This window comes from Hetaerina americana, unplaced genomic scaffold (genome assembly GCF_022747635.1).
Source record: "Hetaerina americana unplaced genomic scaffold, ioHetAmer1.1.p SCAF_60, whole genome shotgun sequence".
NCBI classification, from domain to species: domain Eukaryota; kingdom Metazoa; phylum Arthropoda; class Insecta; order Odonata; family Calopterygidae; genus Hetaerina; species Hetaerina americana.
The window spans coordinates 1-144179 of record NW_027287206.1 but is presented as its reverse complement, the minus strand read 5'-3'; the positions used below and the strand labels follow the sequence as shown (position 1 = coordinate 144179).

Here is a 144179-nt window from a genome sequence, read left to right as displayed (position 1 = left end):
AAAATTATTGCATTTGAATTCAGTGAATTTTGACGGAGAAAATTCATCATGTCCCGCTGGAAATACTATAGGTGTACCATTTCCGCCTTGGTTGCAGTAAAATCCGTGGAGTTCGCTTAGCGTGGTCACCGACCGCACAAAAAGGCAAGGCGGGCCACACAGGTTGGAAAGAGACTGCCGTTTTGAAATACCGCCCGCAAAGGAAAACCTGTCGGAAACGAACACGCGCCGGGACGACGGGGGAACGGCGATTATGACATCAAGCATTCATAATCAAGGGGATGACCGCATCAACTACCCGCATCAAGAGAAGCAAAAGATAACAGGGATGTGAAATGAAAGAGACACCGAAAGAGTGGGCTCAAGAGGAGACAGCACCGCATAAATGTCAACCTCGTCTTAATCGGCGGCGTAAGAATGCATTCTTACCTGCCGGAGGAGTCGAACTGACTTCACAAAAATCCTTCCTGCGAAAAGCGATGATTATACTGGAGTGATATGTGAAACTGACCTCGATGCAAGCCGGAGCGCATACGGATGGGATACAACTTTATTATCACTGGATATTGTTAACTACCACATAATGCCGAACGTGCAAACCAAAAGCAATAAAACTACATTAGACCAAGGCTAATATATGCAAGATGTGGAAAGGTGGACGAAATGTGGAAATAAGAAGCTCATGAACAAATCTCAAAAAATAACCGCCGATAAAAATTCATACGCACGCAACCACGGAAACAAAATCAAAACCAATTAATTTCATGATTACGCACCTAAAAGATCGACAAACAAAGGATTCTGTCGGAAAATGCACTAAATTCGTTAAAAAAAAGAAACGATTACCCGCAAATACACGAGGTTGAGCCCTTCTGAGATATTTACGTTTCACTCAAATTCCAGAGGGAGAAATAATATTGCTACCCAGAAATATGAGTCATAAATTTATTCCGGAGGGCGGACCTTGGATTTCAATAACGCCGCGAAAGGAAATTTGAGCGCAGGCCTTCCATAACTTAGGCGCCCCGCACGGCAACTGGTGAGGAATAAATACTGATAGCCGGAGATACTTGCGAGGATCCCACGGAAAGCGACGACCGTAGATTACACTTCTTCTGTCCACGGAAATAAATGCAGCGGCCACTTGGCAAATCAATACGCTCTCATAGCGATCCAAGTGGAAGATACAATCCGGACCTTTTCCAAAGGGAAGATCCGAAATGAAATATGGCCTCCGGAGGGGGGGGGGTAACGCACAAGCTGATAGTCCAATCCATACGGAGATTGGATTCGGAGGGACAGAAACACCTCAATGCAATGTAACGACCACAAAACGGGAATAAGGTGGGACAAATCATGCAGATGTCGCAGCAACACGGAAGCCCTTTGGTGGTGGAGGAGGAACCCGACCCTGGATGTACCTGCCGTGAAGGACGCCGATAAAACGTCAAGGGGCCGGACGCCATATCGAAAAATCCTCCATTCCCCTCTAAACACCACCGTTGATGTTCCAAAGGGTCGCATAATCGACTGATCTTGAGAAATATTACTGGAGGTCCCTCCAATGACTCTCACGGAATTGAATAGATATCGACGGAACTGGAAACAAAAAGGAATCGACAAAAAGGAATCGCAACCCCACCTTTAACAAATGAGGCCGTAAAAGTAATACGAGAGGCAAACAAGCCGACATTCACAACCTAACATTGGGAATATTCCAGCAAACGAAATAGAGGCTGTTAGATCTATGCTGCCATGGTACATGGCAACATATCGCTGGCACCCGACACGTCTGTGAGTCAACCACCCTGTGAGTACCGTAAGAAACAAACGTGAAATCTATCTCGATATACCAATTGTGAAACCTGAGTACTAGTTAGCACGTGATTTAACGCGTGCCTGAATAATGACATTACTAGGACAGAAGGGAGGCGGAGACTCATTCGCTAAATTTAAAGAATATTCGATAAAAGTTTCCCACGCTCAAATCCATGATGGCTAATACCCGAAAAAATTGAGTCTAGCGAGGAAAAGAAAAATATGCAGCGCGAAAACAGGCAAGGAATGAGTCGTGAAAGAGATGTATCAATACGGTGACTACTACGCTACCTCTCTCCTTCCGTCAAAGGGGACATGTCTCACTAAAACCCCACTTACCCTTAATTACTCACCCAAAAATTATGGCGGATCGGCCTGATCAGTCGATGACCAACACATATTACTAACACGGAATAATTAATATCTCCTGTTTGTAATGAAACATCGTATATTCACTGGCATGAATGCGTACTTATTTTCCCATGTGATTCCTTCCTCAGATATGCATACATTTCCATTCTGCCAACGGATAGAAAATCAACGGACCACGGAACGAATTTATCGTCCGCAAACGCGCGGTATCGCACGCAATAGTGCCCAATCAAACCGAAGCCAAAACACGAGAGAAGAAGCAATACTTTCCGTTTGAATTGAACTAGAATATTTAAGGGGCAACGTACTACGAATTTTTAGATGTTACCATAGGTAATGTTAATTTCAGGTTACTGGTCTCTCGCTCTCTCTTTTCATGTCTATGAGCCACTGAGCTAAGGATCCAAACGAGATAGTGGCGTTGAATAAAAACTACGCGCAACGATGAACCTCTTCACGAATGAAAATATTATTTGCATTGGTAAAAGCAAATCTTTAAAATGTAAAAAAAATTCTAAGTAAAACGCACCATATGAGGAAAATTTGATTTCACGAAAACCCCACATTTCGGGAATAAACTGAACAATTCCGATCAAATGGGTAAAAAAAATCGATCTTTTGGAAAATTTGACAGCTTCGTTGGTTCTGTTTGAAATAATATTACGGCTGGATATAAAAGGGTTCATTAAGCCCGACAGAGAATTAGTTGGTTCTCTTGTATTTCAAATATATCATTCCGACGCACTCCAAAAACATAGTGATAAAACCGCTCGCGATCACGCATGTCAAGAAAATGTTAGTCAGTGAACAATACAACTTTAAACATATTATTATTATTAAATGGAATGCTACCCATCCTCTTCCGGTATTCTGCCAACACAAACATGCTCACCAGCCTTGTGTACTAAAAACCCTTATCTCATCTATTGAAACAAAGCACCATTCTTCACATTCCAGCTCAAAAAAAACTAATACATATTCCTTAAATCAATAACCACTAACTTCTCCTCGCGCCCCAATCGATCGTTACTTACGGGAGACTTTTACATGACTTTCGAGATCAATGTTCAACAAAACCATTTGTCAGCGTAAGGTGCAAAGTATACATTCACGATTTCTACATCACCCACGCAGGTTTTACAAACGTGTACTTCAGTTAGGGCAAGTTACCTTGTTTTCACACGGGTCTCACGAGTTTAGTGGACACCCTATGGCGAGTGTTTAAGTTAAGTACATTTTCAGCGAAGAGAAAAAGAGACTATTGGTAACAACAGCAATCCTGAAAATAACACTAACAATGAAAAAATTATACGTCAAAGGGTAGAAATTCGTAGTCATAGGGTTGCACCTGTACATCTAAAAATTTTCAGTTCAAAAAACATAGCTCATCCATTAAGCAAATAAACTATCTTTTATTTATAATGAATAAATATCCTTTTATTTCACAAATAAAGCATTTAAACACTCCAATTCTTTGTTGCATACAAATTTTCTCCGTTCGTTTTCATCAAGGAGAAATTCCACCAGTGACACCAGAAACATTAAGTTTTACGGCTTTCTCAAATGAAAATTTCAGTTATCTGTAAGACATTGGGGAATCTTGTGAAGATGTGTCATAAAAGCATCTGGAATCACGGATGACTCTGCACGGATTCCGTTTCACGCAACCAATCAAGTAAGTAAGTACCTTTCGTTTTGTGATCGCATCGCATGGACCTCGTAGTGCGACTTTAGACGACCTGTAAGATACACAATAAATTGTGAGCGCGAGGAACCGAAGTTGCGGGTAAAACAACTTCAGAAAAATAAACACACGAGGAAATTTTTTCTTTGTAAAAATTCACAATTACAATGAAATTTGAACGAACACAAAAATTACGCACAAAACGCAACTCTTGTCTGTAGGGAATGGCACGTGCATTAAGTCGAAAACGAACGGATTATTCCATTGCCATAATTAGTTTTGCCCTTCTTCGCCGATTAATGATAATTGCTTTTAATCATAACTATTTAAAGGTTCAATCATGACACCTACTGACATAGCAAAAAGTACGTGGAACTAACGATTCAAAAACGCAGCCGCACATTAACGTACATATGTATGAAAATTTGGATATTGCTCCCAAAACCTCAAAAATGCAAGGCTATTTGGCGGTCCTCCCGGCTCCATGGAATAATTACCATTATTGTAATATAACGTTTCACGACTTCCACAAATTAATTACTATTACCCAGTTTTGTCGCAATCTAGGAACGAACATGACTCAAGTGATGATCCAAGCCCCATCCCAATGGAAATTAGCATGTGGCACTAGTAAATCATGAAAACTAGATTCAGGAGCGGTGAATACGTAGGCATACTGTACGAATATGACAGCAGTTCCAATTCTTTCGGTGTAAGGCGACGGTGACCGTTAAAATGGAAATACAGAAAAAACGACAAGATCCTAGAACAACCGCTTCACACCTGCACTGAATATCGGAGGGTTGATAAAATACCTGAAACCAGGAAAAATACGTACATGGAAGTTTCAACCAGATCTGGTGCAAAATTCTAGTACTAGCATTTACTACAAAGATACCACTGACCTACACGAGTCACCCAGGCCGAAAAATACCGAGTGGCAATAGGAGGGCGGAGTTTTCTCTGACAACCACATTAGGAATCCATACTTGGTCAACAATCCATCATACTCTGCATTGCTATTACGGGGAGAATTAAACAAACAAAATTTAATTCAACCCGCAAACGCAAAATTTGGTTATGGATCCCTCTTCAACGAACTTTTCCTGAACGGTGAACCAAAAAGTGATCAGTTAAGTCTTGAGACACCAAGCCTAGATAGAGAACTGTGAATGAAAATGTAAAAGGGAAGAACTATGGGATAATAACCATATGAAAAGCACGTTAGCATATTTATTCTGGAGTGAAAGTTAAGCCATGTGAAGACGCGAGGAGTGGTTAGCCGATGGAAAACTTTTGAGCGGAGAGCTACGCCATTGAACGGCTGACGGTCATCGATGGCCAAGGGACGAGGATGCAATTCGCTGTGACGGAAAATATGTGCCTGCCTTTCCTACCACGAGCGTCGTAGAGCATACGCGCGGAGTCGAGAAGAGTGGAACCCCTCCGGTGGAGCGCCTCTTCCGAAGAATAAAGCCGCCCACGGGCGCATCGACGGGCAATTGAATCGGACGAAGGCCCGCCAACCTCTCCGTGCGGCGCGTGGATTCGGGAGCAGGAAAAACCGACGGTCCGAGGGGGGTTGAGGAGAGGGGGGCGAAGAGGGCCGCCGCCTTCGAGCCACCATAGGGACGCTTCATGGAAATCATAAATGGCTCCGACGCCCGACCAAACGAAGGAGAGGAATTTAGCTCTTAAGAGTGAGAAGAGTTGAATCGACTTAATTTCATAAAGGCGGAGGCAATAAAACGTAACAGGTTTCTTGGTCGGATGGGGGCGGCGGCGGATGGCTGGATGCTCAACTGGGCACGTCTCACCTTCGGCTCCCGGGGAAGCACGAGACCGGCGAGGGAGGAGGCATCTTCCCCGCTCGCCTCACCGTCTTGGGAGACGAACGGAAAACGAAGGGCCACACTTCACTCGAAATTCTCTGGCGGACGGTGCCCAAAACTGCCTTAGCTAGCTGTTCCAACAGAATCCTTCCGTTCCAAACAGATAAGATAGTCGACACCCAAAAGTCACGTTATTAATAAAAAATTAGCCCGAGATTAACTCAGGTCAACTACCTAATCTGAAATCAACTCACAACATTTAACCTGGTGGCCTCAATGCGTTCACGATTGAAGCTGGTTGGCAATAAGTCTTTTTTTTCTGATAGCTCACATACGTCGAAATTATGATTGAAACATGTGACTTGAGCAAAATTCATGGGAATTGGGTGATCGCGTGGATTTCAGTCACTTAAATTCCTAAGTCTAGACATTACTAGCGACCCCGCAAGCAAACAACAGGCTAAAGCGAAACGAGGAATACAGTACTTCTACAAGAAGCGCTTGAGTTAATTTTGCGCAAATATAAACTCAAATGAATGCCATGAAATTCCATAGTCCAAATTAAGTGTTCGTTAACGAAGGTTATGGAGGTCTCAAGATGCAGGAAGGCGAAGTAAACACTGAAACTGGAGAGCATAAGCTAGAACAAGTAGAAAAATTCCACCTACTTAGGAAGTGCTTCAGATCAATATGTACAAAGCAGAAAGGACATTGGCAAAATAACTGCGTAGGGTAAAGATTTTAAGAAGAAGAAGTTGATGACAAGGACCTTAGTATAGACTTCAAGAAAAGATTGAGAAACCCCTGATGTGGATCGTTGTTTAGCGCAGCTCTGAAACTTGGCTGTTGAGGCAAGGGGATAAGCACAACCGACAGGTTCACGAGATGTTTGTGCGGCGTGGGATGGTAAGAGCGAAATGGATAGAAATAAAAACAAACGAGAAAGTAACGGGCATGGTACAATGGAATGATAAAGACTGATTAGGGTGGGGAATGTTGGGTAAGCGTGGTAGAGGGAGGAAAAGATTAGACATGCTGGACGGAATGAAGGGAAGTAGAAGTTATGTGGAGTTGAAAAACGGTTTATGGTAATGTGGAGGGCTACGGTATTTAGTGTCATGTTTGCCTGTGCCAATGAGTACTTAATAATCGCATCCATCAGACAATTATCGTGGCCGGTGGAGTACTCTAAATATCAATGATAATTGCACGGAAGTTTTCATTGGCAACAAACCGTGAAGCATTACGTTATGTCTTAGTTCATTGTAACTAGTTATTTATGACTTTATACGCTGATGCCTGAGAGAGGGCGGTGATTGAATGGGCCAAGAACGATTTAGACCCAAGGGTAGAAAAATGTAGTCAGGAAATCCACTCAAGATTGGTGAAATCAAATTAATCCGCTTCGATTAAAACCTAATCCCATTGAAACGGGAGAAACGAGCAATCATTCACATCAGCGGTAAATAGTGAAAGGTTGACTGATTTTGGCATTGATCTCGACCAGGGCAATGTCAACTAATTTAGAACAGCTACTGATTTAAGCCATCCGCAAAAGGGAAAACCCGACAGGAGTCTAGATTAACTAACACATCTGTCTATTAGTAAACGTTACACTAGTGTTAGTACAGAAAACTTTTGCGGAGGCGAGACTGAAATGCCGTTAGAATTACGCCAATGGCTCACCGACAGTCGTCGAAACGTAGAACACGCTTTCGCCAATCCCTATCCCCGCGCTGCGGGTGCGGCATTCATGGAGGAGCACACTCAAGCTAATAATTATTGATCGATTAAAAGTGAAAATGAATTCAAGAACTCGCTTTATAAGCACACTTTTATTGCTATTCGAATGATTTCTAAAGAGACATCAGCACGCGATACCTCAGAAACTACTTTATGGAATGGAATAACACGGTTAGTCACAAAAACGTTTAATTGCACTTCACTCCGGCAGATTGGCGCATTTGCATAATTTAAGCGCGGGGTGTATCACGGAATTACCTGCAGAGAATGCACACGGTGAGTGCCATAGGTGGCAAAAATACTCCGACTTCCCGTATCAAACCGTATGTAGCTGCGCCTTGAGGAATATTAGGGTAAGACAGCCCATGACATTTATCCCCTAAACAAAAAATTAAAGGCAGGCATCAAAGAAACATATTTCCACCTTAAGCGCGAAATTGTGCAAACATAGCAGGAGGATGAGTAACGGATGAGGAATGTGTAGAGTATTGCCGACATACGGCGAGTTCACCTCGCACAGTCGCCATCGCTGTTGCTACTTCTATGCTCGCCCAGAACTTGACCATAGGCAGGCAAAAATCTTTGAGTGGACTAAACAATAAATGTTTTCACTGTGAGCTCGTGAAAATATGGAAACTATAAATGGCCTCATTCGTGGCTAAAATACGTTGAAAACAATTTTAATATTAACATTAAACAATTGCCAAAATGCACTGTTCCCTCTCTGTAGTTGAAAGTAATATACTTCGAATATAAAATAATTCCGAAAAAAAAGTTGTAATTTTCCACAGTGATTTATTACGGACAAGGCATTTCAATGCAAATTCACGATCACCAAGTACACAATACAATCATTACATAACTGATGATGATAATAGCGTTGCACGCAATAATTTGCTGTGGAAGATTTCAACTGTCCTCATTCCTCCATCATCACTTGAGCCAAAGTTGGCTGCCACAGTGCTGACCGCCGATATGACCTCCTATGAGTAGCTATGCGAGAGCAGTCAACCGCTGTTGAATATTGTGGAGAAAAAATAATAGGTCGCAACAGCAGATCAACTCCAGGCACGCGTAGAATCAACAGGGATCTCTGAGATATCTATACACAGATATTCGGAGATGACGCTCCACAGTAATTCCTACATTTCCATGCCCCCACACTTCTACGGATAACTTAGCCGGCCTTCGGCTAAGGGTCCTGGACAACGGATAACGGGCGCGGGGAGCATTCATATCATCTTGCTAAATGTTTTCATGGTGAGCAACGGACATTTGGCGGGAGGTGGTGTTGCTGACCTCGGCGACCAGAGGCGCCGGCCACGGGGTACCACCCGCGAGCGACGGCCACGGACGACGCGGCCGCGCTCCCTCGGCCGGTACTCGTCGAATCCGCCCCACCGACAAGACCTCTGCCACCGACACTGACTGCTTTCACAACAATTCTGACTCCCAGGAATCTCCCGATCCTTTCAGAGATGTACTGCAGAAATCTCCACCAATTAAACTTTGTTTAAAAAGAGAAGAGAGGGGTGGTGTACTCACCCGTACATCCAAAGCACCGCAATTTACTAGAAACTAAGACTACCCTCGGTTATTTTTAAGCGTCGATTTTCGCTGCCTAAAAAATACGACTTTCAACGAAATTCTAGAAGCATGGCTTCACTATTTTATATTCTGGTAGCGATCTTTGTGTTTACGCTATGAAAAAGATTAACATCTGTCGCAAAATCTCGTCCTGCCATCGAAATGGATATAAAAATGAAGAGTGGATATTAATGGCGGATTTCAGGATACATAGCAACAGTTAACGGAAAACGATTTCGGGTACTATGCGCAAATTACTTCGCACGAGACTTAGTCAGTTTTAATTATACAGTTTAGCAATAAGCATTATAACCTACTTTCCGTATTTAACCATAGATTTTCCTAAATCTAAAACGCAGTTTAAGGGACGATTTTAACACGAAATAAAGCACTAAATATAATATGCAAATACACCTGTGTACTCCTGCAAATATCTCTCTATGTCAAATGCTATACATTCAACAAAACAGAAAAATATTTCTAAGTTAGGAAGCCATTTTAATAAGACAATATTACAATAAAAAGATGGGGTTGTTGTTGATACTGTCACTCATCGTCGAATATACTCATACCTCTTACTCACGTAACGTAATACCAAAGACACAGGCATTCATACAAGAATGTCCTAGGTAAAACAGTTTAAGTGCATTACAAATATAAGCTTTTACTTATTCCGCTTCCCAAAATATCCTAAAATCACCTATCTGCAGTGCGTATCTCTCAGAATTACGAGAGACAGAAATTACACGTAGTAAACCCCAACCGTTGCGAGTAATGATAAGATTAATATAATACGGTACGAAAAACCTCCACTCCACGAATACCAGTCGCCTACACGGGAGTATTCATGTTTGGAGAAAACAAAAGGCGATTACGAAGGTTACGCGGGCCGGATTGAGGGACGAAGTTCAGCATCGACGAGTACCGAGCACGAGGTGTGAGAGAGGACGAGGGGGAATACGCCGATGGACCCGGAAAGATTTCACCCGAGAGTGAAAAATAAATCATTGATATGGCATTGAGGGAGGGAAAGTAGCAACAAAAATCCGTCAATGATCGCATCTGAAATTAAATACTTAGCTTTGGGCATGCAATAATGTGCCCAGGGCGAATGCAAATAGATTCTGGCAATTACTAAATCCTCGGAAAATACACGCCAGCTTCCCGGGAAATTACAATGTGGAGCGTAAGCACCGCTCGGCGAATATTTCAAATGAAGTGTCCTCAACAGCGAGTCTTAAGGTAAGACCATGCCAAAGATAAACGGGCGTCTTCATATTCGGGTGCATTTACTGTCACGGGGAGACGTCCGCGACTCGACCCCGAATAGTCACTCCAAATGAAAATGTTCAGCGGATCCGGCAAGCGTGATGCCGTGATCCAGTGATCGTGTGATGCCACTTAGCTCGTTACAAGTTATTTTATGTACAGTTTGGAGTTCGTGAATACGTGCATTTCACGCATTCACATGACCCCCGTTCCCCAACGACGACCCTCCCAAGACTAGCGTTCTGGATCACATGCAAATAACCCCACATTACGGATTAGCTCGCCTCAACCGGCCGCCCCTCCATGGAACTTATCGGGAGCGTGGAAAGGTGATCAAAATTATTAACGCACTTAACTCTTGGTGGATGTTTCAAAAGGAAGTTAAAGGGTATCCCTAACATTTGAGGACAATAAATAATTATCCTTCACATCTCGCCCATTTTATGCTTTAATTTAATAAGACCAGAGAACGATTAAACAAAATACCAACTAAAAAATAAGAGCCTTAACTATTTTTCAACCTCCAGTGGTCGACATCTTAATCTCCGCATGACAATAAGATGCCCCTTCGCTCGTAAGTATTGATGCCTGATTGAAGAGTAGGCGTAACGACTTTATTCCACTACTGAAAGTGAGCTTTATACTTTCTCCCCATTTCATTTGATAGGCATGAATGCATACAAGATTACAAGGTTGTTATTTGGAAAAAGTTTGATGGTAATTCCGCTGTAACATGAATTATAGTCCTCAAATATCAGAAATTCGGTGAAAAATTGTAATTACTTACTCACGAGCATTCGCGATTTTAGTTTTTCACAGAGAAGTGCCGCTTAACGAATCGGCTAATTATCATTGTGGTTAGATTGCATCTTTTTAAAATTTTCGTTATTCCTAAACGGATACTAGTTCATTCCTTTACATATTTAATGCCAGTTGAGGTCTTAACAGTCCAGAAATAAATTGTCCTCGTAATATAAAATGCTAGATTCTTACGTCGAACCTCGTAAATTATTGCTCAATTGATGTCTCCGAGGTTTTAAATTCTTGCAATTGCAATCTCGGAAACTGGTTTATAATGATAGCATGCGAGTACTTTTCCACTGAACTTTTTAAATTACGGCAAACACCCATGTATGAGGGGATAATATTTTTAGCAAAGAAACCGGACCAATTACAGCTACGGTCATTTTTTCTAGGGTATCACCTATATGCATATCGCTCAAATGAGCGGGTGTGTGTATATATATATATATATATATATATATATATATATATACATACATATACATATATATAGATATATACACACACATACATACATATAAACACATACGTAAACACATGCATTTTCGATTAAGGACAATTGAACTATTCAAAAGAGGGGAACGTGGCAATAAAAATTGACATGACACATGAAAAAATCATCTTTTTCACTAACGCCTGTCTTATGCCAACTGCACAAGTTTCCACGCGTAACTCCTTCGATTCTCCTCCTTGATTAAATAAAAATTAAATAGTGGCATAAATAATTTAGCTTTCATTCATAAATTACTCCACCCCTGGAAGAATCATTCGGCAGATTACAAACGTTGCGTGAACATTAAAGATCCCTCAGGTGATGCTATCCAACGACGAGATTTGATCCTATTGCGGTAAAAAATCACACTTGCCCGAGATCCCTTAGCGCTCGCTACCGCAACCCACGTGCTGAAGCAAAACTTTTCAAGCATACTAATTTCCGACTATTCGGAAGACGAAAATTATTTGTCGCGTTCCGGGTTCACTCCAGTTTCGCCCGAGAACCGATTCTCGTCTCCCAAGGTTGTTAGGTGGAATAAACTGAGCTTAAATTGACCCTTACTTACATAAAAATGCAATTTGATCAACTCACAAACGAAAGTCGTGAATGGATACAGAATTTAGATATTCAACAATAATTCTACATAGTTAAATGTTCGTCATATGCCAACAAATGACAATATCTTAACAGGGAAAATACTAGGAATAATAATAAATGAATAGGAATTATTTCGCAATTTGGATCAGTGGAATCGGAATAGACAAAATGTATCGGGGAAACGCTGAACGACTTAAAGAGAAATAAGACAAAAATGACGACCAGTTTAACGAAACGTTTAAGATAGTGGATGGGCTATTTTTTTTAGGTACATAACTGCATAATTCGTTCGGCGACAAATACATTAAGGCTTCAGATACAGGCCCACATATCGGATTTCTAGCGCTATCACATTTTGCTACCCACATGTCAAGACACGTGCCTGGGTTCGGTTCGGCTGGGCGGATCAACTGCTGCGTCGCGACATCGTCACTGAAAAAAACTGCCGGAAGAGGAACACTGAAAATCAGGCGGCGGCAGAAAAAATTATATATGATAAAGAATAACATTACCACAAGAGCTTACATAGCGATACCCTTCAACAACGCCATCCCGATACCCTTCAACATCCCAGCTAATTTCTATTGGCAATGACCATATAACGATAATTGCACTCACACCGAACCAATCGAATCTCCCTTACGATGCGATACGAGTGACGAAATAGACCAGAAGAGAATTAGAACGCGGCGCGATCATGCCGAGGGATCGCACTCGACTTCGCAGGATTCCATGCATCTCATTAATACGAATGTAAATGGAACGGTACGCAATCCGGTCCCGGAGCCAAAGGATTACTTTCAACTTAGACAAAGGAAATCTTGGAATCAAGTGAAAAAGACGGAAAATTTATTCCGTAATCTGATGAATGAGCCCTTTGGAAGGCTCCGGATTGGAAGAGGGGAAATGTAGCAAGTGATCATTACAAAGAGGGGGCGTAGGATTTAAACGGCTAATGGAAAGGCAGCTTATGATAAAACAAAAACAGTAACCCCTCGGGTAAGTACTGCTATACTACGGGATCCCCCATCGCCTCAAACGGAAAAGGGTCGTGTTCCTTGTAGAATCAAATTCTCCGTTCCTTCGGCCCCATCACCAGACGGGATAAATCACGCGTGTTATTTATGTGGCCGCATTGTTTTTCTGCAAGCGAAAATAGATCGCAAGGATCATTAACGAGGCCCAAATGGCCGTCGGAGACCAGCGGCTGAGCATGGGCGAACGGCCGTTAAATCGCCAACCCAGTGACTACTCAAAAATCGTGCCCAAGCTGCACAAATTACGAACGGCGAGAGGCGAAAAGGCTGAGGCCACAAAACGGCAACATTTGTTTATTCTTCGACTTCTTCACGACTTTTAGGATGCTGTTTTCCACGAACAGTGTAGGATGTGTCCGAGAACAATGTACTCATCGCTAAAAAATAAATGGAATCCTCTTTTCCTGTACCTGATCGTAATCATGTACGAGAGATGAGACAAAAAGGTAGAACTCCACTATCTTTTGAGATAGTACGATCAATATTAAATGTGTTGCCAATCACAACCATTTCGGAAGGAGTGTTTTGAAGGAATTCCATGAAGACAACACTGCTCATTCATCCAAGGTGGCCTAACCCGCATTTGGTTTTGATAGCTGAACTACAGAACAAGCAGGGTTAAAATCACCCATCAGGGTGGTTCTGTGGAGGAATAGCACTTTCCCCCATGCCGTTTGGTTTCCTATGAATTTTTGAATAGAAAATAACACCACTTGAATATTTAGACAGGTTTAGACTCGAGCATTCTCGCGGGCTTCTACTCCGGAACCCTCAACTAAGCCAAAGATCAGTAGCCAAATTCCCTTCAGACTAATAACCAACACAGCCCATGGAAAAGCAACCGCCTGGCCCTTGGCTGAATTAACAAGCAAACCAAATGTCTAAACCGTTGACACTGGTTAAATCGTAACTAATGAACACAAAATCGCGAAACACCACGACTGCCTTCTTCCGGAATCACGGCAGCATTCAATGCGATCCATTTATAAAAGGACCTAAAACATACGCTTTGGGCGCTAACTCAAGGAATGAATAAATGATTACTAGAATGAATGCCATATGCAATGGATTGCCGGATGAATGCATAATAATGTGAGCGAATACTTGAATACCTTGCGAGTACTCGAGCGCCAGAACATGACTCCATGAGTGATAATTTGAATACCGCGAGGAATACACGAAAATCTGGGCGAGTACTTCAGCTACGAGATTTCTCGGTTACCTAAGTACCGTGAAGACTCCCTCTACTACTCGGAAAGTAGAAGACCTCGGATTCAGACAAACGTTCTTGCCATGCTCTCGAATGCAATATTCGAGAAGAATCCGATTAAAAATAAACCTCCTCCATAAGTATTCGCTTAAATACCTGAGAACTCGGATGAATATTCGAGGATTCCAAATATTCAATCAAATGAAAACATGAATGCGTATGTCAAAGTGAATAATTGTTAGATATTACTGTGATAATCGCACGAATACACTTAACTGGCGCACCGTCCTCATTTTTTGAGCAAGAATACAATCACCGCTCAAGATTATGTCTATGTTAGTAATCGGGTGGATAGTCAATCAAAATTGGCTTCATATTTACGATAATTCGTTAGTAAGTAGATAAAATACGGCGAAGTTTCAAAAGAGGGATACGTTAAATCGTCAAACTCAAAAATATGTAGAAATGTAGAAAACCCTCATGGAGGCAAGGCTTGCTGTGTCGCCCAAAATTACAAAATTATTTCATTGAAATAAAAAAATTAATACAGACGCATACGAAATACCAACATAAATTGAGCTACCATAAATCGTACCATGTGTTCTCTAAATCGGAAATCGTAAGGGAAAAACACCATTTACGAGGGTGGACGCGTGCCGCATACGCAACGGCGTGATTGGAGAGTACGTGGGGTTGCTCGTTCATATCCAGATAATGCCTTTGGACCACCCCATATAAATTCCAGGCGATGCGGTTTTCTGGATACCGGGGCTACGTGGGAAACTGTCAGTGGCACAGGAAAATTAATAACGACACAAATGACAAGACTGTATAAGAGCACTACATTCATCGAGAACCTTAAGCCCTCCTCCAGATAATCAACGCTTGGACGAGGATGGATGTGCAATTTTCTTATTATTCAAAGAATGGATAAGGTAATCCAAATTCCGGAGTGTTTAGGATATCACAAAAGACATACCTCTGGCATGATATTTGGTTTTTTTTAAATTAAAAGTGTCAAAATTCCGAGCTAGCGACAGCAATCACTACATATATAACGCATTCGCTTGTCTCGGGGAAAAAACAAGAAAGAGACAAGAATAAAAAAATGTGACATTATTAAATTGAAATAGCAATATCATATTTTCCTCCATCCGAAAAAAAATTCAAATGAATCAAAATCCACATACATTTCCTTGCCACCGGAAAAACCGAAACTTCGCGTTTATGAGCATAATTACGATAGCGCTAATTTAAATTTCAACGGATCTTTCTGGCAAATCCCGCATAACGATTTCACGCATCCAAATTTTGGCATAACCATGATAATTTTATTAAATATTCCAATTTATTTTTAATACTTCATTAATTTACAATTTATGTTCTGAAACATATACATTCAAATATATATTGACAGCTATTCCACTAATGTGCGCCTGTACAAATGGTTCAACATCGCATAACACTTGAAAATTTCAATTTATATTTCTTATAAATGAATATTTAGTTCCCGCATATTTTCCCGAGTTCTCAGGTGTTAACGCGAATTTTTCGAATGAATAATGACTAGTACACCTTTTTACACGTTACAGGCATTTATAGAATGATGTATTTCAATGGATACTGCATGAACTTAATAATCATTTCAGTCCTTCACGCATCCGACTGCCTGGGTTACTTAGGTTTGCTAATTAACATGCGATAGTTCTTTGGACTCACGCATTCCATTTTCGCACATTCATCTAAGCACTCAGGTAGTCACCCATGCATTCGTTCATGTATTCACCCAGGAATGAATCCATCCAGGCATTACTGCTTTAATCCAAGTAACAATGTATCCATTCATATAACCATATTCCGGAGGGTACTCGGATAACCAATAGCATTGAATACATTTGGTGCACCCCTAATTGCAGGTCGAAAAAGGCCAAAGACATGTGTAATCTATTTCAGCCCTCGCGGCCGTCACCATCGCGAGCGGACCTTTCCGCGAGCAGTCGCGCCGATAGGCGAAGGCTCGCCGCCCGCCACACCGCCGGGAACTCCAACGGGCGCTGCTCGTGAGTGGCAGCCGCTAAGCATTCGTACGCGCACAGGATTCCATACCCGCCCAAAGAGACTCAGATGAGGGCTTTGAAGGAATAACTAACTGAAAGAGGTTGAAAATTTGCCGCACATTTTCCCAAATCATTTTTTAACTTTCCGTGATTTATGAAAATCACATCGGGAAAGTTTCCGTCTTTACATTATCGAGTTGGGCGTTTACGCTTCAATTAATGCTATTCAAACACTAGCAAACATGGTATTTTTGTAGTCACTCGCATGTAAAAACGGCAAAGGGCACCAGAGGAACTAACGGGTACAATTGTCGCACTTGTCATATAACTTGGTGACATCCCTGAAAATTTTGCATACCTGGATAGTGGTCAAAATTCCGAGCTGGCGAGGGCAATCACTCGGGGAAGAGACAGGAAAAAGCAAGAATAAAAAACTGCAACATAATAATATTGAAATAATAATTCCCTGTAATCGGAAGCATTCAAACTAATCAAAATCCTCATACAATTCCCGGCCACTGAAAAATCGCACACAATTCTTTCCTGGTCGTGGATTCTCAAGGCAAAGCCACAAGCCTTCTTGAAAAGGGTATCAATTACTAAAGCACATCCTGTAGACGATAGGTATTGGAAATTACTTGTCATTATCGCACTCTGTATGAAACTTCAAAGGACTTACAGTCCGGGTGTGCTTTTACCAAATGGGCTTTTCGAATAGTGGCAAATAATCCCCTAGCCTTCGGGAAACCATACCGAATTTGCAAAGCTCAGGCATTATATTATGATATAATGAAGGTAGCCTACACTTGTAACCATAAACAGAGTAATCAAACCGAAGGCCGGATTGGCAGGTGAGGCAGAGTTCACCCAGTACTAAGCCCGACGGCGTGTGAAATTCACACATCAGGGTAGGGGGACCAGTTCCTTTCCCTGTGCCCGTTATGGTTTCCCAGGAATATCTAGTACCCGAAAAATCACAGTTTGGGTGGGGCTGCAATTGCCCAGAGAGGCTTGCCCGGGAATTAAACCTGGGCCCTCCGGTCAGTAGTCCAATGCTCTACCCCTGGACTACCGCGACCCGCCCTGCATTTATAATCAATGTTAATCGAAGCAGCAAACGATTGAAATACGCAAACACAATGGCATTCACTATATCAAGCTACATGTTATAATCCTTTCGGTGCATACAGCCCAATTTACACATCCGGGAAAATGGATTAACATTATCGCCAATTATTGCGATTTTTATCTCTTATTTTAAGCAGGTCTCAACTGACGCATAGTGGTTATTTACCTGAAAAGGTATAGCAATGGGCTACAGCTCAATGACAGAACTTAAGAGCTACACCATTAATAGTTCAATCGCAACTTCACATGCTTGGAGAGTTAATGCTGATTACCGGGTGAAAGGGAAAACGCTAACAAGGGCCATAGGGATGATTAAGGATGCAGGGGCCGTGGAATATAATGACCAAATCGGCTGAAAAATATGTCGCACGGAGCGATAAGCAATGCAATGACAACTTAAATAAAATTCTTGGACTCACGTCTGAAACCTCGTCCCTCTTCCGGAGTGGACCGCTCCGTGCCCTCGGACGCGGGGCTCGCCGCTTCCCGATCCTCCTCCATGCTCTCCTCCTTCACGGCAGGTTGTGGGGACGCTCCACCAGGGGATGCGGATCCTGCCCCGGGAGTCCTCCTAGGCTGCAGGCCCACTTGCTGCCCTTCGGAGAAAGACCTCTCTTCGGACGGCGTAAAGATGGAAGAGAGGTGTGCGGCCGGCGGGCCGGGCGGTTGCCGAGGTTGAGGCTGGCGCCTGGGGGACGTGTCGTGGCGTCCAGAGGTCCCGTCGATATCAGGACACTTGGAGGGCGGTGCAAACGCCGAGGGAAAGCTTTTGGCGTCGGAGGACGCGGGGCCAAGGGGCCGGAAGGCTCCCGAGCCGAACGGCGTGTGAGGGTCGAGCGCAGGATGCAGGAAACGGGGTTGCAAGTGATGTAGCAAGTGGGCCGGAAGGCCTGGGTAGCCGTCCACGTGTCTGATACCAAAGCCAGCGGTCGCGAATGGTACGTGAAGATCCTTAGTTTCCTTTGGGAAAAGGAAAAGACATCGCTGATTAAAACTTCATCTTTCCTCAATATCATCACTTCCATCGCTCCTAGACATTAAGGTACGACAGCACTAATTTTACAGCTAAAGCAACAGTAAATTCGATTCTCATCATAATATTTTATATCTTGATGATTACACTTACCTGTGGGTTAAAGGGCCTCTGCATTCTCAGGGCCTCGGGCAGGCCACCAGCCTGGGAGAACACCACCAGTGCGGGAGGCGGTATGGGATTTGGCACAAAAGCCGAATTTTCCATCTAAAATAACATGTAGATAATTTTTAAATTACATCACACAATGATTAAAATTAATAAATTGATAATTTAGTCTTAGAAACGGCACCTCTAACACGTTTTCATTAACCGAACAACGTTAACTCCCAAATAGGTAAACAAACCGGCTTCACGCAAAAACAAACATATTCATGTATACATCGAGTAATCAAACACCCAAATCACAAAATAAAGATCCCAAAACATATTCCCAAGGCATAAACATAAGAAATCCCACGGGCAAAATCACCAAAACAGCTGTAAAAGAAAGTCAAGTTTAGCGGCAAATTCGTAAAAGCCGATATTGAAAACAGCGGCGCTGCTATCTCCAAGGCAGGTGTAAGATCCTTAAAAACATAGTAGAAATGGTCAAATAAAACATTACTGCCTTCATAGGCGATGATATGGATGCAAAAATGCACATTCATGCACACAAATTGATCGCAATATCATAATGATGAGAAATCACAACGGGATCGACAAATAGCAATACACAGCTAAGTGGAAAGCGCACGTGTTCAAATTGCCTGTCTGTCACCGTTTTAAGCCCACTGACAAGCTTCCGTTACACACAAGATGAATCAAAATAAATAAGACAGAAATTCTTAAACATCAGAAACAACGAAAACCGAAGGAACCGTACGGGAACAAATGAATCAAAACGTAAACAACTGTGGCTACTCACAGTGAAGGAGACGCGTTTGTGTTTACCTTGCGTTACTTCAGAATGAATGTACCATATGAGAAATAATAATCTCAAAGTGCCAGAAATAATACAAGGTAAGAGATAGAATGTTGTTGGTGGCAGAGGTAGAGCGATAGCGTCACCTGAATACACCAAGACCCGACTGATGCTCGTAAACACTTACCTACTCACTCATGTTGTCGCGCGGTGCATTGTGGGGAAGACAAAAGACGATCGTTATTCGTTTCGAATCTTTTCGCACTAGTAACGAAATGCGCAAGGAAAGTTCAAAATGATATAATATAAAATAGCATTATACCTTAAAAATTTAGTCTAAATCATTAGCTATTGATTCTGAACAGTAATTTATAGAGTTAAAATCCATTTCCTTATATTACTGTTATTTTAAATATATCTCTGCTGGGTTTTCATTTTAATACACAGCGAAATTACGTTGAATTACCAGATAATCCTAAGGTGCAACTTAAAAGAAAAGTAATTTAGCATTTCAAGTAAGTCATGACATATAAAAAATCACAATGATAATTAACGTTAATATCACGATAATTAATCAGATGCTATTGTTTAAAAACGAATCTTCGATTTAACTGAAGAATAACTACAAACAAACAACATCAAATTACAACCAGATTCATTAGCAAAATCAATTGGTTTGCAAATGCTTTTAAAAACTTTGATGGTGGCATTTATAATTATTATTTATACAGAGGACTTCCATATTCTCAAATAAAACATCCTTGATACTAAGAATGGTTTGAAGACACTTAAAGCCAACTTACAAAAGATATTACTAATACATTGTTTCGCCTAATATTTTCGCCTCTTTTTTATAAAAAGAGAATTTAATGGCCATGCCAATTTGAAATTTTGAACAAGTAAGTATGAAAATATCCTAAAATACAATTTTTGATCGCTTAGTTCTTACGTTGGAACCTATTTTTAAAGTAAACTAATTATGATATTGTTAGTTTTACTTAATTCTACGTAGGTAAGGAAATTTTTGATTTCTCAGTGAAATTAAAATAGTATATGAGAAATATCTTATATGTACAAGCTTGATGAACTTTCATTAAAATGTAAATACATACGTAGGCATAATATAGATGAAATTTATTTGTGAAATATTAATTTTGAATCCTTGTGAAATCTGTGAAAAAATTGTGACACTGATTATAGCTTTCATATATTTTTAGAGTCTCTAACGTTTTCTAAAATAGGAAAATTAGTATTTATTAGTATAAATGGGTAGAATTTTCTCACCTGCAACGTTTTAAAATTCCACAAAAACGGATTTCGCCATTCAATTGTTCAAGAGAACTTTCTTGTTGATGTAGCAGTTGCTATGACAACGAAATCCAATTTTAGTGTTTATAATGATTTGTATAAGGAATTAAGATAATATTTATGACTTCGAAAGTTTCTAATTTTAATAAATGCTCTTGGTTTATTCCTGACGTATCCAGACTAATCATATAGTTTGGTGTTATCCATTTTGTGGCGCGGGAATTTATGAATCTGCCATTAATGTTGACAAGTTTGTCAGTTTGTTAGGATTAAATATCCATTTTTTATTAAACCAGAGTTATCTCTCTCAGAAATTTAGTAAGATATGGTATTACGCAATTTATTCCCATCTTAGGACTGTGAGTTTAGCCACAAAGTCAATCGCAAAGTACCTTTTTTGCCAATTCTCAGCCAAAAATTAGTAAGGGTCGTATGTATTAATTAGTACTTACTAGTAAATAGCAATACTTGCTTTGTAAGTAAAGTATTATTAACGACAGCGGAAACTGGAACGTTAATAGTTTGTATTCAGCTTGACATGGTAAGAGTAAAAACAGATAAAGGTACATTTTATAACTCGTCCCTTTTCTTGTATGCCTGGTAATATTTAAGATATTAGGGAGATAAAGAATATTCTGTGGAGAAGTCATAAGGAAAAATGGAAAATATCATATTATTTATTTGAATTTGCTTATCACATATACAAAAGCTGTGTACAGTATTTTTAATGATTGGTGAATTTTTTTGGCTGTAAAACACTAGTTACATAAAAAATAATTGTATATGAACAATTATATAAGAATTTTAATATTTGCTCTATATGACGGCATGCATAGTATATCAACGTCAGTTTGTCGTTTAATTGTTTGCCAGAATTGGAGATAGACATATTTGTAAAGTCATGCCATAAGGTCACGGCCCCTTTTAGATCCTCGGGTTGTAATTTTGATCAGTTCATAATTACCGAGTAGGACGTTATGTTCATAAGGTCCGGAATTAATCGTTGGCCACTGAATTAACTCCATTGCAAAATTAAAAAAATATTTTATAAATACATAAAAATATTATTCTATACTCAGGTTTTGTTTCAAATGAATTACACTACATTCTAGTTTTTCCGATGCAAAAGAATAGGTATCAAGAGATTCCGTGATTTTTTTCTTTCCATCGCTATTATATTCATACAGGTGTCAGTCCCCATTTTCCAAGTTACATGAATTAATGACCGCTATTTTTAAAATGGTGTATGTATATATAGTCCCTTCTGTCCGCAGAGAAAGGTGGTCTTGCAACCGACATTTCGAAAGACGTGTGCATATATCCTTCGTTTATATTTATATATATATATATATATATATATATATATATATATATATATATATATATATATATAATATAGAAACATAAAAATATCACTCATACGTTATTTCTTGATCATTTCGACGGAATCCTGCTCCGCCTTCATCGGAAGATATAGAAGTAATCATTACGTGTGAGGGATCTTTTTATGTGTTTCTATATATTATATATATATATATATATATATATATATATATATATATATATATATATATATATATATATATATATATGTATGTATACTTACTTGAAGAAGGCCTCGGAGAAGGCCGAAAGCTCGAACAATTTACCGTGTGAGCGTCCTTTTAAATGCTGCTTTTCTATTTGTGTTCTATTGTGCCGTCCCATTATTGTGCTGCTCGTGTGAGTGTTTCCGTATAATCGATATATATATATATATATATATATATATATATATATATATATATATATATATATATACACATATATATATATACACACACACATATATATATATATATATAATATTTAATATTATATACAAGGAACTGGCCCCCCTACCCTGATGTGGGAATTTCACACGCCGTCGGACCTGAGTGGACTCTTCCATCACCTACCAAACCGACCTTCGGGTTGATTACTTTGTTTTATACATATTATTGCTTTCTTACATTTAACGCACCAAGCATCGAATGAGTTGAGCACAATTATAGATGTAAATAGTTGACTGGCAGAACCGGAGCATTGTGAACCAGCGCAAACCGAAGCAGGTGAAAAGGAATAACTGATGGAGCAATTAGTTTAATTAAGCCTAAAACCTGTGAAGTTTTTGTGGAAGGAGAGTTATTTCACTGAATGCGTTTGAAATCATGATTACGTAGAAATGAGACATAAAACGAAAGGAATAGCCTATCAATTATTAAATATTAGAAGCATAGATAATGAACAACAATCTCAACTGGGAGATACTTAAATACATTGATGCATTGAATTGCCTGCCACAAAAAAAACATTTATTAATAGGATAGATAGAATCAATATACCCAAGTATGTAAATTTTAAGCATATATTCAACATGAAATTATTAGTTGGCAGATTTTTCGAAAGTTTTCCCCGAAATGTATCACATAAGCTCTAAGAGCCGAATGCTACGGTTATTAATTTTAATGATGAATTATTCTAAAAAATAACTTTCCATCAGGTCTTTCTACTTTTATTTATTTTTGCTCAATTGAATGCGTTATTTTAAGTGATATTAATATTCTTCCTTCTCAAGAGAAGTGGGCTTTCCTATGTTTTGAAGGCTCAGGTCAGTTCAATTGACATATCATTGTTGATACTAATTAAAATGTTAATGCCAAGAGCTTGCTTTGGCGAAAAGAATTTAAACCTCTCTCGCTTCGGAAACATATTTTTGGAGGAATAGGCTCATGTTTGTGTAATTGAAGAGAAAAAATTCTAATGCTAAAAATGGCCCACGCAACGGCGAGCAGTGATCACTTATGAAATCAGGCTGATATCAGATACCGTATGTTAATTGGTAGCATCTCTACAACTATGTTTTACAGCAAGTTTTCGGGAAAATAAAGTTATCACTTAATTTTTTTCTATACTGGTTTAGCCAACTGGTCAGTTTGGGGACGAAAACTGACAGCAAAGAATTTATTTTAGCACATCATTGACCAAATTCCAATAACTTCTTCTAGAATAAATGCATGGAAAGAATTAAGGGATTAACAGATAATATAAAAAAAGGTCGTAAATATTTTCACAACCAAAGTCGCACGACTCCGGCGTGTTTTTATTCCATTTGACACGTTCGGGAGCGAAATGCTGCCTCAAATGAATCCCGGGAAATAAAAATTACCCGGTTCACGTGCTATATAAGTCTTTGAGGTTTCGCCCACAGCGAGCGCTCTCGGCTTCGTCCCCTCTCCCCCGCCCACCTCCCCCGCCAACTGCTCCGCCTTAGTCCCCCCCCTCCCACCTCGCAAAGATTTAAGGGATTGCCGCTTTCCTCCGCGACGGGTGAGATTTGCGATTCAACGAGGCACCCCTGCCCGAAGAGAGTAATCGGCTCCTCCTCTCACGCCTCCACCCCAACCCCTCCATCCCGCAATCTCCCTCGAACCTCCTCCCACTCTCTTCCCCTCCCCCCCACCAACCCGCCCACCAAGATTCGATTTTCCCACGGCCGTGTGGAGGCACGCCCCCATCTTTCCCTTCCTCCCTCCCTCCAGCCGCCCTCCTTATGCAAAAACTCAACCCGTGAAATGAGTCATGTGAACAAAATCCGGTGCGGATGAAAACCTGCAGCCGTTTGTTAGTCGCCGGGGAGGAAAAAAAGAGTGCTTGATTCCGGAGCATGACGTGGCTTAAGGCATGCTTCCGACCTTCATCGGCGAAGCGGAGGGAGGTTTTAGGTATGCAATCCCAAGTTTTATGGAATCGGAGTGAGGAGGAACACCAAATCCTTCCTTTTAGTCCCCTCCCCCTCTCTTTATCTCTCTGTGCCCCCATCAAAATCCCTACCGTGCGAATACTAAGCAGGGGAGGCCAACAAATTTCGCATTTATAATCCGGGGTTTTAATTTGCGTTCAGTACCATGCGCCTTGGTTACTGAATACATTCCAGGTCAATATCGGCAGGAGATCCATGGCTTTAAATCTCTGATTTGCTGAGCACATATCATTTACAGCTAGGAAGTAGCCTGGCGAAAAAAATAAGAGAATTAGATTTGTACTGATGCTAACCACATTCATATTTTTTATGCACACTCGGATAGTTAAATATCATACACATCAGTATTCTCTAACATTTCGGATGAAATGAAAACTGGGGCTGCAGATCTAGAGCAGGAACAGAATGCCACTGGGTACCCAAGAACTCTGTTCCTCTAGGAGCTGCAGGCTCCTAGGAACACAAGTATGCCTTAAAACATATCCAATATTGTAGAAAATTGAAGTATTCAATGGAGTCTTATCAAAAACTATTTGTCGATGGTCAAGTAGCATCTACATCTGATGATAACGCTTGTAAATGATAGAAAACTGTAAATTTAAAAAGGTAAAAATGTTCTCCTCTTTGCAATACTGGTAATTTGAATGAAACTTAGGAAGGAAAATCTCATCCTTTACTATTATATAAAATTCCTGCAAAGCATTAAAATCCCTGTATGAATTAAAAAGATATTATATTTCCTTAAACTTAATGACTGCCAGAAAATATGAAAGTAGCACAAACCTTTGGCCACAATGAGGAGATTAATTAGCTCTTACTGATGTTCCACTTGGAATAGGGTTATCTATTTCACCAGACATAAAGAATTATTGCAATTACTTTAATCAGTTGTATTATCTAGGGCCATGCTTGGTCCTTAGTCGTGTGAAAAGGACCCAACAGAATCTTTCTCGAAAAGATTGTTGTTTTTCAGTGCCCTTTAGTGGATTGTATTCATATGCCCAGTGTTGGATGGAGTGGTGGGAGTCAGTCCTTTCCCATAAGCCTGCTATGATTCTGGGCTCTAGAAAAATCACACAGCATGGGTTGAGCTGGGGGTTGCCAGAAACATCATCTATATGTGCACCTGTGACTCTGTAGCCCCTGAGAGAATTCATCTGGACGATGAATTCTCTCAGGGGCCAGAGGGCTTTCTCAGGAGATCTACCCCACCTGCCTATCCAAAATGATAGCATTAAAAAAAAATAAATTGTTGACAACTATTTTGGTTTCAGGATAACTGGTAAAGTTTGTAAGTAAATTCAAGAAATTGATAATGCGATTGGAATCAGTAGTCTATTAATAAAGGTAGGCTTTAGATGCCCCGTGTATTGTTCATAGTTGTGTACTATTAGTATTTCCTCCTATGCCCAACTCTACTTTCCATATACCACCTCCTCCTGTTCTTTATAAATTCTATTTAACCCCCTCATAGCCAAAAGTCCTTCAACACTCCACTTCCCTTCACTTCCTCAATTAACCTGCATCACAGCCTTCAACATCCCCGAGTGCCTTAATGTCTCCTCCGCCCACTTTTTCTGCATTTGTATTTCACCCAGCTTTATTTTCCTCACCATTTGCTCAAAAGTGTCTGATCCATGCTCATTCTTTTTCCTCATAGTCAAAAATCGGAAGCACCCACCAAACTCATCAAATTAAAGTTGAAAATTAGCCATCAACTGAAAAAAGATGTAAATTTGCCAGCATGGAGATTTTTTCACAAAAGTAAACCCCCTCCACAAATGTGCCCATGTTCTGACTTACAAGACATCAAGGGATATTTATTTTTATCAGTGGGCTGCAATTTCAAGCTTTTAGCTTTATGAACAACTATATTCACTGTGCATTCAAATGAACATTATGATTTCATCGGCTGGTGACCATATAGGGAAGATGAGAAGGAAGAGCAAAAAATTACATGCATTGAGCATTGTATTTAAATTCTTAAAATTTAATTTGGATTCCTGGAGGAATAAGTGTTAATTAATACTCAAACTATCCATGCTCGTGGGAATATGAAGAAACATAGAAATGATGTGCTAATCTATTAGAAGACTACTGACCACTTTCAATGAGATTGGTGGTTATTCATAAACTCGGAGGTGTTCTTTTATATATCTGTTTTTGCACTGTTTATACTGCAGAATTTTTAATTGAACCTAAAATGCTCCCTCAACTCTATGATTATTCACCTCTTGATCTTTTAATGAATTTGATCTGCTTTGCCTTTAGTGTTGAATCAAACATGTTAGACGGTGAAGTTCCTTTTACTTATCAAGGCATTCTTTTCAAGGGGAAAAGAGTAACATAAATAAATTGAAATCCTTTTAAAATGGAAATTATATGCCTTTTGGTAAGCACCTTTGCAGTTGGGGCCAGTGACAGGCACTTCTGTTATCCATCATAAGGAATAACCTTTGCTATTACCTGAAAGTGCCACATGATATGACCAGAAGCTACAATCTACTCCCAATGATTAGGAACCTTCTAATATTTCTCACTCTCTTTAAAGTACCATTTAACTTATTCTTTCAACATAGGCCATATCTACCTGTATAATGGATGTCTCTCTTCACACCCCCTCTTACTTAAAGAGAAAAAACAACAATATTTAATTTCCAAAGACTTCCTTGACCCTTTGGAATATTTCAAAAATCCAATCTACACTATAATGTACTCCTCATGTGTGATCATTTAATTCTGATAAGTTACCTGGATCAAATTCATTAGAAAATTGTTTTTTTTTAATCTATAAATTTTAATTTTTTTTTAACAGAAACATATCACTTTTTGCCAGAATTATTGTTGCTGGAACCATATTTAGGAAAAGGATTTAATTGGTATTTGTCACTGGTATAGTAGAGGCTTAGAGAATTTCAGAATTTATTTATTTCAAAAGAGTGCAGATTATACATTTTTGGCTCCTGAAATGTATAATATCATCCAATATTTGACAGGTTTATTTTTATATGGAAAGGGGTTATAAAAGTACTTATCTATCTACTAATATTTCATACTTGTCCAATAAAATAAAAATGATTACCTATTCATGGAAAGTAGCTAGTACATTAAATTTTAATGAGGTCCATAATCCTATTAGATATTATTTAATCCAAGTTCTTCAATTTTAGACGACTTCAACCAAATTCTACCAGCTTTCAATATAAGACTGCCTTGATTACTGCTTATAGAGGTTCAGAATGCCAATCAAGTCATGAAATTCATGTTAAATAGTACAAAAGTTCTATTGATTCCATTGCTTTGTGGATAATTCATGTTTGTGAATATGTCATAAGCCGAATTAATCTCTTTAGGTAATTAGTACAATTTTATCAGTTTTATGATAGAATTTTGGAGTGACATTGAATTTTTTAGACCAGACAAAGAGCACAGCAAATATAAAAATTAGTTCAGGTTTGCACCATCCGTTGATGTATCAAATGAACATATTTTTTCCTTCAAATTCCTCTCTCATCTGGTCTTTTCAAATTCCCACACCTTACTTGATGTGGCTGCCTCCCCCCCTAAGTGAGGATATTTTGTGACAAATGCCTGTAAAAGAAATTCTCATGTTATCAACAACAGATAGCTCAACACCAAGGCCAACCTGATTCATTTGAGGATGTAAGTACATTAAATCAAAATGATGTCATTATATATGAAAATCTTAATAGAGTGTTCATAGGAAGGTAGAAAGATTCACTTGCTTATTGTGATCAGTTATTGGTAATTGATGCAAAACTAAAAACTTGAGACTAGTAGGCTTACATGAGTACTATAGAGTAGGAGACCTTAGATTCAGATATTAATATAGAAGTGAGAAGGAAATATGGTTGGACTGCAGGGAAACAAATACAAATTAACACAAAGTTTTGTTCATCATGACAGTTAAAATTACCAGGTTGTTTTGCATGAAATCATTTATATAATAGCATGCATTTTAAGGCTTAGAGGAATGCTCATTGGCTGCCACAGAAAATGATGAGCTTGAATAGGCATGGAGTCATTTTTGTCTTTTAGACTAGGCCATAGCGCTTACATCTACACAATGCCCTGTAAGCTGTTACAAGGGCATGTGTATAACATTCATCCCCCCTGATTGATGTTGAAGGGTAGCAGGTCTCGCCTATATACCTTGGCCCCACCCAAGGCCCTTGGGCCTTTAGAGATTAGGGAGGTTACTGCGAACCCTTGCTCCATGCCTATGCCACTGTTTTTCTGTTATGAATTTTGTTCTCCTTAGATAATTGTTTCACTAAATACTTAAATTATAGTTAAATGCTTCCATTGAACAGGATGATAGCTTTAAGTAGAAAACTCATGTACACTAAAGAGTTTGGCATTAAAATTGGTACCCTATAATGATTAGCTTCTGTATGAAGTGACTCTAAGGCCTATAATAAAATTCTATCTTTACTATGATAGACATTTTAACCATCATTTATACCTATGCCCATACCTACCTTTATGGGTACCTTTATTAATACCTACCTTTTTGAGTTATTAAATAAATGAAAAACTCCAATAGCCCTAAACAGTTCACCTTTCTAAACAAAGTACAAATGAGATTAGTTGGCTGACGCCACAAGTCAGGAAGGGATAAAAGGTAAAAAGGAAAGGGATAAGAAAGGTATAAGGGATAAGAAAGGAATGATAATTGAATTTTGTCTGGGACTTTATTTAAAAATAAAAGATGCTGGATAGACCCCTATCACTTAGCAATGTGTTTCTATCGGAGATCAAACAATGCAAAATATGATTTTAAATAATGAATTTCAATCAATTAGTTATCCTTCCTACATTAAATTAATGTTTGATTTCTCTACAATTACTCTCCCCAAATTATATTTGAAGGGGTTTTTTATTTTATCCTACTATACTTTCAAGGTTGATTGATTAGGTTGACTTTTGGTAACCATTAAGTTGTTGTCAGTTCAAAAGGGGTTTAACTCAACTGATTAGAAATGAGAACTGTCATCCACATGTTAAATGAGGGATACTGGGTCCATTGATAGAACTCTTCAAATTTACTGCATTGTCATGATCATTTGCCCTGTTCATTATCCAAGCTTTTTAATTCAGTTTGAAAAACTCTAAAACTGTCCACCAAGTTACCATGACCACAAAATGATAGCAAATCTAAATGAACATGGTCCAGAGAGGAATTTAGTTTAGCCAAGGACTGATGTACTTACTTACCTTGGCAGAAAATTACTTGAGTCACTTGAAAGATATGGGAGCTAACTGCCAGATTTTCAATATTCTTATCCATCTCTGGCTGTGATTCATTACATTGGGTCAACACTTTCCTGCAGACTATCCTAATTTCCTACTCATGAAGCACCTTCAGGCTTTGAGCTTCAATTGCTGACCCTGGAGGTAGTGAGAAATTATTCTTCTATCTCCCCAACGTAGATGCCCAGGAAGCTCAATTCTTCAGGTGCAAAATGGGTGAAAATATTCTCCACCATGTCTGTGTACATTGGACCATTTCTTGTAATGTTTTCCAGTAATTAAATGTGCCTTCATGTTCAAAATGTCTAGTTGTGAGTTGTTTTCAATGAAGAAAATCCAATCAATACCCCCAGTGGCTTCTGAAATCAGAGACAAATAAGACAATAACATTTCCTGCCTCTTTCTTGTCCATCACCTGATTATCATAACCGGAGGTCTAATTTCTGTGGGAATTCAAATGTTGGGACTAAAAATTCTCTTAGGTACTGAGATGTTGATAAAAATAGTGAATTTTAACACATTTGTGAAATTAATCAACCTCAATAGCGTAAGTCTTGTGCTCCATGTGGGTATAATTTCTATGTTGTGTGAGAGTGATGGGTACATATATGACAGGCTTACTCCACATTCGTTGTCCAATGTGGATTAAACTGACACATTTATCCTTAAAATCTGAACAAAAAGATCTTTATCAGCTGTTTAAGTAAAGTACATAACCAACATTCACCTTAAATATATGTGTGACTTTGTGAAAGCACACAAGAACTCCTTCTCTGCCTAACAAGGAAACATCAAAATATTATGAGTTAAGCATTGACAGCAGCCTCAGTATTATTCAACACCAACTTCTATGTATTCTGAATGATGTTGATTAGGCCAACAAAAATGTCTTCTGAAAGGACATGACTCATAACTAAATACAATATTATGAAAATATTTAAAAAATGTAAATTCATCAGCAAATATACCTGCCCTAAAAATCCAAATTATCGACTCTGACCATGGCTGAAATTAGAGAGAAGCAGTCTAAAAATTATACACAGACTGCAAATGTGTGGCATATCTTTTAGCATGATGGTCTTCCATCAAGTTGTTGGACACCATTCACCATGAAGGTTTCCAACCACCTCTCAGTACCTTCTTAATAGCCTTGTTATAGTATATGTATGCAAGATCAGGGAGACCTCCTATGGAACTCCACTGAAAACAACTATAATTTCCCTAATGGAAAAGAAAATACTTTTTTCTTCCAAATACATTTTCATTTAGCACAACTTAGGTTTCGACTGACAAAGTCATCATCAGGTGAGTTTGTAAGTCAAAACCTAGGTTGTGCTTGGCAAAAATGTACGTGGAAGAACTAAGCATTTTCTTTTCCAGTATAAATTGCTTCCACAAAGTGACGTGTCCAACCATTCTATTCATAATTTCCCTAGCTGTACCAATATATTCTGTCCAAGGTTGTCCAGTACATTTTGCCATGGATGTTAATTTCACTACACATCCAAGGCCACTCTGCCTCTGAGGCTACACATGAGGGATATCTTAGCAAATGGAGCATAAGGCCTCTCCACCATGCAAAGGAATGCTCTTTGTAAATACATGCAATGAGTAATGCCATATTCAAAGATGAACTTTATTAACTTCTTAAAATGAGACACTCTGCTTCAATTGCACTTGCAATTGCAAGATATGCATTTTATAAATGCAAAGAACACCTATACTAACTATAATTTTATTTTATTGATTGGGTCAAAAACCAAGGCAGGGGTGGAATGTGCCATGGTGTAGAGATACTACCCCCTCCCCTGCTCTTTGACTCCCACCCAAAGCAACTATGTTCACAGCACATGTCAATGGTATAAACTGACATTTAACAGTCTAGCGAAGGAGAACACCCATGGCTTTGCTAACTGAAATGAATCTTTCACTACTCTTCAGTCTGTTGACAGAATGAATGCACCAAGTTCATCCTGCCTTAAAAGAACCCCAGCTTCTGAATGAGGCATGAGTCTTAATATAAGACACCTTTTTAAAGAGATATTCTGCTGAGGCAATTCATTCATCTTCCTTGGTATACCCTTGCATGTGGGTATAAGAAGAATGAGCTGCGGACACTGCAGTAATAGCAGCAGTAGAGTTTGGATAGATAAGGTCAACAGAGCAGAATTTGTTTCCTTATTTAACAACTTTATTGGGGCAAGATTGGGGCTTCACAGTTCTTTCTTTCACCTAAATTATCCCGCTCCCACCCAGAATTTAGTAGTCATGGCAGCTGTTGTATCCTGAGTGTCACAAATATAAGCACCTATGGAGAACTATTAAAATTCTCATGTGTGCATATCTAGCCCTGGATGACCCATCCATAATTAACAAAGCTTTAGATTTTCATGAATGTATTGAAATTTTCAACAAATTAGGACCATGCTCATTTTAATGAATGAGGAAACATTTTGTGGATTTAGTGAATTTCAGATAATATAGTTGGTAAGGAGAAAAGTTGGAAAAATTTTTTTATTTGCATTCATGCAGAAAAAGTAAGTACTTACATTGAATAAAGATGTTTCTTTTCATGTACATGTTTTTACAGTAGTCCTCATGAAACATTAATGTGGAAAATACAAAATAAAAACAAGAAAACTAGGGAAATTTTATTTTATTGAAAATGTACAAGTAAGAAAATAATTGTATTTGGCTTACCTGGAGGAAAATTATTTAACATTAAGGAATATCACCTTAGCACTCCTTTTCTCACAGTGTATCATAACTAATTTATTAACATTTTCTCTCCTTTCTCTCCAATACAGGTTTCCAGGGGCTATCCTTTGGCATTCCTCAGCTCCAGTCCTCTTCCAATTGATTTACCAGCATCACAATACTCAACCTAATGGTAGGGTTTGGTGGGTGAAGGTGATTGGTAATGGGACATTAACTCCCCATTTCTCAGACGCTGCTGAACCGCTCCATACTCACAGCCCCTCTTTCCTGCTCGAGCCACTTTATACATTCTTCCCATGATCACCACTTTTATTATACAAACTTTATGTAAACGGATGATGTAATTAATCGATTATATGAACTAATAAGCAAAATTTATGCCTTCTCTAAGCCTGAGGTTGGTGTACAGTTCATATGTAGACTTAAAAAAGTATCTAATACTGTCCTATATGGTTAGGTATTATATAATGATCAAGTTGGCCTTTCAAAACAAATATTAAGTGAAGGCTGAAACATAATCATAAGGGCTCTTATGTATGCTTTTCTTTACAAAAAATTTATCTTGCAGCTGGGCATGAAGAACTGGGAAAGAATTATTATTATTTTATATTCTACATCTAACAACCATTGTCTTTAATTATTTACTTATTATCCCAGGCACTGTATGTGATTTGGAAAATGTGGCAAAACGATTTTTGAAAGCTTATTTTTGTGGGACCAGATGGGTCACTTTTATTTCTCAATTTCTTTTCTGATTGTCTTATGCCTCCATCTAATCTCTCAGTCCTCCATATTCATTCCCTTCCTCCTAGCTGTAACTACTGCCTATCCCTAGAGCAGACTGATCCTCCGGTGGTATTTGAATACCTCCGTATACCCCTCCCTCTGGGTGCTATTAATTCTGCTGTAAGAGTACTGGTTTTATATCGAAACTTCCCCCCTTCAATGGCAAATTGCTAATGTTATTGTCATATATACCGTTGGCCCAAAAGCTGACTAATCTAACTACTGATTCATCTCTTTGCTTCCAATTAAATCTTCTGCTTGTGAAAAATTTTTTTTAAATTTCCCCCAGAAAGTAACTCCATTGGTCAAGTAGGTATGAATTTTAGCATAGTATACAAGTTTCAAAGTCTTTAGTGAGGAAGATGGGGAAAGTTCCCTGAACATGTATGTTCCAGTGGCCATTTTATTGAATATTTCTTAAATATGAGAACACCTGTCAAGATTTTCACTCAGAGATAATCCTAAAAATTTTATGGAGCTGGACTACTTGATTGATGAGAATTTATTCTAAGAAGAGGACTGAGATGGATAGATTGACTTTATTATGAAATTCTAGTTATTTGATCTACACCAGTCTGACATGTTTGTTGGTGCATAACAAGCAGATGGGTTAGCATCTATTACATTTTCTCCCATGCTTAATGCAGATGTATCACCAGCGTGAAGCATTAGACGAAATGTGTGAAGAATCCTAAGTGTGAAGAAGTAAGTGTGAAGTGGGAATCCTAAGTGCGAAGTAAGAAATATAAGTGTGAAGATCAATTGTGAACATAATAAATAAAAGGGGAGCCTTGTATTGAGCCTTCAGGCATCCCACAGTTTGTTTCAACTACACTAGACTGAAAAGTGCTGTCACTAGACCTATTTATGCCTGTGATTTATCATTTGTTTATGGTTTGAAGGGCATAACCTTATCAAACATTTAACCAATACCATTTATTCCAATGATCATTAATTTGGAATTGAAAATGTTATGATTTAAGGTGTCTGTGGCATAGCTGGAAATTATATCAGCACGGCCAGTGCTAGGAAACTAATAAATCACACTAAGAATGTTTGGAAAAACAGGGGATTTATTCTGTGTGCTATACATAACTGACCAAGGTCAATGTGGATAGATATATATTATGGGCGTGTTGTGCACAAGAGGGATGAACGCATGGCTGGAGTTGTGACGTGACTAGCCTTCCCCGTGGCTCATGGTTCCTGCCACGTGGGTTGTACCTAGGGTGGCATCTCCTGGCACACCCCTGAATCTCACAAACAAATAACGAGTGAAAACTACTACATCATTGAGAGGAGAAGGCATGAGCCGCCACAGTGTCAAATGCTTAAGAGAGTGAAAAGAATCCCAATTGTCTCTTGCTGATTAGAAAGTTCAGAAATTACATAATTTATAAGTTAAATGGCTGCAGTTATCAATGACATTCCATTATAAAGCCATGCTGAGAAAATGAAAAAGATTAAATGGCTTTAATAGTTCACAAGTCCATTATAAAATGGATTAAAAAAAAACCATAGAGAAAACAGAAAGGATTGCCATGAGTGTATAATTTTGTAGTGGCACGGTATGATCCCTTTTTATGAACAAGTATTATCAAAGTAGTTTTAAGCGCAGGGGGAAGTGAATTTTAAAGAGTGGCAAGTTTAAAACATCAGAGAGTCCTTCAATCCTAGACTCTTTAATCAGGTGCAACTATAACTTAGAGTGAAATAAGGCAAAAGTATGCATGCAATTTTAATCTTGATAGGTAATCTTATTTGTGTTTTATAATTTGGTTTGTGTGCACTATATTTACAAATGTTTTACATTCAAAATACATTTAGTGAGGCAGATACTGATTAGAGTGCTTGGGTTCAAATCCAAGGGGTGCGTCTGGAAACCCTCAGCTTTACCACAGCAGTATGACTTTTTGGGTATTCATGGTCTCCTCAGGATGAGATGCCTGACAATCAGTAGCCTGCTGCATTGGAAGGAGTAATTATCAGGGGAGGCAGCCAGCAGCTGGGGTAATATACAGGACTATACAGGTGGGTTCAGTCAATCTCAAATAATGGGGGGAGATAATACTTTCCGTTAGGGGATACATGCATGAAAGATAACTTGGAATGGAAAGAATAAAGGGATGGGAAAACCTAATGTACAAGAGAGGATCTCTCTTCTACTCAAAGGGTAAGCTAATTTATTGGAATGTGTACCCCTCAAAATTACCCTCCCCTTCCTACCCACATTCCCCCTCTTGAATGATGCCATCAGGAAGGTTAATATGATTGGACTACACCTACCTGATCTTTCTGGGAAACCATAAGTAAAGGAAAACAGGGAAAGGAGCTGGCCCCTCACCCCAGAGTATGAATTACACATAGCACAGGGTTTAAAACCTCATACCTTGTGGCCAAGAAATTCAAAGGTAAAAAAATAGGGCTTCAAAAATACTACAAGGAGGTACAACAGACTTCTTAAAGGGATGATGAAACGTAATCTACACAGAAATGACTCTAGTGGATTACTATCAAGTAATTTAGATAATTTTATTTTCAAGTTTCTATCATCAGGGATTACATCCCGCCGGGTTTTTAGAGAGAACTTATTAGTAGTAGTCATTCACTATGAGGAAGATAGAATCTGAAGTTGCATATAGGTGCCATACCTGTATGTTGCACTATGAGGAAAGACACTCTGATTGCGGGAATATTTTACTCAATCTATTAGGAGTAACTATGACATAAGATTTAATGTACTTTCTGCATTTTAAGCTAAATAAGTTAAGCTTTCAAGTTAAGTAAGTGTCTATATTGAAGAGATAACTGCTCTGCTCATTGAAGGTACAGTTATAAACAAGTAAGCAGCATATCACAACACTTGTATTCAAGCTGCAATTTATTTATCACAAACAAGTGAATCATAGCAAAAGCAGATTAGAGAGGAAAGAAGCCTTCAGAACCCTTCATTATTCCGAAAAATAAAAGTAATGATAAAGTGAAAAACCTGAATGCTTAGAGAAAATATGAAGAAGAAAAAGCCATATATATTATACACTATTGAAAAGATTGGACTCTATTTGAGACATATTGTATCTGTTAATATTGCAATAGATGGAAATATGCAGGAAAAGATCCTATGAGAAAGACAAGAAGGAAATTCAATAGGCCAAATTAAGTGTGATGCAACAATGAATTTCATTCAACATCTTAGAGAATTGACAATGTATAAAGGAAGGATGAATGTTAGCAGCTGACTAATCTATGTAGTGCAATTCTAATGAGTAACACAGGTTTCTGACTTTGGAAAAGTATATATGCTACTACATAGCTGTGAGAATGTTAGGGTGCATGAATGGTTCCAAGGAACACTCCAGTATGATATACTATCAAAATTTTACAGCTACATTCTATTAGATCCTTGAATGCATGAGTTTCCAGAGTCATTACCTTAAATATAAATGAGTCACATTCAAAATTACTGTTGAAGTGGACTACTGCAAAAATCTATTTTATCCTGTGTGCACCATATAAATGTGCAGCTGATTGCATGGCCTTTCTAAAGAACACAAATGGTATTGGCAAAGAGGAAGAAATAATTCATTTCTATCCAGCTGACCAAGAAATTACCATCCAATTAAACACAAGCATATTTTATGTCAATGGAAGTTGAAGACCTAGACAAAGAGAGATGCACTATATAAATACATATATGTTTGCATAAGAGTTACCCTTCAAACCTTTAACGTGGTGGGCTTGTTTCCTATCTGCATATATTAGGCAGGTTAAGCTAATCATCTAGTATATAGTTACCACCTAAGAAGTACACAATCCACTGCGAGCTGGAAAATAATAAACTAATTTTGGAATAGTGCTGGAAAAAATATAATGTATTTCACTACTTCGGCAGGAAAATTAATCACATAAAAAATAAGTTGGGAACTGGACTTACACTTTGAAGAGCTCTCATTTTTGAACCTCAAAATGTTTGAGCAATTTATTCCACTCACTTGAAGGTGGCAGTTCTGAGGAATTATAGGATAAATAGGAGGACCAGATAATCAACTTCCTTGCCTACTCATCTTCTTTGAAGGTCAGTGGTAATGCTGCCTTAAAATAAAGAAACTTTAGAGTTAGAAAAAGAAAACTTCTTAGCATTTACTCCATTTTCATGGGCACATACGTATTTGGACCTATCTATGGTTGTACAGTATAGTCATTTGTTCCCTTTATGTTGAAACCCCTGAAATTGTTACCATAAAACTAGAGTAAATGAATCAGGGATATCTTAATCTTACATTGACGTGGGAATCCTGAAACAGATATGCTATGTTTTACGTTGGCTAGGAGTATGGGGATTACAAAAATGGCTGGGCCTCTCCTCCACTCTTTGCCACCTCCTCTCCATGGGCTTTTTCACCAAAAAAGTTATCTCAATATTGTGCAAGTTTATCAAGTACCTGAACCATAGTCTAGTGATTAGGTCAGCAGGCACCTCATCCACCCCAAGAAGAAGTGCATGCATTTTGTTGCCTAGCTATGCTCATGGTCCTCCACAGGAATGTAAATAACAATAGATTACCCTCCTCAGCACATCCATTATGGTTTTTATTTCAATCCTGATTAGACCTTTGGCCAGCACTGCTCTCCTCTCTCTTTATTAAATAATCTTTTTCTCTCTCTGAATCAATTCCTCAAAATACTCCCATTTATAACAGCTATAAATCCATTGCCATTCAATATGCAGGGTATTTATTTTTTCTGCCTTTGTTGAATTTCTTGAAACAATCTTCTCTAATTCTCTACCATGCCTAGAATTTTTTTAATTTGACTTTATATCTTTTTCACTTTTTCTATCCTACTCCCCACCCAAATATCAAAGGCCTCCAATCAACACTTAAGCTTTTGCATCAATGAATGATATTCCAAGCAAAGGTTTCCAAACTATGATCCATTTTAAATTTTTTAGCAGGATTTTCTTCATATCTCAACTTTGCTTTCTGTCATCAACTAACTCCTTCTTGTAAGAGCTCCTTTTACATTACAAAATTCTTCCTTTAATGTCCTCATTACTCTGCTCACCTTTTTCTAAACTACTTCAATCAAAGAGAAATTGTTCCAACCATTCTTGTTTATGTTGTGAGGGGAAATTAGCAAACCCATTCGTAAGCAGCCCATCTGTTGATAAAAAGCATCATAAAAAAATAAGTACTTTTGTGATGCATGTAAAGTCCAGAAAGTTAATTCTTAGTTGATGATGCTGGGAACTACTGCTGTTTGAAGTATTACAATCATAGCTTGTCTCTTTCAGGGTGACATAGCTTTGGTGATGGCGCATGGTGCATTAAAACCCAGACTGTGCATGACTTTTTAATGGTAAAATAGGCTTTTTTTCCTCTAACAATGGATGAGTCTGGAGTTAAAAAATTTTCTTTGAGGTTTCTAAATTCTTACTTTTTAGTAGGAAAACATCCATACTCATCCATCCATCATCCACATATTGTAGAATAGACATTAAAATATAGTACGTAAAATACATATTTGTATTTGCACTGAACTACAAATGATTTATATTATTATTATTAGGTAATCAATCTACCGGTTAAGGTAGGTTTGTTGATGGACACAGCTATTAAATAAATATTTTGTGACTCCTAACAAAACACGAAATCCAGCATCCTACTCTACATCAGGTCCCTCTTCATCTCTGAGTACTTTCTTCCTCCCTTCATCCTGTGCAACATCCCTATCCTGTTCCTTCTCTTTCCTCGTTTGCCTAACATTCTCCCCTCAATTACAGTCTTCAACATCCCACTGCCGGTCAATACCCCCTTCATCCCCTTTTCCTGCCTCCATAGGATTGCTCCCAACAAACCCCTCTCTTCGCCCACCATACCAAGTACTTGCTCATTTGTTTACTTCTTGGTTCATTTCACCTTCTCCATTCTTCTCCACACCCACATTTCAAAAGCCTCCATTCTACGTCCATCCTCCTGCTTCAATGACCACGTTTCCGGGACGTTCATAGCTACGCCCCATATTAAAGTTTTTACGAGTCTTTTCTTAACATCCTTACTCAAGGTCTCTGTCATCAACTCCCTCCTCCTTGTGAAAGCCTCTTTGCCTAGCGCAATTCTTCTCCTTACGTCCCTACTACTTTGACCGTGTTGGTCCAAGACACTACCAAGATACGTAAACTGTTCTACCTGCTCTAGTTTTTGCCCTCCTATTTTAATGTTTAGCTTAGCCTTTATCTTTCTAGAAAATCGCATAACCTTTGTTTTATTAATATTGATTCTCATCCCATACCTGTTGCACTGAAGTTCCAATTCACTCAGCAATGCTTGCAACCCCTTGGCTGACTGAAAAACTAAAACTTGGTCATCAGCAAACCTAACTGATTTTATGAATTCCCCGCCCACTTTCTTTCCTACCTTCAGTTCTTCTCATGCCTGTTTAATCATTTCCTCTGCATACAGGTTGAACAGCAATGGTGATAATGGGCAACCCTGCCTTACACCTCTTCCTAACACTGCCCACCCGGACTCCCCATTCCCAACTCACACCTGAGCAGTCTGAGACATGTACAGGTTGCGGATTAGCCTCCTTTCCCTCCATTCTATTCCTATTTTCTGCAAATTACTCATTGGTTTTTCCAATTCACTCTTTCAAACGCTTTTTTGAAATCTATGAAACAGGCAAATACGTCCTGATTGTATTCTATATTCCTCTCGATTGATAATCTCATTACTGCAATGGCATCATGCATACCTCTCCCCTTCCTAAACCCAAACTGATCATCCCCTAAGTAATTATTTGCCCACTCTCTATCCTTTTGTTTATGATCCTTAGAACAACTTTAGCTGCATGGGATATCAAACTTATTGTCCTGCAGTCCTCACATGATTTAGCCTTTACCTTTTTCGGAAAAGGAACTAAAACTGATCTCACAAAGTCATCCGGCCAGATTCCTTCCTCATAGAAACTACGAATCAGCCCATGTAGCCTCTGCCTCCCACATTTTCCTAAACATTTGAGTAGTTCCAGAGGAATGTTATCCACCCCCATGGCCTTATTTAGATTCATCTCCCTTAATGCCCTTTCTTTCTCATCGTCGAGTATGCCAGGACCTAAGCTATCTTCCTCTATGTCATGTTCCATTTCTATGTCTAACTTTGTTGGTCTAAGTTCTTTACTATAGATTAGAAATTCGTCATACAATAAAAAGACATTTTTGGTGATAGCAGAAGATGGTACGCAAAAGTAAATTTCAAAGAAAATAAACAGAATTAATTTAAAGAGTTTTGTTCCCTTGTTATCTAGTACATATAGCAAGCTAAACTTGCATAAAGGTTACCAACCCAAAATATTTGTTTAATAATATATCTGAGTCATTCTATTTATTTCCAATTAATTTAAAATATTTGTTTAGAATAAGTAAAAGTGTTTCCTTAGCCCAGCCCAAAAATACAATTGCATGACAATTCATATTTAAGCTTTAAATGTTATTTAACATTATACACTTTTTCCCATCCAGCATCACATGCTTTACCTTGGCAGACGCAGACAGTGCCTTATGAATTATAATGGTTGGCAAATGTTGATTTTCCTAAATATTGTGGAAAGCATGATGAAGTGTGATATAATGCCATAGAATGCAATATTTTTCCTGGAACAATAATTGCTTGTATTATATCTAAGGTAATAATTGAATAATCAGTGAAAGATTTCAATTGAAATTTCAGTTGTTCCTGTTGAAATGTATGTTGCATCCCGAAGTTCTACAGGTTATCACATAAGGGAGGAATGATTTCATACACATTTTTCCCATAGTTATCATCAACAAGCATTAATGATGAATTGACTCAACAATGATTTTATAACATTGGGTTATGTCTGAGGTGATGTATTCGAACCTTTGGTCTTGGCAATGGAACCTTTTGATACATTTCCATTGGCACAAAAGTACATACTTATGCCAGAAATTCATTTAAGAGTGATAAATTATTGGAAAAAATATAACACTTTGCATTTTCAGTCAATATAATTAAGGTGTGAAGTTGATTTATACTCTAGAAAACAAAAAGATTATGGTATTCCAATGGGCTTACATGATTGTATTTGCTAAGCAAACTGATAAATATGTAGATAGATAAGCAAACTGATAGATATGTAGGAGTATTAATGAATTCTATGGTCTCGGGCTCAACTTTGTGGAGGTTCATGTTCGTTTAAATGAATATACTTTGTAACTTCCACACAATTTTTATTCGTACTACCGGTTTCAACGCAACGGCGTCATCATCAGGTACAAACATTTTTCGGGCACAGGGTTGTATATATATGCACTCTTGGGAAAGGAATGTTGGGGGAGGGTGGGTGGGGTGAATGGCTAATGGGAGGGAGAGGGGTTAGGGGGGGGGTTAAGCCACGTGGCTGGCAGGTAACCCCGCCAACGGACCTTTACCTGCCAGCCACGCGGCTTAACCCCCCCCCTAACCCCTCTCCCTCCCATTAGCCATTCACCCCACCCACCCTCCCCCAACATTCCTTTCCCAAGAGTGCATATATATACAACCCTGTGCCCGAAAAATGTTTGTACCTGATGATGACGCCGTTGCGTTGAAACCGGTAGTACGAATAAAAATTGTGTGGAAGTTACAAAGTATATTCATTTAAACGGAGGAGTATTAATCTGATTTCATGACTTATATGCTACTGATAATATAAGATGAGGCACCATCATCAGAGCAGGGGCTCTAAGAAAACTAAGAAAATCTTTTCTGCTACTGTGAGTTTAAGGTTCAGCAACCAAGAAGCACTTTCTGATGTCCAAGATACTTGGATGTGTCTGGGCAAATGTGGCTGCAACTATGACCCTCTGCTTTACAAAGCACAATTAATCAGGAATCATCAGTGTTGATCAACTCCAGCATGGAGAGCATCATGTAAGGAAGGAGCAATGGAATCTCATATTAACCCAATAAACTGTCTTGGTCAATAATTATCTGGAGTCTATAGAATATGGGGAAATTACCGGCTGCATGGAATGAGATAATAGCGATAAGTGCTAAGAAGAAAAAAGTTCAGAGAACAACTTTTGTTTAGTGTTAGCCTCTCAATGGATACTATTAATGGCCTTGAATTCATACACATCTCATAATTCCAGGACTTAGCTTTCGGGAAGAAGGATTTAATGAATATTTTCAAGTCACACAACCTTTGGTGAAAACTTGGACATACAGGAATGACAACACCAATGTCCCCCTATATCTATTCGTTCTGTATTTCCCTGTATTATTCAAATGATTTATTTTGGTTTGTTGTGGAAGTAAAAATTCCATGCACTAACTGTTTAAGATGCCACAGGTTATTTATACCTGAATGGTAAATGTAGGTGATATATGCCAAATCCACCAGTATGATGCTTTCTCTACCAGTAGGGGTTTTCTGGCCAAAATAAAAATGTCCCTCTTTACCTTTATAAATTTATAAAATTCTATTCCAAGAATTCAACCAGTAATTAGCTAATATCAGTTTAAATGATGGGGTACCTATTCTAAAGAGATTTGTATGAATAGCTCTTATTCCAAAAGTGGATTTTTGAGTCGTTTTCAAATACCATAACTGCATTTAATCCTTGCACACCTTGCAGTGGTATCTGGAATAACATCGTATCAGAAATAACCTTCTCTTTTATTTATGAAAGGTGATTCCTATTTCTCAAAGTTGAGGTTCCTCATTTCAATATTTTTCATTACTAGAGTGGCAGAGGGAACTTTTGTTTTTATTTGTAATTATGACCCATTTTGACTGTGATATTTTTTGGCTTGTGTGAGTGAGAGTAAAGTGGTCAAATCAGACCCCTGATTGGCAAAGCATCATTTCCAAAAGTGTTCCTTGAAGGGGTGCAGTATTATTGACTACCAAATTAAGGATCAGAATTCTATGTCTGCAATTTTCACAAATATATTGATTTTGTTTGGTCTATTGTCAACAGTGAAATACAGGAGAATTCAAGGAGTATGTAAAACCCTGTCCCTAAAAAATGTGAGAAGTTGAGAACATAAATGCTGTAGTCAGTCTCTCTGAATTTTTTCAGGTTTATAGACCATTAAGCGATCCCTCCATCCTTAATTCCCAAAATTCACATATCCCTTATGCTAGTAGTAAGAAGTGACGAAAGAATATAACCCTATAAAAAATATTTAAGTTTTACCATGATATTACCAATATTCCAACTTATGCTGAAACTTTAACCCATGATCCTGAAATTTGATAATGAATAAATAGTGAGGAGTTAGGCCAGATATTAATGAAATTAATTGAATCTTGATAGTTTTTGGTCATTAAAATACTCTAGCAATTCCCTCTACACAATGAATAGTTGAGCAGATGAGGGAAACTGCTTTGATAGCCTATACCAGGAATGCATTTTTTATCCTTAAATCAATGAACCTTTAGGTCAGGAGAATTTTCCAGGACTGAAATTTCCTTGCTGTCTTAAATAATTGCCTTGGAGAAATCTGCAGTCAGAATATTTGCCACTAAATCCTGGTACACAAATATGGAGAAAATGAGATATTTGAAATTTAATTAACAAGGCAGCACTTAAAGAATTGCAAGTCTCTCCTTCAGAATTTGACAGAGGCATTTATCAACTCTATGGTAGAGAAAATGAGACAAACATGATACTCAACTTTGTCTCCCCCTTTTGAATCATAGGAAATACTTCCTCCCAGTATGGCAGAAACAAAAAATATTGAGTGCACTTATATACACTTGATATACACTGCTCAAGCATTGATCACTGGTAAATTTACCAGACTTTATAGATTCATCGATATCAGACATGACGTTGCAAGGAAAACGTAAAGAAAGACAAAATGTAACTAATTTATGGCAGAAGAGATAAGACCATAGAACTCAATAACACTTTCTAATAAGCACTATAATTATTAAACATTTCCCCAAAGAGGAAGACACATCGGTTCTCGAGGGTTCACTACGATTTCGTCCCTTGGAATGGAAAAAAATTGTAGTCAAACTCTTCCTGAAAAAGTACGCTAAATTTTTGTTAGCGATGCCATGGATTTGTATGAAGACATAGTGAAATTTCTCCAATTGTAGAGAAGAGAAGAAAATCAACGACTAACTTCCCAGCTATTACCAAGAATCAGAGAACATTCGGGAGGAGCGGACCGGATATAGTCTGCTCAATCGGTTTATTTTCCGTCCATTATTATTATTTTTCATCGTGCTATCAAATTCCCTGCCTCTCTCATTCTCTTTTGTTTGCCCTGGTCCGATAATCTAGAACTGTTTGGCATCGATTTTTGTATCAAAGCTCTCTCTCACTGGAGAAGAGCCAGTTGTTGTAAATATTCTCCACGTAATTCTCAAATTAAAAGAGACAGATTACAGTAGTTATATGAAGAATGACCAACCGGCAAGATATTTGGCACCATAGGGGACTTTTGGGATAATTAAAAAAGGGACGAGAATCGCAAAGAGAGAGCGAAAAACACATGGTCTGCATTTGTCTATTACGACATTACTGTTATTTGCACTCATATTACTGTTATGTGCGCCCTTATATAGACTGTAAAACTAACGCTCTGAAAGAGTTTCCAATAAACCCAAGAACTTCACAAGCAGTAGAAATGATAACTGCTCCTGTGTATGATAGCTGCTTGTCTGTCAGGGTACCCCTGACAGACAAATCGAATGACAGAAGCCAGATAAAAGGAATAGGGTAGCATTTGCTACTACTAATGCTCTAGTTAATCTATTATGAGGGAATGAGCTATAGCAGGTAGAGGAATTCGTATTTAGCCAGTACCCTGGAGGAAAATGGGCGTGCGGTAAAGAATTGAACTGTAGAAAGAGGCGAGATTTGATCACAGGTAATCTAATGAAAGGTGTGAAAAAATGATAATTAGTTTACAGTACTGTGATATGGAGTGTGGAGTTGTATGGATCCACAAACCTTCTCTTTGAGGCAAGAGGGTGAGGGTTAAGAAGATGTTTTTGAGATGTGGGTGTGGAGGAGAATGGAGAAAAGTTGCACATTGAGGGAGACATTAACTGAGAAATTTTACATATTGTGGGGAATGAGAGGAAGCTGCAACCGGGTCAAACTGAACCCGTAGAAATTGATAGATACATAGTATGGAAAATTACTTCCTCGAACGGCCCACTTTCAAAAGGGATTGTATAGGCATAATATTTCAATCACGATCTAGCCGTATTTTGATGAAGTACTCCGGCACGATGGGTTGCGGTAGTCCAGGGGTAGAGCGTTGTACTGCTGACCGTAGGGCGCGGGTTCGATTCCCGATCAAGCGGTGTGATTATTCGGTTACCAGATCTTCCTGGGAAACCGGCTCAGGGAAAGGCACTGGCTCCCATACCCTGATGAGTGAATTTCACACGACATTTGGCTAAGTACTGGGTGAACTCTGCGATAGCCTATCAAAACCGACCTTCGGATACTGTGTTTTTTACTCAGGTATGGGAAAACGCCCCATGGACGTTTTTTCGATTATCCATATCCACCTGCGCGCAATTCCTAAAAAACTGGCCATCTGGCTGCAAACCTCACAGCATTAACACATGTACCTTTTCATGCACCGATTTCGTGATGCCGCAGACAGTACGGCCGCCTCATGTTTTGACGCCGCAGAAATTGCACATATCAAATCTAGTGAGCCGCATTAGTAGCGCCGAGCGAAAACCTAAGCTCGCTGTCATTTATTTATCTCCCATCACTTCGAGCGAGTGTACAGTATATATTCAATATACGCGAGGTTCCATTAAAACACACGGCGGAAGGGTTCTCGCCGTCTTCTGTTTCCATCTGGCACTGCCGCAGACATAACGGGCTATGGCAACGACGCAAAAACGGAACGCAAAACCGGATTCATTAAAACTTAGTTTAATCGTCCAATTTAAATCTTATGCTGTCAAAAAGTCTAAGGCTTTGACAAAAATACAGCCTGGCATCGAACAAGCATTTAATTTACCACTCAAATATATTGTTGGCTAATGAGTCTTGAAGTATGAACGTATTGTGTACTATGGTCAAGCCACGCCTCTTGTTATCAGGATGTTTTTATCCATCCTCGTCGTATCCATTTTATCTCATAAGCTTCATTCTATGTCCAAGGAGCATCTTCAACAGAAAATAAATCTAGTGGCAGATAATTGGTAACTTTCACTATATAGGCTCTACGACGGCTACTTCATTGCTAAGTAAATTAATGAATTTTGAAAATATTATCGTTGGTGGTTAATTTATTGTAATTGCCCATGCTTAAATTTTGAGCACGCTCAATACTTAAGCAATGGCAGCCGTGAAAGGACTGGGTATCGGAATCTTGATCTCATTTTTCCTGAGAATGCCCCTCGAGCCGGTAAATACAATTTTTCTGGCCAAAATTATTAAAACACTTCATCACCGGGAGTGATTTACCGGAGAAGCTGCAAAAACATTTGCTCTAATACTTACTTACCAGCGGCGTGCCGTGATATAGTAGTTCTTCGGATAAACACACATCGGCATTTTTTGCGTCCCGCACGAAAATAGCGATCTATGTGTGGAATGGCATGACAGTCTACCGTAGAAACCTTGTAAGCTGTTTGTGAATAACGCAACTGAAAAGCAATATCACGCAATAAACTTTTTTAAAGCACCGATGAAAATTCGTCAGATTGGGAGATACCGGCTCAAGGGTTCATTTAATTTCTTTCTGATTTTACTTATACATTCATTAACTACAAAGTAATGTCCCTCCCTATTTGATTGCTTCTTCAGTTTCAATTAATCCAGAAACGATTGTTTTTTTGGCCAAACACATGTTGCTTCAGCTAATTTCTATATGATCTATCTTTTCTCAGCTATTAATTAATTATGCCACTGATGCAAAACAGCAATGAATATATGCCTTGATGCTTGTACTGTCAAAGAGTGCCAGTTGAGCAAACGAGCATATTTTTCATGCTTATTTATGGCATAGTACGTATAGCCTAATGAATCAGTGATAATCTCCTTCACAACCTCCTTTGTTCCACGCACTTTGACCGGTTTGAATGATATCGATCGGTTGCATTTCCAATAATAGTTTCCCTAGAATTGATCTACCTACAAACCAAAGAGTATTTCCTTAATGTAAACACGATGATGCCGAGAGTATTCATGATTTTTTCTTAGCGTATTTATCAAAACTTTCAATTTGAAATTTGCCAGAATCAAACAGTGTCCTTTTGTCTTCATTCTCTTCGACACCAAATGATTTAAAGATGTCTATTTCTATGTAGCACTATCCAGCCCTCGGATGGCTCGAAATCACTTATTACTAGCAATGAACTAATTCAGGGTAAACAATAAATTTAAATCATCGACAAGAATCCCTAGAATGAACGTATTGCTTGAATGAATAAGAGTCCCGCTGATTTATACAGAAACAGATACAAGGAAAAGGGATAGGAACACACATAAAGGACGAACACAGGAGAGGTGGGGAAGGCGGAATCAAGCAGATCACGAATGCAAAAATAATTCCTAGACCGGGATGTGAACTCCGGATCTTTCCACTTGCAGGGCGGATATACAAATGAGTATATATATATATATATATATATATATATATATATATATATATATATATATATATATATATGTACACATACAAAACACCGGTAACAATTTTGCTGCAGATGACATTAATGTGAGTTGTCCAGTTTTCGCTGAAATGCGGATTAGGTGCGAGGGTAGTCCAGAAAGTAACTTACGTTTGCGTGTGGTGAGCGAAGTAGTGGGGGAAGCCGAATGTTTACTGTATTGACACACACTCGCACAAACAAACACACCATAGGGCAGTACGCTTGGAGCTGCAGTGTTTGGAAGGCCGCACCGTTCGTCGTTTGTTCCCAGCAGCGAGTTAAAATGAACAATACAACTGGAAATCCCGCGAAATGTAAAATTCGTTTAGTGATGAGGTTTTTACTGGCAATAAACTTCAAAGCTGCTGACATTCATCGGGAAATTTGTGCTGTGCACCTACTAATTGATGAGTGATAGTGTTGTGCGACGGTGATATTGTTAATTTAAGAGTGAATGGACAAATGTCCATGATGTCCAAGAACTGGCCATCAGTTCACTGTCACAAAGTTAGGCCGACCACTTCAGTCCTCGTAATGAGCATTGGTGCGGCCATTTTTAAACTGAATGAGCCATTGCCTCACTTCGTCTTCACTCAATATTCTGTCTCCGTACACTTCACAAAGTTACCTTTGATTTTCCATTGGCTTGTGGTTTTTTTGCCAGTAAATCCTAATCACAGATCGCACTTCACAACTCGCGGAATTTTCTATTGCAGCGCGCATTTTAAGTTTGCAGTGAGATAAGTGGAAGAACCACAGCCTTCACACTACCACAGCAGGATGCGTACAAAGTTTAGGTTTAGACACTTAGATGGAGGCTCTTTCCCTATTAACCGCCTTGTCAGGCTGAAACGTAAGTTACTTTGTTGACAGCCCTCCACTGCACATTTAGTTCATTTGGGGTGAGAATTGATAGGATACCCTCATTCAGCGTCGTTACCTGGGAGATCATCTGCTCTAAGGCATACTTTAAATGCTCTTCACTCTAAGTAAAGTCAAAAATCACTTACAAGGGTGTCATTCATCGCATTTACACATGGGCACGATAACTTTGCAGTCGGAAAGAGTGCCGTTGACGAAAAAGGTGGTGTTCTTAAAAAAGCGGAATATTTCGGCATCATCGGTCTAAGTTAATCGTCCATGAAGACTCATAGTAGTAGTATTTAGGGGAGGCGACCGACAGCTGAGGTCATTTACGCCATAGGGGAGGGACAGGAAAGGATGAAGGCTGGAGAGAAACCCGGCGTCGGCATTAGCCTACTCTTTACCAAAGGCGCCAAGGGGTCCACAGCTTAACGTCCCATCAGACGGACGGCGTACTCACTCAAAATGCCCTCCACAAAGCACCTCTAGTAGGTGATCGTGATACCTCTGAAAAATATTCAACACCGGCGGGATTTGAACCCGGGCCCTCTGGGTGGGAAGCCAGTATGTTAGCCCCCGCACCATCTCGATCCCCAAGAAGATTCATTTTCTGTTTACTACATACTCCATGCTCACGGCACTTAATAATATGTACGTTTTGAAGATATTCAAACTTTTGCGCATATTAATTTTACACATATATGTACATACTTAAAATTTGTTTTTCATAGAAGGGTAAATTGAAGCAACTTACCCCACAATGGGGGTAATAGTAGTAGTAGTTTTAGGGGAGGTGGACGACAGCTGAGGTCATTTGCACCAATGGGAATGGAAGAAGGACGGAAAGAAACCCGGAGATGGCATTAGCCTACTCTTTACGAAAGGCTCCATTGCGTCCGCAGTTTAACGTCCCATCCGACGGACGGCGTACTCACTTAAAGTGTCCTCGTCAAATCATCTCAGATAGAGAACTGGGATAGGGATACCACTGAAAAAGATCTGCCACCTCTAAGATTCGAAACTGGATCATCTAGGTGCGAAGAGAGTACATTAGCCACCGTACCATCCCGATCCTCCCCGCAATGGAGTACATTGTTAAAACCGGGGTAGGTTGCATCGATGTTCAATAAGGTATTCAAATGAATTCATTTAAAATTTTGATTGTAGGAAATAAAGAGACAATGGTAATGAGAAGTTACAAATGCTGTAGCATTGCAATTAAAACCAACATGTATATCATATATTAAAAACGATAAATATTTAGATCTTAAAAAATGGCTTTACATTAATTATGATAGAAACCTTTTTGAAATAATGCCTAATTGTTACCAGCTACAGTGCCCTCCACCAAATCGGAAAAAGCAGTTTTCTTTGCACGATCACTGAATACCTCGTCTACACAGAATACCTCATACGTTTTTACTATTGTAAATTAGTGACAGCCAACATCGTTGGAAGCTAAATCAGGGCGCACCATTTTACTTGGTCGTTAAATAATCGGAAACCATGCTTTTCCCAAAATCAATGACTGTACCACATTGATAAATGAACTTGGTTCATCAACTTTGCTTTAGTATTACCAATTCTTTGCTTTAGCAAAGTAAAGAATTTTATGATTACTGCATAACGCATAATTCCAACATGAAGTCACGAACGATAACAAAGAACATTTACTTTCAGCTCACAAAAACAAAAACTTGATAACATCCATTTCCTCGAAGTTTCTTAAATTTTAACAGTTATAATGATTGTTAGACAGGCTGACAAGGGCCATATGCTCGGAACGTTCTCTTCCTGCAGTCACATAAGGAAAGTTTGATGTAACAACCTATCCCGTGCAATGATCTGTCCAGGTCTCCCATTATTACAAAAATTAAGCGTTATTACCTTTCACCAGTCGGATTACACATTCAAAATATATACCGTTATAGTTTTAGACATAAATGTAGTACACTTTATTGCCACCAGTTTTAGTGCTGCAGAGTAGCTGAATCTTTTAAAGCTAAATCTTCGAAAGCTTTTTCGCTGGCTTTCCAGCAAAAGATTATTAAGATAAGAAGAGAATGTTAAGGGTACTTCGATTTGCTTTAGAATACTATGCACCAGTTTGTGAATATGTCTTAAGGATATCATTATTTATGCTCTTTGCTCACCAAAACCATTTGAAATTAATCGAATAACTCTTATATAAATAACTCAATAAATAATAAATTTAAATTTGAATAATGCGCGTTGCATAAGTTTCTAAACTGTGAAATACGATTTATATCAGTATTAAGTTATCATTTCTCCTCTTATTGAAACAATTATCATGAAAATCACCTATATGAAACTATAAATATTCGATAACATTGATATATTTTTCCGAAGTTTATTAGTTAATTTGAGAATTCCCATTGGACAGTATATTTTTTGAGGCCCATGTCATCACGCATTAAATTGCTCGAATAAATTCATACTCGTGGCTATGCAGCTGCTCTTGTTAGATCAAACATTCATAAGCGCTTAATTCTGAATTTTCTGTGGCACGGTATGAGGTTGCGTTGAAAATCTCGTCCAAACCAGTCATTATCGTAGGCATCAGCATTTAGAGCGAAATATATCGTGCATGGATAGAGAGCGTGAGATATCTCAGTCCGCAGAGCTTGCTCAGGGCTCCCCAGGTAAACTCCCGAACAAGTAACGGCCCGACCCGACAGAGTCATCTGCTGAGAGATGAATTGAGTGCGTGATCAGATCCCCCGTTGTTCCCCCGAAACGAAATCTCCATTTCTCCTTTGGTGAAAGCATTGTTAAATATAATTCAGGCAAGCGCAGTTGACCAAGCATACCGTCAGCCCACTGCACTGAAACTTACCTTGAAAAAGTCGGTGCTTTCTCTAAACACTTCACACTCAATTTACATTAGAAAATGGCAAATTTAGTATTTTCTATCAATCTGGGAGTAGACGTTTGCAAAAAGAAAACAGACAACCACACTTTTGGAGATGTGCACAACGAGCAAAAATCAAATTCCAGTCAATAAATATCTCAGCAGCAAGGGGCTTGTATTTTTGGGCCCTCCAAGAGTAATTTGACAATTCACATTCCTGGTAGGCAGCATATTCTCTGCCAAACTTTTATTCATCAGCTTTTAAAAGTTTAAGTCCTGATCCAGAATACAATGAAGTACAACTCCGATGCATGGATAATTTCTTTTATGAAAACATAATACAATGGTATTTAAATAACTTAAATCACATATAACTTTCAACATCTATAAGAATACTGTGTACAATCCGCATTTAAATTACAGGCCTACGTTCAAAAATTTTGAGATGATCACGTTTTTAATATCACAGTTTTGGTTCAGGATGAAATCAATATCTGTTCATTGGGTAGTTGGAATTTGAATCATAATTTTGATAATAGCCACCCGAAGAATTCATTCCTGCAGTTGGATCTTGGTAGTATTGACTATTATTTGCAGACATTTCCAATTGGTCATTTCTTCTAGAAAAGCAAAATTGAGAGCTGTGTCCCAAGCTGGAGTCATTTGAATTGTATGCCATCGTTGAGGAATTAATAAATTTTGCCGGCTTCTCATTGAATGTATTGAAGGAAGTCGGTGCCATGCCTTGTGTGTCCATTGGACCCTGGAAGGAATAGAGAAAATATGTGGTTACTATAAGGAGGATGCATGGATTAACGTATTCCACTGTTTTAGGAAAGATATTGAAAGCGAATATTTTACGCCAAGGAACTAGATATTATTCTAATAGCTATGAAAATAGCTGTTAAATGCAATTTAAGTTGTCATTGAAAAGAAGTTGACAGGATCTGGAATGGAATAATGGAAGTTTAGCTTACCATGCTGATTGCCAGACCACTACAATCTGGACAAAAGACAAATTTTGGAGGGTTGAGAATCAGAAAAAATATACCTTTCAACCTTATAGCAAGCTTAATAGTGCTATGCTGTTTATAATTTAGTTTTAGTTTCTTTAATATTTTGGGGTTCAGAATAATTGATAGCTTAGTTATTTTCGAATTATCAAAAGGGTCCTGTCAAAAATTCCAATTGAGTGGAACTTCTTTCACGATGATAGCTAACGAAAGAGCAGATGATACCTGCTCGTTTAATATTTCGCAGAATTTGGAAGGGTAAGCTACGAGACCGCGGGCGGGAATAGTGTTTTTTCGCCAAAAATTAATGAATTTCATTTTTCTACCATATTCGCAACGACCTTTAATTTTATACTGATAAAGTAAACACCAGGAGCTATTAAGACGTTTAAAAATAAATCTCTTTTTTCGCATGAGTGAATCTTGCGAGTTTGATGGAGAAGCCATCCTTTGTGTCAAGTAGTAGTAGTTTTGAGGGGAGGCGACCGACAGCTGAGGTCATTTATCCTTTGTGTCAATACCTGACAAAGAAGACATGGTGGTTTTGAATATTACCAGGCCAGAAATAAACATTATCATAAAGCAAATCGCTTTTTGATTGCATTATACTGGTAACCTTAGACTGGGTGCTTACCGGTGTCTAATTTGGATTGATAGAAATAGGAGACATCAGGAAATGTTAGACCATTAGTTTAGCCATATAATTTGTCTAAATTCAAACTTTAGTGCTCGCCTCAATGCTAAGCTCTCCAAAGAAATAAAATGGTTTTTGTTCCAGAGAATACAGTGATAAAGCGTGAAAAAGCGTCTCAACGTTTGACATCCCACCTTTGTCAAACATATAAAACTATCAAACTTGAGTGCTGCCCACCTCGGAAACTGTATGGAACCGGTCATAGAGCGACGGTATTAGAATATTTCCCTTCTGGCCGCGAATCTTCCCTCCAATTTTCTAAAATTTAATATAGTTACACACTGCGTAATGACATTAATGCTGAAAGGAAACTCAGCCGCCTACGAGTATAACATGGTGAGAATTATTACAAAAAGAAAGAAGATCTTTGAAGATATGTAGCCAGAAAATAAGGCAATGGAAACGTGAAGACTACATGCCATTTCTCGCTACTTAGACGTCGTCTCGAAGGATGCGTGGGCAAATAGAGATGTTTTGCAAAACATGCACAAAATTTGAACGTTATAGAGAAAATAAACTAGCAGGAAAGAGCACTCAGCGTCACAAAATATTTACGACGAAGGTTGACCCTAGAGGAGCTTAAGATCGATTCAACAGGTGACAAATGTATTAGTTTGCTTTCTACGTGCGGAATCGAGGAGATAATCCAAGTTTGGAGCTATATTGGCATGCAAGGATAAAGTGGAAAAATTAGGAAGAAAGACTGCCTAGCAGAATAATTAAATCATTCCTACCCTAAAACCCAAGAAATTCAGGACCACAGAATAAATTGAGCAAATTTAATGGAATTTGATAAATTTAGAAGAGAGGCTGCCACATGCCCCTGTATTGTTTTTTGTGACTGTAGATGATTTAAATGTAATTTGAGGTATATTTTACGTAAATGTGAGTTGAATTAAGTTCACCCACCTGGTTGTTATAGTTGTGATGCATGTAATTCCTTCCTTGATATTTACTGCCGGTTCTAAAATCCGCATCGAACTGATATGCTGAGGGAAAGGGCTCTGCCGCGGCGGGGCACTCCCCGTGCGCAGCTCCTTGGTTATCTCTCTCCGGTAAATCTATGAGCAGAGGAGGGACAGGAAAGCTCTTGAGTACCAAGACGGGAAAATTTTTATTTCCAGGCGTTTTCACATAGATATTGCCACAACTGCGTTCTTGCCGGTGGAACGTCTTTCCTCGGAAATGAAGGAGAGTTCCTAATTTTTTTGTTAATCATTTGAAAGCAGATTAATAAAAGTGAAACTCTGTTAGCTTTATAACAAACTTTAGAGTAAAATTTTATGCCTTAACATTTTGATTGACATTTTATGCCTTATTCATATATGCGTCAGTTTCCAGCTGGCAGCCTGGCACTCTTTTACCAACTTACAAACAAGCTCCCAAGTCGTGAATGGTTACATTCCTTTGCATCAGTTTTATGAAAACTATAAACATTTTCGCCAAATGCCACTCTTCAAGAAATCCCTTACTGGGCTACACATTTCAGTGAACAAAGTTTTAAATAATGAATGATGAGGTAATTTTATCTGATGATATGTTATAAGAGAATCAACAGTTAATTTTACATGAGTCGTCATAAGATCTTAGACGTCTAATGTATTCTGCATTGCTTAATATAATTTAACCAAAATACTTTGTTTTTAGATTAGTTTAACCACTCTATCGTCAGGCGTCACAAAGTGTCTGGCTCACTTCCGCTTAAAAAATCTTGTACCTTGGGCATCATCACTCAGGTTTTGTAGCTGGACATAATCAGGCAGTAAAATCGTGGGGTAAGGGGTGAATGAATTTGCAAGCTGAGTATCTTCTGTGTCTGTACCTGTAACCAAATAGGAAAAAAGGCTAAATCAATTAAATTACAAAGTAGAAACTGTGGCATCCACTCCTTCGTATATTTTTTCAATATATCTCAGAAAGGAGACAGTTTCAGGATTCACTGTGTGGGATTCCATCTTAAACTTGATGACAGAAACAATTCCACAAAATGATTTTTATTCACTTACGACCATAGTTTTGACACTGAGCGTCATCATCAGGCGAAGACACATGTTATACGGTCCTTATATGTACACAGTTGATGACTGGAGGGTAGCGGGGAAGAAACCAAGGGGGAATTGTGAGGGGGAGTAGGAAGCAGGAGATGTTGGGGGAGAGGGAGTGGGGGGGTTTAGAGTCACTCCCACTCCCCTACCCGCTTCATACTCCTCGCCCTTAGTCTCTTCGCCGCTCCTCTCCTGCCGAAAGCCGTGTACAGTATATCGTATAAGAACCGTATAAAATATATTGCCACCTAATGACGACGCTCAGTGACGAAATCAAGGTCGTAGATCATTAAAAACGGTTCTATGGAATTGTTGTTTCTGTTATTAAGCCTTTCAGAAACACAAATGATTGATGAGGGTCTTTTAAAGCTTCACTGTACATGAGGCATCGTTAAGCAAATTTTGACTGAATGCCTTTTATCATGAATGGATGCCTTTTAAAGCTCCTTTATCGTCGCTACTTAGCTCCAGTTCAAACATCAGAGAATGCATTTTAAAGGAGTAAATTTTTCTTGACAATCAAGGGAGTCATGTGTTGCGGTAGGGTGGCGGAATTTTAGGTTTTTTTCAATTTGTCTCAAATACATCATACAGGACTCTCTGAGTTCGTGATTATCCCTTCTTACACTACGTTTTCAAAATATTTACTTAATTAGCAACTTTTAAAAACACTCCTTCCATAAAAATATACCAGTTAGAAATTTATTTGCTGGAATATTTTTCCAGCTTTCTCTTAAATATTTGAAATGTGCATCCTTGTGCACCTTGCTAAACTGCAGTATTCAGCTCGAATATTGACTTGATTGGCGAAAATATAGCTTAACTACTTGATAGTTAAGATATATTTAATTCAAGCAAACACGACTTATCCACTGGCATGATGAAAGTAGTAGAAAAACGACAATTCTAAGTCAGATTATTATACAATGACCACAGCCACCATTGACGCGACCGGCGTTTTAAACAATAATGTTTCCTCAGAGAATTTCCACTTTTCTTCCGCACCCAAACATCATTTCTAACTTAATAAACATACACCATTTTCACTTAATGCACTGTACATGGCTTACGTTTGCTCTTTCCCTGGAGAAGTTTGAAGTATTGGAACATCAATGAGTTAATCACTGCCCTGAATATAAAAACTACTGGAAGTTTTTCTCCCTTTGATTCCCAGACATTCAATTAAGGTACCAGTTCAACAATTCGGTAAACCATGGCAATTTATGGATTATTTTTATTAAAAACAGGGTAAATGGCCCTAAAGAAACCCCTCAAAATACTAATTCAGCTCTGAAGAGCACTGAAAGCAGCTGTAAATGAGGGTTGTTGACACTTTCAGTATTACTTTGATGAAGTGAAAGTTTTATCCTTTTTTTGTGACTACATTGATGTGCAAACAGAAATGAAATAGGGGTTTCATTGGATCGGGGGAATCAGCGCATATGTCATCATTTGAAGTGCGGCGAGGTTTGGGTGGGGTAAAACTCTTACCTGGAGGAAATCGGTTCAGCTTCCTCCTCAGTGAGTTTTACTACTCTATCGGTGGTTTTGGTATTCTTGGCTGTCATTGGTGTCGTTTCCATTCTTGTAGGCCAGTGTAAAAGGGCAAAACATGGCTTTTTTTTAAGATTAGCGATAAGTGAATATCCATCACAGAGAAAGCAAGTGTCATATTTAATATACAATTCAAAGGAAAGCAATGACACAAACATAATATGAGATGGAAATCGTACTTACTGATAATTATTGAATTCAGGCTTGCTCAATGAGTCGCGGTCAACATAAAATTCGATTTTAAAACTGAAGTAAATAGAGGTTCAACTTTTGACAATGAAATCTCATATGGGAATAAGATTGAGCACATATAAATGAATTTGGAGGTACCAATTCAAAGAAATACCAAAATACCACATAAAAAAGGGAAAAGCTGAGAAATCCGCTACCAGTTTTCCTTACATACTTTCACTGGGGACTATTCCACGGTTTTACACAACAGGGACAGGAAATCGAGGGTCAACATGATTTTACCAAATGTTCAAAAAGATTTTAGCCCCTTGAAGCTAAGTGGACAATAAATAGCTCATTAGTACGAGAAATACGAGATGAATATTGAAAACTTTTCCCAAGTGAACCTGAGCTAGCCGGTGAATTTCATGAACAATAACGTAAATTAATCACGAAATATAAATTAAATATATAATTAATATACAATGTTAGTATAAAAAGTATCGGGAACAATGTGGCTTATACGTCGCAGCGCGCTCGCATCGCGAAGGCTCGGTGATTGGGGGTTTGAGCTTCATCACGCGTCAAGTATCAATCGCCTGCGAGCATTCGTTCAGGTTGTATCGTGTTTTTAGTGGACCACTGTCGAGTGACTCGGTGTAAACGCAAAATGCTGCGAACGATTGAACAGGAGTACGCCATCAAATTTTGTGTTGGACTGGCGTAATCATTGCGAAGACGTTGGGTATGATTCGCCAAGTGTTCAAGGATGAAAACATGGCAGAAAATGCAGTTTTTAAGTGGCACATGCTCTTGAAAGATGGCCCAGCGCTGGACAACCGTCGACGCCAAGAACTGACGACGTGTGCGTGAAGTCTTGAATTCAGACCGTCAGTTTAGTGTACCCATGATCGCAGATCGTGATGGCATTGATAAGATGATAGGGTACACCATTATCCCTGAAAATATGGCGATGCAAAAGATCTGCCTCCCGAAGGTGTTAACGGACGAGCAAACGTGGCAAGAGATTAGTGAGGAAAAACGGCATCGTGAAGATTCCCCAACCCCCTTTAAGTCCCGACTTGGCACCAGCGGACTATTTCCTAATAAAAAAAGTAAATCTTCCCTCAAAGGACACCACCATGAAGCGACCCTAAGTGCCGCCAAAGAAGATTACACGCGTACCCGTCCTCAAGGGATGTACTTTGAAATAAATTTAGTTTTCCAAAACTTTCCCTGATACTTTTATACAAACCTTGTATTAGCAAGTTTTAGCATCCCACAGTTAAACCTTCAATTTTATCGCAATTGCGTGAAGGACACCGGATGATAGTGATAAAGATACTTTTGCGGCATTTCCCGCAGTTGCTCCGTAATTGGCAGAGATTGTAAGGAGAGTGTTTTCTCCGCAGCTAAAACTTAGGGTGTGGTGTAGTGTGCCCTCATTATTCCCGTGGATTTGAAGGTAGACTTTATACTTGTTGACTCTATTTCTTTTCATATGGTTCACTTACTTTCCCACTGTGTTTCTATGTTTGTCAAAATATTGTGGTTGGCGTTCCGAAGCATTTCCTTGGCTCTGTCTTCTAAATGCAGAACGTCGATCAAGTGAAGTATGTAGTCATCAAACATTAGATGGAGTAGATGGAAAGACCCTAGAAGAAATTTTAAATTAATTAATAAAAGCTGTTTTGCACATTTCCCGAACATTATAAAGGGTGGCGCAATTCTAATCAAATATTATTTTTACTAGAAATCGGTACTTAGAATATTTATGTACCATAAGCATAGGGCAATTAGGATATCATTACCAAGGTGGATTTTAATTCAGTCAAAGTATTTCCACTTCAGTTGCATGGTCTAAAAAATATGTGAAGATCTATTACTAAAATTGACATTTATGAACCAAACACATTGAAATTGCATGCTTTAGAATGTCAATTGTTTCCAATTGCTTTGTGCTTCCACTCACCAAAACTGGGGGCCGAATGCAGAGTCATATCCCTAATGACCTTCGTCCCAAAGGCAGTCCACATCAGAAGAAATTGCCGTGCGCATTGACGTAAGGAGGGAGTTGAACTACCCATAGCACTATTTGCAGGGTTAAGGATACACCGCTCAATTATTGACTCAAGCCATTCTGTATACGTCTCGATTGTTGCTTTACCCTCCAGTAACTGCACAAATTCGTGAAACACTGTGAGGAATGGGCCGGGTATTAATTAAAGCACATACATTCAAAAGCGATTCCACGATATAATATATAATATAAAAGTATTCATCAATTCATTGATTCAATCAGACAACCTTTCAGACTGTCTCAGAAAGTGGATAATCTCATTGCAAATAGATAAATCGAGTTTTATAAATATAAAATTTTCGTTGTATTTCATAGTTTTTTTACAAGCAACAGGGCGAGAGAAATACTTAGTACCTCGTACCCGATAATATAATGAATGGTCAGATTTCCTAGGCCTCAACTGATTATTATGGTAATATTAATACGTGATAAAAGTAACACTATAATGATATAATTCAATGATTTCTATTTTAATCGTTTTCCATATTGCTACAATAATATCAAAGGGATTACTATCCGTGATTAACCATGCTTAGTATAGTTAAGTGATGAAGTGATGATCGATATCTAAGAGTGCGGAGTTATCAACTTACCAGAAATACACCGTGAAAACTGTTACTTACCAATTTGTTTACTTGTACTACTAATAATGTAATAAGTAATAACTTTGTTGGGTAAAATAGAATACAGATTTCAATGGATAAAATACCGAGAACAATTTGGATCTAAACCATTAAAAAAATATTTTGCAAATGAATTCTGAAAAAATAAATTTGTGGGTACATGACATGTAATGGTCGTATCCACTAAGCATGATGCATATAGAGTTCATGTGAGGTACATAACGAATGGGTATGGTATATTGGAAAATTATGTAAGAATGATGAAAATGGAAAATTACATTATTGATGGAAATCCATCGTCGAGTTCTCACGAGAGCACCTTGCCACATGTCAGATATTTAATACTGATCATTTTATCTCATGCAAACCGAGATGTTTACACCAATGTTTATAAATATTTTTTATTGAAGATTGTTTTAATTGAGCCATTTTTAATTTCTTAATTTAAATCATTTAAAAAATAAGATGCATCTGCTTTATATGCAAGTTTAGTCCTTAAAGAAATTCGTGACGATGCTTTTGAAAATTCAAATAATTTATTTTCGTGCAGTTTTTCTCCAAACTGAATCCATACAGATGCATGAGCCTAATACCGGTCCGGAAGAGTTTCCAGGATTATATTCTGTTTGCTTTTGGTTGAGAGTCATTTCATGTGTTTTTATGAAGGATTTATACCTTTTCTGAAACGAGGGAGAGGAACAGATGTTCCTCGATGATTTTGACCGCTTGAGTGTGTGGGCAGATTGGGGAGGGGCGATGGCAAAACGAAGACATTGTATAGGTTGATGTATACTCCTCAATAGGAAAGATAAGAATTAAGACGAAAAAAAGTAAAAATAAATGTGGATAATACTTCTAAATCACCGTAGTCAAGTAACAGAGGACACGGAATATACAAAGTGAGGAGACAGTACGCTCTATCTAATGGTGGTTCCGGAGGTATAGGGCCTATCGTTGATTTTTCTCAAAAATGATTCAAATTGTTACATAATTACTACAGAGAGTTATCGCAAAATAATTTCGCCGCAATTTAAAATTTAAAGAAATTCTGAAACATAGACTCATAATTTCATCTCATATTCTTTAAAAATCCAAGATTATATTCATCATAAATAGTGCATTCAAATGTAGTCATAATAACTCAACTAACTTATTACCGTACAATGCAACCGTTTATTTATTACAGTTTTTACTAAATCAACAGGAAACTCATTCACTGGTACCTGGGTTGTAGTGTTTTCATGCCCACTTGTTTAAAATAACGATCCTTGAAATGGGAGTAGTGTTGTTCCGAAAGTGTTATCTTTTTCCATAGCTAATGCTTGAGGCGCTAGATATATCCAAAAACATATGAAAGTAACTATGTGCTCAGTCTTGCGTCATCCCTTCCGGGAGTAAAATATGTAGATGATTGGCCGTAAAAATCTGCTCTAGGGCCAAATTTTAAATGGTATGTCCTAATATGTTCTCAGTTTACTTTAAATTTAACAATTCATCAATTTATTTATGAAATGAAAGATTGTTTAAAAAAACCAAAAATACATACATGAAAACTCTTGAAACGAAGGAGCACATTCCACAGCATAGTTTGAATTCATACAGCGACACAATTCATATACATGCAGTGTACTTCGCCTTTTAGCAGTTTTTAAATTTAAACTAAAAACCATTATATCCAACTGTATATTGGAAGAATACGTACAATCAGTAATGAGTTCAGTTATTATGAAACCTCCAACCCTATCCATTGTGTACATGCTTTGCCGGCATATTGATTGCAAATCCACTCTCCGCAAATCTAGTATCATTTGATTGGTCAAATCTGGGTCGAGAATAACCATCTGAGCTGCTTGGTATAAGTGGTTCAATGAAGATTGCCTCTTGAGCATTTTAGAGAAAATATGAGCCACTGGAAAAGAGATTAGAGATTTAGAGAATGTAAAGTAAAGAGAATATTGGATATTTTACCAAGATATTATGAAAAATAGAAAGTTGATGGAAATGGAAAAAAATCAAAAATTCCTCAAATCAATGGAAATATCCTTACAGCTCAGTTTGACATCCTTCAGGGGAGATGGGAGATCTTCTAGAGCCATATGGAGCCAAACTTCCAGTTCGATAGCAAACTTACGGATCACCTTAAGCAAAGTATCTGGTACCGCCTGAAAAAAGGCAATGCATTGATTGATTCAATTAAAAGCATTAATTTTTCCGTAGGTATTACAGTTTATTATGAAAGCGGGAAATGTAATCACTCGATATCGGTTGCTCTTATACCGCTAAAATAATGGGTACGGTAGTAAGCAGGGTATTAAAAAAAATGGAAACTATTTCCTCAATTTAGCTGTTCGGCTGACTTTTTATACCTCTTCACTGCGTCGAATAATGACATGCAAGGTTAAGTGATTGAGTTGATTATGTTAACTGTAGAATGGCAACATTGATGGAAGATAATTATCCCTTAAAAATTAGAGTAATCGTCCCTTCATTTCTAATTATTATGCAAAAATGAAGCCCAACAGCTTCCAAAAAGAACTTTTATTGTTTCGGGCTTCACTTCGTGGAAATATTTCATATCCATACTAAAAATAAAGACTGTGACTAAATGACTAAAGATAAATCTGTGGAAAAGTACAAGTCTTTATTTTTAGTATGAATATCCAAAGAGAATATTCATGGAGCATATTCAGAGGTGAAAAGGAGCATGATGTGAGAATTTTAACAATTGATTCGGAAAACACAGAAAAATTGGAAGTTATGAATAGATGAAATCGATATATTTCCTCAAAATTGTGGCATTAGTGTTTACCTCTAGGATTCACAATGCAATGAGAATATATATTAATGCCTCGGAAAGTGTTCTCTGCAAAACTTTAGACAACCTCAATTTTTTTACAGAAATACGGGATACACCATTTTAGGAATTCGTTTTATAGGTATTTGTAACTTCTGGTGATAACGGTATCTAACTACAATAAAAGCTTAGTTTGCAAAAGAAACGGCAATATTATATCAAAGCCAATATTTTACACTATAGAGACATCTCACCTTGTTATTTAATATGTATAATATTAATATAATTTAAATACCCTAGGGACTGCAATATACATGTATATGTGCACCATCAGTGCCTTTGACGCATGTTGGCCGGTTTTGAATTTTAATACATTTGAGACGCGGAAAATGCTCCGAAATGTCCGAAACGAAAATTAATTCGAAACCCCAAAAATAAATCTTTATTCTCATATTTAAAAACACGCAGGTGAACATTCCTTATCTAACGTACAGGGTCGGTCCCAAAAATAAGTAGAAATTAGTTCATCGTCTTTTCAACTCAAAAGGCGTTTTCTACTAAGAATTTAGGCCTCAGGGACAGACAGTAAAGAGGAGGTTTTCCGTGGAAGTCCTCGAAAGGCTGTGGGAAACTGTGCAACGCGTTGGGAAGATCTTAGCCATCTGGAAGCTGCACCGCGACAAAGCGCCGTCCCACACCGCCTTCCTCGTGATCGAGTACTTGGTCAGGCACAAGATGGCAACGCTGTCCCAGCCGCATGCTACAGCCCCAATGTGGCCAGCGCCGGATTTTTTTCCCAAGTATAAAAAAGAGCTCGAAAGGCAACCATTTTGGAACGCTGACTAGCGTAAAACAGGCCGTGACGAGTTACCTAAGTGACGTTCCCGTGGACGCCTTCCAGGAAGCGTACCGTGATTGGCAGATACGCTGGTATCGGTGCGTCGATTAACAAGAATTTTTGAAGAATTCTAATAATTTTACTTTGATATTCGATAAAGTTTTCCCTCCGTATTTATTCCACTTAATTTTTGGACAGATCATGTAGGACGAGAAATATTTAGGTAATAAATAGTACGCTTTTGGCGTTAAATTAAAAACTGCTTCGAATGTGGAACAATCATTTAATAAATAAATTATTTCATAATTATGCATACTACTGATTGCAGCTGAAAAATATTAATAACAGTCATTTCTGGGAGAGCAATAGGGGAAGTTAAACACCAGAATTAGCAATGGATTACGCTTCGTTTTTGGGTAATACTCTGAGAGGAAGTTGCTTTACTTGAATTATGCAACATTTCTCTTCAGTCATTTACAGATGCGCAATCTTCATGCTCTTCCAAGCGTGTCCCGTTTTAAAAAACTTCTGTTTCCCGCATTTCTTGACCGCAAGACTGGCTGAAGACTACAGTGCCAGTGCAAAATTCTCGCAATCAGATTCGTCTTCCATTGAACCCCAAACTTTTGATTTCTGAATAAGTAAACTTATTATTTTTTCACACTAAATTTTACATACTACACCATGTCAGGTTTCGACGCATAGGCGAAATCATCAGGTGTAAAATTTCATAAAATGGTCGGGAAATATACTCGTGTATACTCTTTCTGGGAGGGGAGGTGTATTATGGAAGGAAAATATAGGCGGAAAAGGGCGGAAGGGACAAGTATTGGAAGTTTTCAATGCCTGAAAGGTGCGCATGTAATACTTACTTGAAGTAGGATCACAGCCGGAAATCTGAAAAGATTTGAACCCGGGTGCGGGAGCAAAGTCAGTTTTTACAAGGGCGTGGGAGCCCTCCACCTATGTGGAATATTTGGAGCAAGTAATTGTCCGAACAACTGAACTGATTTCCATGGTAAATCATACAGTGAATAAAGATGTATTTCAATCAGAACAAGATGTGCAAGAAAATGTAAAATGGGTGGACAACCTGATTTGCGAGATTTACAAATAGCGAGATGACTTATAAACTAGTAAAGAGGACACTCGGAGAAAGAAAAAAAAATCGCAAAACATCCGAGCCACCAATGGGAAAGTACTAATAAATGATGGCGACATTGGGAAAAGATGGAAGGAATACATTGAAGTAAGAATACATTGAAGTACACCCGATCAAGCTCCCAAATCACTAGAAGATGGCTTAATTCAAAATAAAAATCGTGATAGGTAAAAACGATCGGGGTCCGCAGATTTTAAGGAGCGAATTCGACAGAGCCGTTGCAGACCTGAGAAACGACAAGGCAACAGGGGTTAACAAAATAAACAGAGAAATAATCAAGGCACTCGGGGTCAATTCGAAGGATGATAACTTGGAAAGGGGAAATACACCAGAAGACTTCGAGAAAGGTATAATGATTGCAATGCCAAAGAAACCGAAAACAGATAAATGCGAAGAACACAGAGCATTGAGCTTCGTGACTCAAGCATCTAAAATCCTTACTCGGATAATTAGCTGAAGAATAGTAAGAAGGATAGAAGGAAATCTCTCAGAAAACCCATTCGGATTCAGGAAAACCGACGAGTAAGAAAGGCAATTCTCAGCTAGAGTACTGGCCGCAAATATAAAACACGTAAATTAGCCATAATATGTGGCATTCGTGGACTTGGAGAATGCCATCGACAATATCGAATGGAACAAGATATTCAAGATACTAGAAGCGCTAGTATTGGACTAAAACGACAGATGAATTCTCTATAGCCTCTACAAGAATCAAGTTACAACAATGCAAACTGAAAATAAAAGAAAAATGGAAGCCAAAATAAACAAAGGAGTAAGACATGGATGGAACCTCTCGCCAGCAATATTCTACGTTTACCGGGAAGAGGCAATAAAAGGAACACAAGAATTGGGTATCAAAGGAGTCAAGGTAAATTAAGAAGAAATAAACATGCTCCGGTTTGCAGATGGCATTACAGTTGTGGGAGAAACGCGTGAGGACCTGCAAGCAACTCTAAGTTCTATGGACCAAGTACTGGGGGAATATAAAATGAAATCAACAAGAAGAAAACCAAAATCCTTGCGTGTGGACGAGAGAAACTGAATGCATGTGTCACAATTCGAGGGGTGAAACTAGAGCAAGTGGAATCCTTCATCTCCCTGGGCAGCAGCATAAAATGGGATGGAAGAAGTCGACCAACATCAGGCAAAGAATAGCCTAAGCTAAGAACGCATTCATGAAGAACAAGCGATCAGTACAATGCTCAAAGAAACTATGGCTGGAAACAACGAAGCAATACGCCAAGACTTTCATGTGGAGCATGACGCTCTATGGTTCCGAGACTTGGAACATTGGAAAAGTGGACCAGCGAAGAATATAAACCTTTGAATCATGGTGCTGGAGGAGAACGCTGAAGATTAAATTAACAGACAAACTAAGGAACGAAGAAGTATATGGAAGAGCAGAAAAGGATAGGATCATATGCAGAACTCTATGGCAAAGAAGGAATAGATGCAGTGCACAGACATTGAGGCACAATTGATTGATTAGGGATATAATTGAACATACCATAAACAACCCGAAGGTCGGTTTGGTAGGTGGTGGAAGAGTTTACCCAGAACTAAGTCCAACGGCGTGCGAAATTCACACATTAGGATAGGGAGGTCGGTTCCTTTCCCTGGAAGATCTGGTAACCGAAAAATACATAGCTTGGATGGATCTGCAAGTGCTCAGAGAGGCTTCCCCGGGAATCGAACCCGGGTCCTCCTGTAGTCCAACGCTCTACCCCTGTATTTCCGCTACCCACATGTATGTATATATGTATATACGTATATATATATATATATATATATATATATATATATATATACACACACACACGCCACGCATACAGACTAGGGTAGTGCATGTAAATATGTGCACTACCCTTTTCACCATAAAGGAGGGATAAAAAAATCTTAATCGGTGGAAGGTTACTACACACAAAATAAAACAAATATGTCTCGTAATAGCTTGAATTGTAGCTGACTGCACAAGCGTTCTCTTCAGGAGGAAGGTTGTACTTAAAATAATGATGAGAAAAAAGAGTGGCGTGCCTGTGTAGGGTAGGAACGAGAGACGCAGATAGTGCTTGGGAAGGAGGGAAAAGCGGCAAGAAGGGGATACGTGTTATGAGGGAAGAGTTTTGATCTATATGTACAGGATACTCTGTAAGACACCATTAAAGTCTGTAGCAGGGGTGGGGATGGATTCAGACTAGGCATGCACAGTGGACGGAGGGTCGTGGTTTCGTACGGTAAATGAAAGACTGGCAGTTACAAAAAAACTTGTTTCATTTTGGGCATTGAAAAATTGCAACTGCCAAATCCATGGAGAAAAGAACGTTACGATTTTTAGCTGGAACATGCGTTAAAAAACAAATTTCTTATCTTCAAGACATTCTAGTATATTAATAAAGAAAAAACACGAATAATAACAGCGTGTGAAAAAAGATACAACAAGAGGTAATAACAAACCATCTATAAAACAGACAATGGGTGCCAGCACAGATTAGTATTAGCACATCGCAACCAAAAACGAAACCTAAAAAGTCTATTATAATTATCTATTGCTGCTATTTATTCCCTGATTGATGTTAATCGTAGTGGCATCTTTCGCATAGTGATCTCAGAAAAAATCGGCATCTTAACCTCTTCCGTTTTGCTGTCGAACGCTTCCATTTTGATGTCTTTCATGGTACAATGCATTCTCCAAATATTCTGGACGTTTCCCGGAAAATATCGGTCTCCAATTTACTCATGAGATTTTCTATTGATTCAATACATAAAATATATCCTAAAAGACAAACATCACCATTCGGTCTCATCCGCTCATGTATGCTCAAACCTTTCGAAGTCATGAGTGGCATTTGGCTTTTCTGTAATGGGACGACAATTGAGTCTTATGCATTTAATTTGAGTCCCAGTGGAAGATTTTCACGATTTAACTTCTTTCTCTGAGGAGCTTTCACTGGGGGACTAAGTTGGCAGGGAGGGACAAAGAGAGTATGTTCTTCTATCATCACCTGAAGTAGAAAAAAACAGTTTCTACTAGTGCCCAATTATCGGTAGAGTACTGCAATTATCACTCATCGAAAAACACATTTAACCTCAGGAGTTGAAGACATTAAAACCAACCACAATTCTCAACTCCAAGGTCGGCTTCATACTACAGTGTAGATGGAGTTCACCCAGTACTGATTCCAATGCCGAGTGGAATTTACACATCAGGGAAGGGGGGAGCGGCAGTTCACTTCCTTGCGCCGGCTATGGTTTCCCCGGGAGTTTCGTCACCCGCAAAACTACACAGCTTCGGCGAAACCAAGGCTGCCCAGAGGCGTCGATTGGGTTCCAATCCAGGCCCCACGGTTTACAGCCCAGCGTTCTACCCGCTAGATTACCACGTCCCAAAACGATGTCGAAAAAATATCCCATGGGCTTAAACATAAAATAAAATCTTTAAATTTGGACTCTAGCGAAACAGATGCATACATCATTAAATAATTTCGCCGAAACCAACAAGAAGTTGCTACGATAAATCGCTGAAGAGCGTACGTTTTTGAAGGGTCGGCACAAGAAATCCCTCCGTCAAACAAATTAACCGTGTCACATGAGAATTCTTTGAACTGGAACGCGTCTCACTTCCATGGTGGTGGAGAGAGATGGACTGAAGATAAAATATAGGACTTTTGAACATTCAGGAAAGAATAGGTCGGACGAGTCTGGGCTCAAAGGTAAGGGAAGGCAAATGAAGTCAGAGAAATAATGATTTGCACCGGACTGTTAGGAACGGTACGCAAAGGGAAAGAGTAGAATGGGGAGAGAGCGGTGGAGAATCGAGGAAGTTGGGGGAGATCGGCGGAAGGGGGAAGAGGGGAGAGGGAGAGTTCGTTGGATAGAGGGGGTGGGGAAGAGAAAAACTACGCCATTAGGACAGGGACATGAATTAATATGGACGTTGACGGGTCTCGAAGAATGTGAAAAAGATTCTTGAGCGAATTTTTCTTGACTTGCGTTTCAAAAATGAAGGTAGTGTCTCGGTGAATGAAGGTGTTCAGCGTTGCCTCAGAATAGGATTTGGGCCGTAGCGTGTGCGTGAAAGACAATTTCAAATGCATGTCACGTTGCAACATTTGAGAAAGAACCTGTTTAGGGCGCGGAGGGTGGAAGATGTCAAACTGGAAATACAGAATATTTGTCGGAGGTAAGATTGATTCATATTCACCGAGGTAAAGAATTTGACTTTGGAAGGCATTATTTCGGTGTATGCGTAAGTGGTACTACTGGAGATCTCGGAGAACAATGACACGGTGTATGTGTAATTGAGGTTGTAGAAGAATTTAGAGAGGATATAGGCGGCGGGTATCTAGACTAAAAATACGCAACCGATGAAACGGATCCAAAAAAGAGAGATTTATTTATCTGAGAAGGGGATATCCCATCGCAAAACGGCCCTTAAGGAAATTGGCGTGGAAGGAGCTTTCTTGTTACCCATCGTAGTGCCTCTGATTTCCAGAAAAAATTATCTTTGAAAGCGAAAGTATTTTTCTTCAGCATAATACGATACTCGTGCAAGATAAATTGAGGAGTCTCAGTGGAGGGAACAGAAGAAGACGGGCGCCTTGAGTGACAGTGTCAGACTGCTTTGAGACCTTCACTGAGTGGGAATACCTTGTAAAGGGAAATGTTATCAAGTATGACCACTATAACTTGAAGATGGAGTTTGCTCGCAAAGGTCCTTGGTTCGAATCCCGGTCAGGGAGGCTTTCTTCTCTTTGGAATCCACACGCTTACACCTTCATTATTAACCGTTAGTTGATCCCTTAATGTATTTATTTTTCTTAAGAACCAATAATAAATTGGACAGCAACAAACAATATAGAAACACATAAAAAGATCACTCACACGTTATTTCTTGATCATTTCGACGGAAATCTGCTCTGTGTTCATTACTTCTATATCTTCCGATGAAGACGGAGCAGAATTCCGTCGAAATAGCGTGAAATACGTAGAAATAACGTGTGAGTGATCTTTTTATGTGTTTCTATATTGTTTGTCGCTGTCCATTTATGTCGCTGTCTATATATTATATATATATATATATATATATATACGTATAAAATATATACCATAAACACAGTAATCAACCCGAAGGTCGGTTTGGTATGTGATGGTAGAGTGGACCCAGTACTAAGCCCGACGACGTGTGAAATTCACATATCAGGGTAGGGGGGCCAGTTCCTTTCCCTGTGCCGGTTATGGTTTCCCAGGAAGATCTGGTACCCGAAAAATCACATAGCTTGGGTGCAGGTACCCAGAGACTTGCCCGGGAATCGAACCCGGAACCCTCGGGTCAGTAGTCCAACGCTCTACCCCCTGGACTACCGCGACCCGTACATATATATATATATATATATATATATATATATATATATATATATATATATATATATATATATATATATATATATATATATATATATATATACACACACACACGCACATGCACGCATATATACATATGTGTACGCATATCGTATACATGCACATGAATGCACACAAATACCCATTTATATGCATTCATACCCACATTCTCACTCATGCTAAATCTAGAGCTTTTGCATGCAACGTTAATGGAATAATAACATGAATAGGCTTACCAGATTAATACCGGCGTAGCTTGGTTGCTGGCCTTCGAGAGGTAAATAATTTTCTTCTGGGTTTGGTAGAGCTTACATGAATTTGGTGTGAGTCATTAGGGAAATATAAATACACCGCTTAAGTTTCGTCGTTGCTTAAGAGCAGACACGGAAAAGATATGATAATTAAAGTACTCAACACAATCCGCATTCACTCAAGATATCTTCACCGTCGGAAAGACTAGGGGGTTATGCTGCTGCTGCATATTGCTGACGTATTCAGACAAATTGATCAATCGTTGATTTAACGCAGCTCCTTCGAGAATATTTTGAATGTTTAATATATTGGACGTGCTTTCAACGAACCCGTTTCCATACTTATGCCAGCGTCAGATAATTAGGAACAAATGAAATGAATCTAATCGCACCGTTGGATAGAATATACCATTATTAATGCCACAATCCCCAGTGGTCTCAGATCTCTGAGACCACTGGGGATTGTGTGTGAAATGAAGCTTTAGATGAAGCGTCACTGAATCACCAGTTTTACCAAGGTTTTTAAGAAGAATATTTGCATAATTATCAAAAATGCATTCGATCGCATCTACACTATCGGAGGTCGTGGCTCGGTGCAGACTCAACAGCATGAAATATGATCTTCAGGGTAGATTAAAAATGTTAGCATATTATAATTTTAATGATTATATATATAGACACACACACAGACACACTCATATATATATATATATATATATATATATATATATATATATATATATTAATTATTATGTCCATTATAATAATCTATCAATTATCTGTCAATTTCAATCTATCAATTATCATATTACTGTGTTTATGGTAAATATTCGGGATGGCAAGCGGAGATGGAAATGGTATGACACGTATATTTCAAAAATTCATTTAAAATCATTAACATTTGTTTTTTTAATTAAAATTTAAGTTAGCGGAAGCCGAATCACGTTACAAATGTGAAAAAAAATTCGGTTTATAGACACGGCTTTGGTAAATGACGCTTATTTCACGAGGAGTCTCTGTCAGTAGGATGTATTTTTATAAACCGTAGGTGGACAACAAATAATTTTACAACTCTTTATTGGCCTTCTTTGACGGTTTCCCCTGTATCACTGCGCATAATTCATATAATAACATAAAATCTAGTATACATAATATGTAACGTGTGAACCTGATCCAATTAAACATGAAAACACCATTCAAAACTTCTAGGAGAAATCACTTTTGAGAAACGACTATTCTCCATCGACCACCGTTTCAATTTTTGTTTTTCTGACCCTTTCGAATGGAAGTCGGTGTTTCTCACCCTTCTCCTTCCTCTTCCTACCGAATACTTGGAACTCGATAATCAACTGACCGAGGGAAAAAGTTCTCGCTCCCCTCGGCCAGAACAAACGTCCGGAGACTGTCACCCCACGGGCCGCGTCCTGGTTAACGTCCTTCCCCACGCGTAGGCGAACTCTTCCCTCCCCTCGTCCACCAGAGGTGTACGTGCGTCGCGCTCGACCATGGGCAACCCTCGGGGTCAAAGGCGTTACATCATTCAGTGGATTTTCACTATAAATTGAAGGATGTCGCTCAAGTTCCTGCTGAGGCTATGCGATAGGGCTATTTGTTGACGACGTGTTAATATTTCTTTCATTATGGCATGGATAAGTTTAAGGAACCAGTATATCGAGGGTCGATAATCATGGTCGACATGGATGACTTTATCGATACGACGGTGCGAATGATATCGCGAAAGGATATTACATATTAAGAATATAAGATTTGCAGAACATTTGGGCCTTCGCATTTGGGAACATGCTGAAAATCTGAATTTCACCCAGCCATGAATCGAATGGTCTTGAATTAGCTGTTCGAGAAGAACCTTCGATCGCTGATACCGGACGTTTCTCAACTGCCTTGAGCTAGAGTGCCCATATCATGTTAAGGAGTTGAATTATTTAATGGTGATATCTGAAAACAAATCTATTGGTTTACAAAAAGTAAGTTTATAATCTGTGTGGTGGACAATATGGAATATAGAACGTCTCCTTCCTCTCCACACTGTTCCTCACGCAAGTATCAAATCAAGATGAATCAAATAAAACACGAGCTCTCAGGACGGGCACGTCTATTCTCTATTCCGCTTCCTCATTCTTGTTGAAAGGAGAATGGAGTAAGAGTGCAAGTTCTCTTATTTTGTCCATTTATGCTACTTCAAACTACGAATGTAAATCTATCATCACCTTGTTTGGATTTATTTGCCGGATGGAGTCATTTTGAAATTCCGATATTTATATATTGAATTAAAAATGAAATTGTGCGTATTATTTTGGCATGAGATTTTCTATACTCAGTTATTTGTCCTCTTGCTGGTAAAGAGTGCATTACACGACCTTGAATACGTATTACCTATTGGTTCACGGACAAGAAGATTTTATACAAATGTTATGGGATTTAATGGACCCTATGAGTTTATGTGTCCTCCCGGGATAATTCATTTCATACACCTAATAGTGAAACACTTAAAAAATTATTGTTAATTGTAATCAATCTCGCAAAAATATGGTCCCGCTGCCAAACCGATTACCGATCACAAGTGCTTCCTCACTTACCGGTCAAAGTTATATATTTACCAAATTATGCCACCAATCTGCCAACAATTGATACAGGGATTTGAGAATATTACTAATTATGAGCCAGCCTCTTTCAGAGTTACGAAATCGATTCCCGATATCGATATTTACATCATACTTTGGGCTATTATATATCTATTTTCATGCTTCATAACCTGAATGGCTAATAGCGCATCAAAAGAATAAGTCAAAGTTTATATATAATCATTTCATTCGTCCTTAAAATCACCTCAAGTTTCCCCAACGCTAAACGGATTGATAACCTGATGCAGCTCCTCGCGTGAATCTCCACATTTAAGAGAAAGAGAATTTATATGACGTCAACGCTTGCCTATTATGAGTTATCCAAGTGAACACCGTAAAATAAATAAATTCCGTTTTTTTCCACGTTCACGCCTCCGTGTGGTGATGGAGGGAAATACACCAGACTTCTTTCGCTCTTGCTTTCCCCGCTTTCCTCGCCATCTGAACCTGGAAACAATCCGTTTCCACACCCTTGATATGCAATATCCCCAACTTTTTCCTCCGAAACCGTCTCCATACTTCTTGACCCCCTTCTGCCTCCAACTCTCGGTTGCGCGGAGTATCTTAGGCTGCGCCTATTATTCGCATGAGGTGACAAATGCGACACGGGGCAAGCGAAACATCAGAAGGATCTTGCTCAAGTAGGACGAGGAGGTTTTCCTGCGAATCAAACTCATTTATACGGACGAACACGGATTTAAAGAAAGTGACTCCACGCCGGAAAGTGACTTGCCTCTTCATTTGAGACGAGGCGTCTAACTGACTTAGATGCCTCGTTATAGACCATTTGCTTCTGTATTTCTTATGATTTACTGCCGAATGACCTCATAACCATAAAGCGCATTTAATTTGAGAAACTGATGTATTTTTTATTTATTTCAGTACAGACAAACAAAAAGAGGAAGTGAAATTGAATGGCGTGTTATAAAATATTGTTCTCTGTTTAAAGGACTGATTGCCAAAATAAAATATATCTGCGAGTGTTCTATTTTATTTGTCTTTGTTAGGAAGATATACATGCAAGATGCCGGGGGACAGGGAAAGATACCAAATCGACTACATCCTAGTGTGAACGAGATAAAAGAACCAAGTGAAACCATCAGAAGGCTACTCTGGCGCAGATATAAATAGCGATAACAACTTACTGGTCATGGGCAGCCAACTGCCCATGACCAGTAAGCCTGCCCAGTAAGACTGCCCATGACCAGACGACGAAGAACTTGACCAATGAATCAAGATGTAAACAAATAAACAAGGGGAAAAGTAAGCGAAAGAAAGGTTCGCCCAACTCATCGCAGGAAAAATAGAAGAAATAAATGAGATTAGTATAGAGTGAGGATGGAAGATATTAGAGGATAAAGAATATAAATACCAAAGTAGCAGATAAACAAATTGTAACTAAGGTGGCAAAATCTATGTGGCTGTGGATGACAGCTCAAGTTAAAGATCTCACTCGGGAAGGAGAAAATAAAAGAATCCAAGAAATGAAACATGGGACACCCTTTATAAAAAAATGGGGAAACAAACCATACGAGAGTGCGAGAAGGCCAAGGAAGAGTAGATAGAAACATGCTTTGAAGAAATCAATGACAAGTTAAAGAAGGGAGTCAGTGAAACTGCTTACATGCAGGTGCAGAGACAATTTGAGAAGAGGAGAAAATCTGTCCGAGGAGAGAAAAAAAAATCATCCGCCCGAGATGCTTATGGAAATACACTAATATATGATGAAGAAAACGGGGAAGAGATGGAAAAACGTATTCAAGTACTCTATAAAGAACCTAAATGACTTATATGTGACTTCATTATAGAATTAATATTGATAAAATAAGACAAATGATGCCTGCAAATACTGAGAAGATAAATCGACAGAGCCGCGAAAGCCCTGAAAAACAAGGTACCAGAAGTTGACAAAAGAAACGGATAAATAATTAAAGCACTCGTGGTGAAAGCGAAGGGTACCCCTTTGGGAATAATTAAAGATGCCCGTAGTAGCTACGGCAGCAAAAAATTGTCAAGGGCCTTTGAGAAAAGTGTGATGATTATAATACTGAAGAAATTAAACCTTATGTCTCATGCATAAAAAATTCTCGTAATTACTCAAATGGGAGGAATAGAAGGAAGAGCCGAAGAAAGCCTCATGGAAAACCAATTCGGATTCAGGAATAACCGAGGAAAAGAGAAATAATACTCAACTTGAGGATACCGGCCGAAAAAATTATACATGCAATTGAGCCATCGTATGAGAAATTCATGTACTCGCGGGATTAAGTAGAAGAACCACAGTCTACACACTACCATAGCAAGATACGTACTGCGTGTAGGACCGTTTAGACACAAAGATGGAGAATCTTTCCCTACCCACCGCCACGCTAGGCCGAAACGTAAGTCACTTTCTTGACAGCCCTCGTGCATGGAGATGGCCTTCGAAGTAAAATGAAAAAGCCATCCATTGATCTCATCAAATATAAAAAAAACCATAAAAACAGTAATCAACCCAAAGGTCGGTTTGGTAGGTGATGGTAGAGTTCGTCCAGTACTAAGCCCGACGGCGTATGAAATTCACACATCAGGGTATTTATTTTTTTATTTTCTTTTTTCGTTGCAATTAGGCAATTTTCCTGGTGGCAACGGTCAAGTTTGGTCAAAGATAACTCTTAGAATGAAAATTACATACATACACGCACTAGAAAAACAGATAAGAGGCAAAATATTCTTACATACAATGACACTTCCACATCACATACAAACAAACTTCCACATCACATACAAAATGCCGTCCACATCACATACAAACAATATTTTAATAACTACAATAAAGTTAATTACCCAGTGGCTGCTTTAAATTTATACTTAAAACGTCTAAAATTGGATGGAAAGAGCTCAAACAAACCTCCAGGCAGCTGGTTCCAATCAATAAGAGTAAGGGGGGGCAATTCCTTTCCCTGTGCCGGTAATGATTACCTAGGAAGACCTGGTTCCCTAAAAAACATAGCTTGGGTGGAGACTTACCCGGGATCCGGGTTCGATTCCCGGGCAGGATCCGGGTTGGATTTGACTCTCCGGTCAGTAGTCCAACGCTCTACTCCCTGGACTACCGCGACCCACTCATCAAATATAATTATCATGAAAAGTCATCTACTGGTTAATATTAATAATTGTGTCTGTACTAATAAAGGTCATCTATTAGTCAAGTAAGTCATCTATTTAGCCGCTTCTGCATTTCATCGATCCTCAAGTAGTTCCCTATGCCGAGTATGCCCTAACCTTCTCTCCATCCCTCCGTGCTATTTCTTCTCCTTTCCTCAGGCTGTCATTTTCACCCTTATCCTTCCTCTCCCCACTCTTCCTTCAAGTACACCCTCTGCTAAATTATCCATTTATGATTTCCTCCTTAGTGCATTATCTAGTCCTTTTCTTCTTTTTCTTGATCTATTATTGATTATTCCAAGCATAGCGATGGCATCTCAGTTTAAGGTCCACAAATGAGTCACATCGGTAAAAGCTGTTGGCTCGTTGCGGCTCAAAGTGAACAACTGAAATGTTTGGCTGTGTGTATAAATTTTATGTTCTTTTCCACAAGCCGTTGAGGTTTAAGTAATAAAATGTACAGTCGACTATACAGGTATATGTCATTACGTATAATTAGTTATAAGTGGAGTAATTTACAAATTCAAAGAAACTGCGGGAAATGTCATGACTGAAACAGTGCCGAATCCCAAACAAGGTGAATGATTTTTACCCTTTGAAATTGTTGCATTGTACTGCGAATCAATGGATGGCTTCGTTAAAAGTTACTGCTGCGATATTCTCCGCAGTTTCTTTGCATTTGTCAAAAGTAAAACACTCTAATGTTTAAAGTTAGGCTTAAACCTCGTGGACTATGGCGGACCTATTCGTACTATGTCGCACGATTACGAATACATGTAACATTGCATGCACGCGTATTTAGTCACGACATCTTGTTTCATTATAGCACCCAAAATGTCAGAGTGTAAGAGAATGCCTCGGTAGCTTAACAGAATAAAGCTCTCGGCCGGACGTCAAGGGATCCGGGTTTGAATCCCAGACAAGGCGAAAGATTTTTACACTCCGAAATTGTTGCATGAGAATAATTCATTTGTTTCTACTTGCTAAACACATTCATTCGTCGTTGGTTGCAACGTTCGTTTCTACCAAATGTTTATGATCCATACTTAAATTCACTTAGAAACATAATATTTAAAACCAGCGCTGGCATTATAGGGATGTCTACTAATTTGTAAAATTTAAAAGGAGGTTTGCATGTCACTCATGGGATAACATTTTGAAAATTAATTGAAAAGTTTTTAACATTCTTGAGATATTTTATCATGTAAAACAACATCAATGGAGAATTATTAAACTGATTTTTCACCTAGACCGAAGCATGAATATGCATCTAGAAGCATAGAAGATATATATCTGTGAACTAAAACTACGAGGACACTAAACTGCTTCCTTTTATGAATATGGTATGGCTGATTTCTAGAGTAAATGAGGCCAGAATTTGAATGCCTCGTATTTACCTGAAGTACAGACTGCATAAGTACGTTGCATATTGTTCTATATAAAATTGAATCACAGACTCCAACCATGTTGACGACTACATTTGTGCTTAGTATTCCAATTAGATGCGGAGGCATCCCTTGCCAAAAATGCAAAAGAAAATTGTGCACCTGAAATGAAGACATTCACACAAGTTAAATACGTGAGTGAAAATTGCACTGCAAAACACGATATACATCTGTATTTCTTATAAACACGATTCTGCTCATGAGCAGAACTTACCTCTTCCATGGACGCCCTCATTACAGTATCAAAAATTCTCTCACAGTGAGTCCGGTACATCATGAAGAATGAAGACACGCGGTCCCCAGGTACTCCATCCGGGAGACGTATATCCTTTAGGTTTGGGAATACCGGAAGGAGCGTGGTGAGCTTGTATCTCGTTTGACTGAAGCCATTCTGGGGCACAAAAAGACTCGCCGTCAATACTCAATAATTAGTACGATTCACATCAGACATAAAAGCACACGACTTAGAACATGATGCACACAAACTTGCAAACACTGCACTGTGACTTCTTGGTGAAACTCAAATCTATTAATGGTATGAACTGAATGCGACGCCAAAAAAATGCTGAGTCACTTGAAAGAGATTAAAATGGGTTGGAATAGAATATTTTGACGCGAGAGAATTGAATGATTTTGCCCTAAAATACTTCACGTGATATTAAACAAAACTTTCACAGTTATAAATTTTATTTTCAATAACTATAATTTTCCATTGAGATGAGGACCAAGGTATAAGTAAATTATACAGGCAATGAGACACTTGTCAAGAAATTACGACACGAATTTTGACAGAAATGATCAATGATCATCTTGAGGAATTTAAAGATATATTCATCATGTTACAAACTTGATTAAAAGATTACCTGCCGAATGGCGTCTCTTCTTCCATCTGAGACACTGAAAAGAGAGAAAACGATGGATACAATGTGCATTGCAAATTACTAATAACCTTGCAACGATGATAGTTATAGTGTTGTTTAGTGATACGGCGGGATATTCATCCATTATCTACAGACATGCTTTACCAAGGAATATTAAAAAAGACCTTCAAAATAATCAATTGAATACAGAAGTAATTTAATCTATTAAATCTATGTCATTAGATGCATAATTTGTAAATTAAGTTTCATTTTTCACAATGCATATAAAGCTGTTGAATGCACAACTGGTTGTTCATCTTGCGGTAAGCATTACAAAATATAATAATTACTAATGAAATTAGACAGTATTTCGGATTAATATAAGGGCTATTGTGAGAAAGGGAGAACAAGGTATATTTTATTTTTCACCATTTCGGCCCATATTAAAACAATGAGGTGTTTTCTCAAGAGTGAAGAGTTTTGATTTCAGTTTTCCAGTTTCAATTTTGAGAATATCCCTATTTAGTTTCACGAAATGTCATTAATAATAAGAAAATGATATGATATAACCCGCTGTCATTGATATTAAAAACGACCACAGGTGTTTTTTCTTTAATATCATGTAAAATAATAAAAATTATTGAAGTAGTTCGATGAAAATAAAATAGAATTCTGAAAAAATGCTATCTTAGTCAGTAGGGACTTAAATAATATTTAACGATATGTTTACGTAAGATATGATTTATAAATATAAAACGCTTATAGAATCGTTACCCTGAAACCTCTGCAACTGTATTTCAACAGAATTTTAGCTTAGAACATCCACTCGAAGGATATATTCATGGAGGAATAGCACCATATAATTATTGTGAGTCTGCTCTATTCTATCTCAGTTCTTACTCTTAGAAACCCACTGAATGCTCTTCACAATTGAAATCACATTTATTTATCCTCTCTCAACATTTCCTAATCTTCCAATCAACACCCTTTAGCGCTCTAAAACGGACCCAACCACATGCTTATGATGGCGTCACTTTGTTAGGAGAACTTTGAAGGAGATCCATGACTTAACATTGTGGTTCGAAATCGCTCGATGATATTTTGGCTGACGCAAAATATCGGTATTCCGTTGCCGATTGCCATCACTCTACCGTGGGAGATGCTCAACGAAAAATCCACAAAGAGCAATTATTGAGAAAATGAATTGTGAATGACATTACAATAACACTTAGTATCTCGCCGTGTTACGAAAAGATTGGTAAGTCAGCCCAATAGGAACGAATATGTTCCTTTGGATTTCTCTTTGGCTTAGAGCTCTGCAAAATTATTTGGTTTTCACCGCGTTTGTTGGCTTGAATAGACAATAATTTTCCTAGCATTCCAATATGCGTCTTCACGTCGAAATTGTTGTTTATTCAACCCAAAGAACGTGGTGACCACCCGATAAGTATGAGGAGCTCAGGTATTAATGTTTAGTTAACAGCTTTTAATTCAATTTAGAACAAAGATACGGTCTAGATCTTTTGGAGTGCTAAGCCCACCCCTCCTTTCTTTCGTGTCGCAGTGGGCAAGTACCTCTCCTTCTGCACCTGATCGCATCCCGGAATTGACGGACGGCCTACTGCTTGGACAAATTCCTCTGTTTTTATCAGGCTTCATTAGAAAGCTGTCGTACCATTTATGAAATTTAAAAGTACCACACGAGAATTTAATATGATTGACACTCTAATAATTAATTATGAAAATACTTCTTATATTATAGCACCAAAAACGAGAAAACCTTCCAGGAGGATCACAATGAATACAACGCATGCATTCCAGTTCAAGTCCATTTCACCGCAGCCTCAAATGGCTTCATTACCAATTACGCGACGATCTCTTCCATGCACAAGTCAATATCATGAGAATGTTAATTCAAAGAATCCAAGTGTTTTCCTCAATTGAATTACGACCATTGAGACTCTTACACATTTTCGGTTTGGAATATTCTGAATAATTTTAAAATATACGAAAAGCCTCATCCTCCTTTGCCAGTTCAGCGAGTAATGAAAAGGCTCTCCATAAAGTTCGGATTTGAGGTAGCCGGATGTACGTGGGCGACGCTCCATGCGAAGTTGTACGAAAGGTAAACTGAATGCCCCCGGATTCAGCGCTTTGAAGGCCCATTATATTACTGCTCCAACTCAGTTCGTGGAAACATCACCGCGCATTCCATCAACTGCATCCTTGAATTGGGTCTTTTTCATTCTTCCGACGATTTCACGGAATGAGTGTGAAATTCATTTGCTGCTTACATGCTATCAGTTTACATAAAGTACAAATATTTTTCGTGCGACCCATTGCAGTTATATTGTCTCTCCAAGAAGGGCACGTCTCTTAATCGACCTCGTTTCATAGACTTGTGTGAAAGCAAATGATCACAGAATAAAATCACGGAATCACGGAATAAAAATTGGTACTAATTGCATTAAGTCCTCGATAGTTTTAGAAATATGGCACACCACGCTCTCCAACTTTCTGAAACGCTCCTTTTTTGCATGTCAAAGGATTATCAGGCCCCTCACATAATTTATAACTGAAATCAATACTTCTCATCGACCACGTAAAATGAAGTCGCTTTCTCCCTTACCCAGAATCCGAATTAAAAACACTGAAAACTTAAAAGAGTAAATGCTCTCATAGATATTTCTCACTCCTTCAAAAGCCATATGGAAATGAGTTTGTGATCATTAGAGCACTAAGTTAGTAGTTTTTTTCAAAACAGAGTTATTATTCCATTAAAAAAGTGACTGGAAAAATAAAACGTGCGGGTAATTAAAAATCGGAATCCATTAAAGACGCATGCATCTTTTAACTTAAAGAGAGCCTCTCAATAGATACATACCGAACGGATTCCCTTCCTTGAGGAAGACTTGAAGTCATGGTACTTACAATGACTGAGACATAAGGACGCCAATCTTACCTTGCTCCTTTTCTCGAGTATGCCTCTTCAAAATAGGCTGATGTCTCCCGGATGGCTATCCCGTAGTAATGGTAGCGTGACTGTCCTCTCGTGCCTAGCCTCCTTGTTGTCAGCATTGGGAACTGCTGCCGGATTATCTGCAAAGGCCCGCAGAGGGGGATGACGGGGAAGAGAAATTGTTATTCGTAAAGAGCTGTGGTCGGTTCGAAGAATCGGTGAAGAATAACAAACGACAAAAACTTTTCCTGCAAAAAAAACCCTTCAAAAGAAGGAAAAATTTAAATTCTTTTTCCTCACGGAGACTTCTGAATAAAATGCGCGGAAAGTGATATGTCGGTGATTAGAGGAATCGCTTTAAAGAGAGTAGGGGCGGCGCTTACGAACTGCTGTGAATGAATCCAACATCATGTTAAAGGGGACCATTTAATGCCAAATCAATGATGTCATTTCCATTTCGCAATAGGACGCTTTCAATTTCCACGGGATAAAGAGAGAATAAGAGAATTTAGAAGCTCACTCTAGAAATAACCCTGTTCCATAAATGAATGGACTGGTCGTGCATTCTAACAGCGGTGCGCGACTGCTTCATGCAAATGAGAGATAACTAACACGTTAAAGGATAAAAGGCTTAATTCTGGCGCATATTTTTTTCGTGAAATATTAAAATGAATATATTTTGGATAACATATTTGGAGAGCTGCGGCAGGAATGAAATCGTAAGTTTATCATTTATAGATGGAAATCACCGGGGGCTACTGCGAGACTGTACGGTGGATGTTCCAATTTTTTGAAATGAAATGTTTGTAACAGCTCCTACGGTTGTCTTGATGAAATTTGCAGCTAATTCATTTATTTACCCTAGTATATAAAGACTTTTATGAAGAAATTCTATAATCAGTAAAATTCTAATACATTTCCGCATAAATACTCCATAATTCATGACTTCAAGGTCGTAATAAATAATTATTGGCAAATAGTAGTGTCATGCAACCTAGTAATTGTTAAATTTTGAATGAAAATACGATAATTTCGTACTGTGCTGTGTTATTTCCAATTTGCTAATAGTAAAGAAGTGCATGTAAACATTTGCATGTTAGTAAAGGTGGGTGACAATAGTTTGGAGCTATTCTTTACGCTACAGGCTCCCATATAACGCAGGGGACCGATTAATTAGTGCAAGAGTGAGTTAACGAAAGAGATAAAAAATGTTCATGCCAAAAACTGCACAAATTAAGTCTCCAATATTTTACATTTACATAAATCAACATTTCCATCTTTCATTTTGCACATACGTAGTATTCTGCCACCATAAATCATAAATGAAACCCTGTATACATGGTTACTGCGCCCTTCATTGAAATTGAACTCTTGGTTATTGATCTCCCACACATTTTCAATTGGGAAAATTTTCGAGTCAAAAGAAACTTTTCGATGATAGTAAGCAAGTAAAGTTATTACCCAAGGAAAATGACTTTGCAACTCAATCTGGGTTCTGAACGCAAACTTCTTCCGATCGTTCCTTCAATTAGGGTTCTTTTCATCTAGCATGCTTTCGCATTGATTTTAGCTGTTACTTCAGTTCTTTGCCTTTATTTGCCTCACGGGCCAGTGTAATACTATCCCAAGTGATGCGGATGATGGGAACTTAACTGCCAACCAAAGGAACTTTTCCCTCCATATCATGCACAGCTAGTGACAGCCCACTGAAATTTGAAAGTCAAGGTCGGCTTTGATTATCGGTAACAGACTAATTTATTCTGAAATAATGCTCTCAATCCCTTTAATTCACTGTGGACCCGGAAGTTTAAAAATAAAAAGACGATAAATAAGTCAAAAAGGGTTAAATAATCAAAAATTATAACATTATCATTCAACAATAATAAGCAATTCTCGGAAGAAGGCCGTGTTCAGACTCAGATTGAGTCAGACATTTGGGCATTGAATTTACGTGTTTCCTATCGGCGAATTGACGATTTGTGGGGGTGAACCCAGGAGTTGCACACAGTCAAGTCACTCGATATCCACTGATAGGAGCTTTTCGTCAGCCGTCCTGAAATCTTCGCAGGTGTTCTCAATTTGCGAACATTTTAATTGCGACAACGCAACGTAACCCACAGAAAGTAGTGGAAGCCGGTGGAGATGTTGCCAGTCGTTAAAGAAAAAAGGTCCGTGAGGATTTATTAATGTCCAGACATCTTCTTTTTACTCTTTAGGAAGTGAAATGAAATTATTTTCAAGAATTATTCATTTTCACAATGGATATGATATCGCATTTACAATTGAACTAAAATAGTATGACCAAAATCTCAAACCCGATATGGGTGTGTGCCTTGTTCCACCTTAGAGTATACCTGAACGGATTTTTGACAAACAAGTGAAATTTTACGCGAAATATGCGTTCTGGTTTGCATTTTTCTTAGTTTTCCTTTCCGTTGCTGCTCTGTTTTTTAAAGTAGACGTTTTTTTCTCCTGTAGGTGGTGGATGCAAGGGGAAGAAGTGGATCCTCTAACGGAAAGCTAGTAAGGATTAGTCTTATGGGTTCTTGATTGGCAATTTAATTGGCTAAATACTGAAAATTTCTCCCTACCTTAATTTACTTTCTCAAGTTTGGCAACTTCCCTCTTTCTTAAATCTCAATTTTATCCACTCGTAATAATAGTTTTAGGGGAGGCGACCGACAGCTGATGTCATTTGCGCCATTAGGGATGGACAGGAAAGGATGAAGGGTGGAGAGAAACCCAGCGTCGGCATTAGGCTACTCTTAACGAAATGCGTCAATGGGTTCGCATCCGCTCTCCAAAAAACACCTCAAGTAGGGATCGGGATACCACTGAAAAGTGTCTACCAACGCCGGGATTCGAACCCGGGCCGGTACGTTAGCCCGATCCCCTTATCCACTCTTCCCGATCCTTTCACCTTTGATGATGACCCACACCGTAAACGTTTTCATTACCCGCTTTGATACTCGTATGCCTATCCGTATCTCAGAAGCGAGGAGCATATTTGAGTGAGTCCCACCTTGAATATGATTTTCGTGCAAACAGCGATGGTTTGGCCCCACGCATACCTTAAGGCTAGCCAGTTGTGGCCCATTTTGACGCATGGGGCACCGCATGTGTCCGGTAAGTGAAAACTTTGAGAACGCTTCCCCTATTTTTACATTTTAAAATCTACCATTAAGTAAATATTTTATCCACCGCTAAACTCTGAAGTACAATGATAACGTATCCAACTGTATGAAAGATCTAGGTTTAAATTAACACAACTACCCCGGATTCCACCATATCTACGGTGAAGCATTTCATCCGCCGTCAGGTACTCTGGTGAGAGATCGACAATCGCCGCATCACATTCTTTATTCTTATGTATCGCGTCAGTGATGAAAGCCAAAACGTTGCATTCCGCACAGGTATCTGGTTATAAGCCATCCTAGTTTTTCAATAGTCAAGTGTCTCTAGTCCACCGTTCCCAAATGTAGTCAGCAATCCCTTTGCCCACTATTTTGCAAACAATTGATGCAATATTTACCGGCCTGTCCTTCTTAGTTATCATTTTAACTCCCTTCTTAAAAGTTATCGCATTTTTTGCATTTTCCAATCATTAGGAAAAACCTTTTTATTTAAAGTTGTACAGAAAAGATGGCGTAGGCTTGGAGCTACTGCGGTAGCACCTGGCTTCAGAATATCAGTCTATCTATTGACTGATACGAATGATTAATTAACCTTCTTCCTAAGTATTATTTCTACCAAATGCGTTCACTGCAGGAATACAGTTTGTCGAGGAAAGTGAGCTGTTTTGGACTGTTACCCTAATTAAGTTCTCCGTCATTTCTGAGCGGTCTACGCCAAGATTAGGAAGAAACCGAAGTCAGTTTGGAAATATTAAAAACATTGAATTTACAAGTCGGAGCAAAGTTAAACACTGCAAAGCTGTTAGGTATACTTTCAGGTGCACGTGTATGTAAGACGTAGTTTGAGTGTTTGCATGTGTGTGGAGTGTAAGTGTTCTTGCATGAATGTATGCCATGTTTTTTTGTGGATGTATGAATTTGTGGTTCTAGCATGCGGTTTTTTTCCTTTCTAAATTACGGTTGGTGTCCTAACACCCCCCGCCACACGCCCTTGCGGCGGCTTGCGGGGTATTAAGTAGATGTAGAAGATTATCTTTCACTGGATGTTGGCCTACAGTTGGTATAAACAAGGAATAAACTTAATCTTCGACGCATACAATTTATTCCCTCATTGGTTAAGTCGATACATCTATTATCTCACTGATTACCATGTTGGTATTATTAATTTTCTTATTTTGCTGCCACGCCAGCCCAACAACGCAGTCATCGGTTTCGGCACCTTCAACATCGTTTGTGACGATGTGCATAGTCACAACTTCCTCATTCTGCACAGCTCCCATCCCCTTAATTTTGTACTACGATACTGTTGTTCGATTCTAATGCCAGGGAAGCAGTTGACTCTTGCTCAAACTTTATCTATATATATAAACTAACTCACACTTTCCACCCAGAGGACCCGGGTCTTGGCGGCGGCAGATGTTTTTCAGTGGTAGCCCGATCCCTACTTGGGGTGCTTTGAAGAGGGCACTTTGAGTAAGTATGCCGTCCGTCGGATGGGACATCAAACTGCGGACCCATTGGCACCTTTCGTTAAGAGTATGACGACGCTGGGTTTCTCTCCCCCATTCATCCTTTTCTGCCCATCGCTAATTGCGCAAATGACCTCAGCTGTCGGGAGCCTCCCCTAAACACTAATGCTACACTATCTCACAAGCCGTAGCAAGAATGTGAGTCAGGCCACTAGCCGTTCTCATTGCACTCCACTACTTCCGCACAGAGATGGCACCCCGCCATGCACCGAGAGGATGCGTGGAACGGGGATCAATGGTATACCACCCATGCGACATCCGTTTTGCACATTAAGAATATTATACTGTAACTATCCCACTCACAATACTAAGAAGACAAGTAAGGGAATCCAGCGAGGCAGCCGCTAATTGCCCTTAAGCATTCTACTCATGCGGATTTCCTCGCTTCCTTTCACGCTTAATTTTAGCATTAATATATCCCATGATCCTTTTGTTTTATTATCCTTTAATTTACACGCTGCATCCCTTAATAGAATTCCCTTCACTTGTGCTGTTTATTCCACCCGAATCTGCAGAGCGGTGTTTCTCTGACAATCTCACTTCCGTACTTGTTCTTAGACTGGTAAACAAGGGAAAGCGTTGACTATACGTATTCAATAAGGTACATTTTAACGGACTTTGAGAAAATTAATAAAAATCGAATAATTCGAGATCTCAGGCAGCGGATACAGAGAGCACTTGGAAGTATTTCTGGAATATTGTACGCGAAGGAATGAAGACGCACGTTCCTCTCAAGCTTTAGTGCGGAAGTAAGGAACCAAGATGGCACTAAGGAGAAGTCAGAGCGGGATTAAAAGAGATAAGAGGGTTAGTCAGATTTTAAAAAGAGTGTAAAGGCTAGTAGTTTTTATGAATATACCTAAACTGAAACTAAAAGAATGTCGTCGTAAAACAAGAAGCATCATGCGCAAAGCCCCACAAAACTTCAAAACTGAAATGCTATTAAGGTGTCTTGAGGAAAATCTAGTCATTCTGGTCTTTATAAGAGCAGAATGGATCCAAATTGCACTCTTTGAAGAAAGAAAACAGGAAAATTATTACGGGCAGTGTAAAAATGACAAATATTTATAAAATGTTTTTCCAGACCTTTCACAGTAAATTTATCAAAGCACCAAACGAACTTCCTCACCCCCTCGGAGAACACACGAGTGATATAACACTCTCCAGGAAAGAAATATGATAACAGCTTCGTGGTATCAAAGCTAACAAAATACCAGTTCCAGAAGAAATGTCTACTAAAATATTGAAGAAATTAGCTGAATATATTGCTCCGTTTTTAGAGCGTATTTTTCATAATCAGATAGGAGAAAGCTCAGTGCCTAGCGACTGGAAGCCTACTTACGTAACTCCCAACCATAACGGCGGCGATTGTGAGAATCCTACCAATAATAGGCCCAAATCTTTAATATCAATTTCATACAAAATATCAGAACACATTATTATTGGTAAATTTATGAGATTTCTTGACAGCACGAAGATAATTAACCATAACCAGCACGGATTTACAAAGAGTAGGTCTGGCGATAATCAATTGGACCTTTTTATTCGCGATTTTCTTAATTCGGGTGAAAGTGATACACAATGGGTTGCAGTATATTTTCATTTCAAAAAGGCATTCGATAAAGTTATTCACAATAAATTGATATACAAAATTAAACGCTAAAGTATCAATAAGAAAGTAATAAATTTGATTAGAGACTTCTTGTCATTTCGCCAACAAATAGTAGCCATCGATCGGTTGTGCTCATGTGAGGTAGATGTAACTTCGGGCATCCCCCAGGAAAGTGTTATAGGGCAGCCTCTTTCATTTTATACATTAAAGACTTAAGCTCACGCGTTAGTAGTAACCTTAGATTATTTTCAGACGACATGGTGGTATGCAGGAAAATAAGTACCCCAGCAGATTGCGGGATAGTCTCCAGCGATTTAGACAAAATATTACAACTGGAATTAGAGCAGAATTCAAGCAAATGCGGACTTTGAAAATTTTAGAGTAAAGACGCGGGGTATTAATTTTTCAATATAGGGTCCAATCTCAACTACGGCAGGTGAAGTTAATTATGTATGCGTAGTCCAAGCACCACGACGTTATGGGGTTCACATATCAGGGGAAAATGCGGAACCGCCTTAAACAAACACGGCTTTATTAAACGGGTGGTGCGGAAATGTAATGCGATAGTTGGAGACAGGTATTATTTCGCTTTAGTTAGGCCACATTTGGAATACGTCGCAAGTATTTGGGATACTTGGGAGAAATCTCTGATAAAAGAATTAGATAAAGTTCAGGGAAAATCCGCTACATTCATCAAAGTTGTCACGATAAAAAGGCGAGCGTGACATACCCTTTGGAGGAATCGGGTTGGGAGCCGCTTGAAATGTGAAGAAAACAAACGAGACTTAGACTTTTACCAAGATTCAGAACACACGAGTTTAATTATGACAAATAGGGAATTATTATGGCCCCACACCATTTGGACCACATAGATACGATAGCGGAAATATACCAGTACAGAAAGATATAAATATTCGCTTTTTCCTCGAAAAATTAGGAATCATAATAGTAAATAATTGAATTAATCAAAAAGTAGTAAAAATGGTATTGAAAGTGGAAACATGATTGAACGCCGCGCAAATATCTATGTAGTGCATTCGTAGGGGCACGGACTTGTGCATATTAGCTGCTTCTATATGTATTTTATTGAATTTAAGTAAGTTTTGCATAAATCGGCAAACATTTTTTTCCACAAACTTTCACTTCCTCGAAGCGCTGAGAAAACACGTCAGCTCTTGACGACCGCGCGCGCAGAGCTGAAAAATCATTGAAAAATTCGTAAATGTCTGCGAATGAATAATCATTTTGAAGCATAGTTTGTGCGGACGGATCGGTAAGAAAAATGCATCAATGCAAGACCCAGCAGGCCGCAAACCACTGGGGACTAAGGTTTTTATGGCTACACCTCTCGAAATAAACAACTTTTGAAGGGAAAAAGATAGGGCGAAGATAGATTTCCTTTGTTCAAGCTTCAACCTGCCAGCTATCGTTCCATACCATCGAAACGCTGAAAGATGTGCGTAAGGTTTAGTTCTGTCTCACGAAGAGTGGTGGTATTCAAAGTCCGGAGATGATGGTGATAGTTTATTTTTTCACTACTTAGCATCGCGTGTCCTTCACTATGTTCAAACGGCAGGGAGTTCGGAGAAAGAGGTGGTGGGGCCGTGGAGGAAGTCGAGGCACGAGGTGTGCGGGAAGAAAGAAGTGCAGCGGCCTTGTTTTCAGGATATGATAATGCAAACCCATTTTCATTTTTTTGACCGGAAATGTTCCAAAAAACGTTAGCATTTTTTTAGGCATCAAATCCTTGCTTGCTTGAGGAGTCGAAAAACCAAATATTCGAATAGCGCACTAGATCCCTTTTGTGAAAATCTGCTATGAGTTTCATCATAATAAAAGTGAAATTAGCACACAAACCATAGATTTGCTTACAAACCTAATGATAATTACTAAAGTATAGTTCGAAATGAAAAGGGTAAAAATTAACCCACAAAGTACGTTTAAATACTCCTACTCGGCTCCGTAATCCACAGTCACTCGTGCGAGTCGCCCGCACGTGACCTAATGGTACACTCACCAGCGAAACGTGAAAGAATCAGTGCCCCAAAAAAACTAGACACACAAGCGTTCAGCTTGCAAGACAAGTCTCTTCTTAAATTGGGACAGGAATGTTTTATTCCCCCGTATGAGGTCGACAAATCGGGATGTGTACCTTAAAGGTTTGTTCGTTCGACTTATAAGGATGACCTTGGATCACATACCCGAATGGGAGAGATTTAATCCTACGATGTGTACTATGGTTTTTATATATCCCTTCAATATTTCATTGATTCCTGCTACTTCACCACTTCGTGATTGCAAGGAGCACGGCCATGAAGGGGATCTCTGTTCTTCATTTTATGTCATCAGCTTCTTTTTTAAACTTGGCATTTCTCCGCTCTCCCATTTATTTATCTCGGCTATCCGAATGAGCGCGGAAGATCATCTTCCATTTGCTTCTTGTGCAAAAGAGCGCACGAGCAAGATTCTTTATTTCAGAAACACCTTCTTAGTAAATTTAATGGATTATATTTCATACATTGTATGTTAACTCACATGCATATAGAGCGGGGGGCGAGGATAGAGCAGAGGTAGTGTGTCTGCCTGTGGACCCGAAGGTCGAGCTGGATCGATTCCCATGACGATTTTAAGCTGAGAAAAATATTTGTTTTATGATTTTTGAAACGGGGCAACCACAAATGAACAGAAAAGTTACAAAAATAGTATAACGGAACGAGACAACGAGAAAATAGACTCCCAGTAAAAAGCTACCCTGAGCCCATGGTGGAAGGCAGCAGTTTCACCATTAGGCACTGGTGGCGCAGACCGAGTGGGTCGGGCCGGCATCAGCTGCCACAGCTGCGGGCGAGAGTGAAGTTCTCAGTATCGGTCGCAGTGCTGTGATATGGAAGGCAACGGGAAACCACCACATTATCCTCCCTAATAGTAGTAATATGAAGCCTTGCCTTACATTATAATAAGAGTAGAATGCAGTAGCTGAAGTAAGCCAATCCTAGGATTGAAATACTTATGATGATAATGCGCATAGAGTATTCGGAGAGTTTTTGATTAAGGATTAGGGTAAGATGAAGGTTGGATGCTCGTAAAACAATATACTGGTTGTCGAAAAGAATTGAAACGAGTTGGAAGAGAAGTGAATCGCAGGATCTTGGAGGAAAGATAATTGTTATCTTCACTTTTCATCATGGGTTCATCTGGTCTCAGGAAGCATGTAAAAGTGGGGAGGTGGTATGGGAGAGCGCATGCCGGAGAAAGGAAGACCCGCACGATGCGATACGGTGAAGGGAAAGTGATACTCTGGGAAGTAGTGGACGGGTATGGTTCCCACATTCTTCTCTGTGCAACACATTGCTCCTTAGCGTCGGAGAGGGAATGGGTGAGGCCAGGTAGGAAGCCAGCAAGAACAGAGACTCCCCCTCACTTTTCTCAGATGGCTGGGGGGGAAATGATGAGGAAATGGGAACCGTGGACACGAGCTCGGTTTGCGTAGATTTTGGAAATGAAATGGAATCCGACACCCATGACTACTCCAAACCTCCGCCACGCTCACTTCTCCCGTTTTACGGCCCAATCATCCACCCCAAAGGAATGGCCTCCTCTCCTATCCCTTTTCTTTCGATAACTGCCTTCGTTTTTTCTCCCAAGGTCACCCACTTTAAAAGAAGACCTCTATTGCCTGTGACAAATATTTCCCCTACCGCCTGGTAACCCATTTTCCTCAATGTAACCTGGTGATCCAATTTGCCTCATCCCGAACTCTTCATACACTCTCCGCGCACCCGATATCTGAAACTTCTACGAGCAAAATATACAAAAACATGAAATAAAGCGAAAGAACACGATCGAGCGTAGATATTTTTCGACAAATTGAGATACTAGGTCACTCGTATTATAAACAGGCCACCGAAAAATAACGCATGTAAGAAATATGTCGTATGTAGTCATTCAATTAAAAAAGTGCAATAATAAACTTAATTTTAGTAGCCATGTACCGAATGAAAAGTAAAAAAATTCATTTCATATGTAAGCACGTGGTTGGCGAAGGAAAGTTGGGAATATTTGCGATTAGATATTTCATTTACCTGATTAATAATTGGTGATGACCTGAAAAAATCTAGTTTTGCAATATTTGACTGCATCACAGCATATTCAAAATTAAAATGTCCACTCCAAGGCCTTGAAAAACAGCATGAACGTAAAATTTCTGAATTTTTCATGAAGATATTTTAATAGTTTATTTTTTTATTATTAACCGTTTGCATTATGCTTGTGTTGAAAGAAAAACTTGAAATAAGATCTTGTGCTTTCCCGGCGTATCTGTTAGGTGAAATTCTCTCGGGTCTTCCACCAGGTTAGTCAGTCACCATAGCTGCCGACGTTTCGATCACCGACTTGGTCATCGTCCTGAGGACTTCTGAAGAGAATTTCTCTCAATTGAGAAATAATTTTACCTTACCTACCTACCTACCTACGTGGTTTCGTGACGCATGAGCATACCCTGTTCAATAGAGAATCCCCAAATTTGAAATGAATGCATCATCTGAGTGAATACCCATGCAAGTCTACACTCACTTTGGCTAAGGCTTAGCAAAAATATGCAAACGACTAACTCGGTGGACCAGGTATTTTCACAAAAGAGAGCTAGTCAAGTTGTATTCCCATCCTTTTCAATTGGTTTCCTTCTAGTTCCCGTCGCAGCCAGTAAATACCACATTCAACGGAACTTATTAAAATCGGTGGGTGGCTTATGAAAGCATTTAGTATTGCCGCAATATTTTGCCCATTATTTTGTAATTCCCACATTGAGGTCGGTGAAGCAGAGCTTTACTTGCTTTGTATTAATGTAAGTCACAAGAAAGACACAAAAGAAACTGCAATATTGGGAGTGGAAAGAGAGACGGAACATCACCAATAGATTGTAAATCCTTCATAGATTTCGAGAAGGCATTCGACCAATTAGAGTTAAAACATACAGGTTCCAAGAAGCTCAAAGAGTTTGAAAATAACTGGTTATATAATAAGAACTTGAACCTCAATGGAGCTTATAAAGTAGGTTATATTGGGCGATGATAAAAATTTATCCCAATAGCAACTTAAGTGATTGTAGAATTTTTTAATCGCATTAGGGATAAAGTAAAATGGAAATGGATTGAAGATAAATAATAAAAATATGAAAGTAACGAGATTCTTAAAAAATAAAGAGCCAAATTAACATTAAGCTTGAGTTTACCAAATCGAACAGAAAGAAATATTCAGTAATTAGTAACTAAAATCTGAGATGAGAATTTCCTCAGAAAATGAAGCATTTACAAAATAGAGAACCGTGATTAGAGAGAACCTTGCATGCCTCTTAAACCTGATCTTGGGGAAAATAATTAGTTTACTGAAATAGTACGGAGGATTTTGAAATGCCAGAGAAATAGCGGAGAACATAAGCTTCATTAAGAGGATGGAAAATAATTAACTTAGATAGGGCAGAGGATGAGAGGAATTTGTCGAGGGTAATGGATAGATGGATTAAAAAAGGACGGAGAAGATATTGAGGATAATGGAATGTTCCCGATGGCTGCAAAAATGCGAGGCGAGCGAGGAAAAGGACGGGAGGAGACACGGTTAAATGAAGGGCAGACGATATTCAGAGCTGAGGAACGACCAAATGAAGACATGACATGTTTATTTTAAGCAGAAATTTTATAAAAGTCTAAAACCCCACGTAATATTTTCTGAGACCATCCAAATAATCGATTAACAACGACCTATAATTATGGCTAATACTCCATATAGAAGCATTACGAGTTAAGTAATACTTTCCATACTATATTTTGATTCGAAGTTAGATTACAAATCATTCATGAAAAACGTAGTTTCATTTTTTGGAACCAAAATGAGAGGCATCGATGTTAACGTTTTTGCCGCTCTCTCCTCAGGCACCCAAAGCCAAGTGAAACAAGTCAATTTACGCCTTGAACTTTTGCCATAGGATATCGATATTCGATTGCAGCTCGGTAAAGCCTTAACAACCATCAGAAAGGTCGAAAATATGAATCCGCGGGATAAAGTTAACTGTTTTCATAAAATTATCATACTATGAATCATGAAGACCATTCATCAAGAATATAGTTACAGGAAATACCAATGCCCATTCCAAATATTCATTGCCTTTCACTGACAGATGCTGTATTTTTCGTGATAAAGTTGAGCATTCTCTTTGCTACGTCACATATTCCCTATCTGAACTCACATAGCGCTACACTGTCTTCCCCCTTTGTGTATGACCTTACATTCGGACGGTTTGAAATTTTATTTCGAAAGAGGAGCAAAGAATTAAGTTTCCAACTGAGAGTGTCATAACATTCGGATGGAGAATCCTTTACTTCCCCAAATAAATAGTTTAGAGCTGCTCGGGACATGCTCTTATAATCGGCGTAATACCCATCTCCACTACGGCCCAGGATGCCGCCCAAATACCCTATCCTAAAATACTGAAGAGAATACGTCCCTCGCGCTGCTGTGCGCAGCAGACAGTTTGTGGCACTGGACTTATTATAATTGAAATATTACTGAGAACGTCTACAGAAAGCAGCTTTAATGACATATGACCCGGTATTCAATGATGAGGGCAAATGAGAAAGGAGAGGAATAGGCACTATTGTGCGAATGCTTAATAGGGTGGGAAAAAGGAAGGCTTTAGGTATATTCCTATCAGAATTATGTATTCTTTTTAACAGCTCAAATTTTTCTAGAACTTTAAGATCACGTCGGTTTCCCTCATTGTAACATTTTCACATTAAAATCACTAGTACGTCAAAAATGTGTGTCGAAATTGTTCTCTTGAGCTAATTCTTACTATTATGTGACAGTCGAGTCAAAGTCTTTTCTTTTGACAGAATATCAGTCGAACATATTCAACTCATTGGCTCAGGTTTATTGGCCTCGAATCTTTTTTTGGTGGATATAGCCGCTGCTCCATTTACTGATCATTATGTGATTTTCATTTTATATTACATATCTACTCATTGCCGTGAAAAATAATCATGCCTAGGCCAAAAAATAACAGTTTTGTGGATTTGCGAATCTCACACTGCTAAAAAAAGATATTATTTAAAAAATAGTAGTAGTAGTATTAAGGGGAGGCGACCGACAGCTGAGGTCATTTGCGCCATTAGGGATCGACAGTAAAGGATGGAGGGTGGAGAGAAACCCGGCATCGGCATCAGCCTACTCTAAACGAAAGGTGCCATTGGGTCCGCAGCTTTACGCCCCATCCGACGGACGGCGTACTCACTCAAAGTGCGCTCCACAAAGTACCTCAATTAGGGATCGAGATACCACTGAAAATATTCAACACCGCCGGGATTTAAACCCGGGCCCTCTGGGTGGGAAGTCAGTGCGATAGCCACCGCACAATCTTGATCCCATTAAAAAAAATATATTGTGCATGTTGTGGTGCTTGCAAAACGAAACTAACCAACACCGATTGCATCTAATCGATTGAACTCACAGAGGTAGGACTTCAGGATGTATTTACTTATTATGAATATTTCAGTATGTAATTCTAATTCTGTTATGATCTCGCACTATTATATGCATGCGTGTATAATAAACTTGAAACACACTTGATGACATCAAATTTTGCAGGAAAGTTCCTTAAATTAGCCTGCATAAGTAAGTGGCCCTACATTCCCTCTCTCCTAAAAAAATTCTTTTGAAAATGAAGAGATTTGCAAAAACATGACATTAGGACATACCTTAACATGGCGGATAAAAAATAAATTTGAGGAATTTACTGATAAATATTACGCTTTAAACCCGGTATTCTATGAATAGCCATGAGAAATGTACAAAAATTACTTCTTTTGTGTATATTTCCCTGAGAAAACAATTGTATGCAATTTAAGCTTATTCTGTGTTCAGGAGATATTTTGGGAAGAAAGTTTTAAAAATCAACGCCATTTAATATTTTGACTCCTCCTTTTGTGAATATCCTATCAATTAATAATTATACCTTCATAGTGGTGCCGAGTCTGCATAGAATAATACGTACAATAACTCCAAGTAAATTACGTGTAGATTACACGTAAATTACACATGTAAAAGTAATGCAATAGACTAAGGTATGTACCTCACTGCCTATAAATAACCCATTGTCTGGCGCTGCATTTAGACGCGGCGGAAAATACATGCATACATCTTAATAAAGCTTCAACTCTGCATATTGACTCCATGCAGAGCAGAAAAACTGAGTAGTCAAATTATGAAAACTCAATTAGTGGCTTTTTGTGCAATAATATCCCAATGTCAACGACCTTTGGAGAGATTTTAGTTTGCATTCGCACATTCTGTTGGCTATATTATAATAGATAAATTTTAAGCCTGTGGTTTGCGTTTTCAATCATATACCAAAAAACTACAAGGTATCCATTAAATGTATTTCAAAATTTTCCTCTACCACATTTATTCTTTTCTCACAGTTATTTATATAGTTTTGCCTATAATTTCGTGCCAGCAAAAATTTACTATCTGAATCAATCATAATGATGTCAATCATAAAAATCTCAGAATATGAGATGCGTGGTTCCAGAGGTTTGAAACGAATTTAAAAAATGACAAAAGGTCCTTCCCTCTTTTCTCTCAATTACACCTCATAGATTTGCGGCATAGATAAAGCGTAGTCTTTGCCACTGTTGTCGAAATCAGGAACAAATGGGTAAACAACATTTTAGCCATATTCGAAACATTTTTTCAACAAGATTCCCGTTTTGGTTTGGTCCAATTCTTGACAAACGTTTTGGTGATCTATTGCACGTGAACCACGACCGACGACTGATTATGAAAGCCAAGAGAGAGGATTACAGTCGTTGTAGGAGTATTCTAATGCTACCGAGCCAGAACTTATTTCTTAACTTATCACTTAACAAATGATGAGCTGATGCTCCGTATTCCTGAAGCAAGTCCCGGTGGAAGCCGCGCTCGGGTCGTTTTGGGCTCATTCAAAGACTGTGGCACTAAGACACGAGAGGGCGCGGCGGACGAAGTGGAAAGTCGGGATAGGAGAAAGGCGTCGTGGGAGGTATATGACTGGGGTGAGCTCCCCTCACTCCTCACATCGGTGATTCGTGTGATCCCTGCCATACTACTTCGATTGTAGCGCCCCATTGTACTCTTCACGGTCACTTCTCCCCCCGTCACATTACAAGGCCAAGAAGACAAGATTTCCCGTTTTGCCACAAAGGATCTCTTTTCCAGGAAAGGATGTGCCAACCCCATTCCTACCCCATCATCCATTTTATGCCTGGTTTCCACTACCACCGTACGTATCAACGCAACCAATTAACACACGCTCCCAATGACTCCGGCTTTAACACCGTAACTCAGTGCTACCCTATTTGCAAGGTTAGTAATGTACAAGTGAAAGGTGCGTAACCGAACTCAGGTTAAGTACGTAGAACCCACACATACCTTGTAAATTTTCTGCGCTTAAAATGATTTTCCAAGGTAAATGGAAATGGAACTTTGTATCTGTTAAAGAGATTTTCGTAATTAATTTCCGTATTTGCCGGTTTCATTTCTTGATTACCTACTATTTTAAATTATTTTATCTTGATGATATATTACTTAATTATTGAACGAATTTTTAAGCTGTGAAATATGATAATACATTTATTCTATTAAAACAATGATTGCTGTGGTTACTTGGAAAATGTGAAAATCCTGGAAGGTATTATTCCTCCATAACTGAAATGGATATTGTAGCTGTGAATGTTTCGGTTTAAGTAATAAAAATTCAACATAATTACAACCTCTTCCACAGAAAACACCTGACCCTTGCCTACCATCTTTTTACCTCTTCCGATTTTCGTACTGAACTTCACGCTTCCTTCTTCAGGGTCATAATAGTGCTTATTCTATTGACAACGTTGGTAGCGTTCGATGAATGCAAGTGGCGACATTAAAAACGTGCTTACCAACAGAACTTTCCCTCTTACAAGGTAGGGTTACCCAAGGAGGGCCGGATCATGACGATACCCAAGTAGGTCATGATCATGATCTATTTTGTGAACATTTTTTAGGGGTGTCGAAGGGTTAAAATCAAATCATAAATTTTAATATTAAAATTTGATGGAAATACTGTATTTGGTAAAGCGAAGGGGATATTTATCATTTAAGTCACACTTTTACGCCACCATGAATAATGAGATTACTTAAACTCTTAGGTCTCTGTTAGGTGACCAGTGTTATTTGCATTTAGCTTCGAACACGATTCTGCATGTGCAATGCCAACTGATATAGTGAATAACCTTTTAACAAAGAGATTTTTGTTTAATTAAAAATATGGCCACGTGTATTGGCAAAAAGATACTGTAAAAGATTTGACACCAATATTTGGTGGGAGACGGTAAGAGACGGATTATTTTAATTGTGGGGGTGTGAATCAGACAGTTTGGGGATAAGAGACTGGGCACCTCTGACGATAGGACATGCGAGGATCGGATCGACACGTCGGTGGCCGTAAACGGGGCATTTAGCAACGGAAGTGGACTTAATTCTTCGCCGGGGACGCGAGATTTGGTTTCGTTTGGCCGACAACCCACGGTCTTGGTGGGGTGGACGTAGACAGGACGTCGGGGGAAGAGGAAAGCGCGGAATGAGAGGACCCACCTTCCCGAAGCTAGCGGCATTAACGGGTTGCAGTCCGTTCTCGCCGCAGAAATGAACATAGTGGGTGTAGAGCGTGTTCCGTGGGATGCACACGCCGTCCGCCATCTCGTAGTTGGCGTCAAGCCACAGAAGTGTGGCGGGGGTGGAGTGGGGGCGGAGGGAGGCCCCGCCCCTCCTGGACTCCCCGCCTCCCCACTGGTCTCCTTTGTCGGCCGAGAGGAAGTCGTCCGCCCCCGTTGTCACCGCCGCCATCATTTCACTCCCACCGTTGGCCCCGTGGTGGAGCGCGCCACCTTCCGGAGGGAGTAGAAAGGAGGTCAAGGGAAAAAATTAGTCGATGTGCACCCCCAACCATCAAATAAAAGACATTGTCCATATCTATACGTAAGCAACAGCTAGTCCACGTCACTGAAGTGTCATCTATAATGACAAGTGGTGCATAGCCCTTGACAACAGATGTAAATTATGAGAAAAGTAAATTTTTACTTTTCCACAGATTTATTTGTAGCGTACAACGCGTTTCAGTTCAACGAACCATTTTCAGGTACAAGACAAGGTTCAAATTATGATACATCATATTAATACCTGTTTGGGGGAGGGGGGGGGAGAAAAGAGGTAGGAGTGAGGTAGGTGGGGATAAAGAAGGGAAATATGGAAAACCCTAAGAAACAGAGAAACCAAAGTAATGGAGAGGTAAAAATGGGGGGGGAGATAAGCACTTGTGGTGATTATTGAGAGGAGGGTGACAGGTAGCTGGTATCCTGGCGGTAGGAAGGAGGGAAGAGTAAAGAAGGGTTAAGCGGGAAGGAGGCATGGAAGGGATAGAGGCAGGTTGAGGGATGAGGTATAAGTGATTCTAAGAAGGACGTTATCAGGGAAGGGTTGTTCGACAAATTATAAGAGTGGAGGGTAGGGGGTTGTACGATGGGAAATACGCGAAGGGTGGAGTCAGTTTGAGAGAGGGAGTTTCACTGTTTGCTGTGGAAACGGAATTCTGTGGAGAGGAGAGTGGTTTATAAAAATATTGTCATTTAAAAGAACATTCATATTTAATTATACAATTTAAAGTTGCTCAAAAATATCAAGTCTTTTGTCTTTATTTCCGTGGTGTAGAATCTCAGGATTTAATTTACATGAGTGGGATGATTGTATTAGATGCTTAGTTAGGAGTGATGTTTCATCAAATTCCTCCATCATCTCTCATGTTCTTTTACTCTAGTCTTGAAACTTCTACCGGTCTGACCTACATATATAAGAAGCACATGTCACAGGAATCACACTTCAACTTGTAAATGCCGGATTGTAAGAGGGGTTCTAGTTTGTCTTTTTTTGCGGCACAGGATTTTTCCCAGATTATACGGATTATGAAATGATGTATTAAACTTTCTTTTATTACATTTTCGAGCCATCTTATTGGAAAGATCACCTACAAACAATAGATGACGCCTGTATTTGGGATTTTCTTGTTTGGGAGTAACAGTTTACACAGCGATACCAGTAGAAAATATTAGTAAGGATAGGATTTCCGGAGATAAATAACTATGATTCTAAATGGTCAATAAATATTTCTGCTAATAGTGGGGACAGAGGATATCCCATTTTTAAGCCGTCCGTTTGATGCTAGAATACATTTCCATATTTTCCCTCTTCGTCCCCGCCTACCTTACGCCTCAATCTTTTCTTCCCCCCCCCCCTTCCTCAAACAGGTATAAACATGATGTGTCACAATTTGAATCTTCTCTTGTATCTGAAGATGGTTCGATGGACTGAAACGCATTGTACGTTACAAATAAATCAGTGGAAAAGTACAAATTTGTTGTTGTCATTATGACGATCTTCCACTACATAAGGAGGCCTCAATATGTTGAATCTAAATAGATGTAACATTTTAAAAATTAAACGATTTTTGAAATTCCAAATATATATTTCGTTATTTTTCGAAAAAAACGACATTTTTATAAAATACTTGCATAATTATTTAAAATATCTGTTCATTAGTATACTTACGTAGTTACCTACTAATTTATCATAATATTGAAAGATAATAAGTTTATATACATGCCTTTATTTCTATGTATTACCCAATTTTTATAATGCAGCCTGGAAGTTCGAAAAATACCTGTTCTGCGGGCTTTCGATAGGAAAAGATTGTGCTATTTTAACATAAGTAAAGCGTGGTGTCTTCTATCATTTTTGGAGCTATATTTAAATTGACATCATCAAAATAATTTGAGTACGGGAATCTGAAAATATGTTATTGATTGGTAAACGGAAGAAATATATATATATATATATATATATATAAATATGCACGGTCAGTTTGTGGCTAAGGCGAATATCGGCGCTGTAGTACGGACCTCTTTTTTAATACATTAAATTTATTCTGCGTGGAAATCATTGTCACTCATATAGTGACGAATTTTCCAGTTTGGAAAAATACGGCAATTCATGAAATTTTGGACTGCAATATAGAAAATAATAAAATAATTAAACGCATCGAAATAATTGTACGATGTCGAGTTCATTGATTGAGACAAATCAAATATTTTACTTCAATTGCACTTAAATGGATTTGCGCGGGTACAAAATTAATCTCTTTAATTACAAATGTTTTCAATATAAGGCCTGGCTAAACTTATAATATTCCGTTATATTTTACATTCACATATTTTTAGGTTACTTTCGTAACTGAATAAAGTCCAATGTACTTAAGATTAGCGGGAATATTGCATCTAAAGGTACATTTCACTACGCCTGATTTTTGGCGGCCACTTATTTACTAAAATGAAGTTTAGAATTTCTGTTGAAGGATTTGATTCAGACAAAGAGCAAGCAGCAGCCTTCATGCACTCAGCAGAAAGGTGGGATATTTGAGAAAGAATGAGGGAAAACATTGGGAACCCATTGGTGTGCGCCACATGCTTGAAATGCACATGGTTCAGGCAAAGTTGTGCGATTTTGGCAAAAAAACCTTAAGAAAATCGATATTTCCTCATTCAAAACCAAAAATAATTTCAAATAGGTCCTACAAACACTCTAATTTTATATATGAGTCAGAGTTTGAGGAATCAGCGAAACTGTAGAATGTGAATAGCCTTGAATTTGGAGGCCCAAGACATCCAATACACTCTAGTCCACTTTGATCTTAGCCATTAGAACGAGAGGCGATTATTGGAGTATAAAAATATATAAAATTGGCTTACCTTCTTCTTTCTGTGACTAAGTGTTTTGTTGAAAATGTGAAAAGTTTACCAAGGCTTAAATATTTTTCGTGCAGCTTAACAATAGGCGGAAAATTATTTTTTGTCGAGGATACTTAGGATTAACCAACTCCAATCATGAATGGTTTTTCAGCTACTGCATTTAACAATAAATTCAAAAACATTCCTCGGAATTTTATAAAGGCAGCTTCTATTATGCGTATTAATAACCAAACAATGATAGTTTTCCATTCACACACTTTGAAAAGGGGCTAGTAATATCGGAATATCCTTCAGAATTTGGTAGTAATTTAACGGAAACGGCAGGTTTTGACGGACCCACTGGCTAAGGACTGCTAAACCTTATAGCGGGAGAGGCGAAGCTTTGGCACGCGTGCCCAAGGTGGTACGCGAAGAATTAATTTTGACACGGAGAGCTGGGAGGGCGCTGTGGCAATTCGACGGTGAGTTTACAATATAGAGTCGAAATAACAACTAAGATTGATCTGACTAAGTTGGAGATAGGAAGAAGAGCGCCTTGTATACGTTAGTGGCCTCTGCTATCGGAACAATGCCTTTGACTTCGAGTTGCCCAGTATTTTCTGCGCCGTGTACTTTATCGTAGTCGATGCTAATTTTTTGTTTAGATATTTATTCCTTGATTATGTTCATTTATTCCTGTGGGAATAATTGATCAATTTTTCTCTGAACTCGCAGAGAATCAACAATATTAATTGCAAATAATACTTTATTTCAGTAAAAAAGGCAATTATATATCCTAAGAATATTTATACGAGTAAGTTCCAATAAATGACTGATAGAGATTTTATATGATTACTACCTTTGTTAAAATCTCTATTAAAAAATTTAAACTTCGAAACAAATAATTGTGAATTACATTTAAAACTTACTTTTTTTTAATTACAAAAATACTGTATGCCTCTTATAGACATAAAAATAATTGAAACCTCTATCCCTATTCGATGGGTTTGAGCAAGAATTAAGAGTATACTCTTATTTAATACAATTTCGCACTCAATCGCCAAAAGACCCGTGCTATTTGCCTTAAAGCATCGCCAAACGCGATGCAGAATGCCATCAAAGCCTTAATTTACAAAAATCACTATTTAACTTCATACTTTCTACTCTATTGTAATCCGACCGACCTGCCTTACTGTAGCCTCCATGTGCCTTGCTTACCTTGCACTCTTCCCTCTGTTGTTGCAATCAGTATTTTATTTCCACTCAATATACCCCACATTCCCTTTTTCTACCTTTTTTTCATGGACTTCTTTGTTCTTTTTCCCGCTATTACATTCTACAATGCCTAAAAAATTTCCTTTGACCTTCTTTTCCGTCTGTACTTTTATTATTCTTCTCACCGACATTTCGACGCTTCCAATCTGCCCCGATTCTTTTGGTTCGACGGTTGAGTTACACAACAAGCTCTAAAGATATACAACTCAACCCTTCATATAAAGGTGTTCGCTGATGTTACCCTTCAAAGTTAATTCACATTCCGAATAAATATAAGCTACGAATTTTTATTTTCATATTTTGGATATATTTTTGAGGTTAATAATGAGATTCTCATTTTTTCGTATTTAATTATTTACAATTTATTAATTCTAAAATAGTTTTTTGGCATGCTAAGAAAATTTTGGATTCATTTACTTAGTATCTTTATTTGTTATCTTCCCGGTTAAAATGATAGCAGGAACCAGGTCTCTCTTAAAAACAACCTTATGGCCATATGTTATTGTCATTTAAATTTGCAATACATATGCATTTTATTTCAATACATGAGCAATGTAATCCAATGAACATGGGGGGCGGGGGTAGACTAGAGGTAGGCAGTCTGCCTGTGGATCTGAAGGTCGCTGTTTCGATTCCCGTGAACTGGGGCGCAGACCGAGTGGGACGGCCCGCCATCAGCTGCCACAGCTGCGGGCGAAGGTGAAGTAGTACTGCGTAGCGGTGAAGCCGCACTGCAATGTGGAAGGCGGGAAACCACCAAATTCTCCCTAGGATTGCCGCTGTGAGTGACAGAGTGATATACTTGGGAGACGACCAGAATATTGCAGGTGTAGGCATCATACTCATGAAGAAATGGGCAAGGGAAATAATATCGTCCTGGCAATATAATGAAAGGATATTCCCCACCTTCAGCCCACGTCCAGCCATTCATATGAGGAAATAGAGGAAGTATACGAACAACTGTAATAGGTTCTAAGATCAGTAAAAAGGAAGGAAACCCATACAGCCATGGGAGATAGGAACGCTGTGGTCGGCGAGGAGCGAGAGGGAAGTAGCGTGAGATACTTTGGATTTGGAAAACGATACGCCGCGGGGGAGAGACAAATAGAATTCTGCAACGAGAAAAATATGGTTGTGGCACATATCATCTTCGATCAACATCTGAGAAGAAGCTACACATTGAAGATACCTGGAGAAAAAGCACGAGACCAAATTGACTACATCCTTGTCAGGAAGAGATAAAAGAACCAAGTTAAGAAGTGTACAAGCCACCCCGGCGCAGATATTAATAGTGATCGCAACCTGGTGAACATGGACAGCAGACTACGATACAAGAAAAGGAAGGAGAGACAAAATCCAGATGGAAAACAAATATACTGGACGAAAAGAGAACAAGAGAAACGTTCACCACGGCCATCGAAAGGGAAGTAGAAGGAAATGATGAAAATACCAGCACTGGCCGTCGATGGAAAGAAATGAAGAATATAATTACCAAAGCTGCAGATGAGCTACTTGTGAGTGAGGTGGAAATATCTAAGAAGCGATAGATAACAGTTCAAATAAGAGGTCTTTTAGACAAAAGGTGAAAATAAATTAATCCAAGTATTGAAAGTGGAGAAGACCTCTATTAACAGTTACGGAACCAGGTAATTCGAGAGTGCAAGAAAGCCAAGGCAGAATGGATAGAAAGCTGCTGTGAGGAAATGAATGACCACTCGAAAAACGGAAATAGCGAGATGACTTATAAACTAGTCAAGAGGACAATCGGAGAAAGAAAGACAAAATCGCAAAAAATCCCAGCCGCTAAAGGAAAAATATTAATAGATGATGACGACATTGGGAAAAGATGGAAAGAATACATTGAAGTAATTCATCAAGCTCAAAAACCACTAGAAGATAGCCTAATTACAGATGAAAGCATGGTAGGTAAAGACGATTGGGGTCCGCGGATATTATGAAGCGAATTCGAGAGAGCAGTGGCAGCTCTGAGAAACAACAAGGTTCCAGGAGTTGACAAAATTAACGGAGAAATAAGCATGGCACTCGGGGTCAATTCGAAGGATGACCTCTATGGAATAATCAAAGATAGCTACGACAGCAGAAATATACCAGAAGGCTTCGAGAAAAGTATAATGAATGCAATACCAAAGAAACCGAAAACAGATAAATGCGAAGAACAGAACATTGAGCCTGGTGACCCAAGCATCAAAAATCCTTACTCGGATAATTATCCGAAAAATAGAAAGAAGTATAGAAGGAAAACCTCTCAGAAAACCTATTCGGATTCAGGAAAAACCGAGACGCAAGAGAGGCAATTCTCAGCTTGAGAGTTCTGGCCGAAAAAATAGAACACGTACATAAGCCATTATATGTGGCATTCGTGGGCTTGGAGAAGGCCTTCAACAATGTCGAATGGAACAAGATGTTCAAGATACTAGAAGCGTTTGAATTGGGCTACAACGACAGATGAATTATCCATAACCTCAGCAAGAATCAGGTTACAATAATGCTAACGAAAAATGGAAGAAAAATAGAAGCAAAAATAAGCAAAGGAGTTAGACAAGACCGCAACCTTTCGCCAGCAATATGCAACGTATACCTGGAATAGGCAATAAAAGGAACACCAGAATTGGGTATCAAAGGAGTCAAGGTATGTAAATGGAGAAGAAATCAACATGCTCCGGTTTGCAGATGACATCGCAGTAGTGGCGGAAACGCGAGAGGACCTGCAAGCATCTCTAAGTTCTATGGACCAAGTACTGGGGGAATATGACATGAACATTAACAAGAAGAAAACTAAAATCCTATTGTGAGGAAGAGAGAAGCTGAATGCAGATATCACAATTCGAGGGGTGAAACTAGAGCAAGTGGTATCCTTCATCTATCTGAGCAGCAGCATAACATGGGATGAAAGAAGTTCTACCGACATCAAGCGAAGAATATCCCAAGCTAAGCACGCATTCATGTAGAAGAGGCAATTACTATGTTCAAAGAACCTAAGGCTGGAAACAAGGAAGTAATTTGTCAAGACATTTGTGTGGAGCATGGCGCTCTCTGGTTCCGAGACTTGGAACAATGGAAAAGTGGATCAGCGAAGAATAGAAGCCTTTGAAACATGGTACTGTAAGAGAATTCTGAAGGCTAAATGGGCAGGCAAAGTAAGGAACGAGGAAGTATATAGAAGAGCAGAAGAAGATAGGACCATATCGAGAACTCTACGGCAAAGAAGAAATAGATAAATTGGACACAGATTGAGGCACATTGGATTGATTAGCAATATAATTGAAGGAAAAATAGAAGGGAAAATTCCACGAGGATAACCAAGAGATATGTACATAGGACAAATTAAGAAGGACATAAAACAGAAGGTATCAGGGATTGAGGGAATTGACATGGAATAAAGTAGAATGGAGGTGATCCTAGGAATTGAGGGAATTGACATGGCATAAAGTAGAATGGAGCAATCCTAGGATTGAAATACTGATGATGATGATATGAACAATCAATATATATTTTATCTAGCGCAGAAAAAGCTGGTCGATCCGGTTTCCGTAGCTGCCTATCCCACCTGTTACATCCCAACTTCTCAAATATATTCAATCCTTCTCGCCAACTTATTCTGTCGGACGCATACTCAAAATGCACGAAGAATGAGGTCACAACCAGATTATGCACCATAATCTTATCACGCTTGACACCAAGTATCAACGAGCCCAATGCTGAATGGAAAATTTTTACAAAATCAAAAAATACTAAACTGGAACGTCTTAATATTTCATGGCGTCCAAGCTTTCGATAAGTAAACAATAACGGCTTCAGTAATACATCACACATCAATTCCCATGACAAAAACATTAAGTGGCTCACAGTATCATTGACATCACATTAAATTGTTGAAGGTTAATGTGAGTAAAATGAAAGATTCGGTATAGAGTACATATTTCAAAGCACGAACGTAGGCTTCATCATAGGAAGTGATGGTTTGCTCATATATGACATCGCAGAGAGTTTACAGCAAATACAGACCTAATAGACTATGTGGAGGAGTGTCCATCGTAGGTAACACAAAACGCAGTAGTTATCCCGAAAAATGCGACGAAATTGGCCGTGAAAACTGCCTCCATCCAGACTCCATGTTCCTTCAAACTCGATGACCAAATATGTAAACACTTCACCGAGCACAGAAACAATACATATATTTGCAGTCGTCGCCGGTGACTCAAATCAAATCCAACGACAATAAATTGGTACAATTATTGCATAGGACAACCAGCAAAAAATCGCATTGCATTTGATAAAATTCTGAATATATACTCCAAATTATTGTTATAGGAATTAGTAAGTCGCCAGCATGAAGAAACAGATTGACAAAAAAATATCCTCAAATGCATCTCTGACACAAAATTCATACCAACGAGTGTATATTGTAGTTATTCGTGTTGTTAACGGTTGGATTTAAAGATAACACCACAAAGTTAAAAATGGAAACTCTCGCAAGAGAAAGGTATGGTTAAAAAACGCGGATTTCAGCTATCTGAGAACTACTTATCCCTTAAATATAAAGTTTTATCATAGGCTTTGCATTCACGATGTGGTAAAGTCAAATGCTAGGAAAAGAAGGATATTTTTGGTCGTCATTCTGTAAATAATTGTACGCTTGGAAATTTCGAAAAATTTAAGGTTGCCTTTCCTGTAAAAACATCACGACAATGGTGCAGTTAGGCGACAAAAGCTTTTCCAGAAGTTGCACTCGAACTTAATCCAAAATGATTGAGTAATTTAAAAATAATCAACCGATTTCACGCCGAATCAATGCATATTTATTATATGCTACTTGCGAATTTGACAAAGTCTTCATGAGGTGATCCTTTTCAGAAGGAGGTATTATAAATTTTTTATGAATGCCAAGAAAACAATTAAGATTAATCCGGATTCCCCGTTCCCCACTCGCACCTGAGCAGTCTGAGACATGTACAGGTTGCGGATTAGCCTCCTGTCCCTCCCATCTATTCCGTAAAGTATATCCATCCAAAAAGGAAACCTTAAAGAGCTTCGGGATAAAGTCAAGCCCGATGCCAACATTTAAGATAGAAACTCACAGCGCTGGCACCGAAAATACTTGAAAAATGTGTAAAATAATATTCGTTACGGAATTGAGAGGTTTATTCCATAACAATACCAATGTGACAGACCAAGATGGCACAACAGAAAAGTCGAATTGATCTTAACGAGACAGGAGAAATTATTTCAACTTTGAACAAGTAATGAGGTAATGACGCAATCACAATGATTTCATCAGAAAGTGAACCAGTAGAATATCGAGAAAAATGAAATAAAAGTTATCCTTAAAGATGTACGTCCCTTTAAAAGCAAAATTTAAGCGAATATTCAGAGTAAACCCAAAACCATGCTGGCCTTACGTCAGGAAAATACAAGGGAAAAGTCCCATTATAAATTCTTTAAAGGCAGATAATATAGAAATCTTTGCAGACGAGGTAGACAATGACAATGCTTTAAATGATTCATTTCAGGGCCTACGCCAAAACATCTTCCTAGGAAGGAATCAAAAACCAGCTCATAGATATAGGAGAGACATGCATCGTTCACGACCGTGATATTTTGGGCAGCTGAATTTGAACGAGACGGTACCAGCTTGCCTGATGATTAGCGTTAGAGACGGCCAATAACTTCGACAAACAACGATTATATCAAAAAAGTTCATCAAATGGTACTGGAGGACCATAAAAGTAAGGTTAGCGAGATAGCAGACGCTATGGGCGTATCGAAAAAAATGCGTTATTTATACATTACATATCACAGAAATTTTATCCGACATCCGTTTCATGGCATAGCTCATGCATTCTTGGCATGCTCATGAATTCATTGCCCATACCAGGAAACAGACGAAAGTGGGGTTGCGTTGAAGCCAGTCAGGAACTGCGTGACATATTATTTTCGACAAAGGAGGATAGCCAATGGACGTAATTTAAAACAATATCTGAGCACGTGACTTGTTCCCCTTGCGTTGGTACACATAAGGACTTGTTTTATTGATCTTTAGAGGAACCAAATCACCGATAGTGACTACAGAAATGGGAATGATACACATTAATATATTCTATGAAAAACTAGGAGGGGTGCGTTTACGCGATGATACATGAAATGAAAGGTTGACAAAAAGAGGAAAGTCATAAGATCGACTGGGCTGGAGGCTATTCAACATAGAATCGAATGCCTCTATATTTAGGCATGACACCCCGGTAAAAAAGTGGGTGATTTAGCAAATATGATCTTATGTTTCAGAAAAGCCTAGTAGTGCTATGTACCTTTGTAAGGAAAGGGGTGTGAGAAAGCTGAAAAGGATTTGATAGCGATAATATCAGAAATACGAGCTACAATTAAGTAGTAAGAGCACATGAAATATGTCGGGAAATTTGGGAGGATTTTAGAATGCTCAACTATTCTCAAGGAACAGACTTGTTGACGGAAAAAATCTCTATAAGGGACAAAGGAATTAAAACTCTACACAAATAGTGGGGATGGCCAATATAAAATTATTATCAGTCATTTTACTATAAATTTAGATCGAAGATCATTAATTTACAAGTTAAATCTCGTTTGGACATTGAGAGCTAGAGAAATAGGTAGAGGATAAGTCTGGTTTCAAAAGAAAAGAGGCATAAAAATAATTCGGAAGAAGAAATTCAATATTGACAATTGAAGAAACGTGAAGGGAGATAAAAATATAGAAAAAATAATTCAAAATTCAGCTCTTCAGATAGAGAGAGCGCAGGAAGAGGAAAGAAGAAAAAAGGAATGCCTTACAAGAGCTAAGGAAGAGAGTGCGTTTGATACGAGAAACAAGGGCATAAGGAGGGGGAAAGAAACGTCATGGTGTAATTATCAGCGGTAGATTTTCTCAGTCCTAAAAGAATAGGGAGATCTGTAAGTACTGTAAGAAGAGAAATTATGACAATAAGTACGTAGGACTAGAAGTTTAAACGAGGAAGGAGTAATGAACCAATAGTTGAGGAAGACAAAAAAGGCAATTGGAGAGAATGCTTGCGGGAAGAAGTCAATAGGTAAAGTGAAATATGTGAATGGAAAATACATATGTTTTGATGGGGAACAGAAGACTAAAAAGAGAAGATTATTTGTTCGTAATAACTGGAAAAATGATTTGTGTCTGAAATATCAGCGCCGGAAAGGAGTGCCAGACGACTAGAAGAAATACTAAAATGTCTCGTACCATATGAAGAGAGGAAATTCTGCTTCATCTACAGTAACATATGCCTTCTTTAATAGGTAAGTATGCTGTGCGAGAGCTGTGTTAATAGAAATAAACATAAAAACCATTATCGAAGACGGGTTAAAAGAGTGGTGCATTTTTTGGAATTATGCAGTTAACTTAACTTTTCGGATTTAGAAGTTAGTGAGGACACAATGTTATTCGTATATTACCGCTCAAAATGGATGTGGTAACAGGACAGACTCTCCAATGTCACAACGAAACATTTCCTTGTAACTTCAAACAAAACACAACCCGACATTGCAATAAATCCCCCTTCCATTAATTCCTTTCCACCTTCACTTTTTTCAACCTACTCTATTCTTACCCCTTCCTCATTTGCCGGACCTTCTCCCCATTATCAGAGCCTACAACATTCCATTGGAAATCAAAACACTCTGCTTGCATCTCTCCTACCTCCTTGGTATTTATCCAAATCATCCCTTCTCTTCCCCCCACCGTGCTTAGTACTTCCTCGTTTTTTTCTTTCTTTCCATTCCACCTTTTACATCACTCGACAATACCACATTGCAAAATTCGTACTACTTCTTTATTCTTCATTTTTTTGTCCATATATAGAATATATATATGTATGTATGCATATATATATATATATATATATATATATATATATATGTATGTGTATATATCTTTATATATATGTGTGTATATACATATATTTAGATATATATTTATATATATATATATATAAATAAATAAATAAATATATATATATATATATATATCCCTCCCATGGGCTACGACCTTGTGTGTTACGATAACCCCTAGAGCTGTGCTGGCGTAAGCAAAGATGGATCCTGGAGGCCATTGCAGCAACGAAATCAATAAAGGAAGGAATATAGGATACAATCAGGACTTATTTATCTGATTCCTAGATTTGAAAAAGGCGTTTGATAGAGTGAATTGGGAAAAATTAATAAAGGTATTGCAGAAAATAGGAATAGACTGGAGCGACAGGAAGCTAATCCGCAGCCTATACATATCGTAGACTGCTCAGATGAGAGTGGGGGACGGAGAGTCCGGATGGGCAGTGCTAATAAGAGGAATAAGGCAGGGTTTTCCATTGTCACTTGTGCTTTTCGACATATAAATATAGAGGAATGATAAAAGAGGTCTGGGAAGAACTAGAGGTAGGAATGAAAGTTGGCGGAGAATCCGTAAAATCAGTTAGGGTTGCTGAGGACCAAGCTCTTGTTTTTCAGTCAGCCAAGGGGTTGAAAGCGTTGCTGAGTGAAGCAAAAATTCAGTGCGGTAGAGATGGGATCAATATTAATAAAAATAAAACGAAGGTTATCCGGTTTTCCAGAATGAGAAAAGGTTAAGTTAACATTAAAATAGGAGATAAAGAACTAGAGCACCTTGATCAGCTTACGATTCTCGGAAGTGTTTTGGACCCAAATGTTTAAAAGTTTTTTATTTGCAATCGTCTTGTAATTACATCTAATGGGAATAGTCGGCGGCAAGGGGAGACGTTAAGAAGTTCCGAAAGGAAGTTGATATTTTACATGTTCTCATGCATTTTCACCACGCTTATTTACCGATTCTTAGAAATATAAAGCGATGGTCGACGTCAAAACAACCCCACAGAAACAGAGAAGAAGATCGTAATGAGTTAGTAAATTCATTTAAAATCCGTAAATAATAGAAAGATCTACAAAAAGGCCTCATCTATCATGATACAATAAGATCGGTATTAATGGGAAAGTCTAAGAAATATTCTGTAGAAAATTTCTCCAACTTTCTAACAAATCTCAGTAGACGAAGTTCTGCCCAATTTCAGAAGGACGTTATATACTGTCTCGTTTATATTAAGTTCGCATACGAAAAAAGAGAATTTTTTTAAAATAATCTAAAATGTATCGCGAACAAAAGAAATTTTTTGAATGGACCGTTAATGGAATTATATTAGCCAAACATCGAATATGGAATGGCTTAATGAAGACATCAAAATTACGCGTCATGCTTCTTTTCCCGCCTGCGTACCGGATGAAAGGTTCTCACTTCTCTCCGAGGTCGTTGGCTTTTTTTTCACGCTGGCACGGTATATTTATTTGTTGAAGGGGAACGTTCCTATGGAAAAATAGCGCAATGGAGGAGAACAATGAAGTCAATGAGAGATGCTTTGAAAACTGCCTTTTTTCTACGTCCCTAAAGACCAACTAATGACGATCCGTTAGGAATTGTTACATTCGAGGAAAGTTGAGTCCTTATCAGTAATAAGGTGGAGGGTAGAGCAAAGCCAAGTGTGGCTTATGGGCATAGATATAGACCGGCAAAGAATACCTTATAAAAGATCTGCATTTTTCAATGAAGGGAGAGCAGGAAGAGTTCAGGATCGATTAACTAGCATAAGCGCACGTTAAATCTTCATCTCCCACCGTATCACTGCGAGTTGAATTCTATGGTCCAAATAAATCATCACTCTGGAATGGAAAACGCCCCTTACAATAGGAAAGAAAAATAAAGAAGTAGTACGAATAAATATAAAAGTATATTATAATATGCGGGCATTGTATAGAATATTTATATAAACACTTTCATCTGAGATATTCAAACTTGTTTCTTATAAAAACTAAAAAAATAATGCTCAGCATGTTAAAAAAGTGGAAGAAGAAACTTGACTAGCCGATAGTTTGAAGAATGGCATTGAATAATTAATGATTCCGCCATTATCGTCATCACGGCTGTCTTCGAAGGTCTGCGGAATATTGCGTGGCCATATACGAAGCGCGTCTTTAATGTCAACACTTATTTTATTTGTGGACAGAGCGTAACTTTTATTTCTTGGTTCAATGTGGTTTTAGCATAAATCATGATTACTCTATCGAGTAAGACCTTCAAGAGAGTTTCACAAACTAGAAATCCATTTAATCATTTTCTTTTAAAAAGGCCTAATAGTCTCTTCACCGTAAAATTATAAGACAGATAAGAATGTACTTCAAGTCGTATACCTATTTTACATTAAATTAAATTAAAGGGTCTAATGTCGAATGTGTTTAAGCACGCATGACTTAGCCTGTATATTTAAAAAAATATATAAAAATAATAATCATTACCGTTATACAAGCGTGATTGGAAATTGTTGTAAGTAATGTAGATTAATTTAGATGTCATGGATGGAAAATATTGAGTTAATTAGGTCGGTATTTTGGTAGCATATTTGCTCTTTAAAACATTTTTGGATCGTTTGTTAACTTTTTATTCGTACATTTCCCCACAATCACAACATTATCATCTCGTTATTTATGCAAATTTTGTTTTCACACTCGAATTATACATATGAATTTCAGTTAAAATTGAGTTACCAATAGATTGCTCCGATAGTCACCTCTAAATATCCCTGTAGGTTATTTTTATCGGGAATCACTATTTTTAAGGAATATAATATTTTATTTAAAATTTTTGTAATATGTAGCCTGGAAAGAGTTTTCATCACGAAAAAAGCGAGATTATTTGTTGATGTGTTTCAATAATACCGGATTCAAAAGACGGAAGGTTAGAAGTTTCGTCAATAATTTTAAATTAGTGGCTTTTAGTTAAAATATACTCTCTAGTTTATTTCTTCCAAAAGTCATAAGTTAAAAGATTTTTGGTGAAAATCCAATTACTGGTATCTTAACCGCACACTAACCGTCTAAAGTTACTGTTTACCGACTCAGGTGTTACACTTTGGAAGTTAGCCATAAATGGAAAGTAAATAGATAAGCCCTTTTTCACTATAGGTATAACAAATTTACAAGCATGTGTTTCAGCTTAACAAAGATATCATGAGCTTACAATGAATCAATTCAGAGTGTAAAAATCATTCGCCAAGGCATATGTTGTGATAGAGGCAAATTTTGGTGGAAATTTTGGGAATATTTTGACTATGAAATGACAGTTTAAAAACGAAGTGAAGATTAAAACTTGCATTGAATAAACGTTTCTCATTTCATAGAGGGCGTGACATTACTGTTAAAGAAAAATGCATTCTGCGTAAGGATTAGTACTGTATTGTACAATACTTTAGATATGGTGTATCTATAAATTAGGAAAGCTGCTTGCGACGTAAAATGTTAAATTTTGTTCATTTTTCGCGAATAATTTTTTTCAAATGCGTCTTTGTAACGTAGACTGGGTGATTGATCGTAATCTGCTTCTCATTGAAGACGCGTCTAAGCCACACCTCCGCTATTTGTAAACTTTATTGCGGAAACGGCAGGCATCTCGATCAACCCACGTGCGCATTTTCTACGCTCTAATGGGTTGGCATTCTTGCAAAAACCGCGACGAAGCCAGCGTAACACTTTCTAGAGAGTGATTGGGTACACGCTAGTCGCAACGTGGGGCGAACTTATGTTGATTCGCGGTGTTGTCGGTGTTTCAGAGCCAGCTCTCAATTCATGAAGGTATGAAATTGAGCGATTGAGAGGAGGCTACGTTGAGTCTGTTGTGATCCAGTTTTAGACACAGCGTAGTTCGGCTCACTGGAGTGTCAAAGAGTATACCTGCTCGATGAGGTAAAGATGGACGTGTTGGAAGAGAGATGATATGAGTATCGGTAAAAAATGAGTAACTCTTCGTTGGAATAAGATTTATTGGTAATAATGCGCTTTGCATTACGGGAAATATCTTATTTGTTCCATTTCTAAAACGCTGTGAAATATCCACTCAAAGAATTATTTTTTTGCTCGGGGACACTCAGGATTGCGATTTTCGTTGAGAAGCACAACAAGGTGAAAGTGTCTTGTGGTTCTCTGAATTATAACCGTCATTATCAATAAAAGGAGAAGGAAACATTTTTGATATTGCACACAAATGTCTCCAGTTTTGACAAGTAAAAAAGAAATTTCTACCCAATGAACATTCTACTTCATATAGGAAACATACACGATTTTTTTTAATTTTAAACACATTTTTCTTAAATTTTAAGTTTTTTTTTGAAAAAAACGTGAACCATAGACAAACTGTATCTGATTGGGAATAGCGAAAATTACAAATGAAAGGATATCTCTACAGTGTATAAAAGATCTGACAAAATTGCAAAATATTTTATGAATCATTCATCAAGAAAAATACTTTCCATCTTCCAAAACCCCAATAAAATATCCTGTTAATTTAATATCTGAGATGCGAATGCCCTTCATCCGACCTTACGAGCTAATGTCAATAAATGTTCTGCACCAGGTAGAACACAGGCATATGAAGTGAAATCTGAAGGGTAGCGGAAGAGCACGAGGCTGTGAGGTGGAGCACAGCTGGTTAATGCCTCTGGAACGTGAGCTCGTCAGGCTACGTGGGGGATGGAGAGGGCTTGGGGCGCACGGGAGTGGAAGCGAACGAGGAGCTAGGGTGGGGAGAGCGGGAGGGGCATGTAATATTCGACTGCGGGGACAGGGTGGTGGAACAGAGTGAAGCGGATTAAGGCTATATTGAAAGGCGGTCTCTCTCGAGGTGATCGAAGGGAGGAAGGGACGGAGATTGAAGAGGATGCGAGGGTGAGGGGGAGGCCAAGTAGGGGGTTGGGAAAGTGATGGGGCATTGAGGGATCGCGAGGGGTGGTGGTGAAAGAGCCATGGTGAAATTCCATGAAATTCTCCGACGCTTCTCGAAAACTAAAAATGGAGGCCGGCCATTGTGAAGGCAAGGATCCGTCGAGGAGTCAACGCAGCACCCACGGGAACTTTCTCCAGAAGGACCGAGTGGCATTACGATGTTTTGACACTGTTCGGATTTTAATTGTATCGATATGAAGGAAATTTGTTCACTGTGTTGTGTTTGAGGAAGGTGGATGTGTGTCGCCGTATCATTGATGTGGCGATATGCTCGATATGCAAATAGCCAAATTATTACACGTAGGAGTCCTTCTTAGTGCGACCATGTGGTTCATCAAGACTTGGAAGATTTGCATATTAGTTGGAACAACATGGAGGAATGATCATTGCAGCTTGCGAACAAAAGAAATTGAGAAAGGTACTTTTCTGGTTTACACTCGGACCAAATTTCGAATCCAGCAATGACCCATTACATTGAAATACTACACAAACAGCATTTAAATAATACTAGATCTGAATAAAAGTCAAACCCTAACATCATCCATCTCATGCCATTGTAGAGGATTGTGAAGTATTGCATGAATTTAGATATAGGAACACGTGTTGATATTTTTCAAAAGGCTCTTACATTTCTGTCATACACACTTAATCCCTAACATTTTGTACTTTTAAATCGAAATGCGAATCTTGATGCATCAATGGCCAATGAGCACCTCATAGAGGTGAGGAAAACGCAACTGCCTGAACCCTGCGGTTTACATCTATCGAGGTATTCTCTTCATAAGGTTGCCATCTATTCTATAAAATCTCTAAGAAACGATATTGTATAGAATATTAAAAGGGAAACTTGGTATTACTTGGCTTTTGTTGGGCTTGTGACGTGCTGGTGGCAGTTCAATGCTAAAACCTTTGCTTAGAGTGACACAATCATAAGTAAATAAAATGAGTATTTTGGGAGAACCTGTGACAAGTTCTCTAAAAAAATGGGAAAACCGATGGAAATACTGTTGATGGCATTTAAAGTGTGTCAAAATATTAGCGTTTGTCAAAGATCTTTCGGTCTTTAGCCTTTGAAGTATTTCAAAATACTTATGCTTGCCACATAAAATATAACAGCGCATTAATTTGCACTTTCCTGACATTATTGACTAAATGTGACCATTGAGCACACTGGGATTGATCGCAAATATTGATACACGCACACCAAAGGTGTGGTGGGTGCGGGGTGCTTGAGGAGGATTCGGAGTTAAAATGGGACTCATAGATGAAGAATGAGAGGGCCGTACAAGAAAGTGGTTTGGATTCACCGGTATGATTAGAGTGTGGTTTTTAATTGTTGTTATATTGAGGGAATTGGTGATAGTCGATTCAGCAGACATAAAACTAAAAGTAAATATTTTAAGAGGAGATAGTAAATCAAGAATGCCAAGTTTGAATATGGCCAGTAAGACCCCTTCAATACGAAGAATACTTGAAATCTAAGAAGAAATGAAATTTGTGTGAAAAAATGCATGAACATGAACAAAAGAATAAAATAATAATATGAAAGAATTAAAAAAAAATTAGTTACCTAAAATAAGTTTAACTTAGTGTTTTTTTTAAATTTTCTGACACGATAAGGGAACCGTATGCGGGAAATGAACGTGCAGATTCCTTTCATACCCGTTTCCTAGAATTTTAAGCTCCACTCAAGCAAGCCACTGCATCCCTTACTTACGTACAGTAAATGCAGTCAATTGGCTTTTGATTTACTGAGCAATATGACTATCATATGAACAGTGTCATTGCAAGTAAACAGAAGTTGTATTTAAATGGAGGAGTGCAAAGGATTTTCATACTCTCGAATCAAATGATTCCCATCGTCGACTCCTCCAACTATTGCCGCAAGCCGAGAAAGATTCTCCCAATAAAATATCAGCTACCTCGAAAGAAAGGCTTGGAAACTGAATCTGCTAATTATTCTTTACGGTTGAGTAAACTGCTATCTTAGCTGAGGAGAAATACGGCAAAAGAATAGTATGTAAAAGGAAACAAACTTATTTGTAAAGAGCATCTCTTATATAATTGCCTAGAATAAAGGAACGAAAAGTAAGGAAGGTGACTTCTGCCCAGGCTTTTATATGTTTATTCTCTGATACAGATAAGCATGCCAGAGGTATTTCTCCTTCCCTATTCATATGGTCAACATTGAATTTCTTTTCAATGACGGTCCTTAATTATAAAAGTTGTCAGTCCTTTTTGAAATTGAATATCACAGAGTAAGTTCTTACCTTGAAATCCTAGGTGGCATAAAATGATGATTATCATAAAATGTACCACACTGTTACAGTAAAAGTAGCGGAAACTAAGGGTAACCCAAGAAAACATGTTGCCTCTCCCTGCTAGGCAAGTTTCAAATGCTGAGCCTCCTTAAGAGATTTATACATTTTTGCCAACATTATGGTATGATATTTTTGCCCATTTTCTTTATCGCTTCGTTCGTCACTTTATCATCAATGAGACCATTCACCAAAGAGGAATTATAGCTTTCTTATAAAGACGAGTTATTACATTTTGGGTAACATTAAGCGGATTGGAAAGTATGAAAAATTAGAAAGTATATAATGTGGTATCTAACCATCCATTCTAATAGGAAATGCACCATATATCAATGAGAAATTGTAACAGCCTTAGAGGCTCGTCTGTAATGGGCAGCTACCCATCACGACGGTATAGTACTTCTCCTTGATTTAATCCGCATTGCTGGTTGAACGGTATTGGTTAACGGGAAGGCGAACATTTGCCAGTCTGGAAGACGTATGAGGGTCAGTTTTTGGGTTGGGTGAAAATCAGAATCCGGATTGCAATTATCCTACGCGGATGAGAGGAAAGAAAATTACTGAAGGGTGCAATTATTTCCGAATAATCTTCGGAGATCGAGCTAAACCAATCGGTGAGTTACTCCTCTTTCAGAATTATTATTCAACTCAGCCAAGGATCATCTACGAAGCAAACCATTTTCATCCATCCCTGCAAAATATGATGCACTCTATACTATGAGTCGTTAGAATGTTCTCCAGATATTAGAGCGCACTTTATTACTGCGAAGCGCGTTCCGAAAATATGAACTCGGAGTTTTTAGAATGTCTTGGAGAATTATTGATGCTTTGGAATCGATTTACTTAAGCTTAGTTGCAAAACGGTGGAATTTTGCTAAATTTTACATCATGCTTAACGGAATTTAAAAAATGAAACAATGATGGAATGAAAAAATTGGCAAAGATATTGGATTCGGGATTAGAAATAAGTGCCTAATCATCTCGCTGTAATCCAATATTAAAACGTTTTTCCCAAAGCAAAGCCAACACTTTTCAAAATGTGAACAATAATCTGTTCTTCATAGGATGATTTTCATAAAATGCTTTAAAGAAAATGATTTCGACAATGAAAATAAGAAAAACCTCTTTTAGGTTTGATTCAGCAAACATTTAACATTTTTAAATTTGACATTTAAAAAATTATTTAACATTTTAAATAATTTTTTTGTTATGACGACAAATTTTACGGAAATATCGCACCAGCAGTATCTCAGTTGGTTATAAAATCTAATGCCTACGAGATACTAGGAAGCTTCAAAAGTCTATTTTTAATCGATAGATTACAAATAATACCGAGCGGAAACTCATCTAAAGTGGTTTTTAAAGATGAGAGAAATACCAATTTTAGTTTTAAAAAAATTTTGACATTATCATATTCTAATTTGTGTACCCTCCGCCCTTTAAAAGTAATGAGCAAGAAGTATAAGTTTGTATTGGGTGACCTCGCATGTGTTTGTTCCCAAAACTATTAAATTAATTTTCACATCATAAAAAAGGCCACTCATCGCATCCACATTGAGATTGACCCAATTTCTTAATTAAAAAAAATAGTGATAACAAAATAAATCAAAAAAACCTACTTTGAAACACCGTCCTCGATTAATACTCCAGGACGACGACGCATCCATAAGATCCGTTCCCCGAAATCCTATCGCTTAAAAATTACCCGTTAATGTCGCAGGTGTTAATATTCAAACCCAGTGAAAACGCTCTGACGTCAGGAAATATGTATCGAAATCGAAAGTCGCCCGAGATGGGCTCAAGGTCGCGATTTTGAGCGCAAACTTGGCTGAGCGAACGGTCCCAGCAAAGGCGGATATCTCGGGTTCCACGTCCCAGGGCCCCCCGTGGATTGGAGTGGGATCGAGGGGGAGGCAGGGAAAGGGGAGACGCCATTTTGTCAACTGCCGACCCAACAAGCATTGGCATTGGGTCTTCCCCCCATTAAACCCCCCCTCCCCCGCTATCGCCCCGTTTATGGATCCGAGTGGATGCATCACTCCATCCCACGCCGCAAAACGCTGAGGGGAGGGGGCAGCGAGGGTAGGGTTGGAGGATCAACGAGAAGCGGCAAACACGGTGGAATCACTCTTGTTCCTACCATCCGCCCCCACCACCAACAAACCCTCCTCCCCTCACAACTCACACTTTCAAAGGTGGACGACGTTTATGAACAACGCGTCTCCTTGGAAACGAGAAGTCGCTTCCTCTCCCTCTCTCTCTCTTTCTCTCCTTCTCTCTCTAGAGTTGCACAGTGTTGCCGGATCTTCCGAGTGCAACGCCGCCGATAGAGGGGAGTGTGCGATTGTTAGACGGGAGGGGGGGATCGAGAGGGAAAGTGAGAGAGCTGGGCGGGGGGGTGGAGCGTTCGGAGGATTTCCGGGGGAGAGCGCAGTGAGTGGGGCCCGGTAGAAATGTTACGCCTCCCGACATAGAGAAGGAGGTGAGGCCCGTGGAATGTTGAGTCGACCGACGCCGTGGTCCAGCCCCGGGGCATTATGGCCTCCCAGACATCTCCAGGACGTAAACCGAAACGATCTTCCACATCCTCTCTCTTCCCTACCCAAACACTAATCCTCGCCAACAATTATTTAATCCTCTCTCTCATATAAAAATGTGGTCCAGGAGGTAAAAATGCCTCCTAAAATAAGTTTTATATCCTTAATAAATTGGCTTATGGCCGAGAGGAAGTCATTTTAGAAAACACCTTTTAGAAACAAAAAAAAATATATTAATAAACAGGATTAAGCATGGTCGAATTAGTTACGATATAGTCGGCAATAGATAATGCTAATATTCATGAAATTTCGTCGTTGATTTATATATATTTTTGTCCCTATTTTTGATTTTTGTGTAGAACGCTTCAGTTTTCATTTTTCTGCTAGTTTTGACAGTGGTTGCCGATTATCCATCACATATAAGCACATATATAACTTACGTTAAACATTTTCAGAGAAAGAATACGCATATGATAGCTGAGACTAAAATTAATCCGCTTCATCCGCATTTGGTCATGCAAACATTAATGTAGCTGATGTCAACAAAAAATGTCGGCTTCTCTTTCAAGCTATTTGAAAAAGTGCGTTTCTTCATATAATGCTATGCCGAACGAGACGAAAATTAATTCCGAGAATGACTGGTATTATTTATCAATGAGCACAATGTCATCGACTTTCTATCTATTTATTTTTTTTTAATTAAAAAAAAAAGGTTCATTCTCTGGGCCAATATATTCAGCCAATAATGGTGCTCTGATCATTTAATTTCGTTAGAATTAACTGAATTTTGTTTGCTACGAATTAACTTTGGAAATATAAAACCCAAAATCCAAAAAAAAAAGTATTCAAAATTGACGACTCCTCCTAGCACGATAAAATCGGCAGAAAAAATTGTTTTACTAAAGAAGATTGGTAATTTATACAGATTGAAAAATTGCTATCATATATTCAACATAAAAATCAATAATAAAATAATTGAAAACAAATATTTTGGGTGGTTGTAAGAATATAAAATTAACTTTTTAATGATGATATAAATTCAAATTTTGCTTATATTGCGAAATTAGGTTATTTAAGTTTTACGTATCATTACCAAATATCATGCCACAATTATCGGCTCTGAGTTTCGATTTATATTAGCTAAATCGTTAAGAGATGAATTCTGCATTAGAATGACTGCTTATCCCAGGTTAACACCTAGGTTTTCTTGAAGTAAGAGAAATATATACTAATAATAATATAAGTATTAATAATAATGATATATAGTAACATGATTAGCGAAAGGCTGTAATATTTTTACTAATTTAGTTTTCGCAAGAAAGTTTTTTGTTTCAAACTTTGTGAATTATTTTTTTTCGAAAAAAATAATTCACAAGGTTTGAATCAAAATTAATTTTAAGCCTCAATAAAAGTGTTTATTTCTAACTTATAAATTCTTGTAGTCTAATGATAAAATATTTGTTTATTTGCAATATATTAACCGCATTTCCCACCACATGAAATTTGTCTTTCATTCTATTTTACCTATCCATCGTTTTCATTTGCGAAGATTCAGAAGGAGGAGTTATTTTCTTCATGTTGTCACTACTGAGTATTTACCTCTTTTAATTCTTTTTTGTGAGGATCCCTACATTTTGGCTTCACTATCTATCGTTAAATATGGAATAATTGATTACAGTTTAGAAGAAAATTAATATTTTTTACTTTCCACGAAATAAATACACACTGAGCGTAATAAATTTATGAGACCTCCAGTTCTGAGTAACTAAAAAGTAAATTTTATCTGCGTATTTAACACGCACCCAATCAATTGATTTTCGAAATAGAAGTCATATTTATTCTACGGGAAAAATGATTTCCAGAAAAGTTTTCAGTGTTTCGAAAAAGGGATGCGGTCTGTTGATGCAGCTATGACCGCGCGAACAAATTTATACGCCAATAAAAGGAGATTTGGGATGAAATCCTGTGCCTCAGCTCCAAGGTAAACAGCAGAAATTAATTTGTGGATATTCTTGTGGAATTTCGCAACAAAGGGGTTTAAATCATGATTGATGGTTTTACTATTTAATTCGAGTTCCGCTTTCCAACCTCAATGTGTCACATGGTATCTCTTTTCATTGAAAATAACCTTACCTCGCCCCATTAAAAACAAAATTAAACAAATATCCTTAATTCATTTCTACAATGTCTTCCAATTATTTGGAAAAAAATATATTTATGCAAGTATACAAGATATTTATACTCATATTAAGATATTGACGGAAATAAAACTATTCACATCATTTCTCAATAAAGGCTACCCCTCTAATGGTAAAACCTGCTGGGGTCCATAGTTTACACCTCATTTATTTTACCAGTTCACAAAAAAATGCGTCCCTTATCACTCATTACATATCCATCGTGATTACGACTGGCCTCTTTGACATTTTGGACTATAAATGAGACCAAGTTGTCCCAGTCGAAAAAATATATCTAAATTTATATAATTTTCAGGGTGGCATTTGTTTGATTTTCGCAATTGATACCAAGATCATGATGATCAAATTAGGCAGATGCAAGCGAGTTACTTAGCTTCCAATTTACATCTAAGAAGGATAATTGGCTTTCAGAATTCTAGGCTTGTGTCGTAGAACAGGAAATATTAAGTGTCAATATATCAAATCATGAGATATGTTGAAAAAATGCCACTTTTCATGAAATCTAAATCCGTAATTGTAAGTAAGCAAGAAAATTTTGATGAGAGATATTAAAGAAATTTTGACTCATTTTCATAACCTAAAATTTATTATAATAACATATGTTAGCACGAAGTGGCAGGTAGCCAAAAATTCGACATTACATGCTGCGTTTCCAGTGCATTGGTACAAAATTATGGATGATTTACGAAAACGTTTTTGTTGGAGCTTCACAATTTAAAGTATATATTATATTAACTGGTTACCTGCGGTTTCTCGAATGGTAAAAATAAGAAAGTTTGCAACATAAAACATCATTTTACCTGAAAGTCTAAAAAAGGGTGTGCAGATTCACAAGCCTTTATGCAATTGAAAATATAATTCTTTTTCAAACTGTAGTTAAATATTTATAGTCTGGTATGATAAAATGATACAATGATGATACAATCAAGTTCAAAGAGTGGGTTGAATGCTCAATCCATAATAAGACGGGAAAACGGATGAAACCTAATTGTATACACCGAAAACCAAAATTGAAGGAAATTCAAGCGATATGCTTCAAAGCCGCGTTTCTAAATCCTAACCTGGGCACAAACACAACGTTTTCCGAGGGACAGCTAGTGTAAGACCTTGCAGTAAAATGTCTATTATAGTGGGACGAATAGCACCTCCGAATTACACGGAATTTGTCCACTCTGGACCGTTTGGTTTGTAAGAAAGGTGTCGATGACTCTGAAGCCCTCAGAGTCATCGACACCTTTCTAAGCCGAGTTCCATATAACAGATCTCAGTAGGACCAGCGCGGGATGGCGATGGTGCCGGAAAGGGAAGAAAAGTGAAAAAATGCTCTAAGCTGAGGACATCTTTCCTGGACCGACCCTGGCAATTTACCATGTTGGGACCCCTCCGATGCAGGAAATTCCCAAATGCTACTGAAATGTAGGCAACCCGCGCATACACACTTAAATTGCGGGTTGCATAACAACCTAGACGTAAATAACCTATACTTAAACGGTCATTGAGTTCTGGGGTTAATTCTTTTCGAGGGCAATCCCTCCCCGCTACTTTCCACTCCGCGTTGGATCCATTTCCGCCAAAATCTCGGTTATTTCATGCGCGCTGGTCGTCGAGTGATTTCAACTCACAATAATCCCGTGAATGAGCGCCGCTCGTGGAGTGATTAAGGAAAACTCAGGTTCCCGCGAAAACTTTGGCGTGGAGAGAAAATATTTTATTTTCCAATAGATTGGCAAATTAAATTGGCGAAGTTGAAATGGTGAACTAAGTGATTCTGAGAATATGGTTGGTAGGTTGGAAGGAGATGTGCTGCACCGATTTCTTCCGAGTCTAGGACTCCAACCCTTTGATCATGCATACTTTCGCGGTGGTGATGGAAAATATCTGCATCCAGCGTGGGAAATGTACTTTCTCAGCAAAAAATTAGAACTAATATCCGTTGTACGTGTGTGTGAGTATGATACGCACTTTTGTAGGATGAATATCCTCCGCAAGAATATTTTCACAGACGAGGAGGATCAAGCCACACGCAAAATGAGGATTGGTTTTATTGTGTAACCTAATTACGCTGTTTTGCTAAGGCAAGAATCATTGCATGTAGCTATTCTTATTCTAATATTCAGAGTATGCGTTATCACATGCTATTTCTTATATCTACGAAAAATATATACCATGACTTTTAATCATAGGTTATAATGTTTAATAATACCTTTTCATGTTAATAAGAAGTGTGCTTACGTATTCCGGAGCCAGCAAATGAAAATGCTAGTAAAAAAACACATACGTTTAACGTGTCCCTTTTTTGAATTCCTTCATTAATGGATGGAAAAATAAGATTTAGTGAATTAGAGATCCAAACAATGATCCAATGTATTGTCATCTCAGTCGTTGAGGAGAAAACATTTTAAATGTATTTTTACATAAGGGTAGTTATTTTCTTCAATGTAAATACACTCTGAAATTATAGATGGTAAGTTTTGGGAGTACCAAATGGCTAGTATATAGATTGATCGGCCGCTATGAGACCTTATGGGAACCGTAATCGTCTGCAATTATTTAAACTTCGTCTAAATACCTTTCAAATAACAATCATTTACTTTGGATGAATCGACCATTACGCATTCCTCTATCTCTACTGTGCATTGCCCAAGGTATTTGACGCAAAATCTCACCTATGTAGACGGTTTAGCTACTCATACAGCGATATTTAATTTGTCATGCCTAACAAAGTGGGTTTAGGCTTAAAAAAAAGAGGCAACTTAATCCCTAGATTGATGGTACCCAAAAGTGGCTTCCGCGACCCATATATATGTATATATTCATGGATATATTCATGTGGGTCGCGGTAGTCCAGTGGGTAGAGCGTTGGACTGCTGGCCGGAGGGTCCCGGGTTCGATTCCCGGGCAAGGCATTCTGGGCACCTGCAGGTGCACCCAAGCTAAAGTGATTTTTCGGGTACCAGGTCTTCCTGGGAAACCATAACCGGCACAGGGAAAGGATCTGCCCCCCCTACCCTGATGTGTGAATCTCACACGCCGTATAGGGCTTAGTACTGGGTGAACTCTACCATCACCTACTAAACCGACCTTCGGGTTGATTACTGTGTTTATGGTTTATATATATATACACACACACACACATTAAAACATGAAATCACGCCATATAGTGAATAAATATTCATTCACATGGAAATAGACATGAGGAAAAGGGATAGGAACACATAAATCGCTCGTATATTATATATGTATATTTATATATATATTTTTATATTTATATAAAGGGAAGGAAGGAACTCTCCTCTTCTTTGAGAAAGTTCCTTCCTTCTCATCCTTGGGAAAGGTGGCTTGACCCCTGAAAATTCTAAAACGAGTTTTCCTTTTCATGTATTTCTGTGTTTATGTTCGCTAGTGCTAACTTGATATACATAATAATGTGTGTGTTTGCTTTAGTGGATGCAGGGTATATTAAAAATCTCAAAGCCAACCTTTTGGTTCATTGCCCCTGATGGTTAGGAAATAAGTTTTACTTAAAACTACATCTATTTTCCATCTTCAACAAAATTATTCAAGGCAAGTGGACACATTTTAATCTTAAATAACCTGCAGTTTTGGATAGCTAAAGTTTGGTACCGATGACTCATGGGAACCGGATGGGGCTTGTGAAAAGGGGAACAAAAAATAATTGAAAAAAAACGTCAACTCTCTGGTATAGGATTTTAGGTCTGATGGAATTGGTATTTCTTTTCTCTCTCTTATCCATGTTTGAAGATGGGTGAAAATCATCACTTTGGATTCCTCTAAACTACTATCCCAAAAAAATTGCATTGACGTGCAATTCGGCCCACGTTAAAGAAAGGGGGAATTATCATGAAACCGGCAGCTTATTCTTAAGTCACAAAATTCAAGGACTTTTGCTCCAGAAAGAATTGTTTTGTACAAACATGTACTTATTAATAAAATATTTTTGATAAATCCTTCAGCAAGGTTATAAGCGCAACAAACAAACCTCGAAGCTTTTCGAAAAGTTTCCACTAAACGAAACAGCAATATGCGGCCATTCAAAATTTTTATTTTAACGGATTCATCATGGAAAAAAGTCAGGGTTTTATATATTTCGTCATTTACTATGTAGACAACTGAAGAATTGTTGAAAGAAAATCTAAAGTTTATGACTCAATATGAAATAATTGATTACAAGATACTCGTAATCTAAAAATCTAATTCATGTTTCTCTTTTCGTACACAGTCTTATTAATTGTAGACACGATCCCAATTATCACGTATAATTTAATGAACATAAAAAATTATTAACAACGTAACTTAAATGTCTGTTTTTTACCAATTTGCGTTTGGTAACGTCATATTTTTCAATCTTTTCTGCTCGAAAATTTTGATTACCGTACCGGAAAAGGTGAGCCAACACATACCTTATAGTTGGAATATTTCAAAAAGGTCATCTCAGCATCATTTACTAATATCAAATTAGAGTAAGAAAGTTCCTTACCAAATGCAAAACTCTCTCCCCTGATATTTTAATTTCTCAATCATACGCGGTAAATATTTCATTATGAATGGTCTCATAATTTATCCCTGTAAACGAAGTTGGCTCTACTTTTCCATATCCACTACGACTGCCATTATAAATATTAAAATCAAGTTTTTATAAGTTAAAATAAATAAACTATTAGTTCAATGAGAAAATCAGTTTATTTATTTAAGTTGAATAATACATTACATAAACAATATACCAAATTAAAAATCGGAATTTAGAGAAACGCGCTACGTGAAACATTGAGTTACACTTAAACGGATGTACTTATATAAAAATACTATTAAAAAAAGATAAAAGATAAGAAACTTCAGCTCCATAGAATGTTATGTTAATTTCTTGATTGTCTTGTTAAAGTTTATAAAACAATGATCAATAAACGATAACAATTGCCAATACTACTGAAAAACCGAATTAAAGTAAACGATATGAACAACGGTATGACACGCGTTCAATATACTTATGCATTAAACATGTATCATCATTAGAACATAATCGTAAAAAATTCAATTATACCATGTCACTATTACCCTTTAAATTTGAATATTTATTCCGCAGTATACCTACCTCAACAACCTAAAAAATATCTATCTATCTGACTTGAATGCTATAATCAACCATGTTACCAATGATATAAATGAGTGTAACTCAATCTTTGACAGCGATGTTTGTATCAAGTGTTGGTTGATTTCTCTTATTATTTCTTATATAATTAATAAACATATCACATTTTCTTTTTAAACTTCAAAATACGATAAATTCTCCAATGATCTAGTTTTCCTCGCGCAAGAATCAGATCATCATATGGTAGAATGCGGATTCTTTATAGATCCGTGGTTCGAGTACTGGCCAAAGAAATATTTTTGCATTTAGGATCTGCTCGACCCACCTTCCTCGACCAGGCTTCCACCTTTCCCACTTTTCTTGCATTTTATCACTGAATTACAAGGGAGTTGCCCCAAGTGCCCCGTTTTTCCGGCCAATCAAGAAATACCTCGCTTACTGTTCGGTCCCCTACCAGAGAAATGGTCGCACGCACAGAAGAGGGAAGGATAATATGGGAGCAGTCACAGATTTTCGTCAAAAGTAGTTAGTGTTTTTTAGTCGTTTGCATGAATACCCGAGGATTTCAGGGGCAAATACGTTTCCTTGACAACCTAATTGGTAGGAATATCGACCAAGTCGAATGTTTGTGATTGAAGTCTTTGTCAAGGAAACAATGTGTGGCCAAAAAAAGACCGAACTGATTTTATTCTGCGCAAACCGTTAAACAGATCGAAACGAGACACAGTGCGCCATCTAGCGACACATCTGACGACTAATACGAGAGGTGTTGCGTTTGTTGGCGTCGAGTCGTTACGCAGCAGCGGCACGTGACTTAACCTGTTCGTCGCCGCGTTCAATGGCAGAAATGAAGGAGCTTGAGGAACAGCGTGTGTGCGTGAGATTTTGTTTCAAACTTCTCAAAAGTGCTACGGAGACATATAGAATGATTCAGAAAGCCTTTATTAATAAAGCTTTGAATCGAAGTCATTGTTTTGAGTGGTACAGTCGTTTTAAAACGGGTAGAACCTCGACAAATGAAGATTCGCGAACGGGCAGCCTTGAACTTCGACAGATCCCAACAATGTCAAATTGTTGAACAATTTGGTGCAGGAAAATCGCCGTTTAACTGTTGGGGAGATAGCTGAGGACGTGAGCATTAGTTAGGATCCTGTCAGACAATTTTGACAGACATAATTGGCATGACGCGCGTTGCATCAAAATTCGTCCCGCGAATGCTGACTGATGAACAGAGACAAAAACGTGTGGACATTTGTCAGGAACTCCTGAATCGAGCCAATGCCGACTCAGAGTTTCTTAAAACCATCGTAACCGGTGACGAAACCTGGGTTTATGGTTATGATATTGAGACAAAGGCTCAGTCTTCTCAGTGGAAAGGTCCTCATTCTCCGCGACCAAAGAAAGGTCGCATGCCCCGGTCCAAAGTGAAGGTCATACGGGTGTGTTTCTTCGATTGGCAAGGGCTGATTCATTACGAATACGTCCCTCAAGGTCAAACCGCCAAAAAAAATTCTACCTATAGGTTATGAAGAGGCTGAGGGTTGCAGTGAGCCGAAAGAGGCCGGACGTGTAGAGAAACAATGCATGGCGTTTCCACCACGATAACGCACCGGCTCACATGGCGCTGATCGTGACAGAGTTTTTCGCCAGAACCGGAACTTCCGTGATCCCGCAGCCACCCTACTCTCCAGACGTGGCTTCACCAGCCTTTTTTTTGTTTTCAAAGTTAAAATTAACCTTGAAAGGGCGCCGAATCGACTCTATTGCGGACATAAAAACTAATTGTACGGCGGACCTGAAGAGGATTCCAAAGGCGGCTTACCAGGCAGGGTTAGAGAGCTGGAAGAAACGTTGGCAAAGGTGCGTTGTCAGCCAAGGCATATACTTTGAGGGCGAAAAGTTCGATCAAGGTGTATCCGTCGAAATAAGTTAAATGTAATGTAATAGTAATAATAGAAGAAATGTAAAACGGTTTGATATTTGAACAATATGACGTGGAGCTCATTCAAAAGCTAAGGGGAAGAGCTCTTGGCCAATGGCGGTGGATGTCCTTTCATCACCCAAATTCGAGCAAATGCAATTCATGACAAGTTAAGTATGGAAATAAATATAATTTAAAAAATCGATAGAAAAATTAGCCATAGAATAGGCTCAGTGTACTCATGTACTCAAGTACTCATGCAAAACTCACATAGGAGAAATTAGAAGCATTTTTTATTAAAGCAAGGAAAAAATTATAGATATCTACAGCTTGGTAAACATTTGGATAAATGATAATATCATCATTGAAACAGCTCTTTCTCACAGAAATACTCAAAGGTGGATATAATGTATGCTTTGCACAAGGGAGAACAATACTCGCTTTCATTGATGCCATGACAAAATGAATCACCTCGGCAAAGTCCCATCAGGCCGTCCAGACCGTCAATTAAGCCGGCTACCAGAAGGGTCAGGGATGAGGGAGGGGCCGAGCGCGTGACGTGCAGGCTGATATTTCAAACCAGGCTTCTACTTCGCCCTATACAGCGATGTTTCTGGTCTGTACGCTCTTCTCCTCAAGCTGTCGGGTTTATAGATTGCTGCCCTCGACCACGCAATGCACCGAAGGAATTATCCGGCGAGGAAACAGTGCGGGGGTGCAGAGCATAGTGGAGTGATTCGGAAGTCGCTCTGAGTTGGATGTTTAAAGGGCGCATTGGGGTGCGATGGAGGCGAAACGCAGCACCGGATCATGAAAGTGAGACGGCATTGTTGGCATGCCTTCGTGAACTCACTCCCGCCTAAGTGCATGCCATTGTACGTCGCAACCGACGCCCGTCCATGTGGGAGAGCTCGCTTGCCGTAGGCGGCGGAAGGTCGTGGAATACCAAATTAGAATCACTGGACCACACCGACGCAAATCCCAAAGAATTACCCGAGGACTCAAGTTTCAATACTAATCATTCTTTTGGCTTCCAACTGGGAAGTATTTGACCATTGGTTTTAAAACTCGTCTTTTAAATTCGTACCTTCGGTTTTGCTCCCAACTTTATGTATATGGAAAGAGTACCTTGAAATATCAATATTTAAATTGAATACAACTTAATACCATTATTTTATATTCATTATCTCCTTCAAATGTGTCAAAAGAATGATATTTACTCGTATTTTTCATTTAATGGCCTTAAACTCATTAGACATTATTCTAGCTACTCAACATAACAGAAAGAATTACACATTGCTATTCTTGTGCATCGCAGTATGCCGTTACAAAAAAACAAGAAACAAAAATATTCTGCTAAACCGAGCTTCACGCTAAAAGATGGATTAATTTTTCGATAACAGGGGTTCGCATTTTCTTAAGGTATCTTCCAAGGTACCATCTGCGCAAGAAGAAACGTCATAAGTAACTTAACTTGCAGTTAGTAGTCTTACAATGAAAGGTAGCCACCTTTCCTACACGGATGCTACACATTTAAAATAGTTACACGCTTAGAAAGTAAACACAAGCATTTAGAACTCACGCGCACATGAACCTTCTGAAGAGTCAGTTGAGTAAAATATGAATTAATTTCGCAACTCCATGCGGCATCATTTAGCATATACATTTATAAACAAATAGCTCTCATGGTAAATAATTAAGAGATATTATTCCATCCAAAAGAAAATTTAGTTGCAAAATCAAGTGATCAATAATGATTAGCTGCATACTTGTAAGCTGCGGTTTTAGGGTGAAGAGATGAACGCCTGAGATCATCAGTCATCTAGGGTTAGTTTCGAAACTTTGTCAAAGTTGGGATCGAAGTTACAATTGAAGGTCAAAGAGAAGCGCGGAGCAGGAGCTGCCTTCTAAATGAAATGCTTAAATTTCATCAGCAAGGATATTTTCCAGGTTTAAATGTTAAAATGAATGCGCTTAGTTAACTGACTGTAGTCAAAAGATTTCTTCATTATATTATTTATTATTTTACACGGTAAATTTTGCATATATGTATGTATGTATATATATACATATACATAAATAAATATATGTATACATATATATATATGTATATATATATAAATGTATATATATGTATATATATGTGTGTATATATTTATATATATATATATATATATATATATATATATATATATATATATATATATATATATGTCGTCGTCAACTCACGAAACTCTTGCAAGGGAAAACCGACATCAGCAGGAAGAGGGACCTGATATGGAGTAGGTTGCTGGATTTACTCTTTTGTTAGGAGTCACGATATATTTTTTGATTATTGTGTCCATCTAAAAATCTACCTTAACCGGTAGATTACCTAATAATAATATAAATATAGATAAAAAAACCATAAACACAGTAATTAACCCGAAGGTCGGTTTGGTAGGTGATGGTAGAGTTCACCCAGTACTAACCCCTACGGCGTGTGAAATTCACACATCAGGGTAGAGGGGCCAGTTCCTTTCCCTGTGCCGGTTATGGTTTCCCAGGATGACCTGGTACCCGAAAAATCTCAATGCTTGGTTGGAGCTGCAGGTGCCCAGAGTGCCTTGCCCGGGAATCGAACCCGGGATCCTCCTGTCAGTAGTCCAACGCTCAACTCCTCTGACCCACATAAATATATATGTATATGTATATATTTATAAATAAATATATATATATATATTTATATGTATATATATATATATATATATATATATATATATATATATATATATATATATACATATACATATATATATATATATATGTATATATATATATATATATATATGTATATATATATTCACACATTTATCAAAGAAAAGTAATTATCACTGAATTATGGGGGGTTAATGCAACAAAGTGCGCCGATTCTATGGCCAAAACATTCCTCGTAAGCTGTACAGCCCACTGCCAGAGAAATGGTCGAACCCACAGAAGAGGGTATGATAACATGAAGAGTGTTCATCGATTTTCATTAAAAGTAGTTAGAAAGGAAAGAATGTTTTTCGGTTGTTTGCATGAATGCCCAAGGATTTCAGTGGCAAAATACGTTTCCTCGGCAACCTAATTGGTAGGAATATCGGCCGTAGTCGAAAGTTCGTGATTTAAGCATTTGGTAATGATACTTCTTTGTGTTAGGAATCCGCATAATCTGGCCTCTCCCGCTAACCTAATCCTCCTTACACGTGTTTCTATCTCTTTTTCCTATGTCTATGCATATCTATGTGAATATTTAATACGGCTTTGTGGGTTTTCGTAGATGAATGCGAGTTTGGCCAATACGAATCATTTCCATCCTATGGCCATGCGTGCCTTTAAAGGAACTGTGTCGAATCTTTGGGACAAAGGATTACTTGCTCTTTCTTGTCTCGCTTGTCTAGTATTATCCCCTTTGTCACAGTCCTCAACATCGCATTACCAATCAAAGCACTCTACACTCATCTTTCCTGCCTCCTTTGGATTATCCCCGAAAAACTCCTCTCTTCCCGATCCTGCATATGACTTTCTCGGTTTTTAATTTCCGTCCAAGGCATCTTTTGCATAGTTCTTCACAAAAACCGCCAATTTACGCCTATCATCCTGCTTCAATAATCATGTATACGCGCTGTTCATAATGTCGCTTTATATGAAACTTTGAACCAGCGTTTGCTTTACATCCTCAGCCAGTGTCGTTATTATTAATTCCCTCCGCCTTCTGTGATTCGTTGCCCCACCCAATTTTTCTTCCCATGTCCCCACCACATTATATTCGGGAAATTGAGAAGGTTCAACGCCAGGCACCCCGTTTTGTTAAGAACTCTTACGATAAAACGAAAAGCGTCAACGAAATGCTTATGGAGTTGGGTTGGGAATCAATACAATAGAGACGATCAATGCAAGGTTGAAATTACTAAATAAATTCAGATCGGCATATTTCAGCAACGAGGTCTCGCAAAATATTCGCACTCCAACATAAATTGGTAGCTTGGATCATGTTTACAGAATCCGGGAAATAGATGCCAAAACTAGCAGACTCAAGGGCTCCTTCCCACGGACAATACGGAAGAGCAACTGCAGGGTTATGGATGGCAAAAATTCCACTTGCCACCCTCAGCCTCTAGGGAATAATTAGTTGTACTTAATTGCATGCTCTTTCACGAACCTCGTGTGTGTTGTTGTGCAAACCCTTCCCGCATGACCGCATTAGAATGCCATTAAATACAGGGTTGCACCCAAAAGTGGTAGGACTGATATTCTCTGGCGCGAACGGAGCGGTGGAGGGGGGTCTGCCTGGCAGGGTAAGGTGGAGGGGGCTCTTAGCAACAGACCAACAACAACCTCAGTCGCCTGCGGGCTGTCGTTGAGTGAGGACACCGTTTTTAGTGAAGCAAGTTTTTTGTCCGCGTCGAAAAACAAAATGAATCTGAATTTAGAGCAACGTTATTCCGTGAAGTTTTGTGCGAAAATCGGGAAGACGGCAACTGAGACCCTCGATATGATCAAGCAGGCTTATGGGGACACTGCCTTAAGCCGGTCCACAGTATTTGAGTGGCACAAGTTGTTTAAAGAGGGTAGGGAGCTCGTTGAAGACGACCATCGCTCCGGACGGCCGTCGACGGCAAGAACCGACACGAATGTGGACAGAGTGAGGACACTGCTGAACACAGACCGACGCTTAACCAGTGAAGAAATTGCAGACCAGTTGGGTCTGTCTGCATCCAACGTCCAAGGCATTATTTCACAGGATTTGGCCATGCCCAGGGTGTGCGCCAAGATGGTGCCGAAAATTCTGAGTGTCGCGCTCAGAATGGCGCGCTCGTCGTCAGACAGCTCCTGGCCAAATACGGTGTTGCCACGTTGCCGAACCCACCCTATTCTCCCGATCTGGCACCACCGGACTTCTTCTTCTTCCCCCTGATGAAAAGACAGCTCAAGGGACGACGTTTTGACTCGATAAAGGCCGTTCAAGAGGCTTCGACGAGGGTCATCAACGGCATCCCCAAAGAAAATTTCCAGCGGGCGTACGGGGAAAGGGAGCAACGTTATATTAAGTGTGTAGCAGCTCAAGGAGCATACTTTGAAGATTATTAAGTCGATGTAAGTATATCGTCAATAAAATTCTTGTAAAAAAAACAGTCCCACCACTTTTGGGTGTGACCCTGTAGTATAGTAATGTAAACAGTATTGCCTGATCTGCTCTGTCCGTATTTAAGTTTTCTTCCAACCCTCGTCCCTCTCAGCTGGGGGACCCTCCCGCTACCTGCAGCGTTTCGGTCACCTTCCGTGCCCCTATCATTGGGGAGGAGAGCGTTTTATGTTGCATGCTCATGTGGTAGTGGAATTTCGTCTTCTTGCTTTTCATATTCTGGCTTGCGCGTTGTTGGATGGATTTCATGCTGCATCCTGGGGAGCAATGGTTTGTTGGTTTATGGTGTATGTGTCTGTATGAGTGTTGGATGCAGGGATTTTTGCATGAATGTGTTGATTTTGCATGCAGTATTTTTCCTTTTTACGGGTGGTGACCTAATACCCCCGCCACAGGCACTTACGGTGGCCTGCAGGGTATTATATAGATGTCAACGTGGATGTAGATCCCATACCTTAAGGGGTTAGTGGGAAGAAGGGGCCAGTATCGCCCCAAATAAGACGTTTTATTGTTACTTTTGTTATTTCCTCTCGAGGGTATTTTCTCGGTGAAATAAGTTGACATTGCGGGGCATTACTCCAGCAATTCTACTTCTCTCTACAATTCCCATGTGTGGTAGGTTACAGGGGGTCGTTTAGGAAATATTGTACCATAATTCTTGTATTTATTGCTGATTCTTCTGCATGGCTATATAAAAGTTATCATTAAGTCGTTATTTATTTTTACTGTCCTTAAGATTTTTTGGGAAAACACCAGTTACTAATATCACTGTTGGTAAAATTTCAGCATTATTTTGTAGGTGTAGATATTTCAGACATCCTGTATAACTGCCGCTTCAGTAATTCACGCTATCCCCTCTTTTTACCCCGCACAGACCGAAAGTATTCATAATTCAGCTCTTCATCTCTCGCTTCCTGTTATCTAAATTTCCTGCACTGGGCATTATCTTAAAATTCCTAGTCCCTGTTCTAAATGGTTCTATTGGTATAATACAACGCTCTTCTGTTTTTTTCTGTGCTGCCTGTTCCCCATTTCACTTTGCTAGGGTATATTGTGCTGACGACAGCAGAAATATTGCTTTTCCTACTACTGGGCAGGCACAAAGCCCAGTTAGCTGTATCCCGTATCTATGCCTCTGCCACCTTTCGACCCTCCACTCAAACTCAAATCAATAGAACAGGCGTTTATTTGGCTCCTCGATTCCTGAAATGAGCCAGGGTTTATGTCAGACACTGATTACCTCAATATCAAAGTATTTTCATTCCCCCTCCGCTCCTAAAACCTTTCAAATAAATCGCACTCTTCCAAACCTTCCTATTCACAATCTTTTCCCGCCTTCCCTTTCCATTCACCCTCCCTTTTCTCTCCTATAGAAACATTCTCCTTAGGTCTTCTTTTTCTAGGGGAGGGTGGTTTGGCCACCGAAAATTTGGAATACGTGTGAGTTTAATTTGTATGTGTTTCTCTGTGTGTGTGTGTGTGTGTATATATATATATATATATATATATATACACATATACATATATATATACATATATATATACATATACATATATATATATATACATATATATATATAAATCCATATAACAAACACCTCATCAGGACATGTATGTGGACTTGCCTGCTAATTACATACGCAGTCATTGTCATCGGAGAAAAGAAGACTGGAAGCAATGGGAATATGGCGCAGAAGAGGTATGGTATAGGCTCAATATAAACCCACAAAATACTTTGTCAGCAGTCGCTAGGGCGTGTGGTAGAGGGACTTTGAGCAACAGGTATGATAGCGGTATAGCGGTAGATACCCATTTGTATTTTGTGCTTTAATACCTGTATTAACTAATTATTGCTAGCATATCTCTTTGTAAAATGGCTTTGAATTGCACGATAACGTAAAAAATCTATGACTTCGTCTATTTGACGGCGTATTTTTCTAATTTGGTAAAAAATTATTTCATCGAGCAGCAAGCACTTTTGCATGGATTCCAGGTGACATCTTGAGGTGAAACTGTAAAATGGAGGGCACTATTAGTTTATAGTACCCTCCATGACACAGTTTTACCTATATTTCATACAATTAGAACGGTGTAATCTAGGGTGGAATGAATCTACGCCGCGGAAACCTCCAAACGAACTGTTTAATGAGCAACTTCACGCAATCTCATCATTTTTCACGCAGAAATTTTGCGACGTTGTCTTCCCTCATGACTCTTTTTCACGATCTGTGAAGCTTTTATCTGTATTTAGTTCGAATCTTAAATGAATGCATTCTTGGCATGGATATATTTGAATACGCACATCGCATTTTGATAAGTTGTCTGACAAATTTAATAACGCGGCTTCCTTCAATTTTTAATCGCCGATTTATTTATAGTTTATATACGTGTCCCTAACGACGACTGCTTTCAAACCTTTGTACGCAACATGTATTCCTAAAGTGAGGTTCAATGGGATTGTTATTGGATAAAAAGTTGTCACCCCATCAAAGAATACCATCGTGTCACCCACAATGCTATGTGCTTCTATTGTACAGGACGGAGGGTTTTGTGAGGCTAGAAATTTAGGGAGAAAGACAGTTAACTACATTCCATTCTTGAAGCACTACTATTCGGTTACAAACTTGCTCAATATGTTTGAGAGGAGGACTGCAACGTTTAAAATGGAGGATGGAATATCTAACGACGAAATTCTAAGAAGCCATTAACAAAAAAGGAAAATAGAAGTGGATACACGAATTAGACATATTGGGATACAATTTCTTCCTAGGGATAGCTTATAACTGTAGAGTTAATCTGAATGATATTTACAAAAAAATACTTTGGCAGGGATGAATGTCTATAAACTTGAAGAGGCTAATTGATATCCAAGTCAAATGCTGTGCGAAATACTTGAAAATGAGGAATTAAATTAAATACTTTAAATTAGTTACTGGTGATTGGTGTAATTTCCTATTAATAAGAGGAAATAGGAAATGCAATAATTGAAGTGTAGCTTCGCTCTTAAATTTATTTTTCCATCACCTGATGGACTATACTGAAGAAAACATCTAATGAGGCTACACTTGAGTCTCTAAAATATAAACATTTAGCAAAGTAATTTAAAGAAATAAATTCGATGCTTATTTATTTATAATAAAAATCACCAATTGCTTGTTAGTGATTGCTGAGTTTTTCTGGGCGTGTTGAAAGGAAAGAAGGGAGTAATCAAGTCATTGGAGAAAAGTGGAGTCAGAGTACATGGAATTCGAGCAGGAGTAGGTGAGTTGCTTGGGGAGCGGGAGCGATGGGGCTCACAACTAATTACCAAAGCAGGAAAAGTCACTCCTCGAAGGTGGAAAAATTAAGCACACGCAGGATTTTAGCCGTTTCCTTTTCATTTCATAATCCGATTACATAAAAGTACCTCCTCTGCCGGGAAAATGTTCACAATTTCTCCGAGCCAATATTTTTATTTATAAAATTCATTCAAGCTGTCCGTAGACGGTAGGTAATTTACTTCAATTGAGCATTCAACAGTCATTTGAAAGATCAACTCCTACAAGAAAAGAATGCGTGACAAAAGAAAAAATTACTGCTGGTGTTAATTATTGGTAGAGTAATTACAGATTGACCTTCCTCTTAATCATCAGCAATGAATTTGATTTTTCGCAATTGGTTAATTGCAATTGGTTAATACTTAGTCGGTTGGACTATTTATATTCTCCAAATAAATACTTTGGCAGACTACATGAAGTTCGTTGGTCACATTTAGGCAGAATTATTGTGAAATTCAGGCCGTTCCAAAGCCTTAGAATCTTTATCGCCGTAATTAATCCACTGCTATAATACGTGACTTCATTGTTCTATGATTAAAGATAATATACCGAATAAGGTATATGGACACCACTACTAAATAGATACATATATATATATATATATATATATTTGTATATTCCAAACACGAAATCTCCTATCCCTTTTCCTCATATCTATTTCCATGTGAATGAATATATATATATATATATATATATATATATATATATATATATATATATATATTATATATATATATATATATATATATATTCATTCACCCTACGAACAGCTGTTTTATATGAGCGAATGAACCATCGTAAACGTCTTTTTTACCACACCAACTCCAAAATTTACCCGACAGGCGTCCAATGCCATGGAAATACGTGGGTCGTTTAATAACACCCTTGGAAATAAAAAAGAGTTATCTTGGATAGATTTTTTTTGTTTTTCAACATGATCTCCTTTTAACTCGAAACCATTTTACCAGCGTTTTTCAGCCATCCAAAAAGTAGGAAAGCGGTAGGTCCTTGAAATAGGTAACTGTTTAGGCAATTGCTTCCTCGTTCGATGTAAATCGTTTTCTGCAGTGTCATTTTTTCAAGATATGAAAAAAAATGTCTCTGGGGACCAAAAAAAGTGAATGCGGTGTATATTTTAGTGATTGTACTATGCATAATTTTCGCCATTGAAACAGTAAAGGTGTGCACCAGTTCATTGCCTTGATGGAAGAGAATTATTTCTTTGCCAAATGAGGGAATTTTTTCTTGATTTCTTCGCTCAGCTGGTGCCAGAACGGCTCATAATACTCTTCGTTTATCGTTTGTTCATTTTGGAAATAATCAATGCAGATGATTCCGCGTGTATTCCAAAAAAAATCTTGGCCATCATCTTGTCGGCCGATTTCGCTATCATCACCTTCTTCGGAGCTGAATTGCCCTTTGAAACCCTCTCTTTGGCCTGTTTCTTTGTTTAATTAAAAATTTGCAATTTTTCACAAAATAAATTTTAATGCGACTGGTTTCAATGCAACTGCAAAATCGTCAGGTGACTACATCATCGTCATCATCTCCTGCGATGATGATGTTTCAGGTGTGATATTCCACCATATTACGCCTGAAACGTCTCCTTTTAATTCGTATTATTTGTCTCTGAATGGTAGCAGTATTTCTATGTTTTATCCTCTGGAAAAGAAAAAACAGGAAAATGGAAAAAAAAGGAATGAAAAAGCAGCATATCAACCACTAAATTGACCACGTGATTGAATTTATTCTCCACTGAAAGAAAATGCGGCACCCATCCAGCCAAGATATATATCACATCCAATTTTCCATGAAAAATTAAGAACACTGTACCTAGTGATTAATTAGCCAAGGCCTGTTGCCTCAACTCTTTCGCAAAGTTTGATTCGTCGATCGCTCAAAACCATATCGTGGGTGTTGTCAATAATTTGAAAGTCACTTCAACTGGACGACCCAAACGATGCCCATCATTTGTAAATGCACGGCAACGATTAATGCCATTAACCCAATTGTTAACAGTCACAAATACAGGAGTAGGTGTGCCATTCAACTTGGCTTTGATGTCCTTTGGTTTTAAGCCTTTTAAATGGAAGTGTTCAATCACCGCACGAAACTCATTTTTCTAAATAAACAGATGTTTTTTCCTTAAATTGATAAGGAAAATTAAACTCTGTAGCGGATATTGCTGACATATTAATTAGCAGTCTAGTGGAAGATGAGACTTTTTAAAAGCAAACTTTTTCCGCGTAAATTCCTCTCGGGTCCCTGAAGACGATGACCGAGTCGGAGATCGAAACGTCGGCCGATATGGACGATATAACCTGGTGGAGGACCCGAGAGGAATTTACGCAGCTGATACGCCGGGAAAACACCAAATCTTTTAAAACTTTTTCCGATTCAGCAAGCGCCATATCTTGGATTTTTTAAGTAATTATTGGTCGATCCACTTATAAGACATAACAGCAATTTTAACAAAGGCAAACAGAAATATCAAATATATTTCCCATGGGGCCGGTTCCTGAAACTACAAATAAGTTTACATGTCCTTTTAATTTGCAAGTGCGGAGTGTTATGGTATTTATCATTTCCATGGAACTGAAATTCTAGCCGACACACGCCAAGTATGAATTTGAACGTTTTATATTTTACAGGTATTTAAGACGGTTTCTCAAAAGGTCTTGTAAATCGAATTCACTTGTGAGTCATCGAAAGATATGAGAAACTTTGGGCCCCCTACTATAAAAGGATTTTTCTTGACCCGGAAAGTTATCTCGCTGCCGTTTGTAAACAAAGGGTGGAACGACGTTTTTTTTCGCAAACAGAAATAGTCGTCTGCTATCCATTATTAAAATAGAAAGAAAGACTCGTACTTTTCCACAGATTTTATTATCTTATAGTCTCTATATATATTTATTATCTCATTATAATAAAATCTGTGGAAAAGTACGAGTCTTTCTTTCTATTTTAATAATGGATATCAATTACTTCCACGAAGTGAAGCCTGAAACAATAGAATATATTCGGAAGAAATAGTCTGATTTTACTAAAATTCAGTTTATCCTTAACATGCAAATAAATCTAAACCTATGTTCAATTTAATTGCTACAAATTACCCATAACTCGCCATAAGAGTAATTTTTGATGAAACCTAATTGAAAAGCTGGTTAGGTGCATGCAGTGAGGAAGACATTCACCAAATATTTGCCAACTAACAGGAAGCCAACTTTTGACCTCACCCGTTACTTTCAAGTGGTGGAGGAGATTACTGACATGTTGAAAAAATTATAAATCGGTGGAGAAATTTTGAGAATTCTTTCATTTCAGAACAGGAAGTACATGGAGTGGGTGCATGCTGACTGAAAATATTAGTTTTTGGTGTACTCCAGGCGTCTCCCAGAGGGGACCATCCGAAGCCATAGCCACGGACTCACAAGTGGATCCACCTGATTCAGTCAGGAAATATTTCCCATTTCTCCTGTCATAAATATCACTGCCTGTTATCCATCTACGGCTGAAACCAAAGTTTGCATTTGCCCTGCAGTGAAAGGGACAAGTTATACACTTTAGTATAGTTACAATAGCACTCTTTTGAGACGTTGAGTAAACGAGTGGATGAGAACTCCACGCAGCCATCCTTTAATTATTCAAATGGGAAAAGTTTACTTATTTCCTGAAATTTCAGTCTAGGAAAATGATGGATAAAATTTACTTCACTCAGTTACATACGTTAGTATATTTATCCTTTGGATTGTCACAATCGCAAATCACTTAACAAGGAAAACGAGCGTTTAAAATTATAATTTTTTTAAATCCATTTTTCTTGTCTTTTCCGGAAGCCATAATCTCCTTATCTATGGCGCATATATGATTTTCATGGTGTCATATACTCCTAGGATCTTGTGATAATTTTCTTAGCGCCATCAAATATTTTATTCTCTTGATATTTAAAATTTTATGTATCGAAGTGGGAACGAGAGTGTTTGTGAATGTCAGTTCACTATCATTGGTAGGAAATATAGTTATTTTGACAATATCTCGTATTTGTGCCTATATCTCGATTTATTGCCTAACATTCAAATACCTAGCTGATCATATGGCAAGGCATGAGGGTGCGAACTTTTTTTCCAGTTTCCAATTTCCCGGTTTTACCCGCAGAAAAATTCCGTCTCTTTCTCGATTTTCCTCACGATATCCCAAAATCTGATTTTGTGTTTCCCATGAATCATTCCTAATCGTGCCGCTGGTATTACACACGCCCTTACTACAGTGTTTTGTTTACTAAAATGGCTCGAAAGCACGATTAGCCTATGATTAACACGGAATAGTATAATAGCTAAATGGAATATAGTTCCCCACAAGAATGGCCGAATTTAAAATAATATTTGCGGTTTCTATAAACATCGTCCCTATAATACGATCTTGTCCCGAATGCTTGCAAGACTGACAAAATAATTCCATACTTTGCCAAGTTTTCTCTCCCAATGTGTAGTCTTTACACTGGAATGGGTAAGACGACTCGCTTCGATTTGAAAGTAACTTCACTGTGGGTGAGTACATGGAGGTTATTCACGAGATTTCACTCCGTGGGGTAAAATTTAATCATCCTTAATAGACGGTTACTCTCAAACGCGTTTACGCTTCTACCATTAGAAAATAGCTAGCTGAGCCCATAATCACCAATTGTTGAAGCTGATCTCGGCTACACTTTGCACCCTGTGGACGTAATTGTCCATCACCAGAGCCCAATAATTTTCTGAAGGAGTGGATAGGCCGTAAAAATTAAACTGACTAAAGTTCACCCGAGTGAATGTTTTTAAAATTGAAGGAGTTTCAATCTACGACAAAAATATTTAAAAAATTTTTACAAAAAATATCACTTTCAACTTGGTGAGTGACATGATCTCCTTCCGACACTCTGCAGCAGTTTTGGTTCGAATTTTTCTCAGCTTCCTTAAACATTCTTATGCCTCCTTTCATTTTCGCCAAGTCACATACTTTTGTCCAGTATTTAACCGCGAGTCTGTGAGGAAATATTTTATGAGATTAATTTTGAGGTTTAAGTTTTTAATTTTTACTAAAGTGATTTTTATTTTATGTCTCGTAAGAAATCGTCAGATTTTTATAAAATATTTATATTTCAGCGTTTTTGAGAGAGTAAAAATTGTAGTTTTCGATTTTGCGAAAACTTAGGTAATTTTTGAGTCTACAGATTTCTAATTCTATGTGGCGATAGTGATTTACTTTTAAAACAAAGTATCGTAAACTCTTTTCTTTGACGTATTTTTTTGATGAACTGCGAACGAGCGCAGATAATGTGAACATCTCATATCGCGAGCGCCGAGGTAGCCCAATTATATGTGCTTCGAAGGCTCAGATGGTTCACCTAACAATGGAGTTGGAGAAGGATAAGGCCAATGCTTCTCCCATGGAGAAACTGGCTACGTCAAGGGAAAAACACTAAGTTGAAACGCGACGAATTGTTAATTAGTGGCAAGGACGCTCCATCGCCGGTATCGCCTACCCTCAAGCCCTAAGAGCACCTTAGGTGGGCGCGGAGGCACCTCTGCCCCGACCTCCTCCTTGGATCGCCCCGCCCGCTCGGAGGCGGTGGCCCCCGCGACCGGATGAGGATGCTCCACGGCCACTCTTGTTTCTCTCCTCATTTTGTCTCGGCGAAATCTCCCCCCAAGTATTTTTGCGTGGCTGGAACTGGAGGAATGCCTGGGTGAGGGGTGGGTATCATGGAGTGAGGAGTTTTCCGCGCCGGGGTTGCCCGAACCCTTCCTCTTCACCTTCTCCACCCTCACCTACTACCTCACCCTCATCCCACACGCGACAACCCACCACCTGCCCACCTATGATTCACCGGCGAGGCACGCTCC

General features: G+C 38.5%; 2 protein-coding genes across 2 annotated transcripts in view; both read right to left on the bottom strand.

Annotated features, from left to right (window-relative positions):
* The window catches only part of LOC139695609 (E3 ubiquitin-protein ligase RNF220-like), a 367414-nt gene extending 348540 nt beyond the window's left edge, over positions 1–18874 (bottom strand). The window contains exons 1-2 of the mRNA XM_071594410.1: positions 18755–18874; positions 18054–18594 (exon numbers count right to left, since the gene is read on the bottom strand). Of these exons, the coding sequence (XP_071450511.1) occupies positions 18054–18594; positions 18755–18874 (661 nt within the window). The remainder of the gene's footprint in view (positions 1–18053; positions 18595–18754) is intronic.
* A 36344-nt stretch (positions 18875–55218) lies between these two features.
* On the bottom strand, positions 55219–143960 carry LOC139695627 (transcription factor RFX4-like). Its single transcript, XM_071594434.1, has 13 exons — positions 143819–143960; positions 142975–143050; positions 141729–141832; positions 98433–98725; positions 81502–81638; positions 78543–78576; positions 77894–78070; positions 77632–77781; positions 62048–62162; positions 61703–61909; positions 59270–59494; positions 58812–58952; positions 55219–55349 (listed from the first exon to the last, which is right to left on the bottom strand). The coding sequence occupies exons 1-13, from the start codon at positions 143958–143960 to the stop codon at positions 55219–55221; spliced, it is 1932 nt and encodes a 643-aa protein (XP_071450535.1).
* Between the last annotated feature and the right edge of the window lie 219 nt (positions 143961–144179).

Excerpts from the sequence above, each read along its gene's own strand:
- LOC139695627 (XM_071594434.1), bottom strand. The coding sequence starts at position 143,960 with ATGAGGAGAGAAACAAGAGTGGCCGTGGAGCATCCTCATCCGGTCGCG. Across the intron at positions 141,833-142,974 it reads GAGATCAGCTTCAACAATTG|GGCAAATGCAAACTTTGGTT; the intron begins GTGATTATGGGC and ends CTTTCACTGCAG. Across the intron at positions 61,910-62,047 it reads GAAGGATGTCAAACTGAGCT|TGGCTCATATTTTCTCTAAA; the intron begins GTAAGGATATTT and ends TCTCTTTTCCAG.